This window comes from Copadichromis virginalis, linkage group LG17 (genome assembly GCF_057382275.1).
Source record: "Copadichromis virginalis isolate Kocher_CV1m ecotype Utaka linkage group LG17, C_Virginalis_male_GT1.1, whole genome shotgun sequence".
NCBI classification, from domain to species: domain Eukaryota; kingdom Metazoa; phylum Chordata; class Actinopteri; order Cichliformes; family Cichlidae; genus Copadichromis; species Copadichromis virginalis.
Genome location: NC_140634.1, coordinates 2783299 through 2924899, shown reverse-complemented (window position 1 = coordinate 2924899; position 141601 = coordinate 2783299). Strand labels below are relative to the sequence as shown.

Here is a 141601-nt window from a genome sequence, read left to right as displayed (position 1 = left end):
CAGCCGCCGGGCCGGCCCCCTGAACTTTCTGTGAACTGTTTTTCCTGGCCGCCTGCGCCTGTCGTGAGCTTGTGTTTTGTTATGTTGCTTTCCGGGCCTTTTTTTTTTTTTTTTTTTTTTTTTTGTTTCTGTTTCTGGCTCCTTGTTTGGTTTTCTCTAGTTGCTCTGTCTCCCCTGTCTGCTGTATCCCCTTGTCTAGTTCGCGTCTCTGTGTATCCTTAGTTGCGATATCCCCGTGTCCAGTCAGCGTCTGTGTTTGCCCTGGTCCCACGTCTCTGTTCCCTTTGTTATAGTGCCTGCCTGCGAGTCTGTGTTATGTTTCCTGTTTTACTTTGAAAGTCCATGTCTCATGTTAATGTGTCTGGTTTTGCTTCCCCTTGTTTCGTTAGGCCTGATTTGCCCCAGCTGTGTTTCCCTCCTGTTACCCATTCCCTGATTGCTCCCTCTGTGTATTTGAGCCCTGTGTTTCTCTGTGTCCGTGTCGCGATTTACTGTTTACCTAGCTGTGTGGTCTGTCAGTCCTCCGGTTTAAGTTTATTTTGATTTTTTTCCAGTTATGTTATATTTTGAGTTTAACATTAAAGCTGTTTTGAGTTCACGACTGTCTCTGGAGTCTGCACCTTGGGTCCTATTCCTGTCTGCACACAGCCACTCATAACACCCGTGGCGGCTGCCGGTCCGAGTGTCAGGTGAACTGAACTTCAGGATCTGTGATCCCAACTGAATTTAAGAAGATATAAGTAGATGTTACATTTAAAAAAACATTACTGCCTTTATGCTCCCTAAAATGCTAAATCATGCTAAATACTGAAGCTGTTGGAAACCAGGTGCTTTCCATATGGTATTGCATGGTGAATCTGATGGTACTTTTCTGTGTTCATAATTCAATGAATTTTGACAAAATGCAGCCCTGGATCATGACAGCATCACTGTGTTTTACAGATGTCTGCAGACACTCACTGTTGAGCATTCTCTCCTGATATTCTTTGTATTTTAATTAATTTTAGTAAACTTTTAACCAAATATGTAAAATTTGGATTCACCACTCTGTCAGGCATGGATTGTAGTTTCAGTTCTTATAGAAATCTGCCTTTTCTCCCTGTTTCCTTTCCTAAAAAATGGCTTCTTGATAGCCACCCTTTCACTGAGACCATTTGTGGTGAGGTTTTGGTGAACAGTACATGGATCTACTGAAGGTCCAGATGTATCTCTCAGGTCCTGTGTCAGGTCGTTGCTGGATTTTTTTTTTTTTTTTTAATTTTTTTTTTTAATTTTTTTTCCTGTTTCTTAAGTACATGGCTTTCAGAAACTGTTCATAGTTTGTTTTTTTTTGTTTGTTTTAGCTCTGTCACTTCTTTTGTCCTCCTCTTGTACAGTTGTCTCTAATTTATCAAGGACACGCTGCACACCACAGTGAGGTATGCCAGGTTTTTGCCTAATACATTTTGAGAATCACCTTGTTGGTGTCTGCCAAGTTGTGTTATCTTTGGCTAAAGACAGTGGAATAAATGTGTTTTTGCAACAGGCTGCTAGTAATAGAGTGCCTAAAGATACAATTTAAAATCTGGTATTTGCCAAGTTCTCTGTTATGTGTAGACACAACACTTGCAGATCCCTTATCATGCTTTAATGATACATACAGTGGGGCAAAAAAGTATTTAGTCAGCCACCGATTGTGCAAGTTCCCCCACTTAAGATGATGACAGAGGTCAGTAATTTGCACCAGAGGTACACTTCAACTGTGAGAGACAGAATGTGAAAAAAAATCCATGAATCCACATGGTAGGATTTGTAAAGAATTTATTCGTAAATTAGGGTGGAAAATAAGTATTTGGTCACCTCAAACAAGGAAAATCTCTGGCTCTCACAGACCTGTAACGTCTTCTGTAAGAAGCTTTTCTGTCCCCCACTCGTTACCTGTATGAATGGCACCTGTTTGAACTCATCATCTGTATAAAAGACACCTGTCCACAGCCTCAAACAGTCAGACTCCAAACTCCGCCATGGCCAAGACCAAAGAGCTTTCGAAGGACACCAGGAAAAGTATTGTAGACCTGCACCAGACTGGGAAGAGTGAATCTACAATAGGCAAGCAGCTTGGTGTGAAAAAATCAACTGTGGGAGCAATCATCAGAAAATGGAAGACATACAAGACCACTGATAATCTCCCACGATCTGGGGCTCCACGCAAGATCTCATCCCGTGGGGTCAAAATGATCATGAGAACGGTGAGCAAAGATCCCAGAACCACACGGGGGGACCTGGTGAATGACCTGCAGAGAGCTGGGACCAAAGTAGCAAAGGTCACCATCAGTAACACACTACAACGGCAGGGAATCAAATCCCGCAGTGCCAGACGTGTTCCGCTGCTGAAGCCAGTGCATGTCCAGGCCCGTCTGAAGTTTGCCAGAGAGCACATGGATGATACAGCAGAGGATTGGGAGGATGTCATGTGGTCAGATGAAACCAAAGTAGAACTTTTTGGTATAAACTCAACTCGTCGTGTTTGGAGGAAGAAGAATACTGAGTTGCATCCCAAGAACACCATACCTACTGTGAAGCATGGGGGTGGAAACATCATGCTATGGGGCTGTTTTTCTGCCAAGGGGACAGGACGACTGATCCGTGTTAAGGACAGAATGAATGGGGCCATGTATCGTGAGATTTTGAGCCAAAACCTCCTTCCATCAGTGAGAACTTTGAAGATGAAGCGAGGCTGGGTCTTCCAACATGACAATGATCCAAAACACACTGCCCGGGCAACAAAGGAGTGGCTCCGTAAGAAGCATTTGAAAGTCCTGGAGTGGCCTAGCCAGTCTCCAGACCTCAACCCCATAGAAAATCTGTGGCGGGAGTTGAAAGTCCGTGTTGCTCGGCGACAGCCCCAAAACATCACTGCTCTCGAGAAGATCTGCATGGAGGAATGGGCCAAAATACCAGCTACTGTGTGTGCAAACCTGGTAAAGACCTATAGTAAACGTTTGACCTCTGTTATTGCCAACAAAGGTTATGTTACAAAGTATTGAGTTGTATTTTTGTTATTGACCAAATACTTATTTTCCACCCTGATTTACCAATAAATTCTTTACAAATCCTACCATGTGAATTCATGGATTTTTTTTTTCACATTCTGTCTCTCACAGTTGAAGTGTACCTCTGGTGCAAATTACTGACCTCTGTCATCATTTTAAGTGGGGGAACTTGCACAATCGGTGGCTGACTAAATACTTTTTTGCCCCACTGTAGGTCAGTATTTAGTGGTTAAACAAAAAACATTCCTTTCAAAAAGGTGTCTTGAGACTTTTGTACAACATCATCATGAGCCTTTATATTCTAAAACCCACCTGCTGAACTCTAATTGCCCAGTTGTCTATTTAACAACAGCTAAGCTCAGGCTTCATTCTACTGTGTCCCATCGGTGTTTTCCCTCTTCCCTCTATGTTACGGCTGCCTCTTTACCTCAGCTAAAGACACAATCTTTGCATTATGCATGTGGTCTTTATTAAGCAAGTCAGGACTGAGTTTATTTGGCCGAGGTGTAATTAATGTGCTGATATTCTTGCTCCACAGTGATATTGTGATTCCAGATTTGAGTTCCACCGCTCCTTTTCTTTGGAACGTGAAGACGCACAGCCTCAGTGCACACATCCACCGCCAACTGACTTTCAAATCCCTTTTGATGTGATATTCACATCCTTAAGAGCAATCCCCTGAACAGTATCTTTAGAATCTCTTCTCTACAGCCAAGCCTTAATCCAATCTGCTGTTCATAACAAAACCCTGTTGCTTTGGGCCTCCAATTAGGCAGCTTAGCTGGCTTGTGGCGAGCAAATTACGGTCTGAATGGATTTTATTTCTGACTGTGCTATGACGGAGGCACCTCACAGAGCCAGTTTAGCTGCATTATTGTGATAAATAATTAAGGTTGTTTACCAGTGGGTTTGTTTACTTTAACACCACACCAATGTACTGTTATGTGAGTGTGCGAGCAGTCGGCTTAGCTTAATGACTTTTATATTTTTCTATCAGCGACACCGGAGGTGCAATTCACCTGAGGTCAGCGTGACAAAAGTGGACTGAATGCTAACAACTAGCAAGGTCAGGCCTGATGTGACCTGCCACAGGTGTGTGGAGACAAACTGTTATTTCCGAGGTCAGAAAAGCAGGAACAGCATTCCATATTCCCCCGAAGTTAGCGAGAGACTTGTTTCCTTTAATTGGACCTGGAATCACTTCACCAGATGGCAGTTGTACAATGCTTCTCATTTGAGGTGCAGCTCTCCACTTGCCCCATCTGCCAATGTTGTTGATCAAGCTGAAAGTAAGAGTATCACTGTCCCCACAGCACGGTGGATATACAGGCTGCTCTTAGAGACGACAGCAGTGAGGGTCGTTTTTTATTGCTCTAATTAGAGGTGAAATGCTTTAATCATTCTTGGCAGTGTGAGGTTTGGTTATCAAATAGTTAGTTCACTGATATCATCTTTGTTAGGTCAAACCTCAAATGGAGCAGGTGAAACAGAACAGAGGAAGTAAACTTTATAACTCAAAACAGCATTATGATCACCAACTACACATCCAAAACTATTATACGAAGCAAAACCTGCACAGTTACGACAGCAAATAAGTAATTACTGTGGAACCGGATACTCAATATGACATGAAAAGATTCAGAGGGGCTGCAGAGCCAAAAAAGCATTTTTACAAGTTCATGTAGTGAGTTCAGCTTGGTTTTCACATTTTATTTAAGCTGTAGCTTAAAAGCGTTGGCTCCAGTGTCTTTGTGTGCTCCATTCTGGGACAAAAATACCCATCAACACTGCACTCTTTAGTTCCTGCTGGCATTGTAACAATGATTTATTTTTGTAATTTTCCTTCATAAAGTGTGTGCGTAATGAAAATACAGATTGATTTAGCAGGGGGAAAAGGTGCCCTGCGGAGTTTTCATGCAAACAAAGTCATACTTACATTCAGCGTTTGCTCACCATGCACATACCTTCGAGGTCTAAGAAATATACAGTTTTCACCTCAATTTTAAAGCCAGTTTTGCAGGTCATTTGGAGCCGTTGTTTACACAATGCTTGCCGGTGTGCAATCTTCTCTTTGCTCTCGCTTCTTTTTCATTATTCTTTGTGCCTGTTGTTAAATAGCAGTTTCTGCCATTCATTAGCAGTCAAGAAGAGCATTACAACTTTCTGGTCTCTGGGAGAGTGAGCTGCAAGAGCACTCCATTCATCCCCAGATATAACATTTTTATTAAAAGATAATATATATATATATATATATAGATAGAGATATATATATAGATAGATATATCTATCGATCTATCTTCGGTCCACAACAACATTCAAACCTCCAAACTATATATCACAGCAGTTCTCAAAACCATCTTGTAAACCTTCCCTTTCACTCCTGTCACCCTCATACTCATCTCCACCTCGCCTGCGCTCTCATTTTCACCCCTTTTGTGCTCTGTCCAGTGCTTTGTATTTGTAATATAGTATTTAAACTCGTTCTTCTTCCCCACCTCTACTATCTACTAACAGATACACATCTTCCTCTCATTTACACGCAAGTATTTTGTTTTGCTTGACTGACTTTCATTCCTCTTCTCTCCAGAGCATACCTTCCCCTTTCCAGGCTCTCTGTCATGGGCTGTGTTTGAATTTGACTTTATTTATTTAAAAGGGACAGTGCAGTTTAACATAGTGCAAGTACAAAACATGAAACTGATGTAACACACATACGTTTATAGCTATTGCTAATTTTCAACAATTGTCCCTTGTTGGGCTTACAATCAAAATAGGTACATTTCACAATAAAACATACATTTTCATAAAACCAAATTACATCATGAATACAATTACAATTAATAGATAATAATTTAAAATAAAATTAAAATCATTAGTTAAAATGACTACATCTCTGATTTCCCTTTAACCAAACTTTAACCTTCAATGTAAAGGATCTGGTGTCTGTAATCAATCTGATTTCGGTTGGAAGTGTGTTCCACAGATGGCAGGCCTGTATGGAAAAAGCTGACTAACCGAATGTAGATCTGCGATATGATATCTTGCAGTTGCCGTTCACCTTGCTCCTAGTAATAAGATTACTATCTTGTCTCTGGATGTATCTATTGAGACACTCTGGGGCCATCCTATTTATACATTTAAAAACTAATTTAAGAAAACACAAAATGATTAAAACTCTTAAAACTAAGTAGATTATATTTCTTTAAAATGTGACAGTGATGCCACCGAACAGATTTTTTATCCAATATTTTTAAAGATTGGTTATATAAGGACACCACAGGCTGAATTGTAGATGGTGCTGCTTGGGTCCAAACTGTCAATATGAAAAATGAGAGAATATCATGGAATGCATAAATAACTGAGCCGCTGAAGTTAACTCACTCAGAGTTACCCAACCCTTTGCATTCCGCTGTATACACGGGGTCCGGCTATGCAATTAGACTTAACTTACATAGACCAGTATCATTATATACAGATATATACAGTAAACGGTCAGTATTGGAGAAAGGAAAGATTTGTATCTATGTCTCCAGTCAATCATTGGAGGTTCAAAGGTGGAAAGCACTGGCTATATCTAAGTTCACCTTGTAGCACGCAAAGACAACTCTATCTCCCTTGGGCGTTATAGCAACTCTGCCCTTTACGTCATTGATGTTTTCCAACTCAGCAGAGGGTTTTCTGCTGATACCTCCTTGTGTCACCATAGCCATGGGCTTTGACGTCATACTGATTGTGTGTGACCTCTGGGACACACGCTTATGGAAGCACTCTCCCTCAATGTGCTTTTGTTGCGAAATAGCCTGAAGGTGGCTATGATACAGTAGCTTTATCAAGGCCCTTTCTTTCCCGTGCCGTGACACAAACACAAGCCAGCTTTCAGGCCCAAATTTGATTTAGAGGGGCTGTTAACACAGCTGCAAGATGGCCTCGTGCCAAAGCGAGGAATAAATTTACTGTAATTATAGTGATATGAACATAAATCAAATGCTGACTATAGAAGCAACAGATCCCTCATCATCTCACTGTCTCTGCTACTTTTGTTCTTTCTTAAATATCAATCTAAGAACAAGTACATTGCAAGCATGCATGTGTTCAGATATGCAGAAATAATGACCTTTATGGATTATTTATTCGATTTTTTGACTCAGCGGACTTGGCAGAGTTTACCAAAGAAAATTTGGTGCTTGAACAACAACAGACTAGTAGAAATGGATACAAGAGGCCTTTAATCTTGGGGATAAACATGGATAGTTTCATTCTATGCTGTCAAAATATTGCCCTACCAGGTCAGTATGATAAAATAAACTGTGTACATTGTATTTAGAAAGTCAAAGTCAAATTTATTGATATAGCACATTTAAAACAACAACTGTTGATCAAGGTGCTGTACATTTAAGATAATCAAAAGAGATAAAAACATAGGAAGACATGATAAAAATTAAGAAAAACAAGCATAAAATGAGAAGATTTGAGGAAGAATTAAGACAAATACAAGTAGTACAAATGCATTCTGATTTAAAAGTCAAGGAATAAAAGTGGGTTTTCAGGCGGGTTTTGAAAGTGTCCAATGTTGGGGAGGTCCTGTTGTGAAGGGGCAGTTCATTCCACAATTTAGGGGCAGTTTCCAGAAAAGGCCCGAAACTTTGCTCCTCTGTGCTTTAATCTGGACCTTGGGACAGCCAGGAGCATTTGATCTGCAGACCTCAGCGATCTTGCAGCAGTGTACCAATTTAAACGATCAGAAAGGTATGAGGGTGCTAACCCATGCAACACCTTTAAACCCAATAATAAAATCTTAAAATCAATTTGAAAACTAACTGGCAGTCAGTGTAAGGATGCTAGTACAGGCGATATGTGGTCTTGCTTGCGTGTGCCAGTTAGTAACCGTGCTGCAGCATTTTGGACCAGCTGCAGTCAGCTAACTGATGACACACTGACACCTGAGTAAAATTATAGAGATAAGAATAAAGTTGAAATTTTGAGATTGGAATTCAAATTCTACTTCAAGAAAAAAGGAAAAAAGTCACAATGGGGAGCTTACAGTTATTGTTTCAAGGCAAACTTTCACAGCTCCTATGCCTTCTACAAAATGTCTTGTGTAGATGAGTTAGTGAAACAACTTGACCAGCCAGGCTATCTTGTCTTCTGACACAACCATCGGTATCATTGTCAATTGTCAGCCATGTTATTTTGTACTAATCCAGACAACTCTTCCAAGTTTGTGTGTTTTTTTTCTTCTGACCAGCTGCAGCTTTCTGCACCATCTTTTAAACATTCTTATACTTATCACCACACTGTGTGAGAAATCATTTCCTTATAAATAACAGATTCTGATAGCTGCCATGGCTGCTATATAGAGGAGAAAGCAGCCATGGTAGTTTGTCTTGAAACAACAATTATACTCTTCACATTTCAACTTTTTTCTTGAAATAGACTTTGACTTTATTCTCAAATATTTTTGTTTTTAACGTGGCCCTAATACTCTGTTGTAGATGTCAGGTAGGGCTACACTGCTTTTATTCTGTGGCTAAAGCATTAATTGTATTGGAAACACGATGACCAGTGCTTTTTGCTGGTTATTGTTCTATAGGGCAAGTGGCGTGTTTTACTGCTGGCAGATTGTGACAGAACGATCCAGCCAGACTGGACCCAGCAGAATTTGTTTTTTGAAAATTTCCAGGAGTTTCTTAACCAGCCCCTCATTTGCCCTGGACGGTGGTTGTTTCCTTTTCGCCTGGAGGAAAAGGAGGAATTCAGGCAAAGGATCTGCAGTTCGGTTCATGCCTGGCCCCAGACCATAATCCATCTATCTCTACCTGAAGAATTCCTTAGAGTTCAGAAGCTTCAATTAGTGATCACATAAAACATCAGATTCACATCAGTGACCAGTGACGCTGGTCCAACCAGACTGGCCGGCCTGGTTGGACCAGTGTCATTGTACTGTTGATGATCATATGCATCCCCTTTTCTGCTCAGCCCAGCTCTGCTCCACAGTTCGCGCTCAGTCCGTACTGCTACCCCCCAGGCCCCAGCAGCAATGCAATAGGGGAAAGTGTGATTAGTATGATGAAAATCATACCCTTGGAGGCCACCTCCTGCATTACGAACAACACAGGGTCAAACCAGCCATCCCATCCTTGGAACTTACGAATTATAGACTTTAGAGTCTCATTCAGGAGCTCACCAGCCTGTCAGTCTGAAGGTGATAGATGCTGGTCTGAATAGATTTAATGCCCAGTAATTTGCACAGCTCTTTTAGGGTGCGACACATGAATGATATGCCTTGGTCGGTCAGCATCTCTTTCAGGAGGGCGACTTGAGAGATGACCTGAAACAGCACCTGCGCCACAGTTTTTGCACAGGTGCTGTTTTTGCAAAGGCTGGGCGTAGGGTGTCATCACGAAACTGCTCTAGTGGGAAAAATCCCATGGAGTGAATTACCAGAGGCAACCGGAGTGACGCAATAGGATATTTGTAAATGTCCCCACGCACACACCTATTCTCAACCCACCCTTCCTCCAACAATACCCCTGGCTCAACCAGGGTTTGTTGGACCAGGGTCTGGGTGCAGCTTGAGTCCACGATAGCCTGGTGTAAACCCCCTTTGCACTGGAATGTGTCCCTCCTGGCTCGGGGGAGTTTGTTGGCACAGAACGCCTGGCTGACTTTCATGAGTGGGCACTCCAGGCAGAAGTGTCCCAAAACATTCCTGCCCTGGCATCAGCACAGCCCCTGGTGAGCTGGGTACAGCGCCCCGAAACGCCGGGACCTGGGTAGAGAGAGCCGAGAGGGGTTGTTGGATCATGGCTGACCATCCTTGGTGAAAGGAAGCGGCTGGCCTGTCCCCTCCCCTTGCCGCAACCAACTCCAGACGGTGACACTTGACCCATTCCTCTGTTCCCCCTGGGAGCCACTCCCGCTGTGCCCCGGAGCCACTGGGCGAAAGCAGAGGGCCGATCCTTTGACATGTTGTGCCAGTAAGTTGGGCGCCACTGTAACATGACAAACACACACATACACAGCTCTCAGTTGCACTTTTAGGTGATGTGTATTTATATACTGTCCAGAGGTGATTGCTCGGTTCCTCTCCAGATCTCCCTCCCACTCAGCCCAGCTCTGCTCCACAGTCCTCTCTCGCCCCATACTGCAACCCACCAGACCCAGTAGCTACTGCATCGGGGAAACAGTGATTAGTCTCCCCTGGTACTGTCCCCTAAATCCACCCCTCCCCATTAGACATTCTTTGACATACAACATCAACTGTGCTAAATCAAGAGATAGGTCATTGGTTTCCCCAATTTGTTAGAGCTGCAATAACAAACTCAGACTGTCAATTCCAAGTGCTGTGTTTCCTGCGCACAATGCTTTTGTGCATTATATTTAATTTGTTGCTGCTGAAAAGCACCACTGAACGACACAGGAAATCATTCCTGCCTGTGGCCATCTCCCTGTACAACGCATCCACTTAACACACTGTTTGCTGCTACAACTACACATGTTTCTTTTCCAAATATTTATTTATAAGTGACTTATGTATGTATGTATGTATATATATGTATATATTGTACTATTCTTAGTTAGTGTATTGTCTGTCTTGTCTTAATGTTGGTTTAAAATGGAGCACTGTAACAAAAAATAATTTCCCCCAGGGATCAATAAAGTATTCTGATTCTGATTCTGATTCTTGTCAAAAGTGTCCCCACTGTACCCATTCAACTCTGCTCAATTATAGTACTGTGTTCTCTTCCAAAAGACTGACAGCACTGACAGCTTGTTGGTTGATCCCTCCAGTACGTCTCTGACTTAATTATAACCTCTTTTGATCCACAAACTCTGGCAGAATCTGGCTCTCTGTGGAAGGAGAATCATCCATCTCCTCTGCCCACTCAGTTTGACACTCATAGCTATGCAGATTTCTGTTCTTGTCTTTCATACTTTTTTAAACCCATAAGGAGTACATGGGGTCTTGGGCAAGGTGGCTGTAGTAAGTTACTAAAGATACTGCTGCATAGATATAAAGAAAATGTACAAAATCACATGAAAAAGGTTTAATCAAAGTCTGATTAAAAAATAATCCGAAATGTACTCATATTTAGTTTAACCTAGTAGTGTGTCAACTCGGGAAGTCAGCATTTTCTCATAATACCCAGAATCATCTTTATTTGGCTAAGTTTGTGCACACAAACAAGGAATATGACTCGGTTTACTTTTGGTGCTTCATTCTCATAATTGTGTAGTGTTCATGCAACTGCTAGTTCTGCTGACTCCAAAGAAACTAAATGAATCCATGAAACAAAACAACATCAAAAACAAACAAACAACTTAATGTAAAACTTAGTGTGTCAGAGAAAACAATACGCTTGCTTGAGCTGTCCAAAAGGACTTAGCTAAAGTGCTTGTGGCACAATCCCCAATATCTGTTCATACAGTTTAACAAACATTCCATTCAGCTTCTGGCTGCAATTGTTTCCAAGTTTGATTGAAAGTTAACAAGTGTACAATCTTATTTAGCAACTACAGTCAGACTATGGAAAACAATGACTGTATTGGTGCATTCTATTTGTGTTGTAGGGCAATCAGTTTTGACAAATTAGTGAAACTCACAAACCTGCTGCTGTCTACATACACAGTAACATACAAAAATTCACATTAAACAAAAAATTACATTACATTCAAGTTCAGCCCAAACATCATAGATTTGAAACAAAAAATCAGAAATTCCTCCACAAATAGTTACATAATTGCTGCAGGAAAACAATTTAACTGCAAAATGTCGCAGACTCCAAGTTCTTAATATAGAAGTGAAGATGGCGCCGGTGAGGTCGGCTGCCGTCACGACTGCTCCGACCACTTTTTCTTTGTCTTTGTTTTTTAAGTTAGTTTTCAGCGTTTCTAAATCGGCAAAATCATCACCATTGGGTACATTAGGTATGACAGTGACACTCTTGTTTCTATTGGTATACAATGTACTCACAATTCGAAGTTTTTAACTCCGGATCCGAGCTGGCCGAGTGAGATCTCGAGGGAGAACAAAGGGAAGCGGCGGCGGCCTAGAGGGAAGCGAGCCGGCGTCAGGAACAGGCTGAGAGCTCGCACACCTCTGCCTAGCATCCTGCTCGCCAACGTCCAGTCACTGGAGAACAAGCTTGACGACCTCAGGGCCAGGATAAAGTTCCAGAGAGACATTCGGGACTGCAATCTCCTCTGCTTCACCGAGACATGGCTGAACCCAGCGGTGCCGGACCACGCCATCCAGCCGGCCGAGTTCTTCTCGGTTCACCGCATGGACAGGACACGGGAGGCGGCGTGTGTTTAATGGTGAACAACAACTGGTGCAACAGTGCGAACGTTGTTCCTCTCACACGCTCCTGCACACCAAATCTGGAACTACTGTCCATCATGTGTCGTCCTTTTTATCTACCTCGGGAATTTGCATCGGTCATTGTAAGTGCCGTTTATATTCCACCACAAGCGGACACGGTCACTGCCTTATGCGAGCTGCATGAGGCACTCACACAGCACCAGACACAACACCGGGACGCTGCGCTTATTGTGACGGGGGACTTTAATAGCGCCAACCTCAAACGCGCAGCGCCGAACTTTTATCAACACATCACCTGCCCCACCAGGGGTGAAAGGACACTGGACCACTGCTACACTACGGTCAAGGACGGCTACAAGGCACAATCCCGCCCCCCGTTTGGCAAATCTGATCACGCCGCCATCTTCCTCATGCCAAAATACAAACAAAGGCTGAAACAGGAAGTTCCAGTTCAGAGGAAGGTCGCGCGCTGGACGGATCAATCGGTGGCCGCGTTACAGGACGCACTCGATGACGCAGACTGGGGCATGTTCAGAAACAGCTCAGACGATGACGTCAACGTGTTTACGGAAGCGGTTGTGGGATTCATCGGGAAACTAGCGGATGATACCGTGGAGACAAAGACTATCACAACGTTTCCCAACCAGAAGCCGCGGGTGGATAAAACCATCCGCGACGCTCTGAGATCCCGCACCGCTGCCTACAACACGGGACTCACGACGGGGGACATGGACCCGTACAAAGCCGCGTCATATAACGTGCGGAGGGCGGTGAAAGAGGCGAAGCAGCGCTACGGGAGGAAACTAGAGTCACAACTCCAACAGAGTGACTCTAGGAGCCTGTGGCGGGGACTAAGGACAATAACGGACTATAAAGCACCAACAACCGGTATGACGAACGCGGCCGTGACTCTGGCAGACGAGCTGAACACTTTCTATGCTCGCTTCGAGGCTGCAGCTAAGGTCTCCAACAATGCTAGTGTTAGCGGCGCTAACGGCTGCAGACAGGAAGATACTGCCAGCACCGGAAACGTGCTCGTCATCTCCGAGCATGAAGTAAGGAGAGCCTTCAAGAGAGTGAACACCAGGAAAGCAGCAGGACCAGACGGCATCCCAGGTCGTATCCTAAGAGACTGCGCATACCAGCTAGCTCCTGTGTTCACTGAGATATTCAACATCTCTTTATCTCAGTCGGTGATCCCCACATGCTTCAAAGAGTCCATCATTGTTCCTGTCCCGAAGAAACCCCACCCTGCTTCTCTCAATGACTATCGCCCTGTAGCCCTCACCTCAGTAGTGATGAAGTGCTTTGAACGCCTGGTCAGAGACTTCATCATTTCTTCACTACCAGACACACTGGACCCACTACAGTTCGCTTACCGTCCAAATCGTTCCACAGACGATGCCATCTCTCATCTCCTCCACACATCACTCACTCACTTGGACACTAGAAGGGGGAATTATGTTAAAATGCTCTTCATAGACTACAGCTCTGCATTTAACACCATAATTCCCTCCACACTCACCACCAAGCTGGAGCATCTGGGACTCAGCTCATCTATGTGTCAGTGGATCTCCAACTTCCTAACTGGCAGACCACAGGCAGTAAGGATGGGCGGACATGTCTCAGCCTCCACCACTCTCAGCACTGGAGCCCCCCAGGGGTGTGTTCTGAGCCCCCTGCTGTACTCTTTGTACACATATGACTGTGTGGCCACTACCAGCTCCACCACCATCATCAAGTTTGCTGACGACACCGTCGTGGTGGGCCTGATCTCTGATAACAACGAGACGGCCTACCTGAAGGAGATTAGGAATCTGGAGAACTGGTGCCAGAGGAACAACCTCCTTCTAAACGTCAGTAAGACAAAGGAGCTGATAGTGGACTTCAGCACTAAGCAGGAGAGGAACTACCAGACCCCCGTCATCAACGAGTGCCCAGTGGAGAGAGTGGACAGCTTCAAATACCTCGGAGTTCACATCACGCAGGACCTGTCATGGTCCTGTCACATCAACACCGTGGTGAAAAAGGCCCGACAGCGTCTCTACCACCTCAGACGCTTGAGAGACTTCCAACTGCCCTCCAAGGTGCTCAGGAACTTTTACTCGTGCACCATAGAGAGCATCCTGGCGGGAAACATCTTAACCTGGTTCGGGAACAGCACCATGCAGGACAGACGAGCTCTACAGAGGGTTGTGCGGTCAGCTGAGCGCACCATCCGCTCCGAGCTCCCTGACCTGCACTCAATCTACAGCAGGCGGTGCTGGACCAAGGCCAGGAAGATCGTGAAGGACCTCAGCCATCCCAACAACAGACTGTTCTCTCTGCTGAGGTCAGGAAAGCGATTCCGCTCCCTGAAGACCAACACAGAGAGACTGAGGAGGAGCTTCTTCCCGCAGGCGATACGGTCTCTCAATCACACCACCACACAGTACTGACCCACACATACAGTTCTTACACACACACTGGACTTTCTGGACTTTGGTTTTGCACAACACTGGTCACTATATTCTTCATTTCCGGTTAATACTTGTACAGCTGCTGTTATTGTGTATATATTTATTTATATTTAGATTTCTTCATACATTCTTATATAGTTCTATATTGTGTATTGTGTATTTTGTTGTACAGTTATTTTATTTTCAACTTTAATTTATATATTTATCTTTATCTTATTCTTCCCAGTTAAATTTACCCTTCATTCTAATTTGTGTTGTACAGTTATTTCATTTTTAACCTTAATTTATATTTTATTCCTTCCTAGTTAAATTTACCCTTTTTAATTTTTCATATTTATTTCCTATCTTATTCATAGCCTTTTCCTTTTTTGTTCTCTTTAGGTCACGAGCAGTTGTCCAAGCATTTCACTACATATCGTACTGTGTATGACTGTGTACGTGACAAATAAAATTTGAATTTGAATTTAGAAATATAACCAGAGTACAACCACTGGGCAACCAGTGGAGAAGAGTCCCCTAATGCAAAGAAATGCATGACAAATGAGTTGCAGTAGACTTGTGTATAAGTGAAGCTCAGATTGATGTCCAACTGTAATTTTTCACTGAAAGTACACAGGAACTAGGCCTGATCAAATGACTGGTTGTTCTACAAATATCGCCATGACCATCGATTATCATTTCAATGTGTATAACTTCCATAATGCACTGAAGACACAATTTTAACACTGACCATTCTATGGTGGGGTGTTTGTTTGTTTGTTTGTTTTTTAACTTGGAAAGCTATGACAATACAGCAGTGTGATTGGTCAGCTGCAGTGATGGTACTGGACAGGGTGGGCCATTTATATGGATACACCGTAATAAAATGGGAATGGTTGGTGATATTAAAGTCCTGTTTGAACACCTTTAGATTCCCCATTATACAAGCGCAAAGAGGAGATGTTAGTTCTTGATTCTGCCCAACTAAGGCTGCAAGAAGCAAGAGCTGAGTAATGTACTCCACTGATGCAGTGAAGGGGGAGAATTCACTTTCCTCTACCTCATTCATGTGTTTGTCGCAGAGAGAGTGGGGCCTCTTACCTTTTGTCCATGCCCTCCTGTCTTCCAGAGACATGTTCCCAGCACTGATGCATGAAATTGTAAAATTGCTAATGACGTTTTCCTTGCATATTGGTTTCCCTTAAAATGGTTCTTCCAGGACTTTGATTGAGGAGTACAGAGTGTGTGTATGTGCTAAGGGGGCATGCTCGAAGACACACATCCTCCATTTTTCAATTTCTACAACGCAGACTGCCAAAAGTGCTTAATGTGGGTTATAAATTTAATTGGATGGATAACTGTGCCCTTTGTTAATGCCACCTTTGCCATGTCCTTGACTTTTCCTTACACTCTTGTATTCCCTCTAACTATGATTATGCTAAGGGCTCGGACCGGCAACTTTCCGATTACAAGGCGAACTCCCAACTCTTGAGCCACGATCGCCTAAAGTATTTGCCCCCTTCCAGATTTCTTAATTTTTGCATATTTATCGCACTTACATCGCACTTCCTCCACAGGGATGTGAAAGCCTCACTGCCAGTTATCGCAAATGCTGGACTGCAGCTCTTACTGTCAAGGGTGGCACAACCAGTTACAGGTTCATGATGACTTTTTCACAAATGGCCTGGTAAATTTAGGTAGCTTCTTTGCCTTTAACCCTTTACAGCCGATCGGAGCGGGCACGCTCTGCAACCACGTAAGCTAGCGCAAAAAATTTTTTCGCATATGAAACTGGAGGAGTTGTACTTACATCTTATGCCATCAGCTTGTCCTCGGTCACGGTTTCCTTCCACATAAAGCTTTGCAAAAACTGCATAAAAAGCGCTTGCAGGAACAAAAACATAATATTCCAGAAACACGCTGTGCCGGTCCGATCAGCTGTTCATAACACTTCCGCCATTACCTGCCCGAAACCGGAAGTGACGTCATTTTCGCGGAAATGTAGTCTTTTTTACTATCAGGTCCTCAGGGCCTATACTCGTCTTTTTAAAAGTTATCTTTGACTTTATGACTTTCTGTGTCGTTTCTGGGATGCTTAGGACTCATATTGCACTGCTGGAAATAGTTTATTTTGATGCATATGCTGCTTTTTTGCAAATTTGCATTATAATATTTATTTTCGTTTTTCCTGCAGTGTATAAAAATTGGTGTATTTCAAAAATAAAACTATGAAGACACTCAAAATAAATTTCCTGTGGTGGGAAACTATTTTGTGCAACTTTTTTGTATTTACAGTTTTGAGGGATAAGCCTCTTAAATTTCTCTAACTAGAAATATATGTTAAAAAACAAAAACGATTTTCAATTTTTTTTGTAGTTTATTGCACTTTTTTGCAATTTATGTAATTACTATGCACTTAATGAATACATATTATTAAAATCTGGGCTATAATGGTTGTATTGATGTATAGCAACTTCAAATGCTCCCAAAAATGGCTCCACAGCATGTAAAAATATAATATAAGCTCTGGCGGACTTGGTTCTATGGTAGGTCTTAAAGGGTTAAATGAAATCATTTAAAAACACACAGCGGCATGACGGCATGTTGGTTAGCAATGCTGCCTCAGAGCAAGAATGTGAACTTAATGGCAGTCCACTTAATTTCTTTATTTTAACTCTACCTCACTTTTGAGGTTCAGTTGAATTTTAGGGTTAGGGTGCATAAATTCAAGACCAAAATAATTTGACCCATGTCACCAATTTTCAGATTCCAGCTTCAGTCGCACACACTGTAGTCTAGAAGGCTTCATTCAGTATGGTGTTTGTCTAAAAAGAGCCCTGTATATCAGTGTATATACATGACGGAGCTTACACAGTGTGTTCATTGTAGGCTAAACTGTGTTTTGCAAAGTGTGAGTGAACAAAGACACTGAAGATCAGCGCACTTCACACAGAATAAGGCTGAAGACTATAAAAGTTTCATTCACTGACATAAATAACTGCTGCTGTTTCAGTGCCAGCACGTGACTGTGTGTGTACTTTTCAGTGTGTGAGTCTGATTTCTCTTTTTCTAAATTTAGAGTGTTTGCCTTTTTTTGTAGATTCATGAAATGGTGTTGAGAAGTTGAAACAGGCATTTTAAGCTGTAGCATCCACCACAGATGCTTCGGCTTTTTAGATAAGTCTTAATCAAACAGGCCACTGAACGTGTGTGTATATTTCTGGCATGGAGAATGGCTCTGTTGTTTTGCTGTGTTTTCAGGGTCAGCCTTGGCCTCGCCTCAGGCCACGTCAGCCAGTTCTATCAGGCTCAAAGAGGAGCCTCTCTTCACACGAATAATAATTAGGAAACTCAGTGCCAGTTGACAAAGAACTGGACCATCTGGGTTCGATCCTTCTAGCCTTACACAGGCCCTGCTGTCCAGTGTGTGTCTGTCTGATGTGCTGCAGACTTCAACTGTGTGGCAAAATAAAGCTTTTTATAGACAGCAGAACTGCCACAGTGCATTAGAATCTGTGAAGGGCTGTAGATGTGCTGCACTTTTAAGAGGGCTGTTTGTCTCTGAGTGAGAAAAGGTTTCAGTCCATGTGCACAGAAAGAAGTGAAACTTTCAGTATTATATATAAATATTCTTTTTAGCTTTACGCTATCAGAAACATGCGTCTAGTTCCCGGACTACTTGGTCTGGATCGTGGTGCTAGGACTTCTCTCTGTAGCAACAAAATCCACAATCTCATTTAAGATTCTGAGGTCAGGCGAGATGGAATGTATAATCCCTGCAACATATTCAGAGCCTGCTCAGGGATCTCCTCTTAGTTAGACATGCATGGAAACCTCCACAGGGTTCCATCCAAGGGGCATGCTCATCAGCTGCATGTATATCTGGGATGGATCAACCAACAAACTGTCCTGTTGAGAAGGAAGTGGTTCTGCACTCACCATAAGTGCACTTTAAAACCTGTAAAGCATTTCATTTGAGACGGACCTATGGGGAAAAAGGCACATCGGTGGCTTTTAGTTATGTTTCAGTTTGCGCTCATATGGCCCGTTACAGACAACTAGAAGCTGTGAATATCAAGTCAGACGGACAGATAGGAAACCTGTTTTTGACATTCCACAGGGGCTTCATTTAGTTTCTTTGTGTTTCAAGTATTTAAATGATGCTACAGAACCAAGTCACTGATTCACTCACACACACACACACACACACACACACACACACACACACACACACACACACACACACACACACACTCTGCTGGGATTAACAACAGCTGCACAAGTCTTTAAAGTAGGGTGGGAGGCAGAGCTTTTAGCTTTCAGATCCCTCTTTCTGCATTGTCCTTTCTGTTTACTTGAAGTTTTGCATAATTATTTTGGTCAAATGCCATTATTTGCAAATAATTATTTATAATTATATCATTGGAGGTTACTTTGATTAGTGTTAATTTCACAACCAGTAAACCTGAAAATTCCAGCACATTTTATTTCCTAATTGCACAGAAAATATACAAAGATTTACTTTGTAGTAGATTGTGTATGCTCCCCCGTATATAAAAAAGCACTTAAAAATTACACAGTGGAAGACAAGAAAAAGTTTATATGCATTATGGATGTGCTGTATCATTGATAAACACCTTTATAACTTAGATTAGAAAGTTTAGAAGTATGCATATGTGTGTGTGCGTGTGTGTGTGTGTGTATGTTTGTGTGTGTGTGTGTGTATGTTTGTGTGTGTGTGTGTGTGTGTGTGTGTGTCTGAGCGCAAGCTATGAGATGTGATGAGCAGGAATGCAAAATTGGTAACAAACCAACAACGAAGAAGAGAAAAGAAAAAGAGGAAGACGAGGAGAGGAAAAAAGGAAAACTAGTCAGTAATACCAACATGGTGCTAGAGATGGGTAAGAGGTGATGAATTTGCATAAGCATTGTTAGAAAAATAAAGTAACATGAACCAAAACATCAGCTGAGTTGATGATAATGAAAGGACAGCCATGGCAGCAGCAGCAGTAGCAAAATAATTGTTAAATATGCTAATTGTGCATTCTGTAACAGTGGCTTGATTTGAAAGGAAAGAAAAATAAAAGCCACTGAGCAGCAGCGTCACCATCACAGGGCAGAGAGGCAGCTCAAGGGGGTCAGGGGGGAACTACAACTTCCTGTATTCGTTAAGTTTTTGCAGTGGAAACATGACTTTTGGCTGATGTTTAAAAAATCCACTTCTTTTTTAAATGGACAGCATGAATTGGATGGAAGTTGAATTTAAATTGTTCCAACCTTTGAGAAGTTAATGCAACCTGATTTGATGAGCTGATTTAGATGAAAATCTACTTGTGTCACATTTTCTGACAAGTTCAGCTGCACACTAATTATATAGGTAATCCCTCTTGCAGAGACTCAGGTATTCACTCTTCACTTGCCATATAAATGTGATCCATGCCTAAAGTGTAAGACAAGAGTGTATGTCTTTTCCATAAATCAGTTAGCTTTCAAATCCTTCGGCAGAGAATATCTGAATCAGAAGGAGGTGTTAAGTTACTTATTAGAAAATGTGAGATATTCACAAAGGAGCTAATCTTCTTCAGTTGAATAAATTCTCTCTGCTTTCTCTCACCTTGTCAAGCTGCCTGCTTGCACAGGAGCCAGTAAATTAAGTCTAAGCCTGTCTTCTGTATTCCTGCCATGTGTCATCTCATTTAGCTCCTGTAAAGAATATTCCCTGTTGATGATCCCGACCCTGCTCAATACCAGAAATCGGTAAAAAAAATATAAAACTCCTTCTCAGCTATATTTACATTTATATGTGGACTTGGATTTTCTCAGCTACAGATATTTATTCATCTTCAGGCACACAATTTTTCAGAGTATTAAACAAGTTTTAATATCAGAGAAAGATAACCTGGGTAAATACAAATTGTAATTTTTAAAACTATCCCAAAAGTTTGTGCTGTAAAACTGTTACAAATTATGCAATAAGATGAACTGCAAAAATAGCACTGTCTGCACATTTTAGCCGCAAAAATGACATTAACAATAAAACTAAAGAAGCAGGCTATAAAACATGTATTCTACTTTAAAACGGAAACAAACACCCTTTTCACAATCAATCAAAATCCAAAATTTCAAGCTGCCATAGTACAGTTACCCCAAATATACCAATCTGAGCTCAGGTGGATTTCTTAGGTGGTTTAAAAAGCAAAGTCTAAATGTGTCCAAGCAATAGCTTTAAGTCTGATATTTGGTATGATGAAAGGGTCTAGATGCACCCTTCTCTCTAATGTGTCATCTTTACTTTTTTATGTCAGTATGTTCACCAGGGAAGACACAAAGGACAACTGTCTGCCTTTCCTGGACTGCGCTGTGCACATCGAAGAGAACGGCAAAATCAACATCGAAGTTTACCGGAAGCCCACACACACGGACCAGTACCTCCTCTTTGACTCCCATAACCCTTTGGAACACAAACTTGAAGTAATCAGGACCCTACACCACCGGGCAGAACGTGTTCCCTCTAAGCCTGAAGGGAAAAAGAAGGAACACACACATGTAAAGGAAGCACTCAAAACGTGCGGCTATCCTAAATGGGCGTTCTTAAAGTCAGCAAAGAGGCACAGAAAAGAAGACCAGACACCAGCGAGGGAGGATAAGAAGGACAGACGCAACAACATTGTCATCCCCTATGTAGCCGGTGTATCAGAAAAACTCAGGAGAGTTTTCTCCAAGCATGACATCCCGGTGTACTTCAGACCCAGCAACACGCTCAGACAGAAACTGGTTCACCCGAAAGACAAAACGCCAAAACACAGACTTAACAATGTGGTGTATGCTGTACAGTGCAGCGAGGAATGCTCAGACCTCTACATTGGAGAGACCAAACAGCCACTTCACAAGCGCATGGCACAACACAGAAGAGCCACCTCCACAGGACAAGACTCAGCAGTCCATCTGCATCTTAAGGTCAAAGGTCACTCTTTCGAGGATGCCAATGTTCACATTTTGGACAGAGAGGACAGATGGTTTGAAAGAGGAGTGAAAGAAGCATCTATGTCCACTGTGAGCGACCATCTTTGAACAGAGGCGGTGGTTTACGACACCAACTCTGCCATCTATAATCCAGTTTTGAGATCCTTCCCAGACGCCTTAACGCCCACTCACATCCTGGGCCATCTGACCTCAGGAATTCGCATGATAAGGTGGGGCCAGGTTTCACAATGAACACACCTTAAACTCTGGCTGATTGGGACCCACACCCAGTTTCACACCTTGGCTCAGGCGATTAGAGGATCATCAGGGGTCCTTTTGTCCCTCTGTGGGGGGAAACTCCCACTAGGTTTATATCTGGGACTCTCCACCATTTGACCTTAGAACTGAAGAAGCTTCTCGGATGAGAGGTGAAACGTCTTCAAGTAACTTAAAGAAGTCCAGACGCTTTTCTTTGCAAGCTCCTTTGACTACGATGACCTGGATGACTGAGAACCTTCACAGACATATGTGGTCTGACAAAATCGCCTCTGCACCATGCGCCCCCTTGTGATTTTGGCAGTTGAAGTTACTCTGTAATGACACTAAAATTACATAACTTGTGTTTCGTAAAGACCCCGGAGAGTAGAGAAAAAAGTAATATTCTCTATCCAAAGAAAGAGCATGACAGAGTTCTGAATGAGACTGTTTAAATGATAGCTACTTTTCTGAATTACACAAATTTTTTACATCCCCTTGATGTGGCTCAATGAAGGATTTTCTCCAGGCTATGACCCCAAGTCAGGTTTTTATGTACTTACTGCCTTCTGACCTGACCTCAGGAGCCATTATTACCAGTCCTCTGAGGTCCTGGTGGTGAGCAGTGGGCATGATCATGCAGCAAAACTTTAAATGCTGCTTTAACATAAAAAATAGCAGTTAGAAGTCAGAAAAAGTAGGATAGATCCCATTAGTAGACATGAAAATGAGGGTCTGATTTGTGTTTGTGTGATGTTAAAAAGAGCATAAATTATCAGTTAACCTTCAACAGATAAATAAATAAAAGAAAAAGAGAATTCTCTGAACATCTGCTGCCAAAAGCTGCAGTCTGTTGGCTTGGCAAGTGGAGATGAAACTGTCTCAACGCATCTTTTCTGGGGCTGTGACAACCTCTCTGAAGTGCCTCATGTCTGAGTGATAGTGGCTGCTGGTGCCCAGACCAGTCAGCCAGTGGATAAAACTGGATCAATGTGACAGTGATGGTGTTTTATGGTGCCAATGAGATGCTCTCTGCTATAAACATCGAGATTCAGTAATGGACTGGGGTGGTACTTGTAAACCCAGAGTGTACTTGCTTTCATGAAATTGGATTCCAGTGTCTCTCTTTCTGGTTAGTGATGAGTGGAATTCAGCTGTTTTGCTGAGTCTACAGTACAAGAACGGATTCCACAGTGACCTAAAAATATGTCTCTTTTTCCTCCATGCTTCATCTCATAGACGCATTATAAAAATGGATCACAGTTATATCCTCCTTGATTATATTTATCTCCTGAGAGCTTCAAGTGTGCTTACTGCTGTTTTCTGCCTGTGCCTGAATTTTTGTGTGCTCATATTTAGACTGTACTTCAAATCTTTGATGCACATACAGTAGACGTATAAGAAACCGTGGTCTTTAACTGCTCAGCCTATTTTAGTTCCATTTAATTTTCTTCAGTTTTATTTATGTCATAACAACAGTTGCCTCAAGGTGATTTATATTGTAAGGTAAACCTCCTACTATAATACAGAGAGAACCCTCAGATTGAAAACAATCAGATGACCCCCTTGTGAGCAAGCACTTGGCAACAGTGTGAAGGGAAAAACTATCTTTTAACTAGAAGAAATCTCCAGCAGAACCAGGCACAGGGAAGGGCAGCTATGTACAAATTCACACTTTCATGGGAATATTACGCTTCTCCTCATTCTGGTATTTTTCCTTTCAAGATGCTGGATCGAGAGGCGGGAATGCTGAGGTATACAGAGGTACATGACAGAACTAATTTAAGATGACCTGGAGGAGAAATCCATCAGGAGGATGGGAAAAAAATCTTGTGGTAAAGGTGAACTTTCTAATAGACCAAACAGGAACAGTGTTAAATAAGACTAAAGGATAAGCAGGATGTCTGCTGTGAAAGCATAGCAGCTTCAGTGGTCAGATTACCTACGTGTTTGAGAGCCTGGCTTTCATTTGGAGAACTTTCTGAAACTTGACTTCTATGGAAATGTCCAGGGCTGGATCACTTAGAAGCCAGGTGACTGGCTAGTTGGTTAAAGGTTAGCTGTTGTAAAGACTAGCAAACGAAGGATCATTATGGATGCATCTGGTGTCCAGTAAGGGAGCAGGGTGGTGGCTCACATGCTGGAGTCAGGCCCTTAACCACATTGTCTCAGGAGCATCTGAGAGAACAGAGTGGCCAGCAGACTCCATCTAGGGTGGAAGTTTCACTCTCAGGAAACTATTCTTCTGCTCAAGAACGTAAGAACTTGGCCAACTGGAGGAAGCTGATGTAACTCACTATGACTTACTCTGTGAGGAAGGTGTAAGAGAGTTCAAACAACAACCTGTCTGAAATAGCTGTTACACAACCAAATCCTTTTTAGAAGCTATAAAGTTCTGAAGAGGAACACTCAAAGCTCCATGTTGACATTGACAAAAAAAAACTAAGACATTGGGCCCTGTGCCAGAAGCAATCACCCTGGAGGACTGACTCTGGGCTTTGCCCATCACATTTTCAGCAAGTAGTGTAAAATGCGTCTGTGGTTGCTGGATTGTGCTGTCAGCGCTCAAAAAAGGGTGTTAACCAGTGAAAAGGGAATCTGTTTTTCTCAGATCAGTAGGACGTAGGGAGGAAAAAAGGTTCAGGCAGGATCAGTGTCAATAGTCTGAGGTCAACAAACTGCATCCAGGTCAATTTTTAGACACCAGTTTGTACATTGTCACTTTATGGTGGAAATCTCTTTAAGAGATGACAGGTATATAAACCTCACAGCTTTCATGCCAGTGAAAGAGTTTTTCATTCATTGTTTTCCCTAAAATGTTATCATCTTCACTGTCATCAAACTGACCATGATCATCCTCCCAGGTGGTCCTTCCTCTGGGACTTCAAATGGCCAAAAATGTCAATTATCAAACCTCAGGTTTTCCTGTCCTTCAGGTGTTGTTACAGGTGGTGGCAGTTAGACCCAGTAGGATATTTTTTGATGGTGTTTGTGTGCCAGACTCCTGCTTGACTCTGGCAGCCCGTCACAATTCTTGAGGGAGGGATTTGGAGGGATCCTATAAGTGAAGAGTTGATCTCTGTAGTAAAAACACATGGTGTATCAAAAAGAATTGTATTTTTTTAAAGCAATGGACATACTGTAGAAGCTTGTGGTGAATGTTAAAATGCATGACTGAATATTTTACGTTTTACATACAAAACTTACATGGTTCACAAGTACTTTAATATTTGTCTCCTTGCAGACTTAGAGCATATGGCCATACAAAAATCCAACTCGTCTGGCAGGCAGCTGTTATGCTACCTGCCAGCAGCCACGTGAAACATGAATTCCTTCTTTCACAATGACAGTGCATTTTTCAGTCGTTACCATACTTAAACTCCGGTCTCCTGCTCAATACGATGCATGTGCCACTCGCTACTAGTACTTACTACTGCCTGACCCACCTTCTAACACTTCTTATGGATTTTGTCAAAATAGCACGAGTGAAAATGTTTCCTTTCAGAAGTGGTTCCATTGGTCTTTTTCAATGGTCAGAAAAACAATTGATGTCATCATTCTGTTGGTTAAGTTACAGAATCCTTCTGTTAGCAACCTTCATGATTTTATAAGTTCTTAACATTCACCAGGTCACTGGCAACTATGTAACAGGGGTAGGGATAGGTAGTTTCAGGAATTGGAGGATGCTACCGCTTAAATCAAAGGTCTAATTTACTAAAAATGGCAAAATAGCATGTGAGCCCAGTCCCCAAATAGCATCATAGGTGTGGTTAGTTTTACAGGGAATTTCACTCCACTGGGCCCACAACCTCATTTTAGGTTTGACAGCATTTTAGTAGATAAAGGTGAATGGCTTTAACATGACTTGAGCTCTGTTTGGGGAAGGCCTCGAAGGGGACTGGCGGCCTGTCAGATCCCCATGCACTAATCAGAAGTGAAGAAGTGAAAGAATTGAAAAGGTGAGGGAGGGTGGGGCACGAAAACAAGAACAAACAGCTGAAGGAGTGTGTTTGGAGGCGTGGCCCCGCTCCTGAAATTCAGATACTTTATCTCCAATTACAAAAGTTCTGCTTTCTAAACAGTTAGTTACAGGATGCATTCAGTTCACTTTGATATCAACACAAAAAATAAGACGTGTTTTTGGGAGGGCGATTAGCAGTAAATTGCGTGTTGCAGTCAATCATTTTGTGCAGTTGATTTAAATATTTCTCCTCCTTCCTACATTTTGTTCAAATGAACTCCCAGCATATACAACATGTTCAGTCACAAGTTCCCACCCCTTATTGCAATCTGCGATATCTTTCTAAATACTGACAATACTTCTTTATTGCCAAGACCCAGTTTGTGCTGGCGCAACTCATTAGTGTTTTCACACCTGTGGTGAATTAAACTCTGTTTAAATCAAACTCGAGTTTGTTTTCACAGCTCATTTATGCACATGTGAACACAACAATTACAATTAGATGTGGACCAAAACAGCTGCCCTGAGATGCCTTGGAGGAGGTGCAATTCCAAATGAACTCGAGTAGTAGTTTATGCTGTGAACATGATCCAACCTTGTTTCAGCTAAAGAACTTCCTGTAGCCATGTATGCTTTGTATTCTGGGATGTGGCAAGGTGCTATAGATGTGCAAGGTTCTGTACAGGCTAGCAACTAGCTGTGAAATGAATGTAAACTCTCATTGTTCTCCAGAACACAACACCTTCATTCTGTGTTTACCCAGACACATCTGGCCAATAAGGGGACGGAATATTCTTGGTTTGTAGTGATGCATTATGGTTCTCTTGGAGTTTGATAGGATTATTGTTTGTGTCAAAAGAAACCAAACCATGGATCAGAGTAAACACACTGTAGGTGAGAAAACATCCTCATTCTCTTACACACATTTTAGTCTAGAATTCTACAGAAATAAAATTTTCATTTGGGTACATTTGCATTTACATTTGCAGATCAAATACGATGTATGGGTGGTAAGTAGGCTATAATGCACATTAGCTACTAACGGATTTGATAGACAGTATTTGCAGGGTGATTATCCTCACCTCAACAGTATTTCTACAGGAAGCCTTCTCTAAACTTGCGTAGTTCAGTCAAAATCATTTTATGTGTCTGAAGTATAACTTTTTTTCTCCAATCCACCAGGACCCGAAAAGGGAAATCTTAGCCTAGCAAAACTGTGAGTTTGGTGTGGTTAAAAACTTTCAAATACTTTCCTCTTTGTAAAAAAAAAAAAAAAAAGAAAAGAAAAGAAAAAAGCTTTTGTTACTCTGAGAGCAGCAGTAGGCTATTCCCTCACTACCACCTGACAGCATTTGGAAATCAAATATTCTTTCTTTCTAAAAGGAAAAAAAAGAAACCCCACTAAAAATGTTTGGAACTTTAGTATTGTGTGCCGCATTATAGCTTTCCAGGCTACTTTTCATGCAGAGGTGACTAAAGATTAAAAACAAGAGCCGCTGTATTTTGCCTCACTTAGTTTTCCTTCTTCTGCCCTCTTTCTGTACTACTTCTGTACATAAACACACACATCCATTATCTCTCTCTTGCAAGGTTATGGTCCAGTCCCTGAATCGGCAGATTGTGCCGAGTACGTATCAGGAGGTATTGTTCATGTCGACAGACCTTCATCCACTGAGCTTTTGTTTTCTGTAGAGAAAACATAGTGAGTGCCTCTGGAGAAATAACACACCCTCTACAAATCCCATGTAATGTCAGTGCATTCTACACCAGAGCTGGGAAGCAAGCACCTGTCAAAACATCTTGACAAGGTAATGGAAACAGCCACCATGTTAACACTCGCAGAAATAATTCGATACCAGACTGATGGAGGAAATAAGCAGGCTGTCATGTGACCATATTAGATGTCCACAGCCCAGGCAAACAGCTGATAAGAGATTTAAACAGCTAAACTGGTTCAACTGCAAAGATACTGCTGGTTGTATTGTGCATCTGGCATGTGTTGATTGCAATGTGCTATGCCCTTTAAGCAGATGTGGATGACAGATGTTGCTGTCATGCATCAATCTATTCGAAAATTTGTTGATATTAAAATCAGAGAGTGGTGCCTCCTAGTCTCTCAAAGTTATTTTTATAGACATCTGTAGTTTGTTTGTCTGGTGAATAAAGGGAAAATGAAAAATGGCAGACATGTATTTAGAAGTTGGTTGTGTATTGGTATACAGTGTTTGTTTAACTGAGTCACATTTTGTATATCTGCCTTTAAGGCTTTGCTACAAGGGTTTGTCTAAACTACTTTATAAAAGCAGATCTTCTTTTCAAATTACAGCTTCTGTAAACCAGCAAATTATGATATAATATAGATTATTGGTTATTGGGTTTGAAAGGCATTTATTTATTTATTTATTTTTGGAGATAGTCGGGGTAGCTTGTGCAGCCTGACGGTGGATTATTCTCTTTATACTAATGAATGTGGGAATAAATTGTTTATTCATTATATCATTGAAAGATTTTTGAAAATGTTTCATGCTGTAAGCACTATTGCATGTGTTCTAATTGTCCTAAGATGTCATGAAAAAAAGTACACACACACACACACACACACACACACACACACACACACACACACATATACACATTCATTACTCCCCTTTGGAAAACATTAAGGTCAACACAGCAAGAGATGGTGGACGAATGCTGAAAGTAGCTTTGGTTGTTTCATGTATGCTGTGTTTGTATGTGACTGCATCAATGAACTCATGTTGAGCCAATTTTCCAAATTGCATCTTACCAGAACAAAAACTAAGATGTTCAAATAAAATTAATGCATAAAAAGTTGAATGTTGTGTAAAATATAAATAAAAGCAATAATACAATGTTTTGCAAATTTAATAAAACCACATTTCTTTTACAATAGCGCACAGAAAATATATAAAATCTTTAAAATGACAAACACATTTTTTAAATTAAATTATTCCCCCATTTTGAATTTGATGGCTGCAACACATCGCAATAATGTTGGGACAGGTTGAAATGCACTGCAGTGATGTGAATCATATCTGTTTCATACAAGCCATACAAAGCTGTCTTTTTCACACAGTAAATTTAATTATGATGTTCCACAGGGTTCTGTGGTAGGACCATTTTGATTTACATTATACATGCTTCTCTAAGGCAGCATTTTCAGAAGATGTAGCATATATTTTCATTGCAAGGAAGATGATACCCAGCTCTATCTATGAGTGAGGCCCAATAACACACAGACACAAAGAAATCCATGCAGTTTAACTAAAGATATAAAGATCTGGATGACCTCTAATTTGGTGCTTCTAAATTCAGATAAAACTGATATTTTTGTACTTGGCCCTGTAAAACCTTTGAAACATGGTGTCTAACCAGATACTTACAGTGACACTGCAAGGACTCTTTGACCAGGATATGTCCTTCAATGTAGATATGAAACATAAATGCAGCACTGACTCCGCTCACTGTGCAATATTGCTAGAACTTCTAGAAACATATTTTAGTTTGAGCATTTCTAATTCTAGGCTGGACTATTACTGTGCATAATTATTAGGCAACTTAACAAAAAACAAATATATACCCATTTCAATTATTTATTTTTACCAGTGACACCAATATAACATCTCCACATTCACAAATATACATTTCTGACATTCAAAAACAAAACAAAAACAAATCAGCGACCAATATAGCCACCTTTCTTTGCAAGGACACTCAAAAGCCTGCCATCCATGGATTCTGTCAGTGTTTTGATCTGTTCACCATCAACATTGCGTGCAGCAGCAACCACAGCCTCCCAGACACTGTTCAGAGAGGTGTACTGTTTTCCCTCCTTGTAAATCTCACATTTGATGATGGACCACAGGTTCTCAATGGGGTTCAGATCAGGTGAACAAGGAGGCCATGTCATTAGTTTTTCTTCTTTTATACCCTTTCTTGCAGCCACGCTGTGGAGTACTTGGACGCGTGTGATGGAGCATTGTCCTGCATGAAAATCATGTTTTTCTTGAAGGATGCAGACTTCTTCCTGTACCACTGCTTGAAGAAGGTGTCTTCCAGAAACTGGCAGTAGGACTGGGAGTTGAGCTTGACTCCATCCTCAACCCGAAAAGGCCCCACAAGCTCATCTTTGATGATACCAGCCCAAACCAGTACTCCACCTCCACCTTGCTGGCGTCTGAGTGGGACTGGAGCTCTCTGCCCTTTACCAATCCAGCCACGGGCCCATCCATCTGGCCCATCAAGACTCACTCTCATTTCATCAGTCCATAAAACCTTAGAAAAACCAGTCTTGAGATATTTCTTGGCCCAGTCTTGACGTTTCAGCTTGTGTGTCTTGTTCAGTGGTGGTCGTCTTTCAGCCTTTCTTACCTTGGCCATGTCTCTGAGTATTGCACACCTTGTGCTTTTGGGCACTCCAGTGATGTTGCAGCTCTGAAATATGGCCAAACTGGTGGCAAGTGGCATCTTGGCAGCTGCACGCTTGACTTTTCTCAGTTCATGGGCAGTTATTTTGCGCCTTGGTTTTTCCACACGCTTCTTGCGACCCTGTTGACTATTTTGAATGAAACGCTTGATTGTTCGATGATCACGCTTCAGAAGCTTTGCAATTTTGAGACTGCTGCATCCCTCTGCAAGATATCTCACTATTTTTGACTTTTCTGAGCCTGTCAAGTCCTTCTTTTGACCCATTTTGCCAAAGGAAGGGATGTTGCCTAATAATTATGCACACCTGATATAGGGTGTTGATGTCATTAGACCACACCCCTTCTCATTACAGAGATGCACATCACCTAATATGCTTAATTGGTAGTAGGCTTTCGAGCCTATACAGCTTGGAGTAAGACAACATGCATGAAGAGGATGATGTGGACAAAATACTCATTTGCCTAATAATTCTGCACTCCCTGTATTATGAGAGTTATCTTAATTAGATGCAATAGCCGTCAGAAGACAAACAGTATCATACGGTTTAGGGGAAATTAAAAGATGGTTATTTGGAGCTCAGTAAATTGCAAACATTGAATTCCTGCAAGATGCTGGGCTACAGTAGTCCCGCTGAATACGTGAGATTGCTAATGGGTTTGTAGATATAAAAATTTTTTTTTCTTTACAAATGTTCAATATTTCCTTCTATCAGCAGGTTCCCTGAATTAAGTTGAACAAGCTAGAGCTCTTGAACAGTTCAGCACATGAACCTATACTTCGCTATATTAGAGACAAAACTCTAAAGATACACTTGTTAGTTGGTCTGCTTCGGTCCAATGTTACGACCCTCTGCAGCCCCTAATCTCCTCAATGTTCAATCAGTTTTTTAGACCCTTCATTTCAGTCGAGTCTCAGAAACTTAGGTGTTATATTTGACAGTTCAATGTCTCTTGAGAAACACTCTAAACAACTTGTCCGCAACTGTTTTTATCATCTAAGAAACATTTCTAAACTCAGGCTACTGGTGTCAAAGGCAGAACTTGAGATGATTATTCATGCTTTTATCTCTTCTCGTTTGGATTATTGTAACGGTCTTTTTACGTGTCTTAACAAATCAGCTCTGGATCGCCTTCAGTCTGTACAGAATGCAGCGGCAAGACTTTTAACTGGTACAAACAAGAGGTCACACATTACTCCAGTTTTGGCTTCTCTTCATTGGTTGCCTGTAAATTTTAGGGTTCATTTTAAAATTTTAGTTGTAACTTTTAGAGCTCTGCATGGTGAAGCTCCCCAGTATATCTCTGACCTGTTGAAACCTCATGCTTCATCCCGAGCACTTAGGTCTTCAGGTCAGAGGCTACTGGTGGTCCCACGTACTAGATTTAAAACACGTGGGGATCGGGCTTTTCAGGCACTGGCACCTAGGCTGTGGAACTCTCTGCCGTTGTCTTTACGCTGTCTAGACTCTACTGACTCCTTTAAAAAGCAGCTGAAGACATTTTTATACAAACGGGCTTTTAACTAATTTAATTAATTTTAACTTGTATGTCTGATCTTACTGTAAAGCACTTTGTGATTTTTATCTGTGAAATGTGCTATATAAATAAATTTTACTTACTTACTTACTAATGTGTTCAGCTGGTGCAATGGAGTCAGGTGTGGATAAAAGCATACCGGAACTTATCGGCAGACATTACCAGTGCACTTATAACTATGCGACTGAAATATAAGGAGACTTTCGGACACAGCCGCCCCCAAATTTAAGTAGTAAATTTTCTCTTCAACTGAAAGTCGAAGCATCATTGGGTTTACAGTCCTCATCATCCTCCCAGGCTGAGAGTCTGACTAATCTGGCAACTGGTCGAAGATATGTCTGTCCCTTGATTGTCACCTCAGCCGCTCTCACCCGACCGTCTGGCCCTGGACAGGCCTTGACCACCTTTCCAACAGGCCACTGCGCTCGCGGTAGTTGTGAGTCAACCACTATAACCACTTGACCTGTGGTTAAGTTGTCAGTATCCCCTTGCCATCTTTGTCTCCTCTGAAGATCAGGCAGATGGTGACACAGGAAGTTGGACCAAAAATGGTCTGCCAGAATCTGACTATGGCGCCATCGCCGTCTTCCCAGCATCTCACTCGAAGCATAAATCACCTGGGGGAGTGATGCATCTCGTCGCCCCATTAGCAATAAGTTGGGTGTGACTGGATCCGGATCCGCTACATCCAAAGAGACATAGCCAAGAGGCTTTGCATTAATGATCCCTTCCACCTCGACCAGCACAGTTTGCAAAACTGCCTCTGTGACTGTATTGCCTCCCAGCACCACTTGAAGAGCTGTCTTCACAGATCTTATCTCCCGTTCCCAAGTACCTCCAAAATGGGGGGAACCTGGTGGATTGAACCGGAACTCAATCCTCTGCTCTGCCAGCTGCTCTTTTCTTTTTTTTTTTTCAACTTAAATTTTTATTAGTTTAAGTTAACATTGAAAACCATACAGTAAAGAAAATTACAAACAAACAAACATACAAACGGTCTGGAGTTTACATTTGTTTTTCCATCTGTCACATGAAAATTTCTTGTTATGTTGTGTTTTTGGTGTCACTTCGGAATGCTTTCCACTTCCTCCATTGTCTATCGTATTTACATCCCATCAGTCTAATATTGAATGTTATTTTTTCCATCTCTGAGATACCCTCTACAATACTGATCCAATCTCGCTGAGTGGGAGGGTCTGCGTGTAACCACTTCTTTGTAATTGCTTTTTTGGTTGCGGCTAGAATTATTTTAACTAGATATAAGTCCTCCTTTTGTATCTGTTCTCTTATGTTTCCTAGATACATCACTTGGCAGGTGTTTGGAAGTGCATAACCCAGAATATTATCCATGGTCATTTTAAGGTCTTCCCAATACTTTTTAATTTTTATGCACTTCCAGAATACATGTGAATGATCTGCTTCTGTTTCTCCACACAGTCTCCAACATTTCTGTGGACTTGAGGTATGTTTGCTTTTTGTTTTGGGTGTAATGAAAAAACGTGTCAAATTTTTCCAGCAAAATTCCCTCCACAACGGCGAATTCGTTGTGCTGTGTTGTATTTCACACATACTGAGCCATTCCTTCTCTGTTATAGTTATGGCCAGTTCAGCTTCCCATTTTTTTTTAAGGTAAAAGGTTGTGTCCTGTCTATCTTCTTCTAATGATCTATAGAAAGTGGAAATGGCTTTAAATTGTTTATGTTCATAGCAATTTTTTACTATTCCAACAACACCCAATGATTTTTCAAGCCAGTCAGACTTTATTTGCTTTACGCAATAATCCCTAACTTGCAAATATCTAAAAAAAATCTCTATTTTCCAATTTGTATTTATTTTTTAATTGTTGGAAACTCATTAGTCTTCCATTTTTTCATTAGAGTACAAACTGCTGTAATCCCTTTTAACTCCCACTGTTTGAATGTTTGGTCCAATTGTCCCAGCTTAAATTTTTTATCATGTCTAAACCATCTCAGCAAAAATAATTGTTCTTTTAACTGATGTTTTTCTATTACTGTGTGCCATATGTCTAATGTAAATTTCACAATTTGATTCATTCTACTTTTGTAAGAGGTCATTAATTGTTTGTCAGAGATACAAATTTGAATTTTGTTTCCCTCAATTTCTTTCTCAATTTCCTTCCACCGTGCCTCATATTCTGGTCTACACCAACCAACAAGAGGTCTAAGTTGGGCTGCGTAAAAGTATTCCCTTAGGTTAGGCAAAGCCATCCCTCCCTTACACTTCGGGAGTTGCAGTGTTGTTAGCCTTGTTCTGGGCTTCTTCCCATCCCATATAAACCTTGAGATCATCTTGTCCCATATTTTAAATTTTCTTTGAGGTATAGGAAGTGGGAGTGATTGAAACATGTATAGCAATCTTGGGAGAACGTTCATCTTTATTATTTGAATTCTAGAGTAAAAGTTTGTAGGTGTTGTTGACCACCGTTCTAGGTCTTTTTTTATGTTACCCTCCACCTGATTGTAGTTTGTGTCCAACATAGCAGATAATGATTTTGTCAAGGTTACGCCCAAATATTTCATGGTATTCAAGTGCCAATTAAATTTATATTCATCTCTAATCTTTTGAGAAGGTGTATAATTGAATGATAAAATTTGTTTTGGATACATTAATTTTGTAGCCCGACAGTGTTCGAAAGTATGGAATAGTTGCATCAAAGTTGGAAAGCACTTGTCAGGATCTCGTAAGAAAACAATGACATCGTCAGCAAATAATCCAATAAGATGTTTTTGTCCGGCAAGAGTTACCCCCTCCAGATTTGGATGCTGCCGCACTGCTTGCGCTAGTGGCTCGGCATATAAAGCAAAAAGAATTGGTGACAAGACACAGCCCTGTTTTGTACCTCTATGTAGCCGAATTCTGTCCGTCAGGCTACCATTCACCTTGATTCTGGCTGTAGGTTGATTATAAACTGTCTTTATACATTGTATTCAAATAGGAAGAGCCAACTAACACTATCAAATGCCTTTTCTTGATCTAAACTTATTAACACAGTACTGATATTGGTCTTTTCTGCATTGTCGATAATGTGAAGGACTCTCCTTATATTATCCTGTGCCTGACGTCCCTTAATGAATCCGGTTTGGTCCACTTCTATCAAATCTGGTACAAAGTTTTGAAGTCTTTTGCTAATAATCGAGGCGTACTGTCACGGCGAGTGAGATGAGCCGTGTGGAAAATAAAGGAGGATCCAAACGCAGGCACTTGTATGGGTGTGAGGGTGGTTTATTAAACACAAAAAGGAAATGGACAAACGGCGAACGGAGCAATGACTAAACTAAACTGGGAACAAACTAACTATAGAACACGAACCTGGACATGAATGAGAGCGGGCGGAAACAGATGATGGTTGACTGCAGGGAAACACACAGATGAAGCAGGGTGGAAACACAGACGGACCAGCAACTACAATGACGGAGGACACGACTTAAATACACCCAGAGAAACACGGGAATTACACACAGGTGGTGGACACAGCTGGGAATAATCCGTAAGACGAGACAGAGGTAAAACATCACACACTCACATAAGACGCAGACCTTCACAATAAAACATCACACGCAGGCTCGACATAGAGAGACAGACAGGAAATGACATATGAAACTAAACCCACATCTTAAACCCAGATAAACAGAAACATGGAACTCTAATAATAGACATCATAAACATTACCATAACATGACAAGAGAACAAGAACACAATCCCTGATGCAAACTTAAATCAAAACACAATAAACTCAAAATACTGGGTCCAACGGACCCAGAACCGTGACACGTACAGTTTGTAATCATTATTAAGAAGGGAAATGGGTCTATAGTTCTTGCAATACTCTTTGATCTTACCTTCTTTAGGTAAGATTGTGATGATGGCTTCTCCCCATGATGGTGGGGCTATTCCCTGTTTCAGAGTCCAGTTAAAGCAGGATAGAAGAAGTGGCTTGAGTTCTTCTTTGAACACTTTATAAAATTCAGACTGAAAGCCATCACTTCCTGGGGCTTTGTTTGTTTTCTGCTCGACAATAGCTGTATCTAATTCCTTATCAGTAATCTGTGAGATCAATAATTTGTTTTGGGTATCCCCTATGGAGGGCAAGTCGAGCGGGTCAAGAAAATTTTTAATTGTCTCAAGGTCTGCAGCTGCCGGTTGAGTGTACAGTCTCGTGTAGTATTTTTTAAACTAATTTTCTATCTCATTAGGCATATAATGTAGTTTGTTACTATCTAAGTTTCTTACTTTATTAATAATCATTGATGCCTGCTTTTTACGCAGTCTTCTTGTAAGTATTTTAGTTGCTTTGGGCCCTGATTCGTAATAAGTTTGATGCATGAACCTAGCCTTTTTTTCTAATTCTTCTTTTAGTAATTCATCAATTTGGTTTCTAATATCTGATGTTTCTTCTAGAATTAGTGAATTTTTAGATTGTTTGTGTTCCTTCTCAAGACGTTTAAGTTTTTCTGTTAAATTTTTATATAAAACCAGTCGCACTTTTTTTTGTGCTGCTGTTAGAGCTATTAGTTTTCCCCATAAAACTGCCTTTAGTGCATCCCAAAGTATGATTGGGCTCACATCTCCAGTATCATTGTCTTCTATATACGTTTTAATGTCCTCTTTGATTTTCTTAACATATTCATCCCTATTTAGAATACCCAAATTAAGTCTCCATGCTGTATATATTTTCCTATTATTAAGGCTGAGTTCTAGACTAATCAAACTGTGATCTGAAACATCGGCCACACCTATTTTGCATTCTGTAACATTATGAATTTCTTCAATACTAATTAGAAAATAATCAATTCTCGAATATGTAGCGTGAGGGACAGAGTAATGGGTGTAGTCCCTAGTTTGAGGATTGCGTGTTCTCCATACATCAATCAATCCCACCTCCTGTAATATTGTGTTCATAAAATTTGTCAGGCGATGTTTACATGTTGCAACACTGGTTGTGTCGATGTTCCGATTTAACACAACATTGTAGTCCCCTGCGCATACCACCAGACCTTCAGATTCTTGTGTCACTAAATTGAATAAATCTTTGAAATCACTTTTCTTACTTCCTGGTGGGGCATAGATATTGACCAGGGTGACTAGTTTATTTTCCAATTTCCCTTTAATTAGTAAGTATCTACCTTCCTTATCAGACACCTCTTTGTGGCATTCAAATTGGACAGAATTTGCTATTAAAGTAGCTACTCCTCTTTTCTGACTTTGTCTATAGGAATTATAATAAGTGTTTTTATAGCCAAATCTTTTCAATTTTTCATGTTCCTGTGGAGGCAGGTGGGTCTCCTGCAAGAATATTACCTGTGCCTTTTCTATTTTGAGTTTTGTTACCACTTTACTTCTTTTGATTGGGTTATTCAATCCATTCACATTTAGTGACACCAGTTTAATATTATTAAAAGGCATATAATCTGCACAATTGTGGGTCGTAATTCTCCCGACAACAAAAAAATTGTGGCCTTAACATTTGGCCAACTACCATAAAACAATACAACGGTGAAGAAAAAAAAGAAAACAAACCCTACAACACCCAACTTCCACATTGGGGTGAATACTTCCCACCCCGAGTCCCCGTTGGCAGGCTGAGGAGAAAGTCTCTTCACAGAGGGCCCCTCCTTGGCGGTGATACGTAATGTTTCACACATCCAAAAGTCCAACAACCTCTGGCAGCAATACTTAAGGTCACAGCGAAGTCTATTTATTTGTATTAAACTATTCAGTGAGGCACTCTTTTTGATCATCGCTCTCACACATGAAAATAAATTGTCACTCTCAGGTTAAAAAAAAAAAAAAAGGAATTGACAATATCAGGTATGAAAATAAAGAAACTTGGATGGTCAGTAGTTTAAAACTCGTAGCTCTAAACTTAAATAACTCGATGAAAATGTAATCGATACCTTAAGTGACGTAGATGATATCCTCATCCCCTATGGAAGCAGCATATACTGTCCTCTTATCGTGTCGATTCACTGCCATAGTGTAGCTCGTGACAGATGCTCCATTTCCGGTCCCAAATCCGTTGAATCCGCTCCTGGCAGCTGCACGGTGTATCCTCTCTTTCTCAACTCAAGCGCAGCTTCCCGTGCGCTGCCGTAGGTGCGTAGACCCGTATCCCAGTGGATACGAATTTTGTCGAGCGGTGTTTGGAATCTGACGCCTTTTTCTTTCAATGCCCTTTTGATGCTTCCGTATTCCCGACGCTTCTGGGCCACCTCTGTGGCATAGTCATGGTCAAACGATATATGCTGACCTTCGTACACAACTTTGCCAGCCCAGGCTCTTTTTAAGATGTCCTCCTTGCGTATATATTCCTGGAAGTTTATTATTATTGACCTGGGCAGCGTGTTCTGACCCGGTTTTCCCGTCAAAGCTCTATGGGCTCGTTGTATCCGTAGGCTCATATCATGTGGCAATGAAAGGGCTTTTTTCAGTAAATCCTCCACAAACTGTGGCATCGAATCACCTTCTGCTCCTTCCGGGACTTCATAGAGTCGAATGTTATTCCTTCTGGATCGTCCTTCCAGATCTGTCGTCTTTCTTTGTATAGATTTGTAGTTTTCCATAACTTTGGTTAAAGCATCTTTCATGGCTGCGTTTAATATCTCCGCTTCCGCGATTCGTGTCTCTGCTTCCATTAGCTTGCGTTCAAGTGAGTTAGCTTTTTCGGTGTTTGCAGAAATACTTTGGTAGACTTCTGCTTTCAGTGATGCCAATTCAGCTCTCACGTCTTGTCTCAGCTCCTCTCTCATTTTTAGCATATCTTGCTTACTTTCAGTGCGAAATGTTTGCAGCTCCATCTTGATGTCTTTTAGCATTGCGCTAACGCTCTCGGAGTCCCGTCGTTGATCAGTTATCCATTTCCTTATTTTCTTGGTATGCTGCTCGTTTTGTGTGACTTCTAGTCTTCATACCCCCACTCATCCCAATCAGGATTCACGAATAAATGTTTATATCCTTGAATTTGGGGGGTTAATTGGAAAAGTTTGCTGCCAGGCACCCAACTACACGTCCATCTTGGTTGCTCGCTCGCCAGCTGCTCTTTAATGGGGGCTTCAAGAGCTGAGAAACTAGACCGCAGTTCAGTCTCTCCTCCCCTGAAGTTGGTGCCACAGTCAGATAGGATCTCATATGGCTTGCCCCAGCGTGCAATAAACCAACGCAGAGCCATGAGAAAGGCATCGGTATCTATGCTGTCCAACAGGTCAAGATGCACACAGCTTGTAGTCATGCATTTGAATATGATACCCCAACGCTTTTTGGTGCGCCGTCCTACTTTGATGTTGTAAGGGCCGAAGCAGTCGACTCCAGTGGACCAAAAGGGTGGTTTGTATAGGCGCAGCCTCGCGGGGGGTAGATCTGCCATCCGAGGAATATTAGGCTCGCCACCTTCGACGCTCACCACAGCTGTGCTGGTGCCGCTTGATTGCCTCCCTTCCTCCGAGAATCCAATATTTTCTCCTCATCTCCCCGAACACTCGTTCTGGCCCAGGGTGCAACAGCTGATCATCATATTCTCTGATCAGTAGTTTTGTCACCGGATGCTGCGGGTCAAGGACTATGGGGTGCATGGCATCCAAGTCTAAACCTTCTGCTCTTCGGAGTCTGCCCCCAACTCTTATCAGCCCAATAGCCGGGTCATACTCCGGAGCGAGTGTTAGCAGGCGACTCTGCTTATGAATTGCCTTACCAGCAGCCAGGGCCTGTAATTCCTCGGGGAAGCTATCATTTTGAGCTTGTTTCAGGAGATGCAGCTTAGCAGCTGATACATTTGTAGCAGTCATGACATCGTTTTTGTGATCAGCAGCCGCCCCATGAAGGATCCGATGGGTAGCCTTAACCACCTCACTCCATTTGCCAAAATTTGAAATTGGTACCGTTAGCTGTGGAATGCATGTGGTGGTGGCTCCACAGAATGCTGTTGCTCTCAGCTCCCCATTGTCTTCTTGACCTTCACCTTCATGGAGAGTTGGCCAGGTATCACTATTCGTTAAAAGGAAAGGTGGGCCCTGAGTCCAACGGTTTGGTTGACTCAGCTCAAAAGGGTTTTCCCTCGCGTGAGGTCATCAGCCGGATTGTCCTTGGTGTTGACATATCTCCAACTTGACACCTCAGTAAGATCTTGTATTTCGGCAATCCTGGTACCAACAAAGACCTTATAGCGGCACGAATCGGATTGGATCCAGGTCAAAACTGTTGTTGAGTCACTCCATATGGTGATGTCACTGGGTTGACATGCCAGCTCGGTCTCGAGTACTCTAGCCAGTTGGGCTCCGGCAAGAGCTGCACATAACTCCAAACGTGGCATAGAAATCTGTTTCCGGGGGCTTACTCTTGACTTCGCCATCATGAATGCCACGTGGACGTCACCTTGGGAGTCCTGTGTTTGCAGATAGGCTACGGCTCCATAGGCTCTTTCGGAGGCATCAGAAAATATGTGAGCCCCTCTTACCTGGTCTCCGGTATCTGCTCTTGGTGGGACATAGCATCTTGGTAATTCCACCTGTGGCAAGTACACTAGTTCCTTCTCCCACTGTGTCCATCTGTCTAGTAGGGCCGTAGGATGGATTTGTTCATCCCATCCAACTCCTGCCTTCCAAAGATCCTGAATTAGAACCTTCGCTCGAGTTGAGAAGGGTATGAGGTAGCCCAGAGGATCATACTGCGATGCCATCACCCAGTAAATATTTCTCAGTGTGGGCAGAGAGTACTCCACAAATCTATGCCTGTATCCAAGGCGGTCAGTGAGACAGTTCCAACGAAGGCCCAGAGCTGGTTCTTCTGGGTCTTGGCTGTGCTGGGAGAGCCAAAGCTCTGTGCTGGCTGCTTTGGCTTCCACTGGCAGGTGCTCCACCACCGATGGAACGTTACTGGCCCATTGCCTAATCTCAAATCCCCCTTTGGTGAGTAACTCCCGCATCCGATCTGTGAGTGTCTTAGTCTCCTCTCCAGATTGGAGACTATGCAAACAGTTATCGACGTAGAAGGCCCTCTCCACCGTGTCCAAGATATCTTCATTACCCTGGCTGTTGTCCCTGACATGTCTTTGGATGGCATAGGTGGCACAACAAGGACTGCACGTTATACCAAAAGGCAGAACCTGCCACTCGTACACTCTTGGCTCTTCATCCTTCCTCATAGATCTCCATAGGAGGTGGAGCAGAGGTTTGTCCTTGGGCAGCAACCGAATTTGGTGGAACATTGCCTTGATGTCACCACTTATGGCCACAGCATGCTACCTGAAGCGGAGAAGGACCCCAAGCAGTGAAGGTCCCAGAATTGGACCTGGAAGCAACTGGCTGTTGAGGCTTAGCCCGTTGTATTGATATGAGCAGTTGAATACAAGTCTAGCCTTGTTGTTGTGGTGAACTACATGGTGGGGTAGATACCATGACTCGCTCGAACAATCCACCTTCTCAGGTGATAGTTTCTCAACATAGCCTACCACCTCCAGTTTATGTACTTCCTGACAATAGGTTTCAGCCTGCCCTGGGTCTCTCGCTATCCGACGTTCAGTACTCCGTAACTGTGGTAGCAAGGGAAGCCTGGGTGCCCAGAGGCGAGGACTGTCTTTGCGACGGAGGAGGGGCGTTGCATATCTTGTCACTCCCTCCACCTGCACTGTGGTAGTGCGCTGCTCAAGAGCTTCAAGTGCTTTCTGATCTTCCTTAGAACGTGTCGCGGTCTTCACATTTGTGTATGGGAGTACATCCGCCTTCCACAATTGTTCTACATGTTGAAGGAGATCATTGCTTGGGGACCCAGTAAAGAGACACTGTTGCTCTTCCACAGCGAACTGGGCTAAGTTAGCTGGACCCTGCAGAGCCTATCCAAGGCGGCTACAGACTGCCAATGGACCCCCAGGAGGGCCAGATCGTACAGGTTTCATTGGGACAAGCAGAAGTCTGAGCCAATAAGGACTAAAGGCTGCACCCTGTCGGAGTCCCTGCAGGTGCGCACATTTTTGCATGAGTGCCTTAACTGGATAACTGTGCTCAGAGAGGCCCAGTTTGTCAGCAGTGAAGGCATGATGGATGTGGTATCTCACTTTAGGATCATGGGCAGGGGAAATCTCAAAGGAGACCGAGGCCCCTTGCAGGTGAATCACATCCTGACGAACAGTTCTTAATGGAAGTGTCTCGGCTTCCTTCCCTAGATTGAGGTGCTGCACAGCTGGTGGTAGGATGATGGATCGTTCAGAACCGTCATCTAGTACAGCAAAGGTCTCTAATGAATACTCAGCATTGTACAGATACACCTTCACAACCTTTAGCAGGACCTTATGAGGATGGTTTGGGTGATCAATGTAGATGGTGGACGTATCTGGGGCAGTGCCAACCATGAGGACTTTCCTGGGCTCCTGTTGGCAAACCTCATGCAGCACCTGTAAGATGTTGCTGTTTGCACACTTTACAGGGTGCCTTCAGGGTGCATACATCAGGTGCGTGATTCCGTCCACAATGCCAACAACCTTTATCTTTGATCCACTCTGCAATTTGGGTGGTGAACAGTGTCTTAAATTTGGGGCAACAATTAAGATGTACAATGTCACAGTTAATGTTAAGATGTCACAGTATGGACAGTAAGGTTTTGGCTTAATCTTCCCTTTAATGGGAGGTGTCCGATGACCTGGTTCCAGATGAGCTCCATCCCCCTTCCTGTTGTCTGTGTTGTAATACACAGTGGAAGGATATCTTTGGCTTTTCCTGCCTTTCTGACCTTGTTTGGTCTGGTCCTGAAACATGTCGGCTGCCCTACTGGATATGCGCTTGGCCTGCGATTTCACTTGGAGCCAGGCCGAAAAATCTCGCAGGGTATATGTCTTGTCAGTTCCAGTTCTCAGTATCCCATGACTGAGGCTGTACTCAACAAACACATCTCTGTAGCTTGCTGGGAGCTTGCTCAGTAACTTATCAACATGAGAGCCACATCGCAGTTCGTAGCCGTTTTCACCTTCCAGTGATCGAAGCATACCTACCAAAGCCTGCACATCCAGAGCAAAATTGTCAAAGGCTTCTGGGTCCCCCACCCGGATTTGGGGAGAGTTCAGGATAGATCCAAGCTCACTCTGTACGAGCTGGCGAGGTTGACCATATTTGTCTTGGAGAGCCTGGAGTGCTGTAGTATATGGCAGGGGATCATGCATATATGCATGTGCTAGTTTGTAAGCACTTGGTAGTTTTAACTGTTCCAGAAGGATTTGATATTTGAACAGCTCTGTGAGATGAGTACGGCTGCCAAGCAGACTGTCTAGAGCCATTTTAAGAAGCGCAAAATCACTTTCCTTACCACTGGCGAAAGAAGGCAGTGCTGGCTTGGGGATCCCATACGAGCTGGCAATTAGCAGTTCCATCAAGTTGTTTCCCTTGCTGTCAGTAGGTGGCAACGGTATCTCGGACTGTAAAGATGAGGCCATAGGCCCACAGCCAGTTGGTCCGACTTTATCCCGCAGGCGGGACTGTAAATCAGGAAGCGGTAGAAACTGACTGGGTATTGAGTATGGCACTGGAGAAAGTGATCTCTGATGTTTCACCTTTCCCGGAGCCTGTGATTGTCTGCTAGGGATATTAGAGCTGTCCTCTGCTGCAGGTTGGAGAGTCTGAGTTAAGTAGATGGTAGGGGGGTGATTTACACCTAGCTGCAGACCATACTGACGACCAGCTGAGGGGGTATCCATAGCAGGACTGATATGCTGCATTGGACACCCATGGAGAGGTTCAGATACTGGCTCCAGGTCAGCCGAGGAGCTGGTGGGATGTAAGGGCTGCGTATTTGGTACTGAGGCATCCACTGGCAAGATCGAAGGTGGGAAAGCATTTGCATAGCTGGTCATATTACGTCGCTGTCCGTTATGTGCTGGCTGCTCCGACAGATTCACTTGCGAGTTTACACCACTGCTGCATGCCTGAAGCCCCGAGTCATACTCACAGTTATTTAAAGGTCTAGGTGGTGGCAGCCCATCTTCTTGATCACGAAGGAAAGCAGCAATGAGGGAAGCTTTCTTCAGCTACATCTGCTTCTCTTTGAGTCGACGCTGCATTGATAGACGTCCGGTAATAGATTCTCTGGTGTTGTGAGCAGTACGTGCCTCTTCGTCTAATTGACGTCTTTGCCTTTCTTGCTGCATGTATAGTTCTTCCTTCTTACTGAGGGCTTCCCGGGCCTGAGCATCCAAGATTAAACACTGTTCCTCAGCTAGACTCTCTTCCATCATCTGCCACTGCAATTCTGCTAGCTCCATGCCCTTCATCTTCTCTTCCAACATCGCTGTCTGCAAATCGGTTAGCCCTGCGATGATAGAGCCTCCCGAAGGTGAGTGTCCACTAGCCTGGGATCTAGGTTTGCTGCATTTAGAACCTGAGGCATGTGATCGTGAAGAGGTCGAGCGCTGCTTGGCAGCGCGCTGATCTATAGTCATCCCTGCCTCTGCACCTGCTGTTGGTTTATCAGTGGATGTACCTGCTTTGGGTTGATATTCAACTTCATAATCATCAAAGTAAGCCGCGAGATGTCTCTCTCGCTGAGTTTTCCGTCGCACAGATATGTCAGGGATATCTTGGTGCTTAAACTCCATGTCGTCCTCAGTGTAGCTATCTGTCCGGCTCGAAGGACCACTTGTTAGAGAGTTATCTCTGGGATGCTGGGATGATAGCTCCCTCAGGACTTAAACTCCGGTCAGAGAGTGGGGCACAGAGAGTGATGTCCGGATATACTTTAATGGAAGTTAACAGCAGCTCAACAGTACAGCAGTAGGCATACTTAACAAGTGTGGGAGGGGTGGACAGACGTGTGGTTCTGAATAACAAGAAACAAGGAGAAACAATTACCACATGTAAATATAACAATCGTCACTTCCCAACATCATGCCAATATAATGAACTGTAACACAAATAATCAGCTGAATGCTCTGACATAAGAAAGTCCCACAATCCCATTTGAACAGGCAGGAAACAAGAATATCTGCATATCTCAGGCAACAGAAAAGACCTAATGCCCCCAAATTAGGAAAGGTCAGCAATTACATGGTCTTCAGTGCCCTCTAGTAGCTAAATAACCCAACTGCGGTGCACAGATCCAACCCTCAACAAATGCTACGGTGGAAAGTCACATGCCTCTACCAATCTCGATAAATCTCCTAGCATAAACCCCCTGTAATTAACGTCAAAGTACACCCCGTGCTATAAGTGGGAATGGACTCGTAGAACTGGAGGGATTTTGACTCACATTTGCACAGGAACGCACACGGCTGGAGATCGCTATTCCCCCGCACTCATGGAGAAAAACATGCCTAGTGCTCCTCGGACTCGTGATACGGCAGGGCCGTCGTAAAAGCATGTGACGTCATCACCGCAGCAAACAGTAAGGACAAAGTGGAACTTATCGGCAGACATTACCAGTGCACTTATAACTATGCGACTGAAATATAAGGAGGCTTTCGGACACAGCCGGCTTCCTATGAGCTCAGTAGTCTTTACCTTGGTGGCACCAGCCATTTTAGCCAGCCTGCTATGCCATTTTAAGATAAAACCTCTTCTCACTAACACTCTGGTATTCGTCTCCTTTTTTTATGTTGTGGCTTTTGAGCCGGGTCGTAACACCAAACTAAAACACTGATGTTCCCTTAACAATGAACTAAAATCACTTTCCATAAATTACCCAAAGGTCAGTTTCAATTTGACCAGAGTTGCAGTTGCACCACATGGTCAGTATCATGTTTCTGTTTGGAGTCGGAATGTATTAATTAAGAAATGCTGCCAAGTGTGTCACTTGAAGCCTGTACTATAAACAGGATTTGTTGCCTAGCAAGATAACTTCCATTTAACCCTGAGTTGTACGTGTTATGAATGTGGTTCACTTCAATGTCAAATTTCTTAGAAGGTTCCTCGTACCTTGGTACGCAGATAGTAAAACAGTCTATAGTTTTTAAAATTTTAAAGCCCAAATGCTGTCTTTTTCACTGACAAGCAAAAATGAAAAATGCAGAGTCTCATTGGAGGGATCATTATTTCCTCTTTAATTTTGTCCTGCCGACTGGAGGCAATTTTAATAGCATTATATTATCTTGAGACAGCCTACTAATTACTTTGAACTGTTCTTTTGGTTAGATTTGGCTACCTGTTTTTGGACAGTTCAGTGGTAGTTTTGCACAGATGTAAGAATACCGTAAGAATATTAATTCAAAAATTTAATTAAAAAATTGCAGTTACCGTGAGATTTAGGCCCTTAATTATGGGGCTGTGAGATTTACAAGTAAAATGGCCTGTATTTGTATAGCGCTTTACTTAGTCCCTAAGGACCCCAAAGCGCTTTACACTACATTCAGTCATTCACACACTGGTGATGGCAGCTACATTGTAGCCACAGCCACCCTGGGGCGCACTGACAGAGGCGAGGCTGCCGGACACTGGCGCCACCGGGCCCTCTGACCACCACCAGTAGGCAACGGGTGAAGTGTCTTGCCCAAGGACACAACGACCAAGACTGTCGGAGCTCGAACCGGCAACCTTCCGATTACAAGACAAACTGCCAACTCTTGAGCCAAGATGTGTATTCACTTACACAGTCTCCATTTTCTATAGCTTTGTTTACTGCCATTAAAGTGTTATTTGTATATCTGACATTCAGTGGGTTTCATATTGCAAAGAACTACATTCACACATTAATTCCATTACAGCACTCTTGCTTTTGGCATTGCTGCTTTTGGCTTTAGCAATATTACTGGTTTGACCTCTGACTGTTTTTCTAATCTTATAGTTTTCTATACTGAAAACTAGACATTCCACAAGTGGCTATATGTTGTGTGCACAACCACCTTTGTGTGACTGCTTAGCTTGTAAGGACTAAGCCATGGAGACCAGTTGGTGACCCCCCGCCCCCCGGTGACCTCTATCTGCCAGGGAAAAATGTGCATTCTCCAACCAGATGAGTCGTTTCTGGCAGTTACTGGGTGAAATTATGTCTGTGTTACTTAGGCTTGGTATGCTCAACTTCCCTGTTAATAAAGGCTCTGGCTATAACAGGCAAAAATATGCTCATTGGAAAATGTAACATTTAAGACAATAATGACTCAGTTGACATTTGTGTTTCAAATGACAAGTTAATCATTTCCTGTCTTCTTTATATCAAACTGCACCAGACTTTTTTCTCTTAATGTTACTTGTATTCACTTGCGTTCAGCTACATAGTGTATACCTAGATCTAAAATGTTCTCCTTAATGCAAATATATTTATTGAAAAAATTAAACCAACTCTTCACCTTTTCATCCTTTAATTGCCTTTACAGTTTAAGATCTCTTTCAAGGCAAGTATTTCTTTATGCTGAACCCTCAGATTTTATGCATTATTCAGTCACTGGGTAGCTGCTCAGAAATGTCTGAAGTACTGCAGGGAAAAACATTGCTTCCTGGTTTCTACAGGAGAAAACCGCCAGCTATCTATGCTAGATACAGACTAAACCCAAAGACCAAATAGATAAAAATGTAGTCACACATTTTTACAAAGGAACTTAAATTAGACTTTTAAAAAAATTGCATATCTAGTGCTGTCTGTTTATTCAATTGAACTGATATCGGGGGAGGCTCGGGGTGGGACTACCTTACCAGCTATTCCCAGCATTTGGCTACACTACACACTACTACTTCAGAGGGGTCCATAGACTTTTTTTTATAAACTCCTAACCATGTCAGATTATTCCTTATTATTTCCTCAAAGAGAATACAAAATTAGTTATGTGCATTATGTAAAGATTAAAGTTATCTTGGTTAGCGGAAGCACTCACTGCTCAGTCTAATTCAAGTGCGACAGGTTCTCTCTTAATTGTGTCCTTGGGCTCTAACTCTGCCCCAGTGGGTAATGGGAAGTAGTATTAGTAGGTCTGATGATTTTATTTCATGACACAGATTTATGGTCTGCAGATATTGCTTTAATGGTAATTAAAATGTAGCATCAGTGCTTTTGTGTTATTTCTTTTGCCTTGATCAAACCTGAGTACTTCAGAAAACTGTGATGACATAAAATATTGCTTTTTAATGTATATTTTTTTGTGAAACCACACTTTGTATGTGATCAACAGTGAGACATATTTCAACATCCGCAAAAACTGGGGATATCTGCATCGGGGGAGGGAGACATTTTTTTTCCTGTAACAATACATCGGGTTAGTTTAAAAACTTGATAGGTTAATAGTAGTTAAAAAAGTGACCTATTACCAGTATCACTCCCACATAAACAAAATCCACTGCCTACATGAAGAATATATCTGTAATGGAAAACTGTGATTTTAAAATAAACATATTATGCCCTCTGGGCAAATGACAGATTACTAGTGACCACAGGTGAGGTTTAGAAAGTGGACAGAAATCAAATGTTTTTCTAGTTTTTCGACTTTTGTGAAAATCATTACTGTAAATTTCTACTTCTAGTAATGTTTATTGTTCAATAATAATATATGTGACTACTTTCAACACGATAGCTTTAACTGAAACCGTCGTTGAGTCTTTCTGATTGAATAGACTCAGTCAGAAAGATGTGCCCTTCTATTTCAAACGTCCATCTGAATCTTATTTGATCTGAAGTCAAAGTGAATCCTCAGAGACAGACAGGTGTAATCAGTTTACAGTGCAGAGATCTCTACCCCTGAACCCTCCCTCACGCTTCACGCTGGATTTAATCGATTTAGAAACCAATTTTTATTCCCTAAACATCGATTTCATCCTGCTGCATTGGAAATACTTTCATATTTGCTTGAATACAGCAACTTACCAATCCATAGTAATTGAATTTAGCTGTACAGCAGCTTTTCATCATATTGAATTGCCATGTTTTTATCTGACAGACTTTTTGGACTTGCATAAATATGGTTATGATGCCGTTAGTAAACCCACTCATGTACGAGACATTTGCTTTGGGAAATTACTTGTGAGCCTCTAAACTGTTGGCAGCACATCTGTTATACATACAGAACATTTATATATGCTACCATTTATTAGAACTGAACTTAAGCTAAGAGAAGGTATATATATGTATACTTGCTTATATGTTACAACTATATACTGGGCATGACGATTACCAGAGAAAATAACTGAAGGATGCTAAAACATTGAAATCCTGGTAATGTTTAAAAGATTATGAAATTAGTTTGATTTTCAGGGCTGTAAGAAGATAAAATAATTAAAGAATGGAACGTTAAAGCATTCTCTGGTTTGCTCCGATGCCCTAACATGTCTTTAAAACTCATCGAATCTGTCTTTGAAATGCGAAGCATGTGTTTTTTACACACTTGCTCCACACAGCTACGCTTCACTATGACCCTCCGTGAGATCTGGGTTGCATTCACAAACCTTATAGTGATGGTGCATGTGGTTGCCATGGAAATTGCAACACTCAAAGGTTGCAGAGAAGCTTTTGTTTTATTAAATGGCCGCAAGGAATGACAAAACACATGTGGGCGTCTGGCACGAAGGATGTTCGATCAGAATTTGATTTATTCAGTCTCCTTTTGATGTTTTTAAAAAAGAAAAGAAATTACTAATAAACTGGGATTTATGCTTTCTTTCCCAAGAGTATGTCCTTTTTATGTACACGGCCAGGCTTTCATTACCTGTGAATGCTGCAGCATTAGATAAATTCATGAAAAAGCAGATGGCTGCCAGAGGCTTGCTGCCTGCAGTATGCTTCATCTTTAGTTGAAAACTAGACTCCTGCATACAAGTAATATGAAAGCTCTTTTTCTTTTTCTTTTTTGCCTGTCAATAACTCTTTTGTCTTCTTTGTGGGGTAAAGAGAGAGCAACTGCTTTTGTTCAGGAGCAACGCATTTGTTTTCTCATTATCTGCACTGTGACAAAGAGAGACTATAAGAATACTTTCCCGGCAAGAAAACTAGAGGACAGTTCCCAAGGCCTTTGTTAGTTTGCAATTTATGGTTAAAATGTCTTCTCCATTGTAGAACAGGGTTGTCAGAAATTGCTTAAAAAAATAAAAATCAAGTTTCAATAATTAAAAAACGTAAAATATGGTAAGACTTCACACTATCTGCCTCATGCAAACCAATACAACTACTACTAAATGTACAGTTTTAAACAGAGGTTTTTAGATTGCTGTGAATGACAAACCTCATTCTGCCAAATAGTCAGTTGGCACTCATTTGATGATGTGCTTCTGTGCTTCATCAGAGCGCGACCATAAGCATACACTTGAGCAGTTTACAGCCAAGTGTGAAATTTCTGGGACGAGAGTCAGCACCTTCATTTCTGAGGCCATGATTTGCTGCCAGAAAATAGGGGTTTGCTTGTTCTGGGTTGCCCCAAGTAAGGATGTACACACGAGTAAACACATAGTATACACAAGCGATTGGAAGGTGGAGCATGAGTTGGATTGGTACATGGGTGTGATGTCAGCAGTTATTTGGGCATTCTATTGGACTGTTGTAGTGAAGACAGATCTGAACCAAAAGGCGAAGTGTTTGATTTCTATCCACGTTCTAAACCTCATCTATATTCAGGGCGGAGGGACTAGTAATCTGTCGTACTGGGCATTTGCGACCCAATGGATCAGTATAATTTATTTTCTTTGGAGATGTAATTATAGAATTAAGTTCAATTCAATTTTATTTGTCAAACCAGCAACATTTATTCACAACAACAGTCGCCTCAAGGCACTTTATATTGTAAGGTAGACCCTACAATAATACAAACAGAGAAAAACCCAACAATCATATGACCCCCTATGAACAAGCACTTTGGTGACAGTGGGAAGGAAAAACTCCCTTTTAACAGGAAGAAACCTCCAGCAGAACCAGGCTCAGGGAGGGGCGGGGCCATCTGCTGTGATTGGTTGAGGTGAGAGAAGGAAGACAGGATAAAGACATGCTGTGGAAGAACAGCATGTCAGCATAGAAGCTACAAACCTGCTTGTATGCCACTGCCCATTGGCCCTACAAACACTGACAATGGCCCATTTGTTTATTTTCAGATTTTAATCAAATCTCTTAACACAACCTGCCCCTCCCTTACCTTCCCTGTCCACTCATGTAGACAGAATTTAGTGTGGAAGTGGTTGATGTAATGATGGCCATATTCGGTGGCTGGAGTAGGACATGGAGTAAACATACAATCTTTTCTCATGCTTATGTCATGACATTCTTATTTAGAGCATATGCTTCACATTCAGCAGGTTTCCTGGTTGAAGTTTCCACAGAATGATAAAAAAGAGTGGTGGCTGTAGCTTTGGTTCTGGCTCAGGAGGAAGAGAAGGTTATCTACTAATTGGAAGGTTTATGGATTCAGTCCCTGGCTACTCCAGTTCTCCATGCCAAAGTATCCTTGGGCAAGGTCTTAAAGGATGAGTTGAACATTTGCGTGTGAATGTTAGAAAGCACTTAGACCTAGAATATATGGATGAAAGAGACAGGGGGCGATTGTGGCTCAAGAGTTGGGCGTTTGCCTTGTAATCGGAAGGTTGCCGGTTCGAGCCCCGGCTTGGACAGCCTTGGTCGTTGTGTCCTTGGGCAAGACACTTCACCCGTTGCCTACTGGTGGTGGTCAGAGGGCCCGGTGGCGCCAGTGTCCGGCAGCCTCGCCTCTGTCAGTGCGCCCCAGGGTGGCTGTGGCTACAATGTAGCTGCCATCACCAGTGTGTGAATGTGTGTGTGAATGGGTGGATGACTGGATATGTAAAGCGCTTTGGGGTCCTTAGGGACTAGTAAAGCGCTATACAAATACAGGCCATTTACCATGTTGTATAAAGCACTTTATAAGAACCAGTCCATGTACTCGTGTTTTCTGACCAAGCATCTGAATGTACTGAATGTGTTGGAAGACGTAATCCTGACTGTACTTTCCCCACAATTTGCATACATTTTTTTGGAGATTGGTGAACCTCTGCCCATCTTTGCTTCTGAAAAATTCAGACTTTGAGATATTCTTTTTTTTTTTTTTAAAATATCCAGTCATGTTACCCACTTGTTCCCAGTTAACCCAGTTGGTTGCACAATATTCCTCCAGCTGTTTCTTTTTAGAATCACACGTTTTTTCAGCTTTATGTTGCCCTTTTGTGACATGTTGTTCCCATCAAATTCAAAACGTTTTCCTTAAAATGGTACTCTCATTGGTATTCTTAGTTTAAACATTTGGAAGATTTCTGTGTTCCATTACAAACAAAATATGGCTTTATTAGACTTGCAATCATTGTGTTCTCTTTTTGTTTACACCCCAACTTTTTCAGAATTGGCTTTTCGCAGATAAAGTGCTTAAAGTCTGTGCAATAAAACCCTGTAAGAATTTATGCTTAAATGAGGCTCTGAGTCAGTAAGACTAGAAGAGTGCTATGTAATCCCAGTCTGCATGGAACTCAAAATATTATTATGTACAGTCTGACTAATGTTAAAGTCCGTGTTTATGACACAAAACCTAGAATATTTATCACATTCAAATCTAGCACTCACTTACAATGCACACTTTAAGGTTTTTAAGATTCCTACAACTGGTAGAGCTTCATCAATGGATAACTGCTAGAAAAGGTCCAGTTTTCAGGTTAAACATGAGAATGCCAACATTTTACATTTTATTTAAAAATAGTGTCTTGGAGTTCTTTGATGATTTTGCTGTTGTGTATCTCATCCAGACAGGTTGATGGCACAATAGTGCTCCAAGCTAAATAAGAGTTCCTGTGTCCACCTGCCATATTAATGTAATAATAAAGTAATATTAATACAGGAGAATGCAAGTTTTATTTCAACTGCTAATTAGGATGAATACAAGCAGAGAAAAACAAAAGGAATTAAGTAGACATGTACATAAGTACTGTTTTCTGTTGCCTACATTTTAGATGGGAGACTTTGCTTCCATATTTAAACAGGAGAATGAATATAGCGAGGGTAATTTAAGATTGATAATTGTCGGGGTGCAGCATAAAGAAAAGAGTCACTTAGAAACATGTTACAATAATTTCTATTGTGAGCTCCAGGAGACTTTGTATGCAAGCTCTGATCAGTTGTTCTCCTGCTTTTTGTGTTTTACACAGCTGAATTTAACAAGATAAAAGCTGATGTTAAATGAGTGGTCATGGATAATTTCCAGGAGTATCCTACTTAAATGAGCTGTGGGCAATGAGCAACTGGTTGCACCATTGTCTCATTGGATGGCCACTTTTAGTGCCCAAGTAATCAAAACCCCCCAGAAAGAAACCCCATCAAGTGCCACAAAGTTTGCAGTGAACCTTTGCCCTGTAACTGTTCATAGCTGTTACTTGATGACGCATTAATTCACACTGTTGAACAAGCTCTTTTTTTCAGGACAAAGGATATCAGCAACTGCCAACATGCAATCCTTCAGAAACTGCCTTTCCCACTTTGCCAATTTATTCACATAACTTGCTTCAACTGCAGCATCAGTGTCCTTGCCAACATTGTGTAAAAGTTCTTACTGGGATAGTAGTCGTCCTTGTAGCTGCTCGTTACCTTTTTCCTCTCATTTCCCTTGTTCTTCTCATAAGGCTCTCCATGTTTAGTTACATAATGATGCTTGAGATTATATTCCTTCAAAATGATCATTTTGTGCTCAGAGGCAGATAGGCAGAGTGCATTTCAACAAAACTCAACAAAAAAATACTGAAGAATCCATATTCCTTAAAATTGTGTCTTCCTTTCTTTTAAATCTGGAAAACAACATCTTCTGCTTCGTCTTGTTCTGCTAATACTACTTCACCACAGTTAGTTTTGTTTTCCATCCCATTCAGCAGTCTTTACCTTACCTCTCTCTCTCTCTGTCACTCACTCACTCACTCACTCACTCACTCACTCACTCACTCACTCACTCACTCACTCACATCTTTATCTATCTGTTAATGAAGTTTTCTCACATTTTTTCTTCTTCTTGGGAACTACAGCAGCTGTACCTTTTGTATACCTCCTTTTACACGTACCTTGCTAGCTAGATGCTGTTGCACCTGCACCAAAAACTCCATTGTAGTTCATGCTGGCCCACTTTAACCCCTAAGTAGAGTGCTGTAATATATGTAACTTATATATGTATAAATGATATGGTTATACCCTCATATAAAGTCTTTGAACTGTATTTGAGAAAACCTTGCAAAACTATTTTTGTTATCAGCATCCTTTGTTTTATATTTTGTTACAAATGTTTATTTGCATTTGTTAACTAACCTGGAGGCACAATACATTTTAGATAAATAATACAGTCAGATTTAAACAGGGGAACATCATACACCACTGCAGTGGATTAGAAAACGCATTAACCAACAGCCGGTTGTTATTTTATTTTTCTTCTTTCCTTAAAAGCAAAGATATATTGGACGTGGATGAAACAGCCACCTTGTCATTTTTTATATGTTTTCTCACATAAATCAGTTTTTACAGTAGAGAACTGGAAGAAGTTTCTATGTGCTGTAGGAAGAGAAGTTGCGCTCATTTGTCAAAATTACTCTGAATACTTTTTCTTTGAGATGTGTGAGATATGAGATATGTGGAAAATGAACCAAGAAAGGCTTCACACATGCAAGCAGAGCTCCAGGATCAAAGTGCAGCTGTGTCTCCCATACCTACACTGCTTCCTGAATGAAAGTGGGCTCCATAGAAGAAAACTCAACAGAAGCCCATAAAAGCGAGATGCCAATTGGAAGTCACCGTGCTTCTGGGAGAATGATCTCTGGACACATGGAGAAATAAAGGCAAGTAAGTTACATCTACTTTATGTTCATAGAAGCAACAGCTTAAAAAATAGCAACAGCTTAAAAAAAAGGACACCATGACTACGATGAAACATCCCATGTAACAAGCAGGTCTGGCCTGGATCTGGTATCAAGCCGGCACTGCTGGCTGAATTCTGGCACGATAAGATGTATGTCATCCAGATATGGGCCAGGCCTGGCGTAGATGGGACTGTTTATGTGATGGTGTGCCACATCTGGCTGGATTGTGGCCCAGGCCCATAGAAAACAGGTCTTCCCTGGCTCCGGCATCAAGCTGGCACTTCTGACTGACTGGTGTCATGGCAGGGTGTATGTCAACCAGATGTGGGCCAGGTCTGGCAATGATGGCACTATTTATGTTCCTATTTTCCTATTTTAGTTAGAAGACCCAAATGCCATGTTTCAATACTATACAGCTATGGTAGCCAATGTTTCAAATGCAGGTTTGCAGGTTTGTGAGTGTACACTTTATCCAAAACCTAGTGACGGGTTACTCACTGGGTGGCTGTAGCTCAGGAGGTAGAGCAGGTCACTTTTCAGTTCTCAAAAACTTAAGCGAGTATGCTCATTTTAAATGCTTTGGTGCACCAATACAGCACAAGCCACGGTCGGATAAGCTAGACTCGAGACTTGACTTGGACTCGCAAAAAATGACTTGTAAACATCTCTGAAATACTCAGATGATGGTGATGACACATCTTGTAGCATAAAAAACATCAATATGTTTAACAAAAGGAGGCTTTAATACTCATCAGGCACAGCAGTAAAAATAATAACATTATTTGAAATTGGCTCCACATCGAAAGGAGTCAGCTGAGGTGGTTCGGGCATCTGACAGGGATGCCTCCTGGGCGCCTCCTGGGTGAGGTGTTCCAGGCATGTCCCACTGGGAGGAGGCCCCGGGGCAGACCCAGGACACGCTGGAGAGATTATAACTCTCGGCTGGCCTGGGAACGGGAGAGGGAGGTCTGGGCCTCTCTGCTTAGGCTGCTGCCCCCGCGACCCAGCCTCGGATAAAGTGGATGAAGATGGATGGATGGATGGATATTTGAAATTAATAACACCACTGATCATGGCATTTATGTAGATGTTACAATAAACTGATATTTTTTAAGTTACTGTTTATGTGAAGTGGTGTATAAATGGAACCTCTCAGTCACAGACCATAAGTTAGCTTTGCATATCGCATATCCAGTCTTGATACATTACTTCCCAGCAAAGAATACTTAAAGGGTGAGCCTCTTTTGTCCTATAGTTGTCACGGTTTGAGAGGCAAACCATGTGGAGATGAGAGAGCGTAGACCCAAGTGCAGACAAACGGAGGTGTAGGCGGAGATTAAACGAGTGTTTATTTATTAGGCAGAACAAAAACACTACAAAGCAACAACAACGGGGGAACTGAAAACACTAACAAAACCTAGACTAGGAGAAACTAAACTAAAGAACACGAGGAGCGTAGAAAACATTACAAAAACCTGAAACAGGGAATGAGGAACCTGAGACGTAGAAACATCGACAGAGGAAACGTGAAGACATGCAGAGTTACACAGATGAAACACCGGGGATGACAAACAGACAACGAGGGACAGAGGGAAACACACACACACACACACACACACACACACACACACACACACACACACACACACACACACAGGGTAATGAGGACATTTTTGACAGGGAGTGGCCTTTTTGTGATTTCTCATTGAATGCCTTTCATTTGCATAAAGTAACTGCGTTTCATGGGTGACTAGAAAACCAATAAATGGGAAGCATAGAAATTTTTTTATATGACCATTGTGTGTTGCATGATGAGCTTATTTGCACGAGATGCTGGACAGTCAAAAAGCATGTGATATTGCACGTGCTAGGGCGGCATGGTGATGGGGTGATTAGTTCTGCTTCACCAGAAAAAGGTTCTGACTTTGAATTTGCTGGTCATCTGAAGAGTTCATAGAGGTGCTGAGGAAGAAACGCATTCTGACTGAAATCATGATACTTGGACCCACTGCCATGTGTGGCTGGCAGTTAGAGGACCCAAACAGAGACTCAGAGACAGATTCTAAACTCACAAAGCTTTATTGCTGGAGCTCAGAAACCTAAACACAAAACAACAGAACATGCTGTCTAAACCTAGAATTTAAAATTTACTAGTTACATGACTGAGCACACACATGAGGAGGGAATGCTTAAATACACAGGATAACAAGAGGATGGGAAGCAGGTGGAAACAGCACAGAAACGAGCTTTCGACGAGCTGGTTTTGTGATCCCGCAAATGTAGTACGCATGATGTAAACGCCTGTCGAATGCTGACTGGTTGACAAGTGTGTGTGTATGTATAGAATATACCAAAAATATAGCAGGGGTCGATAGCAGAGCTCACCGGTAATGGGAGAACAGTGAAAGAATGCTCAAAGATAAAAAACAAAACAAAAAACCAAACATATACTTTCACTGTTTCTTTAAATCAGCTCTTAGGTGTATCATATACCTTCAGTCCTCTCTCTGGCTGGTTACCTGATCAACAACAGCACAAACAAGAAAAGCCCACAGACTGGATGTACCAAAATGTTTGCTGCCACACTAAAGAAACTGTTCATTTATAGGTTGAGAAACAAAAAAACAGGACCAGATCCAATCCATGGAGCCCCTCTCTGAAACCCAACATCCTGGTTCCAGTCATCACATCACTAAGTTCAAAGTCATTCCCCCATCAGAGCTTTAGCTTACCTGTACGTATAACAGTGGAGGCCTCTTTTGAAAGTTTCAGCTGCTTTAGAGAAAAGCTGTTAGAAAAAAAATCCCAGGCAGAGACACAACAATAAGAAAGTGTGCCAAGTGCTGGTATAGTAATTTATTAATATATTCATTAAAAGATTTATCCTTCCGAGGACTGAACCACTTTTGACTTGCAGAAAGGCAAACAGAAAGACGTGAACCTTTTAGTACTCTAGCTCTGTGATGTGATGTCTGCACTTGACTGAGTTAGAACTGCACATGGAAATTTAATTTAACTGTCATAAAGGAGGCTAAAGGTTATTAATGTGACTAAACTCATATTCCAAACAGATATCTCTAAATGTTGCCGAGCACATTTGTCACCCACTTTTATGTGTAATGCATGAAGGATGAGTCCTTGCTTTCCACACTTGATACTGTCTGTGTTGTGACAGCAGCCTTGTATTTACTGAAGCACGACACACGCCTGATTGCTCAAGCAGACAGAAGAACAGCTCAATACTGAAAGTTGGAGGGAGCTTTTTTTCTGACCTTTCCTAACAGCTATCGCCTGTTAAACTCAACTACACATAGCTAAAGAACATCCCAAAGGATAACACGCTTCAGATAATCATTAATCATTCTCCCTTTGTTCCACACACTGTGCATGCTGTACATAAAATGAGAAAATAAAGGTCTGTTCAAATGATCAGGGAAACCTAATGTGGGGGGATTTATTGAGGATTTTTTCATCTATTGTTTTTTATATTTTTTTCTTACATATAGTCATAATAAAGCTGTCTATTTTTCCATGTTGATGGACAAATTGTTATGATCACCAAAGAATCATTGTATCATTGTAAGGATGTATTTCAATATCGACTTTATTTCCTGTCAGAAGCACACATTTAGAGAAAACTGGGAGGTATCACCGTGGAAACCATGAAAAGAACGTTTTAAAAGATATGGCTGTTATGTCCAGCCGGCTCGGAGGCACGTGGACTCCAGCGCTAAACCCAAGCCAGAGAATCAGGAGAGTGGAATAGTCTTAAACTGTCTTTATTTGAGTATTGTGGCAAATAAAGGATTGTGGCAGCGAGGGGACATCTGGGGACAGTACAGGTCTAAGGAGGACATGCTCTGAGGAGGGAGAGAGAAAGGTTAGTCCGGCCAGAGTTTTCCAGAAGTTTTCACAAAGAATTTTTCCATAAGTGATCGGTGAACAGAGGTAGGATGCCTACTCGTGAACTCTGTGTTATCCCGTCACTGAGCATGGTTGGTCACCACTGGTCTGTGTTCACAGGAGACAAGGAGCCATTGGAGGATGAGCAGTGAACAGTATTGCAATCTTTGCACTCATGTAAATAACCGAAACAGACAATAACGTCTGCATTTTACTTGCTGTCATAATGAAGGAAATGTTTGTATGGATTCCTGTTTTTTTTATAGCTTTTTTAAACTGTTATTTTTAAAGTTCCTTTTATTGCTCCTGTGCTTTTGTCTTTATTTTAAATCTATTTCTATCACTTACCATTGGTTGAAAGAAAGTGCATCCATCCATCCATCTTCTTCCACTTATCCGGGGCGAGGTCGTGGGGGCAGCAGCCTAAGCAGAGAAGCCCAGACCTTCCTCTCCCCAGCCACCTCCTCCAGCTTGTCCAGGGGAACTCCAAGGTGTTCTCAGGCCAGCCGAGAGATATAATCTTTCCAATGTGTCCTGGATCTGCCCAGGGGCCTTCCCCAAGAGAGTCACCAAACACAATTTTGTGGTCTGTTTCTACAAGGACAAATAAAGAATCTTAATCCTAATCTAATGTGGATTTTGTTCTGAGATGTGAATCATGCATTGATAGAGCATGCCATTTTCAAGCCTGAAGGTATTGTTTTAGGCTATGAGCATCCTGCATGTTTTAATTCATAGTACATAGCATCCATAGTACATTTATAGTAAATGCTATTATGTGCCTGCTCAGCACATTAAATCTACGGGCCACACAAACCTATGAGCAGGTGTGAGCTCTGCCTACCCAAACATGTATGTTGCCCATCAACTCAAAAGTTTAAAAACTTCTGAATATCGTCTGTAGCTTCTGTTTAAGGTGGCAGTCTCTTTACCACTATTCATGCCCTCCTCTTGCTGTATCACGAAATTCACAGCTGCATGTGACACTATCCACTCTGCCATAGCTCGGCTACAGACTCAGCACCCGAGTGCCTTTATTGTGATCTCGGGTGACTTCAACCATGTATCACTGGACAATACACTACCAACATTCAAACAATATGTGGACTGTCCCACCAGGGGAGAGAAAACTTTAGACTTACTGTATGCTAACGTCAAGGATGCATACAGCTCCTCCTCCCTCCCCCCACTTGGTAGGTCAGATCATAACCTGATTCACCTCACCCCCCGCTATGTGCCAATTGTGAGGAGGGAACCTGTGACCACCAGGACTGTTAGGAGGTGGTCAGAGGAGGCAATAGCGGAACTACAGGGCTGTTTCGAGGTGACCGACTGGGAAACACTCTGTGAGCCTCACGCCGAGGACATCAATGGGCTTACTGAGTGTATCACAGACTACATAACTTTCTGCACCGACTCCATTGTTCCAGCTCAGACTGTTCATTGTTACCCAAATAACAAGCCGTGGGTGACTAAGGACATCAAAGCCCTCCTCAACAACAAGAAGAGGGCTTTCAGAGGGGGCAACAAAGAGGAGGTGAGGAAGGTCCAGGTGTTACTAAAGGACAAGATCAGAGAGGCTAAGGACAATTACAGGAGGAAGCTGGAGTGGAAACTCCAGCAGAACAGCATGAGAGAGGTGTGGAGGGGCATGAAGACCATCACTGGATTCAGGCCAACCAACAGCAGGGGAGCTGAGGGAGGTGAGAATAGAGCCGACGAGTTGAATCTGTTTTTCAATAGATTCGACACCACAGTGTCTGCTCCCACCCCCACAACCTCACCTGCAGTCAGCCTGGAATCCAGAGCCACACCACTGTGCCAGCCTCTCTCTTCACATGTTGCCTCCTGTGAGATTCCTGACACCCCTCCCCCACCCATCACCTTCACTCAATACCAGGTTGAGATGCAAATGAGGAGACTTCACTCAGGCAAGTCTGCTGGACCAGACGGAGTGAGTCCCCTTGTCCTCAAGGCCTGTGCCCCCCAGCTGTGTGGAGTCTTTCATAAACTGTTTATGCTGAGTCTGAGTCTGCAGAGGGTCCCGGTGATGTGGAAGACATCATGCCTCGTCCCTGTACCAAAGACGCCTCGTCCCAGTGGCCCCCAGGATTACAGGCCCGTGGCATTGACCTCCCACATCATGAAGACCCTGGAAAGGCTCATCCTGGACCAGCTGCGACCCATAGTAAGACCACATCTGGATCACCTTCAGTTCGCTTATCAGCCTCGTCTCGGAACAGAGGACGCCATCATCTACCTGCTCAATCGTGTCTACACCCATCTGGACCAGCCGGCGAGCACTGTGAGGGTCATGTTTTTTGACTTTTCCAGTGCTTTCAACACCATCAGGCCGACCCTCCTGGGTGATAAGTTAGCAGCGATGCAGGTGGATGCTTCTCTGGTGTCCTGGATTGTTGATTACCTGACAGGAAGACCACAATATGTACGTCTCCCACAGTGTGTGTCTGACAAGGTGATTAGCAACACAGGGGCACCACAGGGGACTGTCCTCTCCCCCTTCCTCTTCACCCTCTACACCACAGACTTCAGCCACTGCACAGAGACCTGCCATCTTCAGAAGTTTTCTGATGACTCTGCGGTGGTTGGATGCATCAGCAGGGATGATGAGACAGAGTACCGGGCTGTGGTCGACTCCTTTGTCACGTGGTGTGAGCAGAATCATCTGCAGCTCAACGTGGCAAAGACCAAGGAACTGATCGTGGACTTCAGGAAGACCAGGAAACACTTGACCCCTGTTTCAATCCAGGGGGTCAGTGTGGACATTGTGGAGGACTATAAATACCTTGGAGTACACATTGACAATAAACTGGACTGGGCTAAAAACACCACAGCACTTTACAGGAAGGGCCAGAGTCGTCTCTATTTTTTGAGGCGACTGAGGTCCTTCAACATCTGCCAGAAAATGCTGAGGATTTTCTATGAGTCTGTGGTGGCCAGTGCGATCCTCTATGCTGTTGCATGCTGGGGGAGCAGGCTGAGGGTCGCAGATGCCAACAGACTTAATAAACTGATCCGTAAGGCCAGCAATGTTGTGGGGATGGAGCTGGACTCCCTCAAGGTGGTGTCGGAGAGGCGGATGCTGTCCAAGATAAAGACAATGTTGGATAACACCTCCCACCCACTCCATGACATGCTGGTCAGTCACAGGAGCTCGTTCAGTGAGAGACTGAGATTACCGAAAAGCACCACTGAACGACACAGGAAATCATTCCTGCCTGTGGCCATCTCCCTGTACAACGCATCCACTTAACACACTGTTTGCTGCTACAACTACACATGTTTCTTTTCCAACTATTTATTTATAAGTGACTTATGTATGTATGTATGTATATATATGTATATATTGTACTATTCTTAGTTAGCGTATTGTCTGTCTTGTCTTAATGTTGGTTTAAAATGGAGCACTGTAACAAAAAATAATTTCCCCCAGGGATCAATAAAGTATTCTGATTCTGATTCTGATTCTGATTCTGATAAGCAGCTCTAAAATGGGCAGAACTAATGAAACCTGACAGCTCACACTGAGCACACACTCCTGCTGCACATTAAAAATCACACTCAAATGAGTAACCTGTTCCAACTTCTATAAGAAATGGGACAAATCAGGCTTCTAATTATTTTTTGATTTAATCTTATGCATATTTCTGGATTTATTGGACAAACTGAAACCAGTGACATTCAAACTACAACTTCGCTGTCCAGACCTCTCATCTGCAATTACACCTACCCCTCAGTTTTCTCACCTATTTTTTGTACAAGCGCAGGCTATTACAGCTGGCTAAAATTGGCCCTGAAATGATTTCCATGCAAGATTCTGCTGGGTTGCTATGGGAATGAGAGGTGAAAAATTCATGGTGCGGCCACCATCATCCCCTGACCTCAACAATGCGAGAGCCAGTGGAGGCTCATTATAAGGAATATCAATGAAGGTGGGCGGCAGCGTTTTTCTCAAATTGTCATTAACCTTCAGCTAATTGTTTGTGAAAAAGGAAACAATAATGGCATCTGATGGGATAACAGTTTAGTATACAGCACACAGAGCTTGTTGGTTATGAGGAAGCAAATACAGAATATAGTCTTGGCCTTTATCATCTCAGAAGTGCATCTGTGTTTAAAGAGACCTGATGCTTTATGACCGATAAAAGGATTTGTGCTTTTTGTAGTTTAGACATAAGCAGAAGAGGATAAATGGTAAACAGACTGGTTCTTGTACAGCGCTTCTCTACCTGAGCACTTAAAGCGCTCTATACAACATGCCTCATTCATCTAAACACTGTCTTCTGTATACAAATACTTTTATCTAACATCAATGTTCTCATGATTGCATCAGGGTTCAGTATCAATTCAATGCACCTTTATATAATAAATAAGCAAACAAAGATTCTAAGCTGTGATTTTTTGGTGGGGTTTTTGCTCTTAATGAGAGGTTTTGTGATTGGTTTCTGGGTCAGGGTAACTTGCCCTTTGCATGCTAAACATACACAGCTGCTATGTCTGCAAGGACACACTAAATGACTGGCCACTGCAAACACCCATATGTGACCACTGTATTTATATAGATGAAAGCACAGGCAAGCTGGTATCCATGGGTTAGAGGTGAAAATATCATGCAAAAAAGTAAATACCCCTTTGGGCTTCAGAGAAGGCCAGTGTGGAAGGCGATCCATTGCTATGCACAAAGCGCCTCTTGGTTTTTAATTAACTGAAACTGCACTGGAACGCGCTGTGCATTAAAACCCTGGCCTAACCTCCCCCCTCGCCTCCCCCACCATCATCAGGGAAGAATGATGCAATTCCTGCAATTTTATGATCCACTGAATGCAATTACTGGACCTGTCAGTGTTTTGGGAGGGGTTTTTCCTGTGATGTATGCACCACGCAGACTCAGCCTCTGATAGGCTGTCTCGCAGCAACAAATCCCACTAGCAGTGGGATGGCAGGTTCTTTGGCCGTCAGTATAAAAGAAAAAAACCCAAAAAACAAAAATCAGTACTAAACCATTCTGGCACCGAGATGCCAGGTTCTCTCTTTATCCCTGACGCAAATGCAGCAGCAAGCTTCTATCAACAAGTTGCCAGTTTCTCTACATTTGCATCACAAAAGCAGCAGTGATTCTTAGCACTGGGACGCTAGGTTCCCTATTTCCATCATTTGCAATTGCAAATTGGGTTCCTGTTTCTGGCACAAAGTGGGCGATAAACAAACAAGAGAGACGGAACTTGCGTCAGAAAAGCTGATCAGCTGATCATTGATCAGTTTCATGATTTAAGTAGCAACAGGAGAGGGAGGGAGAGAGAATGAGAGAAGAAGAAGCAGCTGTGCAGCGTAAACACACAGAATAAATCCAGCTTTGTGTCTTTTTCCATTCTAGCTGAAGTACGGGACAAACTGTGTTCCTCACCAAACTGACCTCTCCAAAGGTTCCTTTTCAGTGGGACTCGCCTGTGCAGGAGGCCTTTTCCCTGATGAAGGAGAAGTTTGCCACAGCTCCCATCCTCCGTCAGCCTAACCTCAAGCAGCATTTCGTGGTGGAAGTGGACACATCAGACACGGGGGCGGGAGCGGTACTATCCCAGCAATTTGAAGATAAACTTCACCCGTGTGCCTTTTTTTCTCGTCGCCTCTTGACAGGGGATTTCTAAAAATCACCCCGCAGTTCTTCAGCTGAGACACCTGAGTTAGAAAACACAAACACTGCAGTTGTCTTTTACTTGCAAGGACGGTCATAGAGCACTCGTACTCCAGACTCGCGCTGTATCACTGTCTGCGTTCTTTATTTATACAAGCTTATGTCTGTGTGTACAAAGATAACAGACTCTCGGCCTGGTGAACTGGGAGGGCTACGGGCCAGAGGAACGTTCCTGGGTGCCCCGGTCAGCTGTTCTGGCTGCAGGACTGGTCCGTGACTTACACCGTCTGCATCCAGGTAAGCCAGGTGGGTTGCCGAGAGGCTCCCGTTGAAGGGGGGGGGGGGGGGGGGGGATACTGTCATGGTCCCTGTGCCCGTTCGGTTGACTCAGAATGGCTACAAGTGTTTTTGTTTATTTTGTCCCTTCTCGCTCCCCTCTCGTGCCCTGCGCTCTACCAGGGCGGAGTTCATTGTGACTCCCGCCACTGGCTCCCGCACCTGCAAACAATCATCTGATCAACACTCTCACGGGCTCACTACTTAAGTCAGATGCTGGGAATGCCTCGTCGCTGGATTATTGTGTAACCCTCGTCAGTGTTTCCTGTAGTCATTAGCTTTCTTCAAGTTTCTCTTTGAAGCGCTACTCTAATACCCATCTCCTCTTTTCGTGCCAGACTCTGCATGCCCTGCCTGAGGACCTGCTGCTGACCTGTTGTGAGTGTATTGTGTTGGTGCGGCGTGAGCGCGAAGAGGAATCCCCGGGGGGAGAAGTCCTGTGTGTGACTTACCCGTGCGTGTTTTCCCCTCACTGCCCTTGTGACCCCTGGAGACCCCAAATCCCATTCCATCACCTGTACATAGTGGCACTCGGTGTGAAGAAAATAAACTAACTGATTTCTGTGATTCTAGTCTGCGTCTGAGTCCCTCCTGTGCTTGTGACAATAGCTTTATTTTGTTTTCTGGGCCAACTTTGCTAGCGAGAGACAGAGAGAGGCGTTGAAAGGCTGCTCCAACGGAACTTATTGTTTTTGGAGGAAAACACGAACACGGTGTACAGTCGAGTTTTAATAGCTTACTTACAGCTGGGCTCGTCAGGCACTCTTTTTGGCTGCAGTGGTTATTATTATATTTACATGCTTCCATCTCCTGTTTCTGCTCGGTGACAACTCGCACTTTTCGACTCTTTTTCTCCCTCCCTCGAGCTCACAGACACGTAACGGGTATGGCAGTCCATTCTGCAGCACGCACTACACTGCCCATCAGGCTACATTCTTTAGGGCTATGCCTGTAACACTCTGCCTATTGCCTTCTTATTAAATCATTTTTGAATAATAATCTTTACAAATATTTCTTCACGTCATTATGCGAGCCGCACATAGGGGTGACATGGGCCGCGAGACTGAGACACAGGCATTAGAGCCTCTTAATGCGTGTTTTGTATGAAAAGGGGGGGGGGGGGGAAACAACAACACTTGGACAAACGCAAAGCAGGAGATGAAGCATGACTGAATATGTGTTATGGTCCTGGGTCCTTTTGACCCAGCGTTTTGTGTTTTTATTAGTGTGATTGTTGGTTCTGTTCTTCCTCTGTTTAGTGTTTACTCTGTTCTGCCCGTGTGTTCCTGTATCAAGTCTGCGTTTCTTAGTCTGTGTCCTTGCATGTGTAAGTTCCTGTTTTATTGTAAAGGTCTGCGTCTTATGTGAGTGTTTTCAGTTCGCCTCCCTAGTCTCGTCACGTTAATCACTCCCAGCTGTGTCCCCCACCTGTGTGTAATCTCCCTGTGTTCTCTGAGTGTTTTTAAGTCGTGTCTTCTGTCTTAGTCGTGGCTGGTTCATCTGTGTTATTTACCTCGGTCTCCCTGCATCTCTCCATCCGTCCTCCCTGCATCTACGTTTCTGGTTTGTTTTGTTAGCTCTGCCCAGTTTAGGTTCCAGTTTCATGTTCCCGCGCCATTGCTGTTTGTATTTTCTTTTGTTTAATAAATACTCACCTGCACCAGAGCTGCCGCATTTTGGGTCCTATCTTCAACCCCACACGTCTGCCACACCGGACGTGACAGTACGAACCAGCCAACATGGACCCTGCGGCATTTAATCAGTCCGAGGAGCTCCAAGACGACATCGGTTATAATGTGGAGATCCTCCTCGGGCTGTGGCTAGAGAACCCTTCAGGGGAGCTTTGCCGCGCCGTTGAAAGTTGATTACAACGGCTCTTTTCTGGCCTGCCATGGCTTCTGAAATCAATTCCTCTGACCATGCAGGCGTTTCTCCCGCACACCCTTCACCTTCTCTCAGCCACTCCTGCCTCGCTGCCCGACTCGCCGGTTGTGATCTTGCCCGGTCCGTCGGAGCCGTCTGCGGGGAGGAAACGTCGATCGCGCCACCGGCGCGCCACCCCACAGCTGGACGTTTGGACTTCTAAATCGCCGGCTGTGGTGAGTGAGGACTCTGTTTCTTTTTCGGACTTTGTGACTGTTCATTCAGGGGCTGTGTTTTGTGTGGCAGACACTAAAATGAACAGCTATTCACCTCCGGCTTCCACGCCGCCGCCTGCAGCACCTCCGTCTCCGGCTTTCACGCCGTTGCCTCCTGCAGCCTCCGAGTCTTCAGCCTCGCCTGGTCCAGCTTCTGCCTCTGCGTCGCCTGGTCCAGCCTCTATGTCTGGGTCTGCAGTTAACCGGCCACGTTCCAGGCTATTGGTCGGGCGCCATGGCCATCGTGGGCAGCCCCCAGATCCCCTTCGCCTGAGTCGCCGCCATTGCGGTCGGCTCCCTGAACTGCTTCCACATCACCGCCGTTGCCGTCCGCACGGTTGGCCCCCTGAACTGTCTGTCCTTCGCCACTGTTGCCGTCCGCACGGTCGGCACCCTGAACTGTCTGTCCTTCGCCACTGTTGCCGTCCGCACGGTCGGCACCCTGAACTGTCTGCTCGTCGCCGCCGTTGCCGTCCGCACAGTCGGCCCCCTGAGCTGTTCTGTTTTGGACTTTGTTTTCTTGAGCTCTGGTGTGTTTCTTTGTTGTCTTTTTTTGGTTTTGGACTCATGTTTTGTTTATTGCCTTCTAGTGCGTCTGTTTTGTTTTGCTCCACCACCAAACCTGCAGCGGCATCGCAGAACACGCCCTGCCACATACCCCCCATCACCCACTTCACCCCACCCCGCGAGCAGGCGAGGGAATCGGCCTGGACCATCGGTGCCCCATGCCCCGGCCCAGCGACGGGGAAGTGTCCACTCTGGCGGTTGCCCGCGCCTCCAGCGGAAGCCCGAGAGCTGGCCTGATGGCCACCCATATGGCAAGCAGCGGCGGCGCAGCAGGAGTGGAAGTGAGGAAGGGCTCAGAGGCAGCTGGGCAGACAGCCGGCACGCAGGACCATGCAGCCTGCATGCCGAAGCGGACAGCATGCCGCCCTCAGGCAGGACCCCCGCGCACCTCGACCTCCATCTACGGCTTGGCAGGTCCTGCTGGTGCGCCAGCCTCGAGCCGCGCTGTCCACCCTTATGTGGCGAGACGAGGATGGGATATAAAGTAATTACTCTTCACAGTTTTAAAGAATGACAACGCCACCCTGGGAATTTCACCCAGAGAATACTGTAAGTAACACTAAATCACCGAAAAGGCACTTAAGTTCACTATACTCAGTCCAGAGACGAGGTTCAATGATCAACAAATTGACAATTTATTAATAATTATTTAAAATACCATATAAAAGCACAATCATAAATATTCAAGTACAAATATGCTTAAAAAGGTATCCAGAGCTGAGGCTTACCAGTGGAGGGGCAGGGATGCCACACACAAACTAAAGAAAGAAAACACACCAAAACACAAGTGCAACACACTATCATACTAATAAACTAAACAAGGCAGGTGTGTACACTCAAGGGATCCCACCACCAAGGCACCCTAGTCTCCTCCACGTCGGCACTCCGCATCTGAATAAAAGAAACAAAGAAAATTTTAATATATTACAACAAACTAATGTGTAGCACCGGGGGATAACCCAACTGCAAGACCACACTGGTGATCTACAGCTAGAAAAAGGGCCTCCCACCAGTGGTGTAACAAAAATCCAAACTACAAATCAAAAGCAATAAAACAACATACAATCTGGATAAAACTCTAAAATCTGGAGCAAACGGAATCGCCGTACTGCTCCAACTTGCCGTCACACGACGACAAGTTAACAGTCAATCAATATGCACGCCAGCTGACTCCGATAACCGGCATGCATATGGCCGTTGTCCACGCCGACGTCCACTGTAAAAGCTGACAGCAGCAGGGAAAGAAATCTCACAACGGGAACAGACGGTAAAAGCACAGCAAGGCAAAACAGCAGCACTTCAGTTCACGTAGCTTGGCACAAAAGGCCCACACTTCCTGCGAAACATAATAAATAATTACTATAAAAGAACAGTAGAAGGCAGAGAGCGTAACAAAAGTTGATTACGTACCAAGTAAGCCGTGTCATAGAACATAAGCAGAATAGCTCAGAGGAGGCTTCTATAGCTACGACCAGCCGCGATGGAGGCTTCAGAAGAGTAACCCGCAAATTATCTCTACCACAGCGAGAGGAAGTCAGGTGACCAAAAAGGAGATCACAGGCAAGCGACGCAGAGACACTCAAATGGCCACTATTTATACCAGCGCCCCCTAATGGGCCAGGCTGAAAGTGGGTTGGACCGAGGGATAACATTCATCCTGCCACACTTACAGTGATCACCCGGTTGCTGTAACAGTAGCCTACATTCAACAGCTGCAGCCCTCCTGCTGCCAGCTGTACACATCACCACCAAAAACAACAACAGCACAAGCAGCGCACTATTAAGATTTCCGTTGTTCACAATTTTGATCTCTTCTCCTGCCATTCCTTCCTAATTATCCGAGCTCATCCACTCCACACTATGGAATCCTCGACCACTTTATTGAGCGCTGTTCATCTTCGCTAGTCTGCCACCAGTTATTTTCCTCTCCTTTGGGTGGCGATGTCATCTGGCATTTGCTCTCTCTGCTCTTGTCTTTGTCCTGTTCTCCTTCTCTCGCCCCAACTGGTCGCGGCAGATGGCCCCATCCCTCCCTGAGCCTGGTTCTGCTGGAGGTTTCTTCCTGTTATAAGGGAGTTTTTCCTTCCCACTGTCGCCAAAGTGATTGCTCACAGGGGGTCATATGATTGTTGGGTTTTTCCTCTAGACATTATTGTAGGGTCTTGAGGTGTCTGTCACTGTGATTTGGTCCTGTATGAATAAGTTTAAATGATAATTGAATTGTTACCGTTGAGGTCTTGGACTTTCGTAAATCACAGTTAATACTGCTTCTAGGGGATGTCTTCTTTGGGGATCTGCCAGGCCCGGGAGCCGTTGCCAGTCCCCTTCAAGGCCTTCCCCAAACTGCAGCCCAGTTCATGTCCAAGCATTCACCTTTACCTACTAAAACACTGTCAAACCTAAAATGAGGACGTGGGCCCAGCTAGTGAATGTTTTGTCCTGCTCACTTTATTTGGTTGAAATGAAAGATACTATATGTAGTTATTTATTAAGGCCTTCAGTAAATACATTTTTGTATTATTTTGTTGCTGGAAAACTGTAGTTCAAAAAATAGGGAGTGATGTTACAGTGTCCATGTCCATCTTTTATATATGTCACACTAAAACGGGGCCCCTCGACATGAAATACATGCGTTTCATTAATGTAATAACTGTTTTATAAAATCAAACATAAAATTTCAGTTGTAACCTGTGCACGTGCTCTCTACTTTACACTCCAAATGTTTCTGAAATTATCCCAGGCTTAAACATTATTTAAAATATATGAGAGCCTTTTTTATCCATCCTTCCTGTCTGCCACTCATCTAACATTGCAGTGCGTCAATTGCTTTCCCTGAAAGCCATTCTGCTAGCACACCATGACAGTCCTCCATTAAACCTCCACCTGTCTCATTAAAGTCACCCAGCTTTGGACAGTTTACTCTGGGGTCAAGGGGTGATGACTCCTCTGAGCTTTAAGTGTCCTTGTGCCTAAACTTTTCTTAGAGGTTGCTATGGAAACTGTTTGATAGGCATGAGTGTTGGAGGCTGCCCTTCTGACACACACACACACACAATCCCAGCAGGGGAGAATCAGAAGAAAACTTTCTGTACTGAATTCAATATCTTCAGGCAGAGAGGATGGAGGAGGGGCAGAAGGGTGGGAGGAGTGGGTGCTTTTTCTGTCTTTTTTCTTTCTCTCATTTTCACACAATCTGAAGTGTGAACACACTTGGAAGCAGAGCAGACTGGAGCAGCTGCCAAAGCTGCCCGTCACATCAACGCTTCCTTCTCGTTCTTCCTCTCTGTTGGGAAAGTGGAAATAGACCAGTGTGACAGAGTTAAGGGGATAAGGAGGAGGTGGGAAGTGGAAATAACTTGTTACTATCCATTCGGAAAACTGCAACAGAGTGACATTAATATTACACACAATGCTTTTTGTTGAGTTTATCCTCTTCAGCATGCCGTCTTACTTCCTCTCTGTTTCTGACACTTCATCTCTGCCAAGTATGTCACTATCTTGTCTGTCTCTTTGATTTGTATGTTTCCTTGTACTCTGCAAATGGAAACCTGACAAATCACTTTGCAGCTGCTGAGCCTTTGCTGAGATAGAGCTGTGCTGCCCGCCTCATCTGCCGTAACTGTGGCACAGAGATTTTTCAACAGTCACTAAATACACCAAAGGGTTTTATTGTTGTGCAGTTTCCTCCCTCCTCTTAATGGTTTCCCACCAGTATAAAATTTCAGTCCCCAGCTACATGTGTGGGGGTGGAGGTATTAAGTAACAAGGTAATGGATTGTGTGGTGGATACAGAAGCATAGGTGACTTCACCTGCAATCATTATTGTCTATCACTGTGTACATGCAGATGACACAGCTGTTTGGAGCACTTTGTAGGACTGACCTCAGAGTCAGGATTTACAATTTAGAAAAGTAAAGGCCTTCTACCATCATCTGGGCAATCAGGGCAGCCGCTCCCAGCTGTGAGGATCACGCCACCAAATGGCTTTTAGCTCTTTAGAGGGAAAAAAAAACCAATAGATGCAAATTCTTTGAAATCATTGAAATTTCAAAATGCCTCTCAGGCACATCTTATAGAATCAAGAAATTGTGTTAAACTGCAGCAAAAACATGAATGAAGGTCATCATTATAATATCCCATTTGGGTATTTGTGTTAAAGAAGAGAAGGGAATGAATAACCAGTAAAGGATGGCTGCTGAAGAACTTTAAAATAAGGGGCTATCAGGTAGCAGGTTGTAAAAGACTGTGGTCTGCAGCTGTCAGCTTTCTGGCCCCCCCCCCCCCCCGGGAACCTTGTGTGAAGGAGGAGACAAAGAAAGGCTGTTGTTCACAGGAAAGCCACTTGGTTGCAGAAGGAAACATAATAATGTCTGCTGCTGTTTCTTGACTTTGAATGAACTTGGCTCATTTACATCAACACTTGAATTACCAATGTTTACTGTGGACATATGAACCTCCTGTGTTAAACAACTGCTCAGGGATCCTCAGCATCTCATCAGTAGCTCTGCAGTAAAGAGATAACAAGCACAGAAACAAACTGTAACACGACAATATTGTGTATGTTGTTAACCACGTTCACCTAGCATGTTCATATGCAAACAATATTAATTTAGCACTCATTCTAAAATTCTGTTGAGCTGATGAAATAACATTGGGTCATTTGTCATGAAGTGTGAACTGCTGCTTTATTACAAATTGCTCCCATGAAGGTCTCCACAAATTTTCATTCGATCCCTCTTTGCTGTATCTGAAGGTGGAACTATCACAGCCTATCCATCTGTTTGTCGTATGTGATATCTCGGGAATGTTTCAAGGGAATGTCATTTAGATCAAATGTTCACTTACACTTTGGGATAATCAGGTTAGATTTTTGTGGTTGAAAGTGATAGATGACATTTCATGGTATTATGGAAAAAATCTTCCCTAAATGTGACATAATCTCACACATACGTTGTTATATATAGGATCAAATCTAAATCTGTAACAATTTCTAACTGTCATAGTCAGCTGATTTAGAAAATAAAATATCTTCGGTATATTTAATGAGGGCATGCACTGGGGCAGGCTGACAGAAGCAAGGCTGCCATATTGCGCCATCGGCCCCTCTGGCCAACACCAGTAGGCAGTAGGTGAAGTGTCTTGCCCAAGGACACAACGACCAAGACTGTCCGGTCATTTTGACCCAGCATTTTGAGTTTCTTATGTTTTGGTATTCTTTTGTATTATGATTTATGTTCTGATTCTTTAGTTACCCTGTTTTGAATATTAGGGTTTGTTCTCAGGTTTTGTGTTCTTGTGTTTAACGTAGTGTAGCGTCCCTCCGGCACAAGACAGAGACGATCGGTGCTCCGGTTACCGGTGTTTATTAAGAATAGTAATACAGGCTACTGTGGGCCGTAGTCAACGCCAAAACAACAAGGAAAAGCGCACTCTCTTTTTTTCACACACACCCACAACAACATTCTCTAACACCCGCCCCCCCAAACACTCTCAGCCAACCACACACATGCTCTCCTCCAGACTCTCTGTCATTGGTTGTTGATCTGATTGACAGGCCAACCGGCCTCTAGACTACTACACATTCAAGGACAATCACCATGCTGCCAGTGTGGTCCAACTATGCCATAAGTGAGTGGCAATTCTGAACAGAAAACACTGATAACCAGTGATGGGAATAATGGCGTTACAGGTAACGGCGTTACAGGTAACGGCGTTACAACTAATTACTATTCCTATCGTTACAACGCCGTTACTGTTACTAACAAGAAAATGCGGTGCGGTCGCGTTACTATTTTTCAACAAACAGACGGTTGAAGCTGTGTTCAGGTTACCACAGCTTATATCAGTTGCACGGAAGTAGCTGTAAGTAATCTGGACACTACAGCTTTAAGCAGCTGCGCGCTCCTGCGGACGGCAGTCACTTTCTGGTAGACAAATCACTTTTTGGCACAACCCCCTTGAGCTAGAGGGAAAACAATTGCATGAGTGCTGCTGTTTGACTGAGGAAGAATAAAGTAGTCGTGGTAAGCGAATCACATGACCACTTCAAAATGACAAAGCAACAAGGTGATATATATCAGTTTTTAAATTGTGTTGATAGGCCACGTAAAACCAGAGTCATGATAAACAATATATACGCCTGTTTTTTCCTCAATAGTTTCGTCACGTTTACTGTCTAAGGACAGTGCTAGCAAGCACTCTCTGCTTATGACCAAAAAGTAAAAAAAACAAAAACAAAAAAACGCCCGTTCGTGTTGGTGGAAAAATGCACCATGTCGACCAATCAAAAAATGATATGGCGACATGACATTTGGTTGTTTAGGAAGAGGGGGAAGTTTTAGGAGTTACGGAGAGAGAGAGAGAGAGAGAGAGAGAGACAGCAGAAAATGAGAGAGAGCGAGTTTTGAGATGTTGAGAGATTTGTGACGTTTAGCGTCTTTTGAGTGTGTAGTTCATGTGTTGTCTTGTGTAGTTAGTGTGTAGTGTTGTGGATAGTTTTGTGTTGTGTGTCAGAACAATGAGGTGATGGCTGTCTCCAGGTAGAAACAGGAGTGATACACCTGCTGCTGTCAGACCTGCAGGTATCAGGCTGTGATGTTCTCCTTTATAGTGGACAGAAATTATTGTTTTGGAGTGGCACAAATAATTTGTGGCATCTTATTGAATGCAGAACACCTGATTGTTGTGTAAATAGTGTGAAATGGTTATAATAAAAAAAAAGAGTAAAAGGTAAATGGCTGCAAATAACTTGTTTGCAAAACTTGTGCATATTATTTTAAAATTCACAATTTATATTTGCATTTAAGGTTATGAAATATGATTCAATGAACATGTTTGTGGTTGTTACAGTGAAAATATCACTTTTTCTACTCGGATTTGATGTTTTTTGTCTGATTTTAGATCAATTGTGTTAATACAGTACAGGGTGGGCCATTTACAGTGGGGCAAAAAAGTATTTAGTCAGCCACCGATTGTGCAAGTTCCCCCACCTAAAATGATGACAGAGGTCAGTAATTTGCACCAGAGGTACACTTCAACTGTGAGAGACAGAATGTGAAAAAAAAATCCATGAATCCACATGGTAGGATTTGTAAAGAATTTATTCGTAAATCAGGGTGGAAAATAAGTATTTGGTCAATAACAAAAATACAACTCAATACTTTGTAACATAACCTTTGTTGGCAATAACAGAGGTCAAACGTTTACTATAGGTCTTTACCAGGGGCCCGTTCTTCGTACCTCGCTACGTAAGTTAGCCGGATTTGACTGTTGACGATTTCGCGTGATCCTGGATCGTTCGGTTCTTCGAAGCCCATCCGGGACTTGCTGTCATAGCAACAGAGCCGTAAGCGTAAACCTGCTCAGGAGCAGGTTTACTTTATGTAAACAGGATTAGATCGCGGCCACGCAGGTATGTCCGCTTCATTTATACGAAAGCAACAGCGATATTCCACCACTGTTTCACCATAAATAAATAACATCAATGTAACTAAAGACAATGCAGCACTTGATCCATTTATTGATGTCACACAGATACATACAGGTCATTTCCTAAAAAAGGGAAATGTACTATTAACATTCTATTACATGTATGTGATTATTACAGATGTAATTCATATTTCAGAGTAGTAATTGCAAATTACTTCGTGTAATCAAGATGGAAGACCACGGCTATAAAAGCGAAGGTGGATTTGGGAAGCCTGTCGCAGCCATGTCCTGTCCGTATACGCGAGCCACCCATTGCGGAAGGTGCAAGATTGATAAGGAGAGTCCTCAGAATTCAGCGTATATTGCGGGACAGACAGGATCCTTTAGCTCAGCGCGACAGTGTGCTCATAGAGAGATATCGATTTTCCCGTGAGGGTATTATTCACTTAACCAACTTGTTGACGAGGGGGTGCAGGACCACCACCTGTCTTTTTTTGCTCTGCCCCTTTTCTTGGTTGCTGTTATAAACAAACAAACAGATTATTCCAGGGTCTCTTTCCAAGAGACGAAAAGCAATATAAGTGATCAATATTACCATTCTGTAGAATATTCTAATATTTCACTTTTACTTGTTCCCATGTTCTAGTGGGTCCTGTTGTGGCTCTAATGTGAAAGGGGATATAATATAACATAATGTAATATAATATTGGATAATATGGTGTGATATGATAAATCTACCCTACCGCCTACTGGTGTTGGCCAGAGGGGCCGATGGCGCAATATGGCAGCCTGGCTTCTGTCAGTCTGCCCCAGGGCAGCTGTGGCTAAAACCGTAGCTGCCTCCACCAGTGTGTGAATGTGAGAGTGAATGAATAGTGGCATTGTAAAACGCTTTGGGTGCCTTGAAAAGCGCTATATAGATCCACTCCATTATTATTATTATTATTAAATTACTTACGAGTTTAATTTGTCAGCAACTTTCTGCCAGCCCTCTCTCCTTGCTTTTGCAGCCTTTGCAGTGTTCCCTTGCGTTTTAATTAGACTCTGAAACTCCTAAAATCCCTCACTCAAAAGAGTTCTTGCTCTGCTGCCGAAAAATACCGAGCGCGCTCCTTCGACATTTTCGCCGACCAATCAAAGGGTTGCCGATCAATGTTTCTACTATCGATGCGTAGCCCCTGTTGGGCCACCCAGTGATCTCACATTACTTCATCTAGCTATACTAATCGTCAACAACAGGTGTGTTCGGGGAACCGGAATAGCGAGCTCAGAGTTAGCGCGATGATTTGATCTTGGATGTGTCATTTGATCTTGGATGTAGTAAGCGAGGTACGAAGAACGGGCCCCAGGTTTGCACACACAGTAGCTGGTATTTTGGCCCATTCCTCCATGCAGATCTTCTCGAGAGCAGTGATGTTTTGGGGCTGTCGCCGAGCAACACGGACTTTCAACTCCCGCCACAGATTTTCTATGGGGTTGAGGTCTGGAGACTGGCTAGGCCACTCCAGGACTTTCAAATGCTTCTTACGGAGCCACTCCTTTGTTGCCCGGGCGGTGTGTTTTGGATCATTGTCATGTTGGAAGACCCAGCCTCGTTTCATCTTCAAAGTTCTCACTGATGGAAGGAGGTTTTGGCTCAAAATCTCACGATACATGGCCCCATTCATTCTGTCCTTAACACGGATCAGTCGTCCTGTCCCCTTGGCAGAAAAACAGCCCCATAGCATGATGTTTCCACCCCCATGCTTCACAGTAGGTATGGTGTTCTTGGGATGCAACTCAGTATTCTTCTTCCTCCAAACACGACGAGTTGAGTTTATACCAAAAAGTTCTACTTTGGTTTCATCTGACCACATGACATTCTCCCAATCCTCTGCTGTATCATCCATGTGCTCTCTGGCAAACTTCAGACGGGCCTGGACATGCACTGGCTTCAGCAGCGGAACACGTCTGGCACTGCGGGATTTGATTCCCTGCCATCGTAGTGTGTTACTGATGGTGACCTTTGTTACTTTGGTCCCAGCTCTCTGCAGGTCATTCACCAGGTCCCCCCGTGTGGTTCTGGGATCTTTGCTCATCGTTTTCATGATCATTTTGACCCCACGGGATGAGATCTTGCGTGGAGCCCCAGATCGAGGGAGATTATCAGTGGTCTTGTATGTCTTCCATTTTCTGATGATTGCTCCCACAGTTGATTTTTTCACACCAAGCTGCTTGCCTATTGTAGATTCACTCTTCCCAGTCTGGTGCAGGTCTACAATACTTTTCCTGGTGTCCTTCGAAAGCTCTTTGGTCTTGGCCATGGCGGAGTTTGGAGTCTGACTGTTTGAGGCTGTGGACAGGTGTCTTTTATACAGATGATGAGTTCAAACAGGTGCCATTCATACAGGTAACGAGTGGGGGACAGAAAAGCTTCTTACAGAAGACGTTACAGGTCTGTGAGAGCCAGAGATTTTCCATGTTTGAGGTGACCAAATACTTATTTTCCACCCTGATTTACCAATAAATTCTTTACAAATCCTACCATGTGAATTCATGGATTTTTTTTTCACATTCTGTCTCTCACAGTTGAAGTGTACCTCTGGTGCAAATTACTGACCTCTGTCATCATTTTAAGTGGGGGAACTTGCACAATCGGTGGCTGACTAAATACTTTTTTGCCCCACTGTATATGGATACAACGTAATAACATGGGAATGGTTGGTGATATTAAAGTCCTGTTTGTGGCACAAACCAAACCAGCACAAACATAGCACAACTGATTGACACCAATTTTGTTTGATTCCATTAATATGGGGGGGCTGGTTGACCTCTGATGACCTCTTGAAATTTCTATTAATATCTTTAAAATGATAGTAGCACAAACGAAAATTTTTGCAGCACAAACGTAGCACAAACGTTTGACATCAATTTTGTTGGATTTGAAGAAGGTGGGGGGGCCAACTTCCCTCACATTGGACAAACTTATTTTTTACTGGCACACATCATTTGTGGGGCATCTTATTGTGACACGTGATTGTTCTCTCATTTTAGTTTTAGCAATATTTTTTAATTCTTATACAAATGAAAAAAAGACGGCAGGTGTATTGTCTGCATTTTTAGATAAATAGTTGTATATGTTTACAAAATGTACATTTTATATTTGCATTTCAAGTTGTAAAAATTTACCCAACATGTCTGGGTTTTTTACAGTAAAAAAATACTACTACGATTTTAAGTTATTTGCGTGATTTCAGGTCAGTAATACTAATGCAGTATGTCAGTCAAAACAACTAAATTCAGTTAAGCTGAAAGGATACCAAAAAAGGCAAGAGGGGGGGGGGGGGGGGATTAAACAATTTGAGGGTGAAATACAAACGTAAACTCAAAAGGAGTCAAAAATGACCAGTTGTATTTCAGACCTCAGTGGGTTAATCCAACAAATCATGAAAATTTAGGTTTAAATTTTTGTTCATGACAGTGCAGATTTCTGACATTTTGTGTAATTTAAGTTGTAACAATGTGACTGTTTTCTGACAAAAAACAGTGAAACATGTTGTGTAGCTTTCTGGATTTTATACTTATTGGGCTACATATTTATTTATTATACAGGCTGTACAGTACATAACATCAAAACTCACATGTTTTATGTAACTAAAGTGTTTAATTATGTGGGCTACAGACAATAATTTAGTTATAGACTTTATCTATATGAAAAACGTGTATACTTACTGCATTTGAACTATTTTAACCGTATATAACCACCTGCATATGTGTATGAAAAAAAGGGCTTCGATTTTGCCACCCCATTTGATTTCTTTGCCACCCTCATGCCACCCTAAGGAAATTTCTCTAGATCTGCCCTGCACACACATACAGTGACACTCGTGATTTCCATGGTAAGGGCACTGCAACAAACAGCATCAGACTCCAGAGCGAGCATTGACACAGGCAAATGCAATGTGTTTTGATAGAAGCTCAGGGCTAAACAGGAAGGAAGGGCGAGCAGTGTGTGAAAAACACTGCAGCCACACTCACATAGTTGGCTAGTTTCGGAGAACAGTCATCTGTTTGGCTTTCTGTCAAGTGAGTGAGCTTACATGTGCCCCAGCTGCCCATTTTCAGGGAGCAGAGAACTAAATGACACCATAACTAAGTTATATACTGACCCGTAATATACTGCATATGCAGTAGGGTGACAGGATTAATAATAATAATTAAGAGTGTGATAATGAATGGTTTCTGCTGCCTACCTTCAAAGTCCAATGCTTTGAAAAGAAAAACAAATTTATATCCTTTCACAGTACAGTGGTCCCTCACTATATCGCGGTTCACCTTTCGCAATCTTGCAGATTTTTGTTTTTTTGTGTGTGTGTGTGGAATTTTGCATGCTTTTTTTTTTTTTTTTTTTACACAGCGTATTTTGCCCTGCGTCCTGATTGGCTGCAGACCACTGTCAGTCTTGTGCCGTGTCTCCTGTACAGTACAGAACGCGTTCAGCTTGTCTAATTTACATAAATCTTCAATCCTAGCAGTGTGACTCTGAAGTGCTGTACTGTATGTTTGTAAGTTTTCTCCCAAACAAACGTCAGTGTCGACGAAACGTCGTCACCTGCGGGTTCCTTTGGTTTCTTTCCATAATACTGAACTTATTTTTCTAACAGGATCTGGCCTCTTTAACTGACTCATTATATAAGTGAAGAAGTTCTTTGAAGTGTTCCCGATGGACAACCAGCCCAGTGGACTTTTTTGTATTGTATTGTATTGTATTGTATCTTTATTTGTTTCAGACATATAAAACAAAAAACAATATATACACACTACATATATTTTCATTTACAGATACGAATATATATGTAGATATACACACTAGGGCTGCCACAAACGATTATTTTGATAGTCGACTAGTCACCGATTATTTTTGCGATTAGTCGACTAATCAGATCATCATCCATTGGACGTACAGCGTACAGCTTATTGCACCAGCAGCATCTGGTCTTATATAACTATCATTAGCTTACAGCTTGAAGTGTTTGTGCTAACTAAAAATAAAGACAAGATGGTAGTTTATTAATTTTTAATGAAATTTGCAGATTGTTTCGGTGAAGTTTAATAAACTCCTTGCTTTCTAAAATATAACAGGACACCGGAGTATATTCTCCAGCGTCTCACACTTCTGATAATCAGCTGTCTGCTTGACAGTTTTAGCTGTGCAAAAACTATAACTTTAATCTCAGTCAAACCGATTTACTCAGGAACAAATAAAATACTAAAGAAAGCCAAACAATAACATTTTTAAGTTATCTAAGTGACTTATATATGTTTAACCTGAGTAGCGAAAGACGGCGGTGGGTTTGAAAACGATTTGCCGGGAGTCCGGTGTTCTCACGGCTCTAGTGAGCCTAGCCCCCGGCTCGCTAACGAGCTAGTGGGTAACAGACGTCTCCGAAAACGTCGGAGCGCTTTTGAAAATACGTGGTGTCTTGATAAACTGAGCAGATATTTGAGGTTTACACAGCTACATTCTCGCCTGAAAATGTGTTACCCAGAAAGAATAATAAGAGTAAAGTTAAAACTAACTAGCTGCCGCCATTGTTGACAACTGCGCTGGGCTGCGCTATGAATTCTGGGACACAGCTTCTTCTTCTTCGGGGTTTAACGGCAGCTGGCATCCTTGTACATGCAGTGCTGCCATCTTCTGTTTCAGTCCGTTATTACACTCTTAAATCCTGCTACTCATTCCTGCGTCCTTTGTGATCTTACAAAGCTTCAAACGATGCGTCGACTATTAAATTAGTCGTCGACGATTTTAATAGTCGACATAATCGTGACTAGTCGACTAATCGTGGCAGCCCTAATACACACACACACGTATGTGTTCAGATAAACAAAAAATATATAATGAAATAAAACAAAATCGTCTGACATAATGTAACAATGTTTGGTCTGAAAAGGAGTAGGAAGAAGTATGAACATACTTATTAATTCCTACCCCTGCTCAACATCTTATTGATCCCACATAATTCACCTAATTCCCATCATCACATACTCCACACGATACACGAGGAGAACCTATATAAACTTGGCTACCGTGATTGATATAATTTGGATATAATTTGATATTTTTATACATACAATGGGTGATCATCTTTATCGGTATCATATTCTTCCAAAATCAGTTTTCGAAGTATTTTCATGAACTTACTAATTCCTGAGCATTGCTGTAGATCTATAGTAAAACTATTCCACAGTTTTACCCCATAAATAGTGACACAAAAGGTTTTAACCTTTGACCGTGCTTTAAGAATCCTTAGATTCAATTTCCCCCTCAATTCATAGTCTCCTTCTCTGTCATAGAACATCCTCTGTATATTTCCTGGTAACATATTCTATCTGGCCTTGTACATAATTTTTGCAGTTTTATATTTTATAAGATCCATAAACTTCAGTATTTTTAATTTCAAAAACATGATGTTAGTATGGTCTCTAAATCCTGCTTTATTAATCATCCTGATTGCTTTTTTTTTTAATTTTACATATTGGTTGAAGTGCAGTTTTATATGTGTTTCCCCAAATTTCCACACAGTATTCCAAATATGGCAATATAAGTGAACAATAAAGTACCCGGAGTGATTTGGAAGGCAAAAAATATTTAACTTTACTTAGTACGGAGATGCTTCTTGACAGTTTGGCTTGTATATGCTTTATGTGAGGTTTCCAGCAGATTTTGTTATCTATTATCACACCCAGAAATTTTGTATCCGAAACTTGCTCTATTTCAACATTGTTTACTAATAATTTTGCTCCTGCATCTTTTTTACAATTTCCGAATAACATAAATGTAGTTTTTTCCAAATTTAATGATAGCTTATTTCTATCAAACCATGTTTTCAGTTTAATCATTTCTTGTGTGACAATTTCCAAAAGCTGCTGTAAGTTCTCTCCAGTACAAAAAATATTTGTATCATCTGCAAATAGAATAAACTGTAGTATATCTGATGTTCTGCATATATCATTGATATAGAGGATAAACAGCTTTGGTCCCAATACTGACCCCTGCGGAACTCCACAAACAATGTCCATACACTCTGATTGATATTCCCCAATTTTCACAAATTGCTGCCTGTCTCTCAAATAACTCTTTACCCATTCTAACACCACTCCTCTAATGCCGTAGTACTCCAGTTTATCAAGTAATATGTCATGATTAATTGTGTCAAAAGCTTTTTTTAGGTCAATGAATACACTAACTATACATTGTCTTTTATCTATATTGTTGGTGATATTTTCGATCAGTTCCATTAATGCCAATGATGTTGATCTATTTGATCTGAAACCATACTGACTATCCGTTATTATTTTGTGTTTATCTATAAATTTGTCAAGTCTATTACTAAAGACTTTTTCCAGTATTTTTGAAAATTGAGAAAGTAGAGAGACAGGCCTATAATTTGTGAATTGGTGTCTGTCACCATTTTTAAACAGTGGTGTTACTTTAGCTGTTTTCATTTGTTTTGGGAATGTACCAGTTTGTAAGGACAAATTGCAAATGTGTGTTAAGGGTTTGGAAATGCCCTCTATCACTCTCTTAACGATTTCCATATCAATGTCGTCAGAGTCTGTAGAGTTTTTTGTTTGTGATTTCCCAACAATATCAATGATTTCCATTTCTTCCACCACCTTTAAGAACATTGAATGAGGATTGCGGTCAATGAGTCTAGTTTCTTTCTCTACAGAATCTGTTATATCAGGAATTGTTTCAGCCAAGTCTGGCCCAACACTTACAAAGAATTTGTTGAAATCATTTACCACATCGCTCATATTAGTAATATTTCTATCATTATTTGCGAAATACGAAGGATAGTCTGCCTGCCCCGAGCCCTTTTTGATGATGGTATTTAATGTTTTCCAGATCCCTTTAATATTATTTTTATTCATAATCAGTAATTTTTCATAGTATTCCTTTTTACATGACCTTAAAATACTCGTTAATTTATTTTTATATTTCTTGTATTTATTTTCAGCTTCTGTACTTCTGTTCATTATAAATTCTCTGTATAAGGTATTTTTCTTCTTACATGCATTTTGCAATCCTTTTGTAATCCATGGGCACTCTGCATATTTTTGTTTTTTACTATATTTCTTTACTGGGCAATGACTATTATATAACAGTTTAAATTTTCCTAAAAAAATCTCATAAGCTTTATCAATATTTTTTTCCTTATACAGCATCTCCCATTCTTGCTTGAGTAAATCACTTTTGAATGCGTTTATTGACTCTTCTGTTCTCACTCGTTTGTATTTTATTGTGTTTTGCTGTTTAACCTTCCTGTAATTGCTGTTATACACTATAAAAACAGGTAGATGATCACTGATGTCATTAATTAGGAGACCACTTATGGTTCTATTTTCTATTTCATTAGTAAATATATTGTCTATTAGGGTTGCCGACTGTGCTGTAATCCTGCTGGGCTTAGTGATCACTGGAAAAAGTCCCAAGCTATACATTGTATTAATAAATTCCTCTGTCGCTCTCTGCTTGTTTGGATTTAGTAGATCTATGTTAAAATCCCCACAAATGAACATGACTTTTTGATTTGTCCTAATGAATGTTTTATCTACCCACTCCTTAAAAATTTCAATATTAGAACCTGGTGTTCTATATATACAGCTTACAATGACAGTGAGTAGGACTTCCAGAGACGCTCTGCTTTTCGACAGGAGCGTCGAAGACCACGGGTTTGATTATTTAACCATGGTGTGCAGGAACTAACAGTGCAATGACTAGTTTTGAAAGGAGCAACCTGATTAAGAATGTCAAGACAGTGTTCATTAAAAGAATTAATAAGGATGTCAACCTCGTCAGAAGAAGGTTTAAAATTAAAAAGAGAAGAAAACTTTAAAATGACAGAGTCATCAATAATGCACCTGCGCCTAATAAAACTTTGGGGAAGAGACTCTGAATTGAACAATACATTAAAAAAGACTGACTTATGATCGCTAAAAGAAACATCATTTAAGTTCATGTGGTCAAGGGAAACACCACAGGTGAAGACCAAGTCCAGAGTATGCCCAGCTGTGTGAGTAGGACCTGATACATGTTGAACAAAATTAAGAGTCCATAATGCTCAGGAACTCCTTAGTGGTACTATTTGATGAGTCCTCTGCATGAATGTTGAAGTCACCAACAATGATGACCTCGCCCAGTTTAATCGTGGAAGTTAAAAATTCTTGTAGGTCTGACAGAAAAGCTGCAGCAGACCCAGGTGAACGATAAATTAAAATGCCGTATATGGGCTGTTCTCGTCCAATTTTTATCATAATCATCTCAAAAGAGTTGTAACAGCTTGAGGAGATCATCTGGCATAAGAATGTCTTTTTGAAAATTACCGCTGTTCCACCCCCTCGTCCAGATATCCAAGGCACACAGAGAAATGAACAGTCAGTGGGACACAGCTCTAAAAGATGTGAAACTTCATTCTCACGCTGCCACGTCTCAAAGATAAACATAAAATCAAGCTTCTCCGCACAGAACAAGTCATTTAAGATATAAGACTTGTTGGCAATTGAGCGCGCATTAATTAACATCCATTTAACGCTGCGACCCACCGGGACAGGGGTAGAGTTTCCAGGAACAGAGTTCGTACTATGCGGTAAGCTGCGCAGCAAAACAGGGTTCCTGCCGCGATGAGGCATTGCTTTCCATACTTTTAGGTGGAAGCTTGGGTGGTAAACACAGTGGGTTGTGGGGATTAATCCAGCTCCGACAAGTCTCAGGCGGATCTTACCGCTAGCAGCCCAGGAATAAAGCCCCCGAAGATCTGCCTCTTTCCGAAGACGACGGAGCAGGACAACAAAGCCGGCTCTCTTCCCCCGCTTCCTCCGACGAGGCCTCTGAAGCAAAATTGACCAAGAGTGGAGGTGAACCGGGTGCTGCGTCGCGCTCAAGCGGCGGTGGGAAAACAACGTCGTATCGTTGACTCTGAAAGTTATCCATAGCAGATTTGATCGGCAGTAACGCATGGCGATCATAAATCCGAAGGGAGATGACATCGGACAAAGCTGTAGCAAGAACACTTGCATAACATATGAAGTAAACAAACACACGGACGGAGGCAGCGGCACAGCCAAACACAGGCGCCATCTTGCTTCTTGGGACAACAACAGTAATGAAAAAATCACACAAAATATGACTCTTTTTTTTTTTTAATAGTTGTTAACTTAAAATGGCACCAAATAGTATACCCCCAAAGCAAACCTTTCGGTATGCCAACATTTCTTCAGCTATTTTCAGGGCAGGGTCGGATGATGATGAGCTACAATAAAATGCATCATGGCCTCAATTCAATTCAATTCAATTCAATTTTGTTTATATAGCGCCAAATCACAACAAAAGTCGCCTCAAGGCGCTTCATAGATACAGAGAAAAACCCAACAATCATATGACCCCCTTTGAGCAAGCACTTTGGCGACAGTGGGAAGGAAAAACTCCCTTTTAACAGGAAGAAACCTCCGGCAGAACCAGGCTCAGGGAGGGGCGGCCATCTGCTGCGACCGGTTGGGGTGAGAGAAGGAAGACAGGATAAAGACATGCTGTGGAAGAGAGACAGAGGTTAATAACAGATATACACTACATTTTCATCAATGACATTTTTCATAAAGCAAGCCTACAAAAGCCTATATGTCATGGTCCTGGGTCATTTTGACCCAGTGTTCTTAGTTTTCCTGTAGTTTTGTATTTTGTTCCTTATGTCCATTGGATTGGTTGGTTTGGTATTTGGATTCCCCCTGTGTCCATGTTTTTATTGTGGTGTTTGTTCTGGTACCGTGTTCCCATCCTTTGTGTTCTGTGTTCTCCTCATCCCCCCATATTCATCCTTCTTCTCTGCCTCTCTCTCTCTGTGCTCATCTCTGTGTACTGTGTTGTGTTTAAGGTCCACATCTTGGTGTCAGTATTTTCAGTTTCGTGTCCTCCCTGCTCGCTAATTGTCTTCAGCTGTGTTCCCCGTGTGTTCCCACTTCTCTCATTACCTTCTGTGTATTTATGTCAGAGTGTCCCTTTGTTCTGTGTTGCGTCGTCCCTCTAGGTTGTGTGCATTTACCGTGTCTTCCCAGCGCCTCAGCTTTAGTTGCTCCCAGGTTAGTTATTGTATGGCTTCTTACGTTCCTGTTAATAAAGACCTGCCTTTGAGGTCATCACCGTGTGTCTAGAGCCGTGCATTTGGGTCCTCTCTTGCCTTCACACAGCCGCCGCTTGACACTATATTTAGATGAAGGTCAGATGGAGGTCTCAGACTGCTTGCTGCTGGATTGGAAAAGAAAACACCAAAAAAGAGCCACGTGACAGCAACTGCAACATTGCTACTAAATTTGAAAAGTGACTTGTTGATGACTTGTGATGTGTTGGAGCTTTTGCTCCATAACCTTTTAGTTCATGGTGCGCAGAAATCATTTGAGCCACATGTGATTCCGAAGATCCTCCAGGGTGAAGCGGTCCTTGTAGTGCTTCCTCAGACACCCCGTCAAAAAATCCCTGCATTCTTTACAGAAATGAAATACTCTTGTTAAAGTTATCCACAAAGTTATTTCACCTTTCTTATATCAACAGCCCTTTTGGCAGAAATCTTACTGTTTGAAATGTCAGCTAAAATCGGTGGGTTTTGGTTGATGATCTTGTAGTCGCAGTCAAATGGTAACTTGTTGTGTAACAGCTGGTACATCACAACACCCAGCTGCCAGGCTGTAGTATATTCTGCAGAGCAGAAGCCGTACATGAACCACTCTGGACTATTGTAGATCCTGGTTCCTAAAACACAAAGATAAGAAGAATTAATGGGGAGGGAACATGATGTGGAGACAGTTCATGACAGCACAACGCTGTGGCTGAAAACATACCTGCGTTCCTCCTGAACCTTTGTCCCGGAGTAAACGTGACTCCACAGCCAAAATCGATGTATCGCACTCGGGGTTCCTCCGAAGATGTTTCAATTAGAATGTTGTGTGGTTTAATATCTCGGTGGAAAACCCCCTTGTTATCCATCGTAATGGCTGCGTCAACTAGTTGCTTCATTATGACCTAAAAGAAAGGAAGCCATATTTGGAGCACAGGACATTCTCTATGAAAAACTGCTGTAAGCTCCAAATGCTCGTCACTTACCTTAACATGTGTCTCTGACAGAGGTTTATCTGTAGTTTTGAGGTAATTGTCTAAGTCCATGCAATTTTCTGGTTTCTCAAAAACCATAATAAGCTCATCTTCCAGATCAAACCAGTCAAGTAGAAGTGGGGTTATACTGCTTTCCGTATCGTGTGGTCCAGCCCCAACTTGTATCAGTAGCGCCACCTCCAGGGGAACATCAGTACTTTTCCCATTCCAATCCTTCAGAAGGAAAGTTACTTCAGGTCAGTATTCAGAATTTCAACAAAAGTAGCTATCAGCGTACAGACAGTTTTGAAATAGTCACAAAATGACCTGATCTTTAAAAAGCATTCTTTCCACTGAAACATGTCAGTTTAAACAATAAGGTGACCCACTGTTCATAGAATTCGACCATATTTCCTGACGATTTCACACACAACTGTGAGACCAGTCTGGTTCATGCACGGAGGAAATACGTGCCTTATGCTTGATGCCTGAGAAGGCCTGAAATAATATAAATACTAGGGCTGCCACAAACGATCATTTTGATAGTCGACTAGTCACCGATTATTTTTGCGATTAGTCGACTAATCAGATCATCCATTGGACGTAAAACTACAGCTTATTGCACCAGCAGTATCTGCTCTTATATAACTATCATTAGCTTACAGCTTTAAGTGTTTAAGGTCTGTGCTAACTAAAAATAAAGACAAGATGATAGTTTATTACATTTTAATGAAATTTGCAGATTGTTTCGGTGAAGTTTAATAAACTCCTTGCTATCTAAAATATAACAGGACACTGGAGTATATTCTGGAGCATCTCACACTTCTGATAATCAGTTGTCTGCTTGATGTTTATTCAGCTGTGTAAAAACTATAACTTTAATCTCAGACAAACCGATTTACTCAGGAACAAATAAAATACTAAAGAAAGCCAAACAATAACATTTTAAGTTATCTAAGTGACTTATATATATTTAACCTGAGTAGCGAAAGACGGCGGTGGGTTTGAAAACGATTTGCGGGGAGTCCGGTGTTCTCACGGCGCTAGTGAGCCTAGCCCCCGGCTCGCTAACGAGCTAGTGGGTAACAGATGTCTCCGAAAACGTCGGAGCGCTTTTGAAAATATGTGGTGTCCTGATAAACTGAGCAGATATTTGAGGTTTACACAGCTACATTCTCGCCTGAAAATATGTTAAACGTTTATTTTGTGACCCAGAAAGAATAATAAGAGTAATATTAAAACTAACTAGCTGCCGCCATTGTTGGAAACTGCGCTGGGCCGCGCTATGAATTCTGGGACACAGCTGCTTCTTCTTCTTCTTCGGGGTTTAACGGTAGCTGACATCCTTGTACATGCAATGCTGCCATCTTCTGTTTCAGTCCGTTATTACACTCTTAAATCCTGCCACTTACTCCTGCGTCTTTTGTGATCTTACAAAGCTTCAAACGACGCGTCGACTATTAAATCAGTCGTCGACGATTTTGATAGTCGACGTAATCGTGACTAGTCGACTAATCGTGGCAGCCCTAATAAATACCTGCTGGAATAAGAAAAGACGCTTACCATTGTTGTGCGCGCAAGTCTGCGCTGTTGAACATGTTTGATTGCCACCTGCATTAAAGACATTTTCTGGGTTAGAGAAGTACAAACAGGAATAAACTGAAGATCTGTGAAATGCAAATGTAAGAAGCCATACTGGAAAACTGTCTTTTATGCGTATTCCAGAAAACACGGTGGCAAAGCCTCCATGACCCAGCACCTCCAGCTCTTGATATTTTTCCAGGAAGTCTTCTGCAGACACACAGGAAAAACATACAGGTTATGACTTGTTACACAGAAAACAGCTGGCACAGTCCTATAGAGCTTTGCTATAACATTTCTATTAATTGGTAAATAGCAGCTACATTTTAGCAGATTAGTAGGTAGGTAACGTCACTACTGTCCAGAGTGTCTCTTATTGTCGATTGGTCCCACAGGAATCAAACCCAATCTCAAACCCCAGGACAAATTCTAAAGGATCTTGTGATCCAGCTCAGAAATATTGCCATTATCTTACCTTTTCTGTCAGTGCCGGATATCCTCGGTGAGTCACATGTTTCAGAGGGTTCCTGGGTGGGACTCTCCTCTGGGCTCGTTGTCCTGCTTTTTTTGCTGGATGGTCCCTCAGATTCGTCACTAGTGCTCTTCCGTTTGTTGCTCCTCTTAATTATACTAGAGTCGCTTGAAGGCACTATGAGAAGGCCAACTAAAATGGAAAAAGTAGTTTGACTTTAAGCATTTTCAGTCCAACTCTGTGTCAACTGCTTTCTACTGACTTTCTAAGGTCTGGCAATCGTGCATTAAAGCAATAACTGCACACTGAAAATCAACACAAAGAAGGCTAAATGAACCAACTACAAAGTTAAAGACCGTTAAGTACACAGTTAAAATCACAAAATAAACTACATAGCCAAGATAATGTCACAGCTAAAACAGGTCTTATCACTTACATTTCAAACTGGATTCCCCAGAAACAAAGTGGCTGGGACCCGGTTTTGGACCTCCACTGCTTTTGCTTTTTTTGGGGGATTTGTCCAGTCTTTCAGGTAAGTCCCTTCTCTTTCTTCCCTCTATTCTTCCATCTGGAGTCATCTTCACCAGTGTGGAGATGCAAGGCTCTGTTTGGTGTCCTGAAATCAACAAAAGATGATTTTGTTTAAGTCAAATTCAGTTGCCTCAAATAAAAACCCAGAAGCATGCATAATTACCATATGAATCCCATTTGACTTACCTAGAGGGTTATTCAGATCCACAGGACGTGGTGCAGTATAAGTTGGCCAAGACTTTGACATTGTGTGATTCATTTAGGTTAATTTAGTTTCAGGATTTCACTCTTCACTCTGCAAAGATGCAATGAGCTGTGTGTGAGAACTATGATCTTTAGTGTCTTATAACAATGTCTTATAACAACGAGGTGATGACATCACAAGATTTTGGAATTCTTGGTTTCCATAGCTACAGAACATCAGCCTGGGCTAGGCAGTAGTTTCTGGTGAAGGCAAAGTTCTGTAAAGATTTATTTAGAGGTGCAATATTGCAAAAACTGTAGCGCAGCTGCATAAATGCATGTTTATAGAGGGCTGCTTCAAGGTGGGAACTGTGCTTCTACAACAAAGGCCATAAAACTAGTTAGGAACAAGCAATGGATATTATAGATAATATTGTAGCTATTATACCAACAAGAAGGACTCTCTTTGGGCAGCATTTACTTGTAAGGCAGTAGTGAAGGCTAATGGATAGCTTTGCAGGCTAAAAGCTAGCAGCACAGGTTAAGTCAAAATTCACTTGATTTCAGTTTTATTTACAGCACCAAATCACAAAAACAGTTGCCTAAAGGTGCTGGAATGTGTTGACTGATCTATAAATCGTATCTGTGCGCATTATTGTGACTAGTTACTCACTAAATGTATGAGCAGTATTGGATGTAATGCATAATAAAATTATGCGTTACTGTGATGAGGTTATATTTTTCAAGGTTCAAAGGCTATAGAAAGAAAGCACGTGTAGCCCAGTGAATTTGAACTTCCACAGTTATTCTTTTTCCTTTCCTGCCTAATGTATTTTCTTATAATTTCTCAATAATTTATTTGCTCTGTTTTACCTAACCTCCGACTGTCTTGGTGAGTGTTGTGGAAGTTAGTATTGTTAGCTGATGTAACAAGCATGGTACCTGCTTCCCAACTCTATCGGTGTGGGGTTTTTTTCTTTTTTTCTTTAACCGCTGGTTGTTCATATTTATGTTCCACTTGTATACCTCATCTGTTTGTATGTTGTATACTCACTGATTGTTCAATAAAGTTCTTGTTAAAATTACACACATATATATATATATTAGGGGTGCAACAATACACAAAATTCACGGTTCGGTTCGATACTTTGGTGTCACGGTTCGATATTTTTTCGATACAAAAAAAATGTTCATGCCTTTTTAATTTGTCATTTATTAAAATTATAAATATATATTTTAACTCAAAAGTACAGTTTTTAAATTTAACCCTAACCCTTGTGCGTGTTTTTTATTTTGACAGCGAATGCGCACCTGCGGACCACTTATGTGCAGCCCTGGTTATTTAGCTCATCATATTGCAGCCACAGAAATTCTTTTGTCCATGAAACCATAAAGCTGCACTTTCTTTTTGCCTTATAGTCTGATTTGTCATAACTTCTCCGTTTTGTGGTAAGCTTTTCTTTGGCTGTCACTTCTTCACCCTGACCTGTCTTATTTGGCTCAGCAGAACTAAAATATATATCCTGCTGCTTTTACACACGCACTCACATAATGCTCAGCGATTCTCTGCGCGATCAACCTCTCACATGTTTAAGCTGCGGGAGATTTCACTTGTCATGTTTGCATAGTAAGCTAACGATTGATAAGACGATGTCAGAGGAATTGGTGCACAAATTATCATCACTCACCAATCAGTGCTGTCGCTCTCTATACACAGTTCGTGCGATTGCAAAGTGAAAGCAAAAAACAAGCGCAAATTCAAACGCGATTTCAATATGTCACATATTGACAGTATATAAGTATTGTCTTGAGCACTGTTAGTGCCAACATATATAAATGGCAAAATAAAATAAAAATACTTCATGAATATCTCATAATTGTATATATTTGTGCATTTGAGCTGAGCATTGAGCGGGGACTTTTCACTATCGATCGATTATGATCAATGACAGTGAACCTGAGCACCTCCCCTACCTTTGGTGTGCGCTCACGCAGCTTGTAGAAAAAGTTTAGTGTGGAAGAAGTGGAGAAGGTGGAGCTGAAAAGCTGACATAAAACAATTAAAACTAAAAATGGGTGCAGCAAAATGTGTCGATTTAACCGCCATGTTAGCTGTCAGTGCTGCTGCACCAGCAGCAAGCGGTAACAACTAGTGACAACCAGTGAGAACCAGCAACAACCGGTAACCAAGCCTCACAGTCAAATATTGTTTGAAACAGATACTTGGATTTCAAATAATTTAGAACTGATACTACCATTTATGTGATGCTCCTCTTCTATCCAAATCACCTGAAAGGCAACAAAAAAGATTCTCTATCCCTGGTGATTGCTGCAACCAGCAGCACAGCAGTGAAAAAAAAAGCAGTGATCATTTGTATGTAAACAACACATGAGTTATTGGATGTGATCGCTACAGGTTATCACATCCAATATGGCAACAGCTCTTGAGCAATGTGTGCATGACATGACAAAGGTTAATAAGAGGCCTAACATTGTAGAAGGAAGCCAAAGTGTTTGAGGAGAACTCGGAAAGACACAGGCCATCACCATGGACTCAACCAAAAAGGATGAATGCATGTTGTGTGCATGCTGCATACCTATGTGTTCAAAGTAAAACGTGTGTACTGAACAGAGCATTTGCCATCCAGAAGCATTTATTGTATTTGTAATCATGCTTTTGTATCATATTTTATGAAGAAGACTAGTCAGTTGGCAATATGGCGCCACCTGTTGTCATCTTCTCTCTGCTCTGATTCCCAAATGTGGTCAAACATTAATATAGTATATACAACAGTAATGAAAAAATCACACAAAATATGACTCTTTTTTTTTTTTTTTAATAGTTGTTAACTTAAAATGGCACCAAATAGTACCCCCAAAGCAAACCTTTCGGTATGCCAACATTTCTTCAGCTACTTTCAGGGCAGGGTCGGATGATGATGAGCTACAATAAAATGCATCATGGCCTCAATTCAATTCAAGGGTCGCGGGGGGCGCTGGAGCCTATCCCAGCTGTCATAGGGCGAGAGGCAGGGTACACCCTGGACAGGTCGCCAGTCTGTCGCAGGGCCAACACACAGGGACAGACAACCATTCACACTCACGTTCACACCTAATGGCAATTTGGATTATCCAATTAACCTATCCCCACAAGCTGCATGTCTTTGGACGGTGGGAGGAAGCCGGAGTACCCGGAGGGAACCCACGCAAACACGGGGAGAACATGCAAACTCCACACAGAAAGACCCCGGCCTGATGTTGGAATTGAACTCAGGACCTTCTTGCTGTGCGGCAACAGTGCTAACCACCGTGCCACCGTGCTGCCCAATTCAATTCAATTGTATTTATATAGCGCCAAATCACAACAAAAGTCGCCTCAAGGCGCTTCATAGATACAGAGAAAAACCCAACAATCATATGACCCCCTTTGAGCAAGCACTTTGGCGACAGTGGGAAGGAAAAACTCCCTTTTAACAGGAAGAAACCTCCGGCAGAACCAGGCTCAGGGAGGGGCGGCCATCTGCTGCGACCGGTTGGGGTGAGAGAAGGAAGACAGGATAAAGACATGCTGTGGAAGAGAGACAGAGGTTAATAACAGATATACACTACATTTTCATCAATGACATTTTTCATAAAGCAAGCCTACAAAAGCCTATATGTCATGGTCCTGGGTCATTTTGACCCAGTGTTCTTAGTTTTCCTGTAGTTTTGTATTTTGTTCCTTATGTCCATTGGATTGGTTGGTTTGGTATTTGGATTCCCCCTGTGTCCATGTTTTTATTGTGGTGTTTGTTCTGGTACCGTGTTCCCATCCTTTGTGTTCTGTGTTCTCCTCATCCCCCCATATTCATCCTTCTTCTCTGCCTCTCTCTCTCTGTGCTCATCTCTGTGTACTGTGTTGTGTTTAAGGTCCACATCTTGGTGTCAGTATTTTCAGTTTCGTGTCCTCCCTGCTCGCTAATTGTCTTCAGCTGTGTTCCCCGTGTGTTCCCACTTCTCTCATTACCTTCTGTGTATTTATGTCAGAGTGTCCCTTTGTTCTGTGTTGCGTCGTCCCTCTAGGTTGTGTGCATTTACCGTGTCTTCCCAGCGCCTCAGCTTTAGTTGCTCCCAGGTTAGTTATTGTATGGCTTCTTACGTTCCTGTTAATAAAGACCTGCCTTTGAGGTCATCACCGTGTGTCTAGAGCTGTGCATTTGGGTCCTCTCTTGCCTTCACACAGCCGCCGCTTGACACTATATTTAGATGAAGGTCAGATGGAGGTCTCAGACTGCTTGCTGCTGGATTGGAAAAGAAAACACCAAAAAAGAGCCACGTGACAGCAACTGCAACATTGCTACTAAATTTGAAAAGTGACTTGTTGATGACTTGTGATGTGTTGGAGCTTTTGCTCCATAACCTTTTAGTTCATGGTGCGCAGAAATCATTTGAGCCACATGTGATTCCGAAGATCCTCCAGGGTGAAGCGGTCCTTGTAGTGCTTCCTCAGACACCCCGTCAAAAAATCCCTGCATTCTTTACAGAAATGAAATACTCTTGTTAAAGTTATCCACAAAGTTATTTCACCTTTCTTATATCAACAGCCCTTTTGGCAGAAATCTTACTGTTTGAAATGTCAGCTAAAATCGGTGGGTTTTGGTTGATGATCTTGTAGTCGCAGTCAAATGGTAACTTGTTGTGTAACAGCTGGTACATCACAACACCCAGCTGCCAGGCTGTAGTATATTCTGCAGAGCAGAAGCCGTACATGAACCACTCTGGACTATTGTAGATCCTGGTTCCTAAAACACAAAGATAAGAAGAATTAATGGGGAGGGAACATGATGTGGAGACAGTTCATGACAGCACAACGCTGTGGCTGAAAACATACCTGCGTTCCTCCTGAACCTTTGTCCCGGAGTAAACGTGACTCCACAGCCAAAATCGATGTATCGCACTCGGGGTTCCTCCGAAGATGTTTCAATTAGAATGTTGTGTGGTTTAATATCTCGGTGGAAAACCCCCTTGTTATCCATCGTAATGGCTGCGTCAACTAGTTGCTTCATTATGACCTAAAAGAAAGGAAGCCATATTTGGAGCACAGGACATTCTCTATGAAAAACTGCTGTAAGCTCCAAATGCTCGTCACTTACCTTAACATGTGTCTCTGACAGAGGTTTATCTGTAGTTTTGAGGTAATTGTCTAAGTCCATGCAATTTTCTGGTTTCTCAAAAACCATAATAAGTTCATCTTCCAGATCAAACCAGTCAAGTAGAAGTGGGGTTATACTGCTTTCCGTATCGTGTGGTCCAGCCCCAACTTGTATCAGTAGCGCCACCTCCAGGGGAACATCAGTACTTTTCCCATTCCAATCCTTCAGAAGGAAAGTTACTTCAGGTCAGTATTCAGAATTTCAACAAAAGTAGCTATCAGCGTACAGACAGTTTTGAAATAGTCACAAAATGACCTGATCTTTAAAAAGCATTCTTTCCACTGAAACATGTCAGTTTAAACAATAAGGTGACCCACTGTTCATAGAATTCGACCATATTTCCTGACGATTTCACACACAACTGTGAGACCAGTCTGGTTCATGCACGGAGGAAATACGTGCCTTATGCTTGATGCCTGAGAAGGCCTGAAATAATATAAATACCTGCTGGAATAAGAAAAGACGCTTACCATTGTTGTGCGCGCAAGTCTGCGCTGTTGAACATGTTTGATTGCCACCTGCATTAAAGACATTTTCTGGGTTAGAGAAGTACAAACAGGAATAAACTGAAGATCTGTGAAATGCAAATGTAAGAAGCCATACTGGAAAACTGTCTTTTATGCGTATTCCAGAAAACACGGTGGCAAAGCCTCCATGACCCAGCACCTCCAGCTCTTGATATTTTTCCAGGAAGTCTTCTGCAGACACACAGGAAAAACATACAGGTTATGACTTGTTACACAGAAAACAGCTGGCACAGTCCTATAGAGCTTTGCTATAACATTTCTATTAATTGGTAAATAGCAGCTACATTTTAGCAGATTAGTAGGTAGGTAACGTCACTACTGCCCAGAGTGTCTCTTATTGTCGATTGGTCCCACAGGAATCAAACCCAATCTCAAACCCCAGGACAAATTCTAAAGGATCTTGTGATCCAGCTCAGAAATATTGCCATTATCTTACCTTTTCTGTCAGTGCCGGATATCCTCGGTGAGTCACATGTTTCAGAGGGTTCCTGGGTGGGACTCTCCTCTGGGCTCGTTGTCCTGCTTTTTTTGCTGGATGGTCCCTCAGATTCGTCACTAGTGCTCTTCCGTTTGTTGCTCCTCTTAATTATACTAGAGTCGCTTGAAGGCACTATGAGAAGGCCAACTAAAATGGAAAAAGTAGTTTGACTTTAAGCATTTTCAGTCCAACTCTGTGTCAACTGCTTTCTACTGACTTTCTAAGGTCTGGCAATCGTGCATTAAAGCAATAACTGCACACTGAAAATCAACACAAAGAAGGCTAAATGAACCAACTACAAAGTTAAAGACCGTTAAGTACACAGTTAAAGTCACAAAATAAACTACATAGCCAAGATAATGTCACAGCTAAAACAGGTCTTATCACTTACATTTCAAACTGGATTCCCCAGAAACAAAGTGGCTGGGACCCGGTTTTGGACCTCCACTGCTTTTGCTTTTTTTGGGGGATTTGTCCAGTCTTTCAGGTAAGTCCCTTCTCTTTCTTCCCTCTATTCTTCCATCTGGAGTCATCTTCACCAGTGTGGAGATGCAAGGCTCTGTTTGGTGTCCTGAAATCAACAAAAGATGATTTTGTTTAAGTCAAATTCAGTTGCCTCAAATAAAAACCCAGAAGCATGCATAATTACCATATGAATCCCATTTGACTTACCTAGAGGGTTATTCAGATCCACAGGACGTGGTGCAGTATAAGTTGGCCAAGACTTTGACATTGTGTGATTCATTTAGGTTAATTTAGTTTCAGGATTTCACTCTTCACTCTGCAAAGATGCAATGAGCTGTGTGTGAGAACTATGATCTTTAGTGTCTTATAACAATGTCTTATAACAACGAGGTGATGACATCACAAGATTTTGGAATTCTTGGTTTCCATAGCTACAGAACATCAGCCTGGGCTAGGCAGTAGTTTCTGGTGAAGGCAAAGTTCTGTAAAGATTTATTTAGGGGTGCAATATTGCAAAAACTGTAGCGCAGCTGCATAAATGCATGTTTATAGAGGGCTGCTTCAAGGTGGGAACTGTGCTTCTACAACAAAGGCCATAAAACTAGTTAGGAACAAGCAATGGATATTATAGATAATATTGTAGCTATTATACCAACAAGAAGGACTCTCTTTGGGCAGCATTTACTTGTAAGGCAGTAGTGAAGGCTAATGGATAGCTTTGCAGGCTAAAAGCTAGCAGCACAGGTTAAGTCAAAATTCACTTGATTTCAGTTTTATTTACAGCACCAAATCACAAAAACAGTTGCCTAAAGGTGCTGGAATGTGTTGACTGATCTATAAATCGTATCTGTGCGCATTATTGTGACTAGTTACTCACTAAATGTATGAGCAGTATTGGATGTAATGCATAATAAAATTATGCGTTACTGTGATGAGGTTATATTTTTCAAGGTTCAAAGGCTATAGAAAGAAAGCACGTGTAGCCCAGTGAATTTGAACTTCCACAGTTATTCTTTTTCCTTTCCTGCCTAATGTATTTTCTTATAATTTCTCAATAATTTATTTGCTCTGTTTTACCTAACCTCCGACTGTCTTGGTGAGTGTTGTGGAAGTTAGTATTGTTAGCTGATGTAACAAGCATGGTACCTGCTTCCCAACTCTATCGGTGTGGGGTTTTTTTCTTTTTTTCTTTAACCGCTGGTTGTTCATATTTATGTTCCACTTGTATACCTCATCTGTTTGTATGTTGTATACTCACTGATTGTTCAATAAAGTTCTTGTTAAAATTACACATATATATATATATATATTAGGGGTGCAACGATACACAAAATTCACGGTTCGGTTCGATACTTTGGTGTCACGGTTCGATATTTTTTCGATACAAAAAAAATGTTCATGCCTTTTTAATTTGTCATTTATTAAAATTATAAATATATATTTTAACTCAAAAGTACAGTTTTTAAATTTAACCCTAACCCTTGTGCGTGTTTTTTATTTTGACAGCGAATGCGCACCTGCGGACCACTTATGTGCAGCCCTGGTTATTTAGCTCATCATATCGCAGCCACAGAAATTCTTTTGTCCATGAAACCATAAAGCTGCACTTTCTTTTTGCCTTATAGTCTGATTTGTCATAACTTCTCCGTTTTGTGGTAAGCTTTTCTTTGGCTGTCACTTCTTCACCCTGACCTGTCTTATTTGGCTCAGCAGAACTAAAATATATATCCTGCTGCTTTTACACACGCACTCACATAACGCTCAGCGATTCTCTGCGCGATCAACCTCTCACATGTTTAAGCTGCAGGAGATTTCACTTGTCATGTTTGCATAGTAAGCTAACGATTGATAAGACGATGTCAGAGGAATTGGTGCACAAATTATCATCACTCACCAATCAGTGCTGTCGCTCTCTATACACAGTTCGTGCGATTGCAAAGTGAAAGCAAAAAACAAGCGCAAATTCAAACGCGATTTCAATATGTCACATATTGACAGTATATAAGTATTGTCTTGAGCACTGTTAGTGCCAACATATATAAATGGCAAAATAAAATAAAAATACTTCATGAATATCTCATAATTGTATATATTTGTGCATTTGAGCTGAGCATTGAGCGGGGACTTTTCACTATCGATCGATTATGATCAATGACAGTGAACCTGAGCACCTCCCCTACCTTTGGTGTGCGCTCACGCAGCTTGTAGAAAAAGTTTAGTGTGGAAGAAGTGGAGAAGGTGGAGCTGAAAAGCTGACATAAAACAATTAAAACTAAAAATGGGTGCAGCAAAATGTGTCGATTTAACCGCCATGTTAGCTGTCAGTGCTGCTGCACCAGCAGCAAGCGGTAACAACTAGTGACAACCAGTGAGAACCAGCAACAACCGGTAACCAAGCCTCACAGTCAAATATTGTTTGAAACAGATACTTGGATTTCAAATAATTTAGAACTGATACTACCTTTTATGTGATGCTCCTCTTCTATCCAAATCACCTGAAAGGCAACAAAAAAGATTCTCTATCCCTGGTGATTGCTGCAACCAGCAGCACAGCAGTGAAAAAAAAGCAGTGATCATTTGTATGTAAACAACACATGAGTTATTGGATGTGATCGCTACAGGTTATCACATCCAATATGGCAACAGCTCTTGAGCAATGTGTGCATGACATGACAAAGGTTAATAAGAGGCCTAACATTGTAGAGGGAAGCCAAAGTGTTTGAGGAGAACTCGGAAAGACACAGGCCATCACCATGGACTCAACCAAAAAGGATGAATGCATGTTGTGTGCATGCTGCATACCTATGTGTTCAAAGTAAAACGTGTGTACTGAACAGAGCATTTGCCATCCAGAAGCATTTATTGTATTTGTAATCATGCTTTTGTATCATATTTTATGAAGAAGACTAGTCAGTTGGCAATATGGCGCCACCTGTTGTCATCTTCTCTCTGCTCTGATTCCCAAATGTGGTCAAACATTAATATAGTATATACAACAGTAATGAAAAAATCACACAAAATATGACTCTTTTTTTTTTTTTTTTAATAGTTGTTAACTTAAAATGGCACCAAATAGTACCCCCAAAGCAAACCTTTCGGTATGCCAACATTTCTTCAGCTACTTTCAGGGCAGGGTCGGATGATGATGAGCTACAATAAAATGCATCATGGCCTCAATTCAATTCAAGGGTCGCGGGGGGCGCTGGAGCCTATCCCAGCTGTCATAGGGCGAGAGGCAGGGTACACCCTGGACAGGTCGCCAGTCTGTCGCAGGGCCAACACACAGGGACAGACAACCATTCGCACTCACGTTCACACCTAATGGCAATTTGGATTATCCAATTAACCTATCCCCACAAGCTGCATGTCTTTGGACGGTGGGAGGAAGCCGGAGTACCCGGAGGGAACCCACGCAAACACGGGGAGAACATGCAAACTCCACACAGAAAGACCCCGGCCTGATGTTGGAATTGAACTCAGGACCTTCTTGCTGTGCGGCAACAGTGCTAACCACCGTGCCACCGTGCTGCCCAATTCAATTCAATTGTATTTATATAGCGCCAAATCACAACAAAAGTCGCCTCAAGGCGCTTCATAGATACAGAGAAAAACCCAACAATCATATGACCCCCTTTGAGCAAGCACTTTGGCGACAGTGGGAAGGAAAAACTCCCTTTTAACAGGAAGAAACCTCCGGCAGAACCAGGCTCAGGGAGGGGCGGCCATCTGCTGCGACCGGTTGGGGTGAGAGAAGGAAGACAGGATAAAGACATGCTGTGGAAGAGAGACAGAGGTTAATAACAGATATACACTACATTTTCATCAATGACATTTTCCATAAAGCAAGCCTACAAAAGCCTATATGTCATGGTCCTGGGTCATTTTGACCCAGTGTTCTTAGTTTTCCTGTAGTTTTGTATTTTGTTCCTTATGTCCATTGGATTGGTTGGTTTGGTATTTGGATTCCCCCTGTGTCCATGTTTTTATTGTGGTGTTTGTTCTGGTACCGTGTTCCCATCCTTTGTGTTCTGTGTTCTCCTCATCCCCCCATATTCTTCCTTCTTCTCTGCCTCTCTCTCTCTGTGCTCATCTCTGTGTACTGTGTTGTGTTTAAGGTCCACATCTTGGTGTCAGTATTTTCACTTTCGTGTCCTCCCTGCTCGCTAATTGTCTTCAGCTGTGTTCCCCGTGTGTTCCCACTTCTCTCATTACCTTCTGTGTATTTATGTCAGAGTGTCCCTTTGTTCTGTGTTGCGTTGTCCCTCTAGGTTGTGTGCATTTACCGTGTCTTCCCAGCGCCTCAGCTTTAGTTGCTCCCAGGTTAGTTATTGTATGGCTTCTTACGTTCCTGTTAATAAAGACCTGCCTTTGAGGTCATCACCGTGTGTCTAGAGCTGTGCATTTGGGTCCTCTCTTGCCTTCACACAGCCGCCGCTTGACACTATATTTAGATGAAGGTCAGATGGAGGTCTCAGACTGCTTGCTGCTGGATTGGAAAAGAAAACACCAAAAAAGAGCCACGTGACAGCAACTGCAACATTGCTACTAAATTTGAAAAGTGACTTGTTGATGACTTGTGATGTGTTGGAGCTTTTGCTCCATAACCTTTTAGTTCATGGTGCGCAGAAATCATTTGAGCCACATGTGATTCCGAAGATCCTCCAGGGTGAAGCGGTCCTTGTAGTGCTTCCTCAGACACCCCGTCAAAAAATCCCTGCATTCTTTACAGAAATGAAATACTCTTGTTAAAGTTATCCACAAAGTTATTTCACCTTTCTTATATCAACAGCCCTTTTGGCAGAAATCTTACTGTTTGAAATGTCAGCTAAAATCGGTGGGTTTTGGTTGATGATCTTGTAGTCGCAGTCAAATGGTAACTTGTTGTGTAACAGCTGGTACATCACAACACCCAGCTGCCAGGCTGTAGTATATTCTGCAGAGCAGAAGCCGTACATGAACCACTCTGGACTATAGTAGATCCTGGTTCCTAAAACACAAAGATAAGAAGAATTAATGGGGAGGGAACATGATGTGGAGACAGTTCATGACAGCACAACGCTGTGGCTGAAAACATACCTGCGTTCCTCCTGAACCTTTGTCCCGGAGTAAACGTGACTCCACAGCCAAAATCGATGTATCGCACTCGGGGTTCCTCCGAAGATGTTTCAATTAGAATGTTGTGTGGTTTAATATCTCGGTGGAAAACCCCCTTGTTATCCATCGTAATGGCTGCGTCAACTAGTTGCTTCATTATGACCTAAAAGAAAGGAAGCCATATTTGGAGCACAGGACATTCTCTATGAAAAACTGCTGTAAGCTCCAAATGCTCGTCACTTACCTTAACATGTGTCTCTGACAGAGGTTTATCTGTAGTTTTGAGGTAATTGTCTAAGTCCATGCAATTTTCTGGTTTCTCAAAAACCATAATAAGCTCATCTTCCAGATCAAACCAGTCAAGTAGAAGTGGGGTTATACTGCTTTCCGTATCGTGTGGTCCAGCCCCAACTTGTATCAGTAGCGCCACCTCCAGGGGAACATCAGTACTTTTCCCATTCCAATCCTTCAGAAGGAAAGTTACTTCAGGTCAGTATTCAGAATTTCAACAAAAGTAGCTATCAGCGTACAGACAGTTTTGAAATAGTCACAAAATGACCTGATCTTTAAAAAGCATTCTTTCCACTGAAACATGTCAGTTTAAACAATAAGGTGACCCACTGTTCATAGAATTCGACCATATTTCCTGACGATTTCACACACAACTGTGAGACCAGTCTGGTTCATGCACGGAGGAAATACGTGCCTTATGCTTGATGCCTGAGAAGGCCTGAAATAATATAAATACTAGGGCTGCCACAAACGATAATTTTGATAGTCGACTAATCAGATCATCCATTGGACGTAAAACTACAGCTTATTGCACCAGCAGTATCTGCTCTTATATAACTATCATTAGCTTACAGCTTTAAGTGTTTAAGGTCTGTGCTAACTAAAAATAAAGACAAGATGATAGTTTATTACATTTTAATGAAATTTGCAGATTGTTTCGGTGAAGTTTAATAAACTCCTTGCTATCTAAAATATAACAGGACACTGGAGTATATTCTGGAGCATCTCACACTTCTGATAATCAGTTGTCTGCTTGATGTTTATTCAGCTGTGTAAAAACTATAACTTTAATCTCAGACAAACTGATTTACTCAGGAACAAATAAAATACTAAAAAAAAAGCCAAACAATAACATTTTAAGTTATCTAAGTGACTCATATATATTTAACCTGAGTAGCGAAAGACGGCGGTGGGTTTGAAAACGATTTGCGGGGAGTCCGGTGTTCTCACGGCGCTAGTGAGCCTAGCCCCCGGCTCGCTAACGAGCTAGTGGGTAACAGATGTCTCCGAAAACGTCGGAGCGCTTTTGAAAATATGTGGTGTCCTGATAAACTGAGCAGATATTTGAGGTTTACACAGCTACATTCTCGCCTGAAAATATGTTAAACGTTTATTTTGTGACCCAGAAAGAATAATAAGAGTAATATTAAAACTAACTAGCTGCCGCCATTGTTGGAAACTGCGCTGGGCCGCGCTATGAATTCTGGGACACAGCTGCTTCTTCTTCTTCTTCGGGGTTTAACGGTAGCTGACATCCTTGTACATGCAATGCTGCCATCTTCTGTTTCAGTCCGTTATTACACTCTTAAATCCTGCCACTTACTCCTGCGTCTTTTGTGATCTTACAAAGCTTCAAACGACGCGTCGACTATTAAATCAGTCGTCGACGATTTTGATAGTCGACGTAATCGTGACTAGTCGACAAATCGTGGCAGCCTTAATAAATACCTGCTGGAATAAGAAAAGACGCTTACCATTGTTGTGCGCGCAAGTCTGCGCTGTTGAACATGTTTGATTGCCACCTGCATTAAAGACATTTTCTGGGTTAGAGAAGTACAAACAGGAATAAACTGAAGATCTGTGAAATGCAAATGTAAGAAGCCATACTGGAAAACTGTCTTTTATGCGTATTCCAGAAAACACGGTGGCAAAGCCTCCATGACCCAGCACCTCCAGCTCTTGATATTTTTCCAGGAAGTCTTCTGCAGACACACAGGAAAAACATACAGGTTATGACTTGTTACACAGAAAACAGCTGGCACAGTCCTATAGAGCTTTGCTATAACATTTCTATTAATTGGTAAATAGCAGCTACATTTTAGCAGATTAGTAGGTAGGTAACGTCACTACTGCCCAGAGTGTCTCTTATTGTCGATTGGTCCCACAGGAATCAAACCCAATCTCAAACCCCAGGACAAATTCTAAAGGATCTTGTGATCCAGCTCAGAAATATTGCCATTATCTTACCTTTTCTGTCAGTGCCGGATATCCTCGGTGAGTCACATGTTTCAGAGGGTTCCTGGGTGGGACTCTCCTCTGGGCTTGTTGTCCTGCTTTTTTTGCTGGATGGTCCCTCAGATTCGTCACTAGTGCTCTTCCGTTTGTTGCTCCTCTTAATTATACTAGAGTCGCTTGAAGGCACTATGAGAAGGCCAACTAAAATGGAAAAAGTAGTTTGACTTTAAGCATTTTCAGTCCAACTCTGTGTGTCAACTGCTTTCTACTGACTTTCTAAGGTCTGGCAATCGTGCATTAAAGCAATAACTGCACACTGAAAATCAACACAAAGAAGGCTAAATGAACCAACTACAAAGTTAAAGACCGTTAAGTACACAGTTAAAGTCACAAAATAAACTACATAGCCAAGATAATGTCACAGCTAAAACAGGTCTTATCACTTACATTTCAAACTGGATTCCCCAGAAACAAAGTGGCTGGGACCCGGTTTTGGACCTCCACTGCTTTTGCTTTTTTTGGGGGATTTGTCCAGTCTTTCAGGTAAGTCCCTTCTCTTTCTTCCCTCTATTCTTCCATCTGGAGTCATCTTCACCAGTGTGGAGATGCAAGGCTCTGTTTGGTGTCCTGAAATCAACAAAAGATGATTTTGTTTAAGTCAAATTCAGTTGCCTCAAATAAAAACCCAGAAGCATGCATAATTACCATATGAATCCCATTTGACTTACCTAGAGGGTTATTCAGATCCACAGGACGTGGTGCAGTATAAGTTGGCCAAGACTTTGACATTGTGTGATTCATTTAGGTTAATTTAGTTTCAGGATTTCACTCTTCACTCTGCAAAGATGCAATGAGCTGTGTGTGAGAACTATGATCTTTAGTGTCTTATAACAATGTCTTATAACAACGAGGTGATGACATCACAAGATTTTGGAATTCTTGGTTTCCATAGCTACAGAACATCAGCCTGGGCTAGGCAGTAGTTTCTGGTGAAGGCAAAGTTCTGTAAAGATTTATTTAGGGGTGCAATATTGCAAAAACTGTAGCGCAGCTGCATAAATGCATGTTTATAGAGGGCTGCTTCAAGGTGGGAACTGTGCTTCTACAACAAAGGCCATAAACCTAGTTAGGAACAAGCAATGGATATTATAGATAATATTGTAGCTATTATACCAACAAGAAGGACTCTCTTTGGGCAGCATTTACTTGTAAGGCAGTAGTGAAGGCTAATGGATAGCTTTGCAGGCTAAAAGCTAGCAGCACAGGTTAAGTCAAAATTCACTTGATTTCAGTTTTATTTACAGCACCAAATCACAAAAACAGTTGCCTAAAGGTGCTGGAATGTGTTGACTGATCTATAAATCGTATCTGTGCGCATTATTGTGACTAGTTACTCACTAAATGTATGAGCAGTATTGGATGTAATGCATAATAAAATTATGCGTTACTGTGATGAGGTTATATTTTTCAAGGTTCAAAGGCTATAGAAAGAAAGCACGTGTAGCCCAGTGAATTTGAACTTCCACAGTTATTCTTTTTCCTTTCCTGCCTAATGTATTTTCTTATAATTTCTCAATAATTTATTTGCTCTGTTTTACCTAACCTCCGACTGTCTTGGTGAGTGTTGTGGAAGTTAGTATTGTTAGCTGATGTAACAAGCATGGTACCTGCTTCCCAACTCTATCGGTGTGGTTTTTTTTCTTTTTTTCTTTAACCGCTGGTTGTTCATATTTATGTTCCACTTGTATACCTCATCTGTTTGTATGTTGTATACTCACTGATTGTTCAATAAAGTTCTTGTTAAAATTACACACATATATATATATATTAGGGGTGCAACAATACACAAAATTCACGGTTCGGTTCGATACTTTGGTGTCACGGTTCGATATTTTTTCGATACAAAAAAAATGTTCATGCCTTTTTAATTTGTCATTTATTAAAATTATAAATATATATTTTAACTCAAAAGTACAGTTTTTAAATTTAACCCTAACCCTTGTGCGTGTTTTTTATTTTGACAGCGAATGCGCACCTGCGGACCACTTATGTGCAGCCCTGGTTATTTAGCTCATCATATCGCAGCCACAGAAATTCTTTTGTCCATGAAACCATAAAGCTGCACTTTCTTTTTGCCTTATAGTCTGATTTGTCATAACTTCTCCGTTTTGTGGTAAGCTTTTCTTTGGCTGTCACTTCTTCACCCTGACCTGTCTTATTTGGCTCAGCAGAACTAAAATATATATCCTGCTGCTTTTACACACGCACTCACATAACGCTCAGCGATTCTCTGCGCGATCAACCTCTCACATGTTTAAGCTGCGGGAGATTTCACTTGTCATGTTTGCATAGTAAGCTAACGATTGATAAGACGATGTCAGAGGAATTGGTGCACAAATTATCATCACTCACCAATCAGTGCTGTCGCTCTCTATACACAGTTCGTGCGATTGCAAAGTGAAAGCAAAAAACAAGCGCAAATTCAAACGCGATTTCAATATGTCACATATTGACAGTATATAAGTATTGTCTTGAGCACTGTTAGTGCCAACATATATAAATGGCAAAATAAAATAAAAATACTTCATGAATATCTCATAATTGTATATATTTGTGCATTTGAGCTGAGCATTGAGCGGGGACTTTTCACTATCGATCGATTATGATCAATGACAGTGAACCTGAGCACCTCCCCTACCTTTGGTGTGCGCTCACGCAGCTTGTAGAAAAAGTTTAGTGTGGAAGAAGTGGAGAAGGTGGAGCTGAAAAGCTGACATAAAACAATTAAAACTAAAAATGGGTGCAGCAAAATGTGTCGATTTAACCGCCATGTTAGCTGTCAGTGCTGCTGCACCAGCAGCAAGCGGTAACAACTAGTGACAACCAGTGAGAACCAGCAACAACCGGTAACCAAGCCTCACAGTCAAATATTGTTTGAAACAGATACTTGGATTTCAAATAATTTAGAACTGATAGTACCATTTATGTGATGCTCCTCTTCTATCCAAATCACCTGAAAGGCAACAAAAAAGATTCTCTATCCCTGGTGATTGCTGCAACCAGCAGCACAGCAGTGAAAAAAAAAGCAGTGATCATTTGTATGTAAACAACACATGAGTTATTGGATGTGATCGCTACAGGTTATCACATCCAATATGGCAACAGCTCTTGAGCAATGTGTGCATGACATGACAAAGGTTAATAAGAGGCCTAACATTGTAGAGGGAAGCCAAAGTGTTTGAGGAGAACTCGGAAAGACACAGGCCATCACCATGGACTCAACCAAAAAGGATGAATGCATGTTGTGTGCATGCTGCATACCTATGTGTTCAAAGTAAAACGTGTGTACTGAACAGAGCATTTGCCATCCAGAAGCATTTATTGTATTTGTAATCATGCTTTTGTATCATATTTTATGAAGAAGACTAGTCAGTTGGCAATATGGCGCCACCTGTTGTCATCTTCTCTCTGCTCTGATTCCCAAATGTGGTCAAACATTAATATATAGTTTTTTATACACAAGTACTTGGAGAAACAAAGGTTTCTGGGGCAATGTGCTCATTTAAAGGCCCATATAGGGCTAAGGGCTCAGTTCAAACACAGTGGGTTGTGGGGATTAATCCAGCTCCGACAAGTCTCAGGCGGATCTTACCGCTAGCAGCCCAGGAATAAAGCCCCCGAAGATCTGCCTCTTTCCGAAGACGACGGAGCAGGACAACAAAGCCGGCTCTCTTCCCCCGCTTCCTCCGACGAGGCCTCTGAAGCAAAATTGAGCTGACCGGCAAGAGTGGAGGTGAACCGGGTGCTGCGTCGCGCTCAAGCGGCGGTGGGAAAATAACGTCGTATCGTTGACTCTGAAAGTTATCCATAGCAGATTTGATCGGCAGTAACGCATGGCGATCATAAATCCGAAGGGAGATGACATCGGACAAAGCTGTAGCAAGAACACTTGCATAACATATGAAGTAAACAAACACACGGACGGAGGCAGCGGCACAGCCAAACACAGGCGCCATCTTGCTTCTTGGGACAACAACAGTAATGAAAAAATCACACAAAATATGACTCTTTTTTTTTTTTTTTTTAATAGTTTTTAACTTAAAATGGCACCAAATAGTATACCCCCAAAGCAAACCTTTCGGTATGCCAACATTTCTTCAGCTATTTTCAGGGCAGGGTCGGATGATGATGAGCTACAATAAAATGCATCATGGCCTCACTTCAATTCAATTCAATTCAATTCAAGGGTCGCGGGGGGCGCTGGAGCCTATCCCAGCTGTCATAGGGCGAGAGGCAGGGTACACCCTGGACAGGTCGCCAGTCTGTCGCAGGGCCAACACACAGGGACAGACAACCATTCGCACTCACATTCACACCTAATGGCAATTTGGATTATCCAATTAACCTATCCCCACAAGCTGCATGTCTTTGGACGGTGGGAGGAAGCCGGAGTACCCGGAGGGAACCCACGCAAACACGGGGAGAACATGCAAACTCCACACAGAAAGACCCCGGCCTGATGTTGGAATTGAACTCAGGACCTTCTTGCTGTGCGGCAACAGTGCTAACCACCGTGCCACCGTGCTGCCCAATTCAATTCAATTGTATTTATATAGCGCCAAATCACAACAAAAGTCGCCTCAAGGCGCTTCATAGATACAGAGAAAAACCCAACAATCATATGACCCCCTTTGAGCAAGCACTTTGGCGACAGTGGGAAGGAAAAACTCCCTTTTAACAGGAAGAAACCTCCGGCAGAACCAGGCTCAGGGAGGGGCGGCCATCTGCTGCGACCGGTTGGGGTGAGAGAAGGAAGACAGGATAAAGACATGCTGTGGAAGAGAGACAGAGGTTAATAACAGATATACACTACATTTTCATCAATGACATTTTCCATAAAGCAAGCCTACAAAAGCCTATATGTCATGGTCCTGGGTCATTTTGACCCAGTGTTCTTAGTTTTCCTGTAGTTTTGTATTTTGTTCCTTATGTCCATTGGATTGGTTGGTTTGGTATTTGGATTCCCCCTGTGTCCATGTTTTTATTGTGGTGTTTGTTCTGGTACCGTGTTCCCATCCTTTGTGTTCTGTGTTCTCCTCATCCCCCCATATTCTTCCTTCTTCTCTGCCTCTCTCTCTCTGTGCTCATCTCTGTGTACTGTGTTGTGTTTAAGGTCCACATCTTGGTGTCAGTATTTTCACTTTCGTGTCCTCCCTGCTCGCTAATTGTCTTCAGCTGTGTTCCCCGTGTGTTCCCACTTCTCTCATTACCTTCTGTGTATTTATGTCAGAGTGTCCCTTTGTTCTGTGTTGCGTTGTCCCTCTAGGTTGTGTGCATTTACCGTGTCTTCCCAGCGCCTCAGCTTTAGTTGCTCCCAGGTTAGTTATTGTATGGCTTCTTACGTTCCTGTTAATAAAGACCTGCCTTTGAGGTCATCACCGTGTGTCTAGAGCTGTGCATTTGGGTCCTCTCTTGCCTTCACACAGCCGCCGCTTGACACTATATTTAGATGAAGGTCAGATGGAGGTCTCAGACTGCTTGCTGCTGGATTGGAAAAGAAAACACCAAAAAAGAGCCACGTGACAGCAACTGCAACATTGCTACTAAATTTGAAAAGTGACTTGTTGATGACTTGTGATGTGTTGGAGCTTTTGCTCCATAACCTTTTAGTTCATGGTGCGCAGAAATCATTTGAGCCACATGTGATTCCGAAGATCCTCCAGGGTGAAGCGGTCCTTGTAGTGCTTCCTCAGACACCCCGTCAAAAAATCCCTGCATTCTTTACAGAAATGAAATACTCTTGTTAAAGTTATCCACAAAGTTATTTCACCTTTCTTATATCAACAGCCCTTTTGGCAGAAATCTTACTGTTTGAAATGTCAGCTAAAATCGGTGGGTTTTGGTTGATGATCTTGTAGTCGCAGTCAAATGGTAACTTGTTGTGTAACAGCTGGTACATCACAACACCCAGCTGCCAGGCTGTAGTATATTCTGCAGAGCAGAAGCCGTACATGAACCACTCTGGACTATAGTAGATCCTGGTTCCTAAAACACAAAGATAAGAAGAATTAATGGGGAGGGAACATGATGTGGAGACAGTTCATGACAGCACAACGCTGTGGCTGAAAACATACCTGCGTTCCTCCTGAACCTTTGTCCCGGAGTAAACGTGACTCCACAGCCAAAATCGATGTATCGCACTCGGGGTTCCTCCGAAGATGTTTCAATTAGAATGTTGTGTGGTTTAATATCTCGGTGGAAAACCCCCTTGTTATCCATCGTAATGGCTGCGTCAACTAGTTGCTTCATTATGACCTAAAAGAAAGGAAGCCATATTTGGAGCACAGGACATTCTCTATGAAAAACTGCTGTAAGCTCCAAATGCTCGTCACTTACCTTAACATGTGTCTCTGACAGAGGTTTATCTGTAGTTTTGAGGTAATTGTCTAAGTCCATGCAATTTTCTGGTTTCTCAAAAACCATAATAAGTTCATCTTCCAGATCAAACCAGTCAAGTAGAAGTGGGGTTATACTGCTTTCCGTATCGTGTGGTCCAGCCCCAACTTGTATCAGTAGCGCCACCTCCAGGGGAACATCAGTACTTTTCCCATTCCAATCCTTCAGAAGGAAAGTTACTTCAGGTCAGTATTCAGAATTTCAACAAAAGTAGCTATCAGCGTACAGACAGTTTTGAAATAGTCACAAAATGACCTGATCTTTAAAAAGCATTCTTTCCACTGAAACATGTCAGTTTAAACAATAAGGTGACCCACTGTTCATAGAATTCGACCATATTTCCTGACGATTTCACACACAACTGTGAGACCAGTCTGGTTCATGCACGGAGGAAATACGTGCCTTATGCTTGATGCCTGAGAAGGCCTGAAATAATATAAATACCTGCTGGAATAAGAAAAGACGCTTACCATTGTTGTGCGCGCAAGTCTGCGCTGTTGAACATGTTTGATTGCCACCTGCATTAAAGACATTTTCTGGGTTAGAGAAGTACAAACAGGAATAAACTGAAGATCTGTGAAATGCAAATGTAAGAAGCCATACTGGAAAACTGTCTTTTATGCGTATTCCAGAAAACACGGTGGCAAAGCCTCCATGACCCAGCACCTCCAGCTCTTGATATTTTTCCAGGAAGTCTTCTGCAGACACACAGGAAAAACATACAGGTTATGACTTGTTACACAGAAAACAGCTGGCACAGTCCTATAGAGCTTTGCTATAACATTTCTATTAATTGGTAAATAGCAGCTACATTTTAGCAGATTAGTAGGTAGGTAACGTCACTACTGCCCAGAGTGTCTCTTATTGTCGATTGGTCCCACAGGAATCAAACCCAATCTCAAACCCCAGGACAAATTCTAAAGGATCTTGTGATCCAGCTCAGAAATATTGCCATTATCTTACCTTTTCTGTCAGTGCCGGATATCCTCGGTGAGTCACATGTTTCAGAGGGTTCCTGGGTGGGACTCTCCTCTGGGCTCGTTGTCCTGCTTTTTTTGCTGGATGGTCCCTCAGATTCGTCACTAGTGCTCTTCCGTTTGTTGCTCCTCTTAATTATACTAGAGTCGCTTGAAGGCACTATGAGAAGGCCAACTAAAATGGAAAAAGTAGTTTGACTTTAAGCATTTTCAGTCCAACTCTGTGTCAACTGCTTTCTACTGACTTTCTAAGGTCTGGCAATCGTGCATTAAAGCAATAACTGCACACTGAAAATCAACACAAAGAAGGCTAAATGAACCAACTACAAAGTTAAAGACCGTTAAGTACACAGTTAAAGTCACAAAATAAACTACATAGCCAAGATAATGTCACAGCTAAAACAGGTCTTATCACTTACATTTCAAACTGGATTCCCCAGAAACAAAGTGGCTGGGACCCGGTTTTGGACCTCCACTGCTTTTGCTTTTTTTGGGGGATTTGTCCAGTCTTTCAGGTAAGTCCCTTCTCTTTCTTCCCTCTATTCTTCCATCTGGAGTCATCTTCACCAGTGTGGAGATGCAAGGCTCTGTTTGGTGTCCTGAAATCAACAAAAGATGATTTTGTTTAAGTCAAATTCAGTTGCCTCAAATAAAAACCCAGAAGCATGCATAATTACCATATGAATCCCATTTGACTTACCTAGAGGGTTATTCAGATCCACAGGACGTGGTGCAGTATAAGTTGGCCAAGACTTTGACATTGTGTGATACATTTAGGTTAATTTAGTTTCAGGATTTCACTCTTCACTCTGCAAAGATGCAATGAGCTGTGTGTGAGAACTATGATCTTTAGTGTCTTATAACAATGTCTTATAACAACGAGGTGATGACATCACAAGATTTTGGAATTCTTGGTTTCCATAGCTACAGAACATCAGCCTGGGCTAGGCAGTAGTTTCTGGTGAAGGCAAAGTTCTGTAAAGATTTATTTAGGGGTGCAATATTGCAAAAACTGTAGCGCAGCTGCATAAATGCATGTTTATAGAGGGCTGCTTCAAGGTGGGAACTGTGCTTCTACAACAAAGGCCATAAAACTAGTTAGGAACAAGCAATGGATATTATAGATAATATTGTAGCTATTATACCAACAAGAAGGACTCTCTTTGGGCAGCATTTACTTGTAAGGCAGTAGTGAAGGCTAATGGATAGCTTTGCAGGCTAAAAGCTAGCAGCACAGGTTAAGTCAAAATTCACTTGATTTCAGTTTTATTTACAGCACCAAATCACAAAAACAGTTGCCTAAAGGTGCTGGAATGTGTTGACTGATCTATAAATCGTATCTGTGCGCATTATTGTGACTAGTTACTCACTAAATGTATGAGCAGTATTGGATGTAATGCATAATAAAATTATGCGTTACTGTGATGAGGTTATATTTTTCAAGGTTCAAAGGCTATAGAAAGAAAGCACGTGTAGCCCAGTGAATTTGAACTTCCACAGTTATTCTTTTTCCTTTCCTGCCTAATGTATTTTCTTATAATTTCTCAATAATTTATTTGCTCTGTTTTACCTAACCTCCGACTGTCTTGGTGAGTGTTGTGGAAGTTAGTATTGTTAGCTGATGTAACAAGCATGGTACCTGCTTCCCAACTCTATCGGTGTGGGGTTTTTTTCTTTTTTTCTTTAACCGCTGGTTGTTCATATTTATGTTCCACTTGTATACCTCATCTGTTTGTATGTTGTATACTCACTGATTGTTCAATAAAGTTCTTGTTAAAATTACACACATATATATATATATTAGGGGTGCAACAATACACAAAATTCACGGTTCGGTTCGATACTTTGGTGTCACGGTTCGATATTTTTTCGATACAAAAAAAATGTTCATGCCTTTTTAATTTGTCATTTATTAAAATTATGAATATATATTTTAACTCAAAAGTACAGTTTTTAAATTTAACCCTAACCCTTGTGCGTGTTTTTTATTTTGACAGCGAATGCACACCTGCGGACCACTTATGTGCAGCCCTGGTTATTTAGCTCATCATATCGCAGCCACAGAAATTCTTTTGTCCATGAAACCATAAAGCTGCACTTTCTTTTTGCCTTATAGTCTGATTTGTCATAACTTCTCCGTTTTGTGGTAAGCTTTTCTTTGGCTGTCACTTCTTCACCCTGACCTGTCTTATTTGGCTCAGCAGAACTAAAATATATATCCTGCTACTTTTACACACGGACTCACATAACGCTCAGCGATTCTCTGCGCGATCAACCTCTCACATGTTTAAGCTGCAGGAGATTTCACTTGTCATGTTTGCATAGTAAGCTAACGATTGATAAGACGATGTCAGAGGAATTGGTGCACAAATTATCATCACTCACCAATCAGTGCTGTCGCTCTCTATACACAGTTCGTGCGATTGCAAAGTGAAAGCAAAAAACAAGCGCAAATTCAAACGCGATTTCAATATGTCACATATTGACAGTATATAAGTATTGTCTTGAGCACTGTTAGTGCCAACATATATAAATGGCAAAATAAAATAAAAATACTTCATGAATATCTCATAATTGTATATATTTGTGCATTTGAGCTGAGCATTGAGCGGGGACTTTTCACTATCGATCGATTATGATCAATGACAGTGAACCTGAGCACCTCCCCTACCTTTGGTGTGCGCTCACGCAGCTTGTAGAAAAAGTTTAGTGTGGAAGAAGTGGAGAAGGTGGAGCTGAAAAGCTGACATAAAACAATTAAAACTAAAAATGGGTGCAGCAAAATGTGTCGATTTAACCGCCATGTTAGCTGTCAGTGCTGCTGCACCAGCAGCAAGCGGTAACAACTAGTGACAACCAGTGAGAACCAGCAACAACCGGTAACCAAGCCTCACAGTCAAATATTGTTTGAAACAGATACTTGGATTTCAAATAATTTAGAACTGATACTACCTTTTATGTGATGCTGCTCTTCTATCCAAATCACCTGAAAGGCAACAAAAAAGATTCTCTATCCCTGGTGATTGCTGCAACCAGCAGCACAGCAGTGAAAAAAAAGCAGTGATCATTTGTATGTAAACAACACATGAGTTATTGGATGTGATCGCTACAGGTTATCACATCCAATATGGCAACAGCTCTTGAGCAATGTGTGCATGACATGACAAAGGTTAATAAGAGGCCTAACATTGTAGAGGGAAGCCAAAGTGTTTGAGGAGAACTCGGAAAGACACAGGCCATCACCATGGACTCAACCAAAAAGGATGAATGCATGTTGTGTGCATGCTGCATACCTATGTGTTCAAAGTAAAACGTGTGTACTGAACAGAGCATTTGCCATCCAGAAGCATTTATTGTATTTGTAATCATGCTTTTGTATCATATTTTATGAAGAAGACTAGTCAGTTGGCAATATGGCGCCACCTGTTGTCATCTTCTCTCTGCTCTGATTCCCAAATGTGGTCAAACATTAATATAGTATATACAACAGTAATGAAAAAATCACACAAAATATGACTCTTTTTTTTTTTTTTTAATAGTTGTTAACTTAAAATGGCACCAAATAGTACCCCCAAAGCAAACCTTTCGGTATGCCAACATTTCTTCAGCTACTTTCAGGGCAGGGTCGGATGATGATGAGCTACAATAAAATGCATCATGGCCTCACTTCAATTCAAGGGTCGCGGGGGGCGCTGGAGCCTATCCCAGCTGTCATAGGGCGAGAGGCAGGGTACACCCTGGACAGGTCGCCAGTCTGTCGCAGGGCCAACACACAGGGACAGACAACCATTCACACTCACGTTCACACCTAATGGCAATTTGGATTATCCAATTAACCTATCCCCACAAGCTGCATGTCTTTGGACGGTGGGAGGAAGCCGGAGTACCCGGAGGGAACCCACGCAAACACGGGGAGAACATGCAAACTCCACACAGAAAGACCCCGGCCTGATGTTGGAATTAAACTCAGGACCTTCTTGCTGTGCGGCAACAGTGCTAACCACCGTGCCACCGTGCTGCCCAATTCAATTCAATTGTATTTATATAGCGCCAAATCACAACAAAAGTCGCCTCAAGGCGCTTCATAGATACAGAGAAAAACCCAACAATCATATGACCCCCTTTGAGCAAGCACTTTGGCGACAGTGGGAAGGAAAAACTCCCTTTTAACAGGAAGAAACCTCCGGCAGAACCAGGCTCAGGGAGGGGCGGCCATCTGCTGCGACCGGTTGGGGTGAGAGAAGGAAGACAGGATAAAGACATGCTGTGGAAGAGAGACAGAGGTTAATAACAGATATACACTACATTTTCATCAATGACATTTTTCATAAAGCAAGCCTACAAAAGCCTATATGTCATGGTCCTGGGTCATTTTGACCCAGTGTTCTTAGTTTTCCTGTAGTTTTGTATTTTGTTCCTTATGTCCATTGGATTGGTTGGTTTGGTATTTGGATTCCCCCTGTGTCCATGTTTTTATTGTGGTGTTTGTTCTGGTACCGTGTTCCCATCCTTTGTGTTCTGTGTTCTCCTCATCCCCCCATATTCATCCTTCTTCTCTGCCTCTCTCTCTCTGTGCTCATCTCTGTGTACTGTGTTGTGTTTAAGGTCCACATCTTGGTGTCAGTATTTTCAGTTTCGTGTCCTCCCTGCTCGCTAATTGTCTTCAGCTGTGTTCCCCGTGTGTTCCCACTTCTCTCATTACCTTCTGTGTATTTATGTCAGAGTGTCCCTTTGTTCTGTGTTGCGTCGTCCCTCTAGGTTGTGTGCATTTACCGTGTCTTCCCAGCGCCTCAGCTTTAGTTGCTCCCAGGTTAGTTATTGTATGGCTTCTTACGTTCCTGTTAATAAAGACCTGCCTTTGAGGTCATCACCGTGTGTCTAGAGCTGTGCATTTGGGTCCTCTCTTGCCTTCACACAGCCGCCGCTTGACACTATATTTAGATGAAGGTCAGATGGAGGTCTCAGACTGCTTGCTGCTGGATTGGAAAAGAAAACACCAAAAAAGAGCCACGTGACAGCAACTGCAACATTGCTACTAAATTTGAAAAGTGACTTGTTGATGACTTGTGATGTGTTGGAGCTTTTGCTCCATAACCTTTTAGTTCATGGTGCGCAGAAATCATTTGAGCCACATGTGATTCCGAAGATCCTCCAGGGTGAAGCGGTCCTTGTAGTGCTTCCTCAGACACCCCGTCAAAAAATCCCTGCATTCTTTACAGAAATGAAATACTCTTGTTAAAGTTATCCACAAAGTTATTTCACCTTTCTTATATCAACAGCCCTTTTGGCAGAAATCTTACTGTTTGAAATGTCAGCTAAAATCGGTGGGTTTTGGTTGATGATCTTGTAGTCGCAGTCAAATGGTAACTTGTTGTGTAACAGCTGGTACATCACAACACCCAGCTGCCAGGCTGTAGTATATTCTGCAGAGCAGAAGCCGTACATGAACCACTCTGGACTATAGTAGATCCTGGTTCCTAAAACACAAAGATAAGAAGAATTAATGGGGAGGGAACATGATGTGGAGACAGTTCATGACAGCACAACGCTGTGGCTGAAAACATACCTGCGTTCCTCCTGAACCTTTGTCCCGGAGTAAACGTGACTCCACAGCCAAAATCGATGTATCGCACTCGGGGTTCCTCCGAAGATGTTTCAATTAGAATGTTGTGTGGTTTAATATCTCGGTGGAAAACCCCCTTGTTATCCATCGTAATGGCTGCGTCAACTAGTTGCTTCATTATGACCTAAAAGAAAGGAAGCCATATTTGGAGCACAGGACATTCTCTATGAAAAACTGCTGTAAGCTCCAAATGCTCGTCACTTACCTTAACATGTGTCTCTGACAGAGGTTTATCTGTAGTTTTGAGGTAATTGTCTAAGTCCATGCAATTTTCTGGTTTCTCAAAAACCATAATAAGCTCATCTTCCAGATCAAACCAGTCAAGTAGAAGTGGGGTTATACTGCTTTCCGTATCGTGTGGTCCAGCCCCAACTTGTATCAGTAGCGCCACCTCCAGGGGAACATCAGTACTTTTCCCATTCCAATCCTTCAGAAGGAAAGTTACTTCAGGTCAGTATTCAGAATTTCAACAAAAGTAGCTATCAGCGTACAGACAGTTTTGAAATAGTCACAAAATGACCTGATCTTTAAAAAGCATTCTTTCCACTGAAACATGTCAGTTTAAACAATAAGGTGACCCACTGTTCATAGAATTCGACCATATTTCCTGACGATTTCACACACAACTGTGAGACCAGTCTGGTTCATGCACGGAGGAAATACGTGCCTTATGCTTGATGCCTGAGAAGGCCTGAAATAATATAAATACCTGCTGGAATAAGAAAAGACGCTTACCATTGTTGTGCGCGCAAGTCTGCGCTGTTGAACATGTTTGATTGCCACCTGCATTAAAGACATTTTCTGGGTTAGAGAAGTACAAACAGGAATAAACTGAAGATCTGTGAAATGCAAATGTAAGAAGCCATACTGGAAAACTGTCTTTTATGCGTATTCCAGAAAACACGGTGGCAAAGCCTCCATGACCCAGCACCTCCAGCTCTTGATATTTTTCCAGGAAGTCTTCTGCAGACACACAGGAAAAACATACAGGTTATGACTTGTTACACAGAAAACAGCTGGCACAGTCCTATAGAGCTTTGCTATAACATTTCTATTAATTGGTAAATAGCAGCTACATTTTAGCAGATTAGTAGGTAGGTAACGTCACTACTGCCCAGAGTGTCTCTTATTGTCGATTGGTCCCACAGGAATCAAACCCAATCTCAAACCCCAGGACAAATTCTAAAGGATCTTGTGATCCAGCTCAGAAATATTGCCATTATCTTACCTTTTCTGTCAGTGCCGGATATCCTCGGTGAGTCACATGTTTCAGAGGGTTCCTGGGTGGGACTCTCCTCTGGGCTCGTTGTCCTGCTTTTTTTGCTGGATGGTCCCTCAGATTCGTCACTAGTGCTCTTCCGTTTGTTGCTCCTCTTAATTATACTAGAGTCGCTTGAAGGCACTATGAGAAGGCCAACTAAAATGGAAAAAGTAGTTTGACTTTAAGCATTTTCAGTCCAACTCTGTGTCAACTGCTTTCTACTGACTTTCTAAGGTCTGGCAATCGTGCATTAAAGCAATAACTGCACACTGAAAATCAACACAAAGAAGGCTAAATGAACCAACTACAAAGTTAAAGACCGTTAAGTACACAGTTAAAGTCACAAAATAAACTACATAGCCAAGATAATGTCACAGCTAAAACAGGTCTTATCACTTACATTTCAAACTGGATTCCCCAGAAACAAAGTGGCTGGGACCCGGTTTTGGACCTCCACTGCTTTTGCTTTTTTTGGGGGATTTGTCCAGTCTTTCAGGTAAGTCCCTTCTCTTTCTTCCCTCTATTCTTCCATCTGGAGTCATCTTCACCAGTGTGGAGATGCAAGGCTCTGTTTGGTGTCCTGAAATCAACAAAAGATGATTTAAGTCAAATTCAGTTGCCTCAAATAAAAACCCAGAAGCATGCATAATTACCATATGAATCCCATTTGACTTACCTAGAGGGTTATTCAGATCCACAGGACGTGGTGCAGTATAAGTTGGCCAAGACTTTGACATTGTGTGATTCATTTAGGTTAATTTAGTTTCAGGATTTCACTCTTCACTCTGCAAAGATGCAATGAGCTGTGTGTGAGAACTATGATCTTTAGTGTCTTATAACAATGTCTTATAACAACGAGGTGATGACATCACAAGATTTTGGAATTCTTGGTTTCCATAGCTACAGAACATCAGCCTGGGCTAGGCAGTAGTTTCTGGTGAAGGCAAAGTTCTGTAAAGATTTATTTAGGGGTGCAATATTGCAAAAACTGTAGCGCAGCTGCATAAATGCATGTTTATAGAGGGCTGCTTCAAGGTGGGAACTGTGCTTCTACAACAAAGGCCATAAAACTAGTTAGGAACAAGCAATGGATATTATAGATAATATTGTAGCTATTATACCAACAAGAAGGACTCTCTTTGGGCAGCATTTACTTGTAAGGCAGTAGTGAAGGCTAATGGATAGCTTTGCAGGCTAAAAGCTAGCAGCACAGGTTAAGAGATAAGATAAGATAAGATAAGATAAGATAAGATAAGATAAGATAAGATAAGATAAGATAAGATAAGATAAGATAAGATAGAACTTTATTAATCCCTCGGGTGGGTTCCTCTGGGAAATTCGACTTCCAAAAAAAGCACAGCAACGACCAAAGTTACAGTTACAGAACTGTTATATATATATATACACACACACACACACACACACACACACACACACACACACACACACACACACACACACACACACACACACACACATATATAAATACAGAGACAAATATAAATAAAATATACAAAGGGGATAAATAGAATAAATAGGAATAAAAAATAAAAATACAAGTGAATTGCACATTTCAAGTATTGAGTCTGTTGACTATTTACAAAAAGTATTGCACAAGGTATTGTACAGTGAGGTGAAGAGGCACTACAGCTTAGTTGTTCCCCCCTCCTTTGTCCTCCTGTTTCCCCTCCCTCTCCCCTCCAGAGAGGAGTTAAACAGTCTGATGGCGTGTGGGACAAAGGAGTTTTTAAGTCTGTTAGTTCTTGTCTTGGGGAGAAGCAACCTGTCACTGAACAGACTCTTCTGGTTGTTTATGGCCGTGTGCAGAGGATGCCCAGCATTGTCCATAATGTCCATCAGTTTCTTTAATGTCCTTTTCTCTGCCACTGTCACCAGAGTGTCCAGCTTCATGCCGACCACAGAGCTAGCCCTCCTGATCAGTTTCTCCAGCCTGGATGAGTCCCTCTTTGCTGTGCTGCTCCCCCAGCACACCACAGCATAGAAAAGTACTCCAGCAACCACTGACTGGTAAAACATCCTCAGGAGCTTCCTGCAGATGTTAAAAGACCTCAGCCTCCTGAGGAAGTACAGTCGGCTTTGGGCTTTTTTATACAGGTGCTCTGTGTTGCATGACCAGTCCAGTTTATTGTCCACCCACAGCCCGAGGTACTTGTACTTGTTGACCACCTCCACCTCCTCCCCCTCTATCTGAACTGGCAGTGGACCTTCTCTGGACCTCCCGAAGTCCACAACCAGTTCCTTAGTCTTTGAGGTGTTGAGTTGCAGGTGGTTTGTGTGACTCCATAAGTCAAAATTCACTTGATTTCAGTTTTATTTACAGCACCAAATCACAAAAACAGTTGCCTAAAGGTGCTGGAATGTGTTGACTGATCTATAAATCGTATCTGTGCGCATTATTGTGACTAGTTACTCACTAAATGTATGAGCAGTATTGGATGTAATGCATAATAAAATTATGCGTTACTGTGATGAGGTTATATTTTTCAAGGTTCAAAGGCTATAGAAAGAAAGCACGTGTAGCCCAGTGAATTTGAACTTCCACAGTTATTCTTTTTCCTTTCCTGCCTAATGTATTTTCTTATAATTTCTCAATAATTTATTTGCTCTGTTTTACCTAACCTCCGACTGTCTTGGTGAGTGTTGTGGAAGTTAGTATTGTTAGCTGATGTAACAAGCATGGTACCTGCTTCCCAACTCTATCGGTGTGGGGTTTTTTTTCTTTTTTTCTTTAACCGCTGGTTGTTCATATTTATGTTCCACTTGTATACCTCATCTGTTTGTATGTTGTATACTCACTGATTGTTCAATAAAGTTCTTGTTAAAATTACACACATATATATATATATATTAGGGGTGCAACAATACACAAAATTCACGGTTCGGTTCGATACTTTGGTGTCACGGTTCGATGTTTTTTCGATACAAAAAAATGTTCATGCCTTTTTAATTTGTCATTTATTAAAATTATAAATATATATTTTAACTCAAAAGTACAGTTTTTAAATTTAACCCTAACCCTTGTGCGTGTTTTTTATTTTGACAGCGAATGCACACCTGCGGACCACTTATGTGCAGCCCTGGTTATTTAGCTCATCATATCGCAGCCACAGAAATTCTTTTGTCCATGAAACCATAAAGCTGCACTTTCTTTTTGCCTTATAGTCTGATTTGTCATAACTTCTCCGTTTTGTGGTAAGCTTTTCTTTGGCTGTCACTTCTTCACCCTGACCTGTCTTATTTGGCTCAGCAGAACTAAAATATATATCCTGCTGCTTTTACACACGCACTCACATAACGCTCAGCGATTCTCTGCGCGATCAACCTCTCACATGTTTAAGCTGCAGGAGATTTCACTTGTCATGTTTGCATAGTAAGCTAACGATTGATAAGACGATGTCAGAGGAATTGGTGCACAAATTATCATCACTCACAGATCAGTGCTGTCGCTCTCTATACACAGTTCGTGCGATTGCAAAGTGAAAGCAAAAAACAAGCGCAAATTCAAACGCGATTTCAATATGTCACATATTGACAGTATATAAGTATTGTCTTGAGCACTGTTAGTGCCAACATATATAAATGGCAAAATAAAATAAAAATACTTCATGAATATCTCATAATTGTATATATTTGTGCATTTGAGCTGAGCATTGAGCGGGGACTTTTCACTATCGATCGATTATGATCAATGACAGTGAACCTGAGCACCTCCCCTACCTTTGGTGTGCGCTCACGCAGCTTGTAGAAAAAGTTTAGTGTGGAAGAAGTGGAGAAGGTGGAGCTGAAAAGCTGACATAAAACAATTAAAACTAAAAATGGGTGCAGCAAAATGTGTCGATTTAACCGCCATGTTAGCTGTCAGTGCTGCTGCACCAGCAGCAAGCGGTAACAACTAGTGACAACCAGTGAGAACCAGCAACAACCGGTAACCAAGCCTCACAGTCAAATATTGTTTGAAACAGATACTTGGATTTCAAATAATTTAGAACTGATACTACCTTTTATGTGATGCTCCTCTTCTATCCAAATCACCTGAAAGGCAACAAAAAAGATTCTCTATCCCTGGTGATTGCTGCAACCAGCAGCACAGCAGTGAAAAAAAAGCAGTGATCATTTGTATGTAAACAACACATGAGTTATTGGATGTGATCGCTACAGGTTATCACATCCAATATGGCAACAGCTCTTGAGCAATGTGTGCATGACATGACAAAGGTTAATAAGAGGCCTAACATTGTAGAGGGAAGCCAAAGTGTTTGAGGAGAACTCGGAAAGACACAGGCCATCACCATGGACTCAACCAAAAAGGATGAATGCATGTTGTGTGCATGCTGCATACCTATGTGTTCAAAGTAAAACGTGTGTACTGAACAGAGCATTTGCCATCCAGAAGCATTTATTGTATTTGTAATCATGCTTTTGTATCATATTTTATGAAGAAGACTAGTCAGTTGGCAATATGGCGCCACCTGTTGTCATCTTCTCTCTGCTCTGATTCCCAAATGTGGTCAAACATTAATATAGTATATACAACAGTAATGAAAAAATCACACAAAATATGACTCTTTTTTTTTTTTTTTAATAGTTGTTAACTTAAAATGGCACCAAATAGTACCCCCAAAGCAAACCTTTCGGTATGCCAACATTTCTTCAGCTACTTTCAGGGCAGGGTCGGATGATGATGAGCTACAATAAAATGCATCATGGCCTCAATTCAATTCAAGGGTCGCGGGGGGCGCTGGAGCCTATCCCAGCTGTCATAGGGCGAGAGGCAGGGTACACCCTGGACAGGTCGCCAGTCTGTCGCAGGGCCAACACACAGGGACAGACAACCATTCACACTCACGTTCACACCTAATGGCAATTTGGATTATCCAATTAACCTATCCCCACAAGCTGCATGTCTTTGGACGGTGGGAGGAAGCCGGAGTACCCGGAGGGAACCCACGCAAACACGGGGAGAACATGCAAACTCCACACAGAAAGACCCCAGCCTGATGTTGGAATTGAACTCAGGACCTTCTTGCTGTGCGGCAACAGTGCTAACCACCGTGCCACCGTGCTGCCCAATTCAATTCAATTGTATTTATATAGCGCCAAATCACAACAAAAGTCGCCTCAAGGCGCTTCATAGATACAGAGAAAAACCCAACAATCATATGACCCCCTTTGAGCAAGCACTTTGGCGACAGTGGGAAGGAAAAACTCCCTTTTAACAGGAAGAAACCTCCGGCAGAACCAGGCTCAGGGAGGGGCGGCCATCTGCTGTGACCGGTTGGGGTGAGAGAAGGAAGACAGGATAAAGACATGCTGTGGAAGAGAGACAGAGGTTAATAACAGATATACACTACATTTTCATCAATGACATTTTTCATAAAGCAAGCCTACAAAAGCCTATATGTCATGGTCCTGGGTCATTTTGACCCAGTGTTCTTAGTTTTCCTGTAGTTTTGTATTTTGTTCCTTATGTCCATTGGATTGGTTGGTTTGGTATTTGGATTCCCCCTGTGTCCATGTTTTTATTGTGGTGTTTGTTCTGGTACCGTGTTCCCATCCTTTGTGTTCTGTGTTCTCCTCATCCCCCCATATTCATCCTTCTTCTCTGCCTCTCTCTCTCTGTGCTCATCTCTGTGTACTGTGTTGTGTTTAAGGTCCACATCTTGGTGTCAGTATTTTCAGTTTCGTGTCCTCCCTGCTCGCTAATTGTCTTCAGCTGTGTTCCCCGTGTGTTCCCACTTCTCTCATTACCTTCTGTGTATTTATGTCAGAGTGTCCCTTTGTTCTGTGTTGCGTCGTCCCTCTAGGTTGTGTGCATTTACCGTGTCTTCCCAGCGCCTCAGCTTTAGTTGCTCCCAGGTTAGTTATTGTATGGCTTCTTACGTTCCTGTTAATAAAGACCTGCCTTTGAGGTCATCACCGTGTGTCTAGAGCTGTGCATTTGGGTCCTCTCTTGCCTTCACACAGCCGCCGCTTGACACTATATTTAGATGAAGGTCAGATGGAGGTCTCAGACTGCTTGCTGCTGGATTGGAAAAGAAAACACCAAAAAAGAGCCACGTGACAGCAACTGCAACATTGCTACTAAATTTGAAAAGTGACTTGTTGATGACTTGTGATGTGTTGGAGCTTTTGCTCCATAACCTTTTAGTTCATGGTGCGCAGAAATCATTTGAGCCACATGTGATTCCGAAGATCCTCCAGGGTGAAGCGGTCCTTGTAGTGCTTCCTCAGACACCCCGTCAAAAAATCCCTGCATTCTTTACAGAAATGAAATACTCTTGTTAAAGTTATCCACAAAGTTATTTCACCTTTCTTATATCAACAGCCCTTTTGGCAGAAATCTTACTGTTTGAAATGTCAGCTAAAATCGGTGGGTTTTGGTTGATGATCTTGTAGTCGCAGTCAAATGGTAACTTGTTGTGTAACAGCTGGTACATCACAACACCCAGCTGCCAGGCTGTAGTATATTCTGCAGAGCAGAAGCCGTACATGAACCACTCTGGACTATAGTAGATCCTGGTTCCTAAAACACAAAGATAAGAAGAATTAATGGGGAGGGAACATGATGTGGAGACAGTTCATGACAGCACAACGCTGTGGCTGAAAACATACCTGCGTTCCTCCTGAACCTTTGTCCCGGAGTAAACGTGACTCCACAGCCAAAATCGATGTATCGCACTCGGGGTTCCTCCGAAGATGTTTCAATTAGAATGTTGTGTGGTTTAATATCTCGGTGGAAAACCCCCTTGTTATCCATCGTAATGGCTGCGTCAACTAGTTGCTTCATTATGACCTAAAAGAAAGGAAGCCATATTTGGAGCACAGGACATTCTCTATGAAAAACTGCTGTAAGCTCCAAATGCTCGTCACTTACCTTAACATGTGTCTCTGACAGAGGTTTATCTGTAGTTTTGAGGTAATTGTCTAAGTCCATGCAATTTTCTGGTTTCTCAAAAACCATAATAAGTTCATCTTCCAGATCAAACCAGTCAAGTAGAAGTGGGGTTATACTGCTTTCCGTATCGTGTGGTCCAGCCCCAACTTGTATCAGTAGCGCCACCTCCAGGGGAACATCAGTACTTTTCCCATTCCAATCCTTCAGAAGGAAAGTTACTTCAGGTCAGTATTCAGAATTTCAACAAAAGTAGCTATCAGCGTACAGACAGTTTTGAAATAGTCACAAAATGACCTGATCTTTAAAAAGCATTCTTTCCACTGAAACATGTCAGTTTAAACAATAAGGTGACCCACTGTTCATAGAATTCGACCATATTTCCTGACGATTTCACACACAACTGTGAGACCAGTCTGGTTCATGCACGGAGGAAATACGTGCCTTATGCTTGATGCCTGAGAAGGCCTGAAATAATATCAATACCTGCTGGAATAAGAAAAGACGCTTACCATTGTTGTGCGCGCAAGTCTGCGCTGTTGAACATGTTTGATTGCCACCTGCATTAAAGACATTTTCTGGGTTAGAGAAGTACAAACAGGAATAAACTGAAGATCTGTGAAATGCAAATGTAAGAAGCCATACTGGAAAACTGTCTTTTATGCGTATTCCAGAAAACACGGTGGCAAAGCCTCCATGACCCAGCACCTCCAGCTCTTGATATTTTTCCAGGAAGTCTTCTGCAGACACACAGGAAAAACATACAGGTTATGACTTGTTACACAGAAAACAGCTGGCACAGTCCTATAGAGCTTTGCTATAACATTTCTATTAATTGGTAAATAGCAGCTACATTTTAGCAGATTAGTAGGTAGGTAACGTCACTACTGCCCAGAGTGTCTCTTATTGTCGATTGGTCCCACAGGAATCAAACCCAATCTCAAACCCCAGGACAAATTCTAAAGGATCTTGTGATCCAGCTCAGAAATATTGCCATTATCTTACCTTTTCTGTCAGTGCCGGATATCCTCGGTGAGTCACATGTTTCAGAGGGTTCCTGGGTGGGACTCTCCTCTGGGCTCGTTGTCCTGCTTTTTTTGCTGGATGGTCCCTCAGATTCGTCACTAGTGCTCTTCCGTTTGTTGCTCCTCTTAATTATACTAGAGTCGCTTGAAGGCACTATGAGAAGGCCAACTAAAATGGAAAAAGTAGTTTGACTTTAAGCATTTTCAGTCCAACTCTGTGTCAACTGCTTTCTACTGACTTTCTAAGGTCTGGCAATCGTGCATTAAAGCAATAACTGCACACTGAAAATCAACACAAAGAAGGCTAAATGAACCAACTACAAAGTTAAAGACCGTTAAGTACACAGTTAAAGTCACAAAATAAACTACATAGCCAAGATAATGTCACAGCTAAAACAGGTCTTATCACTTACATTTCAAACTGGATTCCCCAGAAACAAAGTGGCTGGGACCCGGTTTTGGACCTCCACTGCTTTTGCTTTTTTTGGGGGATTTGTCCAGTCTTTCAGGTAAGTCCCTTCTCTTTCTTCCCTCTATTCTTCCATCTGGAGTCATCTTCACCAGTGTGGAGATGCAAGGCTCTGTTTGGTGTCCTGAAATCAACAAAAGATGATTTTGTTTAAGTCAAATTCAGTTGCTTCAAATAAAAACCCAGAAGCATGCATAATTACCATATGAATCCCATTTGACTTACCTAGAGGGTTATTCAGATCCACAGGACGTGGTGCAGTATAAGTTGGCCAAGACTTTGACATTGTGTGATTCATTTAGGTTAATTTAGTTTCAGGATTTCACTCTTCACTCTGCAAAGATGCAATGAGCTGTGTGTGAGAACTATGATCTTTAGTGTCTTATAACAATGTCTTATAACAACGAGGTGATGACATCACAAGATTTTGGAATTCTTGGTTTCCATAGCTACAGAACATCAGCCTGGGCTAGGCAGTAGTTTCTGGTGAAGGCAAAGTTCTGTAAAGATTTATTTAGGGGTGCAATATTGCAAAAACTGTAGCGCAGCTGCATAAATGCATGTTTATAGAGGGCTGCTTCAAGGTGGGAACTGTGCTTCTACAACAAAGGCCATAAAACTAGTTAGGAACAAGCAATGGATATTATAGATAATATTGTAGCTATTATACCAACAAGAAGGACTCTCTTTGGGCAGCATTTACTTGTAAGGCAGTAGTGAAGGCTAATGGATAGCTTTGCAGGCTAAAAGCTAGCAGCACAGGTTAAGTCAAAATTCACTTGATTTCAGTTTTATTTACAGCACCAAATCACAAAAACAGTTGCCTAAAGGTGCTGGAATGTGTTGACTGATCTATAAATCGTATCTGTGCGCATTATTGTGACTAGTTACTCACTAAATGTATGAGCAGTATTGGATGTAATGCATAATAAAATTATGCGTTACTGTGATGAGGTTATATTTTTCAAGGTTCAAAGGCTATAGAAAGAAAGCACGTGTAGCCCAGTGAATTTGAACTTCCACAGTTATTCTTTTTCCTTTCCTGCCTAATGTATTTTCTTATAATTTCTCAATAATTTATTTGCTCTGTTTTACCTAACCTCCGACTGTCTTGGTGAGTGTTGTGGAAGTTAGTATTGTTAGCTGATGTAACAAGCATGGTACCTGCTTCCCAACTCTATCGGTGTGGGTTTTTTTTCTTTTTTTCTTTAACCGCTGGTTGTTCATATTTATGTTCCACTTGTATACCTCATCTGTTTGTATGTTGTATACTCACTGATTGTTCAATAAAGTTCTTGTTAAAATTACACACATATATATATATATTAGGGGTGCAACAATACACAAAATTCCCGGTTCGGTTCGATACTTTGGTGTCACGGTTCGATATTTTTTCGATACAAAAAAAATGTTCATGCCTTTTTAATTTGTCATTTATTAAAATTATAAATATATATTTTAACTCAAAAGTACAGTTTTTAAATTTAACCCTAACCCTTGTGCGTGTTTTTTATTTTGACAGCGAATGCACACCTGCGGACCACTTATGTGCAGCCCTGGTTATTTAGCTCATCATATCGCAGCCACAGAAATTCTTTTGTCCATGAAACCATAAAGCTGCACTTTCTTTTTGCCTTATAGTCTGATTTGTCATAACTTCTCCGTTTTGTGGTAAGCTTTTCTTTGGCTGTCACTTCTTCACCCTGACCTGTCTTATTTGGCTCAGCAGAACTAAAATATATATCCTGCTGCTTTTACACACGCACTCACATAAGCTCAGCGATTCTCTGCGCGATCAACCTCTCACATGTTTAAGCTGCAGGAGATTTCACTTGTCATGTTTGCATAGTAAGCTAACGATTGATAAGACGATGTCAGAGGAATTGGTGCACAAATTATCACCACTCACCAATCAGTGCTGTCGCTCTCTATACACAGTTCGTGCGATTGCAAAGTGAAAGCAAAAAACAAGCGCAAATTCAAACGCGATTTCAATATGTCACATAATGACAGTATATAAGTATTGTCTTGAGCACTGTTAGTGCCAACATATATAAATGGCAAAATAAAATAAAAATACTTCATGAATATCTCATAATTGTATATATTTGTGCATTTGAGCTGAGCATTGAGCGGGGACTTTTCACTATCGATCGATTATGATCAATGACAGTGAACCTGAGCACCTCCCCTACCTTTGGTGTGCGCTCACGCAGCTTGTAGAAAAAGTTTAGTGTGGAAGAAGTGGAGAAGGTGGAGCTGAAAAGCTGACATAAAACAATTAAAACTAAAAATGGGTGCAGCAAAATGTGTCGATTTAACCGCCATGTTAGCTGTCAGTGCTGCTGCACCAGCAGCAAGCGGTAACAACTAGTGACAACCAGTGAGAACCAGCAACAACCGGTAACCAAGCCTCACAGTCAAATATTGTTTGAAACAGATACTTGGATTTCAAATAATTTAGAACTGATACTACCTTTTATGTGATGCTCCTCTTCTATCCAAATCACCTGAAAGGCAACAAAAAAGATTCTCTATCCCTGGTGATTGCTGCAACCAGCAGCACAGCAGTGAAAAAAAAGCAGTGATCATTTGTATGTAAACAACACATGAGTTATTGGATGTGATCGCTACAGGTTATCACATCCAATATGGCAACAGCTCTTGAGCAATGTGTGCATGACATGACAAAGGTTAATAAGAGGCCTAACATTGTAGAGGGAAGCCAAAGTGTTTGAGGAGAACTCGGAAAGACACAGGCCATCACCATGGACTCAACCAAAAAGGATGAATGCATGTTGTGTGCATGCTGCATACCTATGTGTTCAAAGTAAAACGTGTGTACTGAACAGAGCATTTGCCATCCAGAAGCATTTATTGTATTTGTAATCATGCTTTTGTATCATATTTTATGAAGAAGACTAGTCAGTTGGCAATATGGCGCCACCTGTTGTCATCTTCTCTCTGCTCTGATTCCCAAATGTGGTCAAACATTAATATAGTATATACAACAGTAATGAAAAAATCACACAAAATATGACTCTTTTGGTTTTTTTTTTAATAGTTGTTAACTTAAAATGGCACCAAATAGTACCCCCAAAGCAAACCTTTCGGTATGCCAACATTTCTTCAGCTACTTTCAGGGCAGGGTCGGATGATGATGAGCTACAATAAAATGCATCATGGCCTCAATTCAATTCAAGGGTCGCGGGGGGCGCTGGAGCCTATCCCAGCTGTCATAGGGCGAGAGGCAGGGTACACCCTGGACAGGTCGCCAGTCTGTCGCAGGGCCAACACACAGGGACAGACAACCATTCACACTCACGTTCACACCTAATGGCAATTTGGATTATCCAATTAACCTATCCCCACAAGCTGCATGTCTTTGGACGGTGGGAGGAAGCCGGAGTACCCGGAGGGAACCCACGCAAACACGGGGAGAACATGCAAACTCCACACAGAAAGACCCCGGCCTGATGTTGGAATTGAACTCAGGACCTTCTTGCTGTGCGGCAACAGTGCTAACCACCGTGCCACCGTGCTGCCCAATTCAATTCAATTGTATTTATATAGCGCCAAATCACAACAAAAGTCGCCTCAAGGCGCTTCATAGATACAGAGAAAAACCCAACAATCATATGACCCCCTTTGAGCAAGCACTTTGGCGACAGTGGGAAGGAAAAACTCCCTTTTAACAGGAAGAAACCTCCGGCAGAACCAGGCTCAGGGAGGGGCGGCCATCTGCTGCGACCGGTTGGGGTGAGAGAAGGAAGACAGGATAAAGACATGCTGTGGAAGAGAGACAGAGGTTAATAACAGATATACACTACATTTTCATCAATGACATTTTTCATAAAGCAAGCCTACAAAAGCCTATATGTCATGGTCCTGGGTCATTTTGACCCAGTGTTCTTAGTTTTCCTGTAGTTTTGTATTTTGTTCCTTATGTCCATTGGATTGGTTGGTTTGGTATTTGGATTCCCCCTGTGTCCATGTTTTTATTGTGGTGTTTGTTCTGGTACCGTGTTCCCATCCTTTGTGTTCTGTGTTCTCCTCATCCCCCCATATTCATCCTTCTTCTCTGCCTCTCTCTCTCTGTGCTCATCTCTGTGTACTGTGTTGTGTTTAAGGTCCACATCTTGGTGTCAGTATTTTCAGTTTCGTGTCCTCCCTGCTCGCTAATTGTCTTCAGCTGTGTTCCCCGTGTGTTCCCACTTCTCTCATTACCTTCTGTGTATTTATGTCAGAGTGTCCCTTTGTTCTGTGTTGCGTCGTCCCTCTAGGTTGTGTGCATTTACCGTGTCTTCCCAGCGCCTCAGCTTTAGTTGCTCCCAGGTTAGTTATTGTATGGCTTCTTACGTTCCTGTTAATAAAGACCTGCCTTTGAGGTCATCACCGTGTGTCTAGAGCTGTGCATTTGGGTCCTCTCTTGCCTTCACACAGCCGCCGCTTGACACTATATTTAGATGAAGGTCAGATGGAGGTCTCAGACTGCTTGCTGCTGGATTGGAAAAGAAAACACCAAAAAAGAGCCACGTGACAGCAACTGCAACATTGCTACTAAATTTGAAAAGTGACTTGTTGATGACTTGTGATGTGTTGGAGCTTTTGCTCCATAACCTTTTAGTTCATGGTGCGCAGAAATCATTTGAGCCACATGTGATTCCGAAGATCCTCCAGGGTGAAGCGGTCCTTGTAGTGCTTCCTCAGACACCCCGTCAAAAAATCCCTGCATTCTTTACAGAAATGAAATACTCTTGTTAAAGTTATCCACAAAGTTATTTCACCTTTCTTATATCAACAGCCCTTTTGGCAGAAATCTTACTGTTTGAAATGTCAGCTAAAATCGGTGGGTTTTGGTTGATGATCTTGTAGTCGCAGTCAAATGGTAACTTGTTGTGTAACAGCTGGTACATCACAACACCCAGCTGCCAGGCTGTAGTATATTCTGCAGAGCAGAAGCCGTACATGAACCACTCTGGACTATTGTAGATCCTGGTTCCTAAAACACAAAGATAAGAAGAATTAATGGGGAGGGAACATGATGTGGAGACAGTTCATGACAGCACAACGCTGTGGCTGAAAACATACCTGCGTTCCTCCTGAACCTTTGTCCCGGAGTAAACGTGACTCCACAGCCAAAATCGATGTATCGCACTCGGGGTTCCTCCGAAGATGTTTCAATTAGAATGTTGTGTGGTTTAATATCTCGGTGGAAAACCCCCTTGTTATCCATCGTAATGGCTGCGTCAACTAGTTGCTTCATTATGACCTAAAAGAAAGGAAGCCATATTTGGAGCACAGGACATTCTCTATGAAAAACTGCTGTAAGCTCCAAATGCTCGTCACTTACCTTAACATGTGTCTCTGACAGAGGTTTATCTGTAGTTTTGAGGTAATTGTCTAAGTCCATGCAATTTTCTGGTTTCTCAAAAACCATAATAAGCTCATCTTCCAGATCAAACCAGTCAAGTAGAAGTGGGGTTATACTGCTTTCCGTATCGTGTGGTCCAGCCCCAACTTGTATCAGTAGCGCCACCTCCAGGGGAACATCAGTACTTTTCCCATTCCAATCCTTCAGAAGGAAAGTTACTTCAGGTCAGTATTCAGAATTTCAACAAAAGTAGCTATCAGCGTACAGACAGTTTTGAAATAGTCACAAAATGACCTGATCTTTAAAAAGCATTCTTTCCACTGAAACATGTCAGTTTAAACAATAAGGTGACCCACTGTTCATAGAATTCGACCATATTTCCTGACGATTTCACACACAACTGTGAGACCAGTCTGGTTCATGCACGGAGGAAATACGTGCCTTATGCTTGATGCCTGAGAAGGCCTGAAATAATATAAATACCTGCTGGAATAAGAAAAGACGCTTACCATTGTTGTGCGCGCAAGTCTGCGCTGTTGAACATGTTTGATTGCCACCTGCATTAAAGACATTTTCTGGGTTAGAGAAGTACAAACAGGAATAAACTGAAGATCTGTGAAATGCAAATGTAAGAAGCCATACTGGAAAACTGTCTTTTATGCGTATTCCAGAAAACACGGTGGCAAAGCCTCCATGACCCAGCACCTCCAGCTCTTGATATTTTTCCAGGAAGTCTTCTGCAGACACACAGGAAAAACATACAGGTTATGACTTGTTACACAGAAAACAGCTGGCACAGTCCTATAGAGCTTTGCTATAACATTTCTATTAATTGGTAAATAGCAGCTACATTTTAGCAGATTAGTAGGTAGGTAACGTCACTACTGCCCAGAGTGTCTCTTATTGTCGATTGGTCCCACAGGAATCAAACCCAATCTCAAACCCCAGGACAAATTCTAAAGGATCTTGTGATCCAGCTCAGAAATATTGCCATTATCTTACCTTTTCTGTCAGTGCCGGATATCCTCGGTGAGTCACATGTTTCAGAGGGTTCCTGGGTGGGACTCTCCTCTGGGCTCGTTGTCCTGCTTTTTTTGCTGGATGGTCCCTCAGATTCGTCACTAGTGCTCTTCCGTTTGTTGCTCCTCTTAATTATACTAGAGTCGCTTGAAGGCACTATGAGAAGGCCAACTAAAATGGAAAAAGTAGTTTGACTTTAAGCATTTTCAGTCCAACTCTGTGTCAACTGCTTTCTACTGACTTTCTAAGGTCTGGCAATCGTGCATTAAAGCAATAACTGCACACTGAAAATCAACACAAAGAAGGCTAAATGAACCAACTACAAAGTTAAAGACCGTTAAGTACACAGTTAAAGTCACAAAATAAACTACATAGCCAAGATAATGTCACAGCTAAAACAGGTCTTATCACTTACATTTCAAACTGGATTCCCCAGAAACAAAGTGGCTGGGACCCGGTTTTGGACCTCCACTGCTTTTGCTTTTTTTGGGGGATTTGTCCAGTCTTTCAGGTAAGTCCCTTCTCTTTCTTCCCTCTATTCTTCCATCTGGAGTCATCTTCACCAGTGTGGAGATGCAAGGCTCTGTTTGGTGTCCTGAAATCAACAAAAGATGATTTTGTTTAAGTCAAATTCAGTTGCCTCAAATAAAAACCCAGAAGCATGCATAATTACCATATGAATCCCATTTGACTTACCTAGAGGGTTATTCAGATCCACAGGACGTGGTGCAGTATAAGTTGGCCAAGACTTTGACATTGTGTGATTCATTTAGGTTAATTTAGTTTCAGGATTTCACTCTTCACTCTGCAAAGATGCAATGAGCTGTGTGTGAGAACTATGATCTTTAGTGTCTTATAACAATGTCTTATAACAACGAGGTGATGACATCACAAGATTTTGGAATTCTTGGTTTCCATAGCTACAGAACATCAGCCTGGGCTAGGCAGTAGTTTCTGGTGAAGGCAAAGTTCTGTAAAGATTTATTTAGGGGTGCAATATTGCAAAAACTGTAGCGCAGCTGCATAAATGCATGTTTATAGAGGGCTGCTTCAAGGTGGGAACTGTGCTTCTACAACAAAGGCCATAAAACTAGTTAGGAACAAGCAATGGATATTATAGATAATATTGTAGCTATTATACCAACAAGAAGGACTCTCTTTGGGCAGCATTTACTTGTAAGGCAGTAGTGAAGGCTAATGGATAGCTTTGCAGGCTAAAAGCTAACAGCACAGGTTAAGTCAAAATTCACTTGATTTCAGTTTTATTTACAGCACCAAATCACAAAAACAGTTGCCTAAAGGTGCTGGAATGTGTTGACTGATCTATAAATCGTATCTGTGCGCATTATTGTGACTAGTTACTCACTAAATGTATGAGCAGTATTGGATGTAATGCATAATAAAATTATGCGTTACTGTGATGAGGTTATATTTTTCAAGGTTCAAAGGCTATAGAAAGAAAGCACGTGTAGCCCAGTGAATTTGAACTTCCACAGTTATTCTTTTTCCTTTCCTGCCTAATGTATTTTCTTATAATTTCTCAATAATTTATTTGCTCTGTTTTACCTAACCTCCGACTGTCTTGGTGAGTGTTGTGGAAGTTAGTATTGTTAGCTGATGTAACAAGCATGGTACCTGCTTCCCAACTCTATCGGTGTGGGGTTTTTTTCTTTTTTTCTTTAACCGCTGGTTGTTCATATTTATGTTCCACTTGTATACCTCATCTGTTTGTATGTTGTATACTCACTGATTGTTCAATAAAGTTCTTGTTAAAATTACACATATATATATATATATATTAGGGGTGCAACGATACACAAAATTCACGGTTCGGTTCGATACTTTGGTGTCACGGTTCGATATTTTTTCGATACAAAAAAAATGTTCATGCCTTTTTAATTTGTCATTTATTAAAATTATAAATATATATTTTAACTCAAAAGTACAGTTTTTAAATTTAACCCTAACCCTTGTGCGTGTTTTTTATTTTGACAGCGAATGCGCACCTGCGGACCACTTATGTGCAGCCCTGGTTATTTAGCTCATCATATCGCAGCCACAGAAATTCTTTTGTCCATGAAACCATAAAGCTGCACTTTCTTTTTGCCTTATAGTCTGATTTGTCATAACTTCTCCGTTTTATGGTAAGCTTTTCTTTGGCTGTCACTTCTTCACCCTGACCTGTCTTATTTGGCTCAGCAGAACTAAAATATATATCCTGCTGCTTTTACACACGCACTCACATAACGCTCAGCGATTCTCTGCGCGATCAACCTCTCACATGTTTAAGCTGCAGGAGATTTCACTTGTCATGTTTGCATAGTAAGCTAACGATTGATAAGACGATGTCAGAGGAATTGGTGCACAAATTATCATCACTCACCAATCAGTGCTGTCGCTCTCTATACACAGTTCGTGCGATTGCAAAGTGAAAGCAAAAAACAAGCGCAAATTCAAACGCGATTTCAATATGTCACATATTGACAGTATATAAGTATTGTCTTGAGCACTGTTAGTGCCAACATATATAAATGGCAAAATAAAATAAAAATACTTCATGAATATCTCATAATTGTATATATTTGTGCATTTGAGCTGAGCATTGAGCGGGGACTTTTCACTATCGATCGATTATGATCAATGACAGTGAACCTGAGCACCTCCCCTACCTTTGGTGTGCGCTAACGCAGCTTGTAGAAAAAGTTTAGTGTGGAAGAAGTGGAGAAGGTGGAGCTGAAAAGCTGACATAAAACAATTAAAACTAAAAATGGGTGCAGCAAAATGTGTCGATTTAACCGCCATGTTAGCTGTCAGTGCTGCTGCACCAGCAGCAAGCGGTAACAACTAGTGACAACCAGTGAGAACCAGCAACAACCGGTAACCAAGCCTCACAGTCAAATATTGTTTGAAACAGATACTTGGATTTCAAATAATTTAGAACTGATACTACCTTTTATGTGATGCTCCTCTTCTATCCAAATCACCTGAAAGGCAACAAAAAAGATTCTCTATCCCTGGTGATTGCTGCAACCAGCAGCACAGCAGTGAAAAAAAAGCAGTGATCATTTGTATGTAAACAACACATGAGTTATTGGATGTGATCGCTACAGGTTATCACATCCAATATGGCAACAGCTCTTGAGCAATGTGTGCATGACATGACAAAGGTTAATAAGAGGCCTAACATTGTAGAGGGAAGCCAAAGTGTTTGAGGAGAACTCGGAAAGACACAGGCCATCACCATGGACTCAACCAAAAAGGATGAATGCATGTTGTGTGCATGCTGCATACCTATGTGTTCAAAGTAAAACGTGTGTACTGAACAGAGCATTTGCCATCCAGAAGCATTTATTGTATTTGTAATCATGCTTTTGTATCATATTTTATGAAGAAGACTAGTCAGTTGGCAATATGGCGCCACCTGTTGTCATCTTCTCTCTGCTCTGATTCCCAAATGTGGTCAAACATTAATATAGTATATACAACAGTAATGAAAAAATCACACAAAATATGACTCTTTTTTTTTTTTTTTTAATAGTTGTTAACTTAAAATGGCACCAAATAGTACCCCCAAAGCAAACCTTTCGGTATGCCAACATTTCTTCAGCTACTTTCAGGGCAGGGTCGGATGATGATGAGCTACAATAAAATGCATCATGGCCTCAATTCAATTCAAGGGTCGCGGGGGGCGCTGGAGCCTATCCCAGCTGTCATAGGGCGAGAGGCAGGGTACACCCTGGACAGGTCGCCAGTCTGTCGCAGGGCCAACACACAGGGACAGACAACCATTCACACTCACGTTCACACCTAATGGCAATTTGGATTATCCAATTAACCTATCCCCACAAGCTGCATGTCTTTGGACGGTGGGAGGAAGCCGGAGTACCCGGAGGGAACCCACGCAAACACGGGGAGAACATGCAAACTCCACACAGAAAGACCCCAGCCTGATGTTGGAATTGAACTCAGGACCTTCTTGCTGTGCGGCAACAGTGCTAACCACCGTGCCACCGTGCTGCCCAATTCAATTCAATTGTATTTATATAGCGCCAAATCACAACAAAAGTCACCTCAAGGCGCTTCATAGATACAGAGAAAAACCCAACAATCATATGACCCCCTTTGAGCAAGCACTTTGGCGACAGTGGGAAGGAAAAACTCCCTTTTAACAGGAAGAAACCTCCGGCAGAACCAGGCTCAGGGAGGGGCGGCCATCTGCTGCGACCGGTTGGGGTGAGAGAAGGAAGACAGGATAAAGACATGCTGTGGAAGAGAGACAGAGGTTAATAACAGATATACACTACATTTTCATCAATGACATTTTTCATAAAGCAAGCCTACAAAAGCCTATATGTCATGGTCCTGGGTCATTTTGACCCAGTGTTCTTAGTTTTCCTGTAGTTTTGTATTTTGTTCCTTATGTCCATTGGATTGGTTGGTTTGGTATTTGGATTCCCCCTGTGTCCATGTTTTTATTGTGGTGTTTGTTCTGGTACCGTGTTCCCATCCTTTGTGTTCTGTGTTCTCCTCATCCCCCCATATTCATCCTTCTTCTCTGCCTCTCTCTCTCTGTGCTCATCTCTGTGTACTGTGTTGTGTTTAAGGTCCACATCTTGGTGTCAGTATTTTCAGTTTCGTGTCCTCCCTGCTCGCTAATTGTCTTCAGCTGTGTTCCCCGTGTGTTCCCACTTCTCTCATTACCTTCTGTGTATTTATGTCAGAGTGTCCCTTTGTTCTGTGTTGCGTCGTCCCTCTAGGTTGTGTGCATTTACCGTGTCTTCCCAGCGCCTCAGCTTTAGTTGCTCCCAGGTTAGTTATTGTATGGCTTCTTACGTTCCTGTTAATAAAGACCTGCCTTTGAGGTCATCACCGTGTGTCTAGAGCTGTGCATTTGGGTCCTCTCTTGCCTTCACACAGCCGCCGCTTGACACTATATTTAGATGAAGGTCAGATGGAGGTCTCAGACTGCTTGCTGCTGGATTGGAAAAGAAAACACCAAAAAAGAGCCACGTGACAGCAACTGCAACATTGCTACTAAATTTGAAAAGTGACTTGTTGATGACTTGTGATGTGTTGGAGCTTTTGCTCCATAACCTTTTAGTTCATGGTGCGCAGAAATCATTTGAGCCACATGTGATTCCGAAGATCCTCCAGGGTGAAGCGGTCCTTGTAGTGCTTCCTCAGACACCCCGTCAAAAAATCCCTGCATTCTTTACAGAAATGAAATACTCTTGTTAAAGTTATCCACAAAGTTATTTCACCTTTCTTATATCAACAGCCCTTTTGGCAGAAATCTTACTGTTTGAAATGTCAGCTAAAATCGGTGGGTTTTGGTTGATGATCTTGTAGTCGCAGTCAAATGGTAACTTGTTGTGTAACAGCTGGTACATCACAACACCCAGCTGCCAGGCTGTAGTATATTCTGCAGAGCAGAAGCCGTACATGAACCACTCTGGACTATAGTAGATCCTGGTTCCTAAAACACAAAGATAAGAAGAATTAATGGGGAGGGAACATGATGTGGAGACAGTTCATGACAGCACAACGCTGTGGCTGAAAACATACCTGCGTTCCTCCTGAACCTTTGTCCCGGAGTAAACGTGACTCCACAGCCAAAATCGATGTATCGCACTCGGGGTTCCTCCGAAGATGTTTCAATTAGAATGTTGTGTGGTTTAATATCTCGGTGGAAAACCCCCTTGTTATCCATCGTAATGGCTGCGTCAACTAGTTGCTTCATTATGACCTAAAAGAAAGGAAGCCATATTTGGAGCACAGGACATTCTCTATGAAAAACTGCTGTAAGCTCCAAATGCTCGTCACTTACCTTAACATGTGTCTCTGACAGAGGTTTATCTGTAGTTTTGAGGTAATTGTCTAAGTCCATGCAATTTTCTGGTTTCTCAAAAACCATAATAAGCTCATCTTCCAGATCAAACCAGTCAAGTAGAAGTGGGGTTATACTGCTTTCCGTATCGTGTGGTCCAGCCCCAACTTGTATCAGTAGCGCCACCTCCAGGGGAACATCAGTACTTTTCCCATTCCAATCCTTCAGAAGGAAAGTTACTTCAGGTCAGTATTCAGAATTTCAACAAAAGTAGCTATCAGCGTACAGACAGTTTTGAAATAGTCACAAAATGACCTGATCTTTAAAAAGCATTCTTTCCACTGAAACATGTCAGTTTAAACAATAAGGTGACCCACTGTTCATAGAATTCGACCATATTTCCTGACGATTTCACACACAACTGTGAGACCAGTCTGGTTCATGCACGGAGGAAATACGTGCCTTATGCTTGATGCCTGAGAAGGCCTGAAATAATATAAATACCTGCTGGAATAAGAAAAGACGCTTACCATTGTTGTGCGCGCAAGTCTGCGCTGTTGAACATGTTTGATTGCCACCTGCATTAAAGACATTTTCTGGGTTAGAGAAGTACAAACAGGAATAAACTGAAGATCTGTGAAATGCAAATGTAAGAAGCCATACTGGAAAACTGTCTTTTATGCGTATTCCAGAAAACACGGTGGCAAAGCCTCCATGACCCAGCACCTCCAGCTCTTGATATTTTTCCAGGAAGTCTTCTGCAGACACACAGGAAAAACATACAGGTTATGACTTGTTACACAGAAAACAGCTGGCACAGTCCTATAGAGCTTTGCTATAACATTTCTATTAATTGGTAAATAGCAGCTACATTTTAGCAGATTAGTAGGTAGGTAACGTCACTACTGCCCAGAGTGTCTCTTATTGTCGATTGGTCCCACAGGAATCAAACCCAATCTCAAACCCCAGGACAAATTCTAAAGGATCTTGTGATCCAGCTCAGAAATATTGCCATTATCTTACCTATTCTGTCAGTGCCGGATATCCTCGGTGAGTCACATGTTTCAGAGGGTTCCTGGGTGGGACTCTCCTCTGGGCTCGTTGTCCTGCTTTTTTTGCTGGATGGTCCCTCAGATTCGTCACTAGTGCTCTTCCGTTTGTTGCTCCTCTTAATTATACTAGAGTCGCTTGAAGGCACTATGAGAAGGCCAACTAAAATGGAAAAAGTAGTTTGACTTTAAGCATTTTCAGTCCAACTCTGTGTCAACTGCTTTCTACTGACTTTCTAAGGTCTGGCAATCGTGCATTAAAGCAATAACTGCACACTGAAAATCAACACAAAGAAGGCTAAATGAACCAACTACAAAGTTAAAGACCGTTAAGTACACAGTTAAAGTCACAAAATAAACTACATAGCCAAGATAATGTCACAGCTAAAACAGGTCTTATCACTTACATTTCAAACTGGATTCCCCAGAAACAAAGTGGCTGGGACCCGGTTTTGGACCTCCACTGCTTTTGCTTTTTTTGGGGGATTTGTCCAGTCTTTCAGGTAAGTCCCTTCTCTTTCTTCCCTCTATTCTTCCATCTGGAGTCATCTTCACCAGTGTGGAGATGCAAGGCTCTGTTTGGTGTCCTGAAATCAACAAAAGATGATTTTGTTTAAGTCAAATTCAGTTGCCTCAAATAAAAACCCAGAAGCATGCATAATTACCATATGAATCCCATTTGACTTACCTAGAGGGTTATTCAGATCCACAGGACGTGGTGCAGTATAAGTTGGCCAAGACTTTGACATTGTGTGATTCATTTAGGTTAATTTAGTTTCAGGATTTCACTCTTCACTCTGCAAAGATGCAATGAGCTGTGTGTGAGAACTATGATCTTTAGTGTCTTATAACAATGTCTTATAACAACGAGGTGATGACATCACAAGATTTTGGAATTCTTGGTTTCCATAGCTACAGAACATCAGCCTGGGCTAGGCAGTAGTTTCTGGTGAAGGCAAAGTTCTGTAAAGATTTATTTAGGGGTGCAATATTGCAAAAACTGTAGCGCAGCTGCATAAATGCATGTTTATAGAGGGCTGCTTCAAGGTGGGAACTGTGCTTCTACAACAAAGGCCATAAAACTAGTTAGGAACAAGCAATGGATATTATAGATAATATTGTTGTTAGGATGCCTGGGTCGTTGACCCTGGGGTTTTGAGTTTATTATATTATTTATACTTTCTAGTCTTTGGTTTCTTTGAGTTCTGTCTTATAGTTTATGTCTCTGTCTTCTCTAGCTGCTCTGTCTCCCCTGTCAGCTGTATCCCCTTGTCTAGTTCGCGTCTCTGTGTGTCCTTAGTGGCTATATCCCCGTCTCCAGTCAGTGTCTGTGTCTGCCCTGGTCCCACGTCTCTGTTCCCTCTGTTGCAGTGCGTGCGAGTCTGTGTCTTTGTTCAGTCTGTTTTATGTGTTTCCTGTTTTACTTTGAAAGTCCATGTCTGATGTTAATGTGTCTGATTTGCCCCAGCTGTGTTTCCCTCCTGTTACCCATTCCCTGATTGCTCCCTCTGTGTATTTAAGCCCTGTGTTTCTCTGTGTCCGTGTCGCGATCCACCGTTTAGTTTGCTGTGTGTTTTGCCCATCCACCGGTGTTAGTTTATTTTGACTTTTTTTCCAGTTATGTTATGTTTGCGTTCAGCATTAAAGCTGTTTTGGTTTAAGTTCTGTCTCCGGAGTCTGCACCTTGGGTCCTATTCCTGTCTGCACACAGCCGTCACCTAACAATTGTAGCTATTATACCAACAAGAAGGACTCTCTTTGGGCAGCATTTACTTGTAAGGCAGTAGTGAATGGATAGCTTTGCAGGCTAAAAGCTAACAGCACAGGTTAAGTGTTAAGTGACTGCATAAATACAGTGGATAAATACAATTTTAAAACATATATATTTATTTTCTAAAAAGTGCATTTTAATGCTTATAGTCATGGTTATATCAAGCTGACATTTTGCTGTAATAAATAAAGTCCTAAAGAGACAATGACTTACATCTAGCTTACCCAGTTGTTTATAGTTG

The 141601-nt window shown here is 42.0% G+C and overlaps 8 protein-coding genes across 16 annotated transcripts; all 8 read right to left on the bottom strand.

Annotated features, from left to right (window-relative positions):
* Positions 1 to 84891: 84891 nt before the first annotated feature.
* On the bottom strand, positions 84892 to 89823 carry LOC146688763 (serine/threonine-protein kinase pim-2-like). Its single transcript, XM_085436827.1, has 9 exons — positions 89596 to 89823; positions 89315 to 89494; positions 88882 to 89070; positions 88522 to 88616; positions 88389 to 88436; positions 86838 to 87059; positions 86576 to 86756; positions 86310 to 86486; positions 84892 to 86220 (listed from the first exon to the last, which is right to left on the bottom strand). Exons 1-9 carry the CDS (start codon positions 89666 to 89668, stop codon positions 86129 to 86131), a joined length of 1257 nt encoding a protein of 418 aa, XP_085292953.1. The 5' UTR covers positions 89669 to 89823; the 3' UTR covers positions 84892 to 86128.
* Positions 89824 to 92401: 2578 nt separating this feature from the next.
* LOC146688762 (serine/threonine-protein kinase pim-2-like) lies at positions 92402 to 98733 on the bottom strand. 3 transcript variants are annotated; one of them, XR_014916194.1, is made up of 11 exons: positions 98716 to 98733; positions 96462 to 96570; positions 96181 to 96360; positions 95748 to 95936; positions 95388 to 95482; positions 95255 to 95302; positions 94725 to 94946; positions 94463 to 94643; positions 94197 to 94373; positions 93670 to 94107; positions 92403 to 93160 (listed from the first exon to the last, which is right to left on the bottom strand). XR_014916194.1 is itself a non-coding variant. In XM_085437779.1 (10 exons), the coding sequence occupies exons 2-10, from the start codon at positions 96532 to 96534 to the stop codon at positions 94016 to 94018; spliced, it is 1257 nt and encodes a 418-aa protein (XP_085293905.1). In that variant the 5' UTR covers positions 96535 to 96570; positions 98716 to 98733; the 3' UTR covers positions 92402 to 94015. The 3 variants fall into 3 exon arrangements, 1 of the variants encoding a protein (XP_085293905.1); XM_085437779.1 differs by having other exon boundaries at positions 92402 to 94107; XR_014916195.1 differs by lacking the exon at positions 98716 to 98733 and having other exon boundaries at positions 96462 to 97309.
* A 537-nt stretch (positions 98734 to 99270) lies between these two features.
* Positions 99271 to 107413, bottom strand: LOC146688761 (serine/threonine-protein kinase pim-2-like). 3 transcript variants are annotated; one of them, XM_085437781.1, is made up of 12 exons: positions 107248 to 107413; positions 106575 to 106608; positions 104324 to 104432; positions 104043 to 104222; positions 103608 to 103796; positions 103248 to 103342; positions 103115 to 103162; positions 101593 to 101814; positions 101331 to 101511; positions 101065 to 101241; positions 100538 to 100975; positions 99271 to 100028 (listed from the first exon to the last, which is right to left on the bottom strand). In XM_085437781.1, exons 3-11 carry the CDS (start codon positions 104394 to 104396, stop codon positions 100884 to 100886), a joined length of 1257 nt encoding a protein of 418 aa, XP_085293907.1. In that variant the 5' UTR covers positions 104397 to 104432; positions 106575 to 106608; positions 107248 to 107413; the 3' UTR covers positions 99271 to 100028; positions 100538 to 100883. The 3 variants fall into 3 exon arrangements, with proteins under 3 accessions (XP_085293907.1, XP_085293909.1, XP_085293908.1); XM_085437783.1 differs by lacking the exons at positions 106575 to 106608; positions 107248 to 107413 and adding an exon at positions 106294 to 106366; XM_085437782.1 differs by lacking the exons at positions 106575 to 106608; positions 107248 to 107413 and having other exon boundaries at positions 104324 to 104560.
* Positions 107414 to 107670: 257 nt separating this feature from the next.
* Positions 107671 to 112607, bottom strand: LOC146688760 (serine/threonine-protein kinase pim-2-like). Its single transcript, XM_085437780.1, has 10 exons — positions 111729 to 112607; positions 111448 to 111627; positions 111015 to 111203; positions 110655 to 110749; positions 110522 to 110569; positions 109992 to 110213; positions 109730 to 109910; positions 109464 to 109640; positions 108937 to 109374; positions 107671 to 108427 (listed from the first exon to the last, which is right to left on the bottom strand). The coding sequence occupies exons 1-9, from the start codon at positions 111799 to 111801 to the stop codon at positions 109283 to 109285; spliced, it is 1257 nt and encodes a 418-aa protein (XP_085293906.1). The 5' UTR covers positions 111802 to 112607; the 3' UTR covers positions 107671 to 108427; positions 108937 to 109282.
* A 1929-nt stretch (positions 112608 to 114536) lies between these two features.
* Positions 114537 to 121948, bottom strand: LOC146688759 (serine/threonine-protein kinase pim-2-like). 3 transcript variants are annotated; one of them, XR_014916157.1, is made up of 11 exons: positions 121932 to 121948; positions 118589 to 118697; positions 118313 to 118492; positions 117880 to 118068; positions 117520 to 117614; positions 117387 to 117434; positions 116857 to 117078; positions 116595 to 116775; positions 116329 to 116505; positions 115802 to 116239; positions 114537 to 115292 (listed from the first exon to the last, which is right to left on the bottom strand). XR_014916157.1 is itself a non-coding variant. In XM_085437445.1 (10 exons), the coding sequence occupies exons 2-10, from the start codon at positions 118659 to 118661 to the stop codon at positions 116148 to 116150; spliced, it is 1257 nt and encodes a 418-aa protein (XP_085293571.1). In that variant the 5' UTR covers positions 118662 to 118697; positions 121932 to 121948; the 3' UTR covers positions 114537 to 116147. The 3 variants fall into 3 exon arrangements, 1 of the variants encoding a protein (XP_085293571.1); XM_085437445.1 differs by having other exon boundaries at positions 114537 to 116239; XR_014916158.1 differs by lacking the exon at positions 121932 to 121948 and having other exon boundaries at positions 114538 to 115292; positions 118589 to 118909.
* A 533-nt stretch (positions 121949 to 122481) lies between these two features.
* Positions 122482 to 128813, bottom strand: LOC146688758 (serine/threonine-protein kinase pim-2-like). The gene is made up of 10 exons (XM_085437447.1): positions 128796 to 128813; positions 126545 to 126653; positions 126264 to 126443; positions 125831 to 126019; positions 125471 to 125565; positions 125338 to 125385; positions 124808 to 125029; positions 124546 to 124726; positions 124280 to 124456; positions 122482 to 124190 (listed from the first exon to the last, which is right to left on the bottom strand). Exons 2-10 carry the CDS (start codon positions 126615 to 126617, stop codon positions 124099 to 124101), a joined length of 1257 nt encoding a protein of 418 aa, XP_085293573.1. The 5' UTR covers positions 126618 to 126653; positions 128796 to 128813; the 3' UTR covers positions 122482 to 124098.
* A 562-nt stretch (positions 128814 to 129375) lies between these two features.
* LOC146688757 (serine/threonine-protein kinase pim-2-like) lies at positions 129376 to 133730 on the bottom strand. Of its 2 annotated transcripts, XR_014916156.1 has the most exons (10): positions 133410 to 133730; positions 133129 to 133308; positions 132696 to 132884; positions 132336 to 132430; positions 132203 to 132250; positions 131673 to 131894; positions 131411 to 131591; positions 131145 to 131321; positions 130618 to 131055; positions 129376 to 130108 (listed from the first exon to the last, which is right to left on the bottom strand). XR_014916156.1 is itself a non-coding variant. In XM_085437444.1 (9 exons), the coding sequence occupies exons 1-9, from the start codon at positions 133480 to 133482 to the stop codon at positions 130964 to 130966; spliced, it is 1257 nt and encodes a 418-aa protein (XP_085293570.1). In that variant the 5' UTR covers positions 133483 to 133730; the 3' UTR covers positions 129376 to 130963. The 2 variants fall into 2 exon arrangements, 1 of the variants encoding a protein (XP_085293570.1); XM_085437444.1 differs by having other exon boundaries at positions 129376 to 131055.
* Positions 133731 to 136218: 2488 nt separating this feature from the next.
* On the bottom strand, positions 136219 to 140502 carry LOC146688756 (serine/threonine-protein kinase pim-2-like). 2 transcript variants are annotated; one of them, XR_014916155.1, is made up of 10 exons: positions 140278 to 140502; positions 139997 to 140176; positions 139564 to 139752; positions 139204 to 139298; positions 139071 to 139118; positions 138541 to 138762; positions 138279 to 138459; positions 138013 to 138189; positions 137486 to 137923; positions 136220 to 136976 (listed from the first exon to the last, which is right to left on the bottom strand). XR_014916155.1 is itself a non-coding variant. In XM_085437443.1 (9 exons), exons 1-9 carry the CDS (start codon positions 140348 to 140350, stop codon positions 137832 to 137834), a joined length of 1257 nt encoding a protein of 418 aa, XP_085293569.1. In that variant the 5' UTR covers positions 140351 to 140502; the 3' UTR covers positions 136219 to 137831. The 2 variants fall into 2 exon arrangements, 1 of the variants encoding a protein (XP_085293569.1); XM_085437443.1 differs by having other exon boundaries at positions 136219 to 137923.
* Positions 140503 to 141601: the final 1099 nt, after the last annotated feature.

Bases quoted from the DNA above. Each gene is read 5' to 3' on its own strand.
- LOC146688758 (XM_085437447.1), bottom strand. From the start codon at position 126,617: ATGAATCACACAATGTCAAAGTCTTGGCCAACTTATACTGCACCACGT. The intron at 124,727-124,807 runs GTAAGTGACGAG...CCTTTCTTTTAG, and splicing joins TGTCAGAGACACATGTTAAG to GTCATAATGAAGCAACTAGT. The intron at 124,457-124,545 runs GTATGTTTTCAG...TTTGTGTTTTAG, and splicing joins AAGGTTCAGGAGGAACGCAG to GAACCAGGATCTACTATAGT.
- LOC146688761 (XM_085437781.1), bottom strand. From the start codon at position 104,396: ATGAATCACACAATGTCAAAGTCTTGGCCAACTTATACTGCACCACGT. The intron at 104,223-104,323 runs GTAAGTCAAATG...TGTTGATTTCAG, and splicing joins GGATCTGAATAACCCTCTAG to GACACCAAACAGAGCCTTGC. The intron at 101,242-101,330 runs GTATGTTTTCAG...TTTGTGTTTTAG, and splicing joins AAGGTTCAGGAGGAACGCAG to GAACCAGGATCTACTATAGT.
- LOC146688763 (XM_085436827.1), bottom strand. From the start codon at position 89,668: ATGAATCACACAATGTCAAAGTCTTGGCCAACTTATACTGCACCACGT. The intron at 88,617-88,881 runs GTAAGATAATGG...GTGTGTCTGCAG, and splicing joins ATCCGGCACTGACAGAAAAG to AAGACTTCCTGGAAAAATAT. The intron at 86,487-86,575 runs GTATGTTTTCAG...TTTGTGTTTTAG, and splicing joins AAGGTTCAGGAGGAACGCAG to GAACCAGGATCTACAATAGT.
- LOC146688760 (XM_085437780.1), bottom strand. From the start codon at position 111,801: ATGTATCACACAATGTCAAAGTCTTGGCCAACTTATACTGCACCACGT. The intron at 111,204-111,447 runs GTAAGTGATAAG...TTTCCATTTTAG, and splicing joins TGGGGAATCCAGTTTGAAAT to TTGGCCTTCTCATAGTGCCT. The intron at 109,641-109,729 runs GTATGTTTTCAG...TTTGTGTTTTAG, and splicing joins AAGGTTCAGGAGGAACGCAG to GAACCAGGATCTACTATAGT.
- LOC146688759 (XM_085437445.1), bottom strand. From the start codon at position 118,661: ATGAATCACACAATGTCAAAGTCTTGGCCAACTTATACTGCACCACGT. The intron at 116,776-116,856 runs GTAAGTGACGAG...CCTTTCTTTTAG, and splicing joins TGTCAGAGACACATGTTAAG to GTCATAATGAAGCAACTAGT. The intron at 116,506-116,594 runs GTATGTTTTCAG...TTTGTGTTTTAG, and splicing joins AAGGTTCAGGAGGAACGCAG to GAACCAGGATCTACTATAGT.
- LOC146688762 (XM_085437779.1), bottom strand. From the start codon at position 96,534: ATGAATCACACAATGTCAAAGTCTTGGCCAACTTATACTGCACCACGT. The intron at 96,361-96,461 runs GTAAGTCAAATG...TGTTGATTTCAG, and splicing joins GGATCTGAATAACCCTCTAG to GACACCAAACAGAGCCTTGC. The intron at 95,303-95,387 runs GTATGGCTTCTT...TCTTTAATGCAG, and splicing joins GCATAAAAGACAGTTTTCCA to GTGGCAATCAAACATGTTCA.
- LOC146688757 (XM_085437444.1), bottom strand. From the start codon at position 133,482: ATGAATCACACAATGTCAAAGTCTTGGCCAACTTATACTGCACCACGT. The intron at 132,431-132,695 runs GTAAGATAATGG...GTGTGTCTGCAG, and splicing joins ATCCGGCACTGACAGAAAAG to AAGACTTCCTGGAAAAATAT. The intron at 132,251-132,335 runs GTATGGCTTCTT...TCTTTAATGCAG, and splicing joins GCATAAAAGACAGTTTTCCA to GTGGCAATCAAACATGTTCA.
- LOC146688756 (XM_085437443.1), bottom strand. From the start codon at position 140,350: ATGAATCACACAATGTCAAAGTCTTGGCCAACTTATACTGCACCACGT. The intron at 140,177-140,277 runs GTAAGTCAAATG...TGTTGATTTCAG, and splicing joins GGATCTGAATAACCCTCTAG to GACACCAAACAGAGCCTTGC. The intron at 138,460-138,540 runs GTAAGTGACGAG...CCTTTCTTTTAG, and splicing joins TGTCAGAGACACATGTTAAG to GTCATAATGAAGCAACTAGT.